Consider the following 144,179-nt stretch of genomic DNA (forward strand, 5'->3'; position numbering starts at 1 on the left):
GGCTTCTGGGAAGCTACTGAACTACGTGGGAATGATATTTTTAAAGTCTCATTTCGAGTTCTCTCCTCGGCATCTTTCACTCATCTCAGAAAGAATTCCAGTTAGTCATGGTCCATTAAGGATGCAGAGGTGAAAGGGGACGAAAGTAAGAGAAGGAGAGGGAGGGCCCCTGATCGTCCCCGAGGAGAGAAAATCATGAATGCGTGAAACGCTATTTGGGTTTTTTAAAAAACGGTTTCATTAATGAACAACACATCCGCTGCTACTATTAGCTTCTGCCCTTATCAGGTTTGATCAAATTAGTTTGATCACTGCTTGCACACTGGATGTCAGTTCAAATGATCCTCTGGTCCTGCTCTGCCTGTTGACAGCAGCTTCCGCAGTGTTTATGATGAGGGCGGGGACAGTGACTGAAGGCGGAGCTGATGGAGGCGGGGCTGGTGGGGGCGGGGCTGATGGAGGCGGTGCTCGGTTAGGATGGGGTGGGACACCTACAGTGACCTGCTTTGTCAAAACTCTCCCAAGTTCCTTTCCTGTTTTTATGAGCAGATAGATTCCGTTGACAACCCGGGGCAGCTGTCCGTCACACAATGACTCTCAATCCAAGCTGCTTGAATCCACCTCATGAGAAACTCGCCGCAAGGTCATTGTCTTTGGTCAGAACCAGTCACCACTCATAGGCTCCCACCAAGGGAGGAGAGAAGAAATGGTGACTGCTGTGCCCCGACCATGTCTACCATATTATACTTGTGAGCGGATTTATTCCTTCAGTAAGTACGTTCTAGGCTCAAAGTCAACATGTCTTTGACTCTTCAGATCACTTGGGCTTTTGTATTACAATACAAAGGCTAAAGAGCTGACTAACAGCAGAAAGACTTGTCCACATCAGCCAATAGGAAGTCTGGAACCAAACTGCGGGCTGATTTGCAATTTTCTGGTTCCTCCTTAGGGCCTCTGGCAGTGTCTTTGACGTGGAGGAGGCGAGGGTTTCTCTGAGGCACTTCTTAAGGTCACGTGCTGCGCTGTGCAGTTTCTGTCTGTGCTGTGACCCACAGAGCAGCTTAAGAGAGGGAGGATTTCTTTGGGGCCTCAGTTTAAGAAGGTGTATCAAGGCACGGAAGGCGAGTGGCAGCAGGAACACCGCATGGACTGTTCACGTCTCAGTAGTTCAGGAAGTGAGTGGGCGGTGGAAGGATGCTGGTCCAGGGCTGGGAAGTGATTGGACCGTGGGGAGATGCTGGTCCTGGTGACTCCTTTTTCTCTTTTCTTTCAGCTTTGGATTCCAGTCCATTGGATGGTGCCCCCAACGCTGAGAGTCTCCTCCATTTATCTCTCCAGAAACAAACTCATGCACCCGAAGGCTTGCCCCACTCAGGAGCTGATGATCAGAACTGACACACAGTCTATGGAGCTCTCCGTGGCCCTAGTTAAGCTTAATTATCACCCCCAAAGCCGAACCTCCTATCATAACCTTGGGGGGTCAAGGTTTCAACATCTCAACTGGAGGATAAAGGAGGGCACAGACATTCTGACAACAGATCTAAAGACAATAGTGCAGTACACCCCATCTGGCTAGGTGTGGTGCTACATTCCTGAAATCCCAACACTCAGGCACTGGAGGCAAGACATCATGAGTTCAAGGCCAGCCAGGACTAACTGGTGAGACATCGCCAAACAAGCAAATCCAAAACAAACCAATAAATCTCAAAGCATTCTGAGGTGTCTACTAACATATCAAAGTGGACTCTGGCCTCCCCGCTCTCCCAGCATCCAAAGTATCAACTACCAGTTACAGAGTCCTGGCTCCTCTCAGCACCTACCTCTCACTCCTGCCCCTACCCAAACCTCTCTAGCTCTGAGCTTCCCTTCCCTTCCCCCACTTCTCTTTCCTATATACCTCAGTCATTGTAGGTAGCCGGTATCTTGGTTCTGCTCTTGACTCTGCTCCTGGACCTCTTGTCCTTTTTGCTTCTCTCCTCTTCCCTCTCTCCTCAGCCTTCCTCACTCTCCCACTCCCGATTCTCCTGTCGAAGTCTGTTCTGGCCAAGCTCAGTCTGGACTCCTCCAGCTGCCTCTGGCTGTGCTCTCCCTAGTATCTACCATAAATTCCTTCTCCTGAACCACACCTAGGAGGGACCCCATCCTCACTTTCATTCAAAGACCAACTGAAGGCCCCCAGAGAGGGGTACATTCCAGCCTGAAACTCGAATATGTCACCTTGTAGAATAAAAGGTGGTGAACATGCGGACATTGCTAACTTAAGGGTACGGAGACAGACAATACTCTGGATTGCCCAGATGAGCCCGAGTTAGTGATGGGGATCCAGGTGGCTGGAGAGAGGACAACAGAGCAAAAGGTTGGAGTGACACACAGGAGGGGTCACACAGCAAGAGAGCCATGATCTCCAGAAGCCTGGCGAGTCAAGCAGGCAGATTCAGCTCTGCTCACTGCCTCTACAGCTGCAAGAGAATAAATCCAATCGCTGTAAGCCACTGAGTGGGTAGGGACTCATCGTGACAGCCATAAGAAACATACTTCTACTGCCCAGGACACAAGCCCATGGTTTAAAAGCCACTAAGGGCCACCGACTCCTCACTCGGACCCATGGCAAGTGGGACGAGAAGCTGACACTGTGACCATGTTCTGCGTGTGTCTCCTGTACACTGACAGCATAAGATACCTGGATATGGGAACTGCCCAAACCCAAGTGTTCAGTGTGGCTTTTCCGAGACTCCGCCCTCACACCTACCCGGGTCTTAGGCTGTCTCTGAACGCCTCTCTTTCTGATCATCCTTGTGCGCGAGCCTCTGTTAAACTCTCTCCCTAACAGACTCCGACGGTGGTGTTTCCTACAGGCTCATCCCGAGAGTCTTCTCTGTGGTATACGAATCCCGCCTCCCTCTCAGCAGAGGTCTCTGCAAAGAACTCCTGCCAACTGTGGGTGAGAGATGCGTCTGCCCCATCACCACTGTTGAAATGACATTGGTCAAATCTCAAAGGGTTGCTGAAGAACTCTTCCCTTCTTTTATTACTTATTAATTTATAGACAGGGTCTCATATAACCCAGGCCAGCCTCTACCTCAGCTTATAGCTGAGGACGACCTTGAACTTTGAAACTCCAACTGTTGTAATTACAGGCATGGGCCATGATACCTGGTTTTATGTGGTGCTGGGAATCCATCTGAGGGCCTCCAGCATTTGGGTAAGTACCAGGACAATTGAGCTACATCTCTAGCCTTTCTTCCTCTTTCCCTTCCTCCTTCCATGCCCCCCTTTCTTCCTCCAGTAAGCAAGATCATAGAATGGTCCCTGAGACGCACTGAGTAGGACTGCAAGAGGGTCCCTGAGACACACCCAGTAGGACTGCAGAAGGTCGCTGAGTAACATCGAGTAGGACTACAGATATTCTCTGAGGCACACTGAGTAGGACTACAGAGAGTCTCTGAGGCACTCTGAGTAGTCACAAGAATTCCATATACATGCGAAGACACGCTTTTGCTGTAGATGAAGTTACAGCCACGTTTGTAAGAATCTCAGGCTTACAGATGGAAAGAGAGGAGAAAGGCCGCACGCAGACTGTAAGCATGGCCACTGCTGTTCTCACCTTCTTGTTTGAGACTGTGAAGGGTGCTGGGTGTGGACCCTGTCACAGCCAGTGCTGTTAACTATGATGGAGTCTGTCCCTCACAGCTGGTGAGAGCTCAGACTCCTGAGTGAGGAGGCCCTTTCTCGTCCCATGTCCCCTTGACTTGCCCTGTCTTTGTATCTTGCTTCCATCGTCCTTTTGGATCCCCTTGGAATCTAGGAACAGCAGGATAAAAGTCTCTGTGACAAGAGACTGGAGCCACACCCTAGCCAGACAAACCACCCGTAAAATGAGCATTACCCATGGTGCAAAGGCTTAATCCTAGAGCAGATTTTCTCCAGGAACCAGATTTGTTCCCGTCCATGGTCATCAACTACTTGATCTGATGTTCCTGCAGGACCTGAGCCAAGACACTTCTCTCTCCCCTCCCCTCCCGCCTCCCTCTTACCCTCCCCTTCCTCCTTTCCCCCTCCCCTCTCACTCCCCCATCCCCTCTCCTCCTCCTCCCCCACTCTCCCTCTTACCGTCCCCCCTCTCCCTCTCTCTTACTCTCCCCTCCCCCCTTTCCCCCTCCCCTGTCCCTCCCCCATCCCCTCTCCTCCTCCTCCCCCTCTCCCTCCCTCTCCTCTCTGCCTTTCATCACCACTGCTTTCTTTAATTCCTGTGTCAGGACAGTTGGGATGCCGCAGCCTGGGCTTTTGTGCTGCAAGTGTGGGCTACACTGGGAGGTCTAACAGCATAAATGAGTAAGAGTGGGAATGCCATCCAAACACCCACCAAATGCTTAGCTCTTCTTCTGCTTGCCTGGGCGGGAACCCCACAACCTTATGGAGGAGGCTAGCCTCACCTTCCTCTCACAGGTGGACAGAAGGGATAGTGCCCCCTGTTGACAGGGCAGTAAACAGTCCAGGAGGGATCTGAACACAGAATCTGGCAAAAACTCCATATGCATCTTGCCCAAGGCACACGGCAGAAATTGACTGGGGAAGTCGAGGCAGTCAGCCAGGGTCCCAATTTAGCTTCCTCTCCATGGCCGAGCTTGTCACAGCTAAACTTCTGGCTTCTCTTTCTCGCTGTAGGCACTTTTATATTGATGGATTAAATATTAGTGATGTCTCTTGGAAATGGTTTGCCTTTTAGCTGTTTTTTTTTTTTTTTGGTAGAGGCTTATTTATTACTTTTCTATTTTATGTGTGAATGTTTTGCCTACATGAATGTATGTGTATGTGGGCTCGATGTGCCTGCAGAGGCTGGAAGAGGGCAAGCCTCTGAAACTGGAGTGATGAGCGGCCATGTTGGGGGCTAGGAACCCAACACAGCCAATGCTCTTAACTGGTGAGCATCTCTCCGGACCCACCTTCTAGATGTTTTTAAGCATGATATTTTTACTGTTAAGCTAGTTTGATATTCTCTTCCCTCTAGTTGCAGAGTTGGGGGTGGGGGGAGAGCAGAGCAGCTAATCCCTGGCTAGATAGGGGACTTTGAGGACACTTTGAGACAAACATGCTTGGGTCTGAACTGGAGGCAGAGGAGCAATTCAACTTCCAAAGTTCAAGCAGCACATGCCGTTCACCAATACGAGGTACGTCACAGGCTGCCGCAGCCACCTGACCAGAAAGGCCCAGTGTGGTGACTCCGGTCTGAGCAATGCTTTTCCATGCTGCGGATCTCTTAAGGGGCCTCCAGCCAGCACCACCTCTCTAGTTTCCTCTCTTTAGCTGCAGGAATCAGGTGCAAGCTCAGAGCTCTAGGGGTCTTAGCGCATCTCCAAAGTGCACCGCACCGAAGGAAAGACCCAAATGCCTCACTAACAGAAGTGCTGAACCCTAGATGGCAAGTGCATATCCAGAGTGCCACCTAGTGGTGGTACCCGGAGTTATGGGTTTTTTGTTTTTGTTTTTGTTTTTTCCAAGACGGTTTCTCTGTATAGCCCTGGTTGTCCTAGAACTTACACTATTTAGACCAAGCTGGCTTCAAACTCATGGCGATCCACCTGCCTCTGCTTCCTGAGTGCTGGGATTAAAGGCGTGTGCCTCCACCGCTCAGCTAGAGTTCTGGTTTTTGACTCAAACCTTGTCTGGAGAAAGAGGCTTCTACTGACTCCCGCTGATGATTCTCTAGGAGGGGATGTTAAATGAAAAGTCACAAGCCCTACCCGGCCCCAGGAGCAATCTCCACGGCTGACAGTTCTGTGAACCTCCCCCTTCCCTGAGTTTCTGACTGGATGCTCAGATCAGAACCATGTTCTGTTTGAGATCCAGACTGACTCTGTCTGTAGGGCAAATCAGCATTTGCTTTGACGTGAGAGGAATAAAGGAGAGTGAAGTTACACTGCTCTCTGAGAACGTATGATTGATAACTTGAAGCACACCAAATTCAGGAAGAATACAATTCGTCCTGTATGGACTACATATGAATTTAAATACAGCCACAACTGTTAAGGAAATTGAGTTTGTAATTTAAAAACTCATAGGAATGAAGTCTCCAATTGCAGATGGTTTCACTGAGAATTTACTAAATGTTGAGAGAGGAGTTGGCCCAAGCTCTACGCGCGCTCTTTCAGAAAATAGAAGAGGGGAGACACTTCTAGTTCGCTTTATGAAACTAGCTTGCCTCTGATGATAAAGTGAGAGACAGTACGAAGGTCCACAGCTCTGGCTCCCTGAGTCCCGTCTCATCCAACTTTGATAGCTAAGTAGGGTGGGGCCTGGCTTGGGTAGAGAGCACCATAGGTCAGGACTGAATATGGACACAAATATCCTTAATAAAGTATTCAGATATATGAAAAAAGTTATACCTAATTGCCAGTGGGGCTTGTTCCGTGTTTCCCAGGTCTGGTGGTTTTAATAAGAATGGTCCTCATGGGCTTCTATAGGTGTGGCCTTGCTGAAGTGGGTGTGGCCTGTTGAAGTGGGTGTGGCCTTGTTGGAGGAAGCATGTCACTGGTGGTGGGCTTTGAGGTTTCAGAAGCTTCTTCCAGGTGCAATGTCTCTCTATGTAAGGATCAGAATATAACTCCCAGCTTCTGTTCCAGCGCCATTCTCCAGCCATTCTCCTGGCACCATGATAATGGACTAAGCTCTGGAACTGTAAGCAAGCTCCCAATGAAATGTTTTCATTTCTAAGGGTCGCCTTAGTGTCTCTTCACAGCAACAGAACAGTGAGTGAGACACCGGGACAGTAGAAAACTTTAAAATCAGCCAGAGCAACTCGCCATATTCACACGCTGTAAAGGAGAAACCACATGACCATATGAATGCAACAATGTTCTTGGACAAAATGCAATCAATGGCCATTCAGGATTTGTAAAAGAATTTTCAGAGCAGGATATGGTGGTTTATGTCTTTAATTCCAGCACTAGGAAGGAGAGAGAAGCAGATCTCTGTGAGTTTGTGGTCCCATCTAGTCTACATAGTGAGCTCCAAGCCAGCCAAGACTACATGTTGAGAGCTTGTCTCAGAAAATAAATAAAATAACTCTCAGAAAAATGAGAAGAGGAAGATTTTCTCAATTTTTTTAACTTTTGTAAAGAATTCTTTTTAGATTTTCTCAATTTAATAAAGAAATATATAGAAAAATGCTTCAGCTGACATATTTAATGGGGAAAAGCTGAGGAATTTGTGAAGGAGGGACCAGGCTCATTCCCTTACTTTTCTCCACAGTATTTGGAGGAATAAGGCAAGAAAGATTACAAAGTGGAGAGACCAGAAGGAAAGGTGTGCTAACAGACGCCATGTTTTCAGATAACAGGTTGGCAATGCCCTCTTCAAAAAGAAAATCTGCCAGAGCAAAAACTAACAAGTTTGATAAGGACACAGTATGTAAAGATACACAGTAACCAACTATAATTGTGTATTCAAGCAAGGAGCACACATTGAATGCCAAATCGTTAAATACAATGTTGCACAGCCAAATTAAGTAGTAGGTGTGAACCTACCAACATAGAGTTTGTGAGTTCTTTTATCCCGGGCTGGTCTCAGACCTCTCTGTTCTCTTATGTAGCTCAAAAAAGACCTGGAACTTCTGATCCTTCAGCTGCCGCCTCCTGGGTGCTAAGACCAAGCTGACTTACATGGTGCAGGGGATCAAATGCAGGGAGGGGTCTGTGCGCTCCAGGCAAGCAACTGAGTTCCATCTCTGGCCCATCTATGGATCTTCTATGCTATAAAATATTTATGAAAGGAATTCAAGAAGCTATAAATACATAAAGAGACACCCCATACGCATGATTGGCAGGTTCATCACAGTAAAAAACGTCGGTTCCGTGTTAAGCTGCCAGCAAGAAGTGTTTAGCGGTGAATAAGATTATTCTAAACTTTATATAGAAAGGAAAGGAAAGCAGAATAACTCAGGACGACTGTGAAAAGAAGAACAAAGCCAGAGAAATCTGTCTCCCCATTCCAAGAGTCATTACAAAGTCCAAGTGATCAAATGTGTGGGGGGTTGGCAAAGGAAGAGGCTTGGAGACCAATGGGATGGGATCTTGAACTTAGAAAGAGACATACACTCAACAGGGTGTTTGTTTGTTTGTTTGAGTCGGGGTCTTACTATGTAGCCCTGGCTGGCCTGGAACTCACAGAGATCCACCTGCCTGTCCACCCCCAACTGCCCATCCCCCACCCCTACCCGCTACCCCTCACTCCAAACTGAGATTAAAGACCCATGCTAACATGGTCACGGCTAAGTTCTGAAAGGCACAAAAACAGTTCAGAGGAGGGAAGATCTTTCCAATAGAGTGCTCTGGCACAGTTGGACATCTTTGGTCTCCCTCTCTTGCTCTCCCCACCCCTCTCTCTCCTCTGAGAGCCCAGTCTATTCTGTTGGCCATGTTCAGTCTGGACTCCTCCAGATGCCTCTGACTATGTTCTCTTTCATCTCTGCAATAAAAGCCTTCTTCTCCTCAACCACACCTAGGAGTGGTCATGTCCTCGCTTTCACTCAATTAGGAAAATTAAAAAGTGTGTGTGTGTGTGTGTGTGTGTGAGAGAGAGAGAGAGAGAGAGAGAGAGAGAGAGAGGAGGGGAGAGGGAGACATTGAACCTAGGGCCCCACACATGCTAGGCAAGCCCTCTCCCCCATCCTTTTAGCTTTCCCCTTTCAGCCACTGGGTTAACACACGGGTTGTTTTATGCCAGGGCATGAGGGGCTTCTTGGAATTCGGGACATTCTGTGCTAAAACCAGGAAGGTCCCTGGCAACTTGGGCATAGTTCTCTCTACTGGAGACATCTCATCTCTCTGCGTCTTTAATGCTTCCTCTCTGGTTTCCGTTAGGTGACAACCTGGAGGACACCACCGTGTTTCGAGTTGCAGCCTTGGTGGATCAGCCTTGGTGTGTTAGATGCTCAGTAAGAACCTGGAGACGGGAGGAACCAAGGAAGACAGGAGAGAGAGAGATGGCCAAGGCAAGTGGCAGACTTCAGGATTTCCAAACGACTTCCTCATCTTGACTTTCCCTCAGAGCTCCTCACGCTGGCTGCCTGCCAATAGGCACACAGCCTGTGACAACTTCTGAAATTTTATTTGTAAGGTTTCTCCCGGCGTACCATGGGCTGGTCCTGTGCATGACTGTCCTGCACGGCAAACGTAATCAAAGGCGTGAGAGCCCAGGTGTGAGCACAGTCAGCCTAAATTCAAATACCAGCTGTATGGGTTACCAGCTGTGTGACCTTGGACAAGCTATTTTGACCTTTTCTATCTCAGTTTCTTCACCTAAAATGGATTTAGGAATAATACAGGATCAGGGTCAGTGATATGGCTCAGCAGGTAAGGGCACGCCACCAAGCCTGACGACCTGAGGTCAATCCCTGTGACTCACACGGTAGAAGGAGAGAACCAGCTCCTGCAATATCCTCCAACATCCATACATGCACTGTGATAGGCTTGCATGCATGTCCAACACACACACACACACACACACACACACACGCACAATCGATAGAATTAATTAAAAATAATACAGGATCAGGGCTGGGAAGATTGGCACAGTGGGTAAAGCACTTGCTGTACAAATGTCCGACTGAATCTGGACCCCTGGTACTCAAATAAAGCCCACACTCTGAGGTCCACATCTGCAACTCTAACTGGGCCAGGGTGGAGACAGGGTCATCCTGGAGTATGCTAGTCAGCCGGTCTCCCTGGATGGCTGAGTACAGATTCAGTGAGCATCTGACTTACAAGAATACATATGATGGAGACAGAAAGACAGTCAACGTCAGTCTTTCACACACATAGATATTCACACACACACATACACACACACACAAAGACACACACATTCATGCACATATACAACCCACACGCATGTATACATGTGTGTACACAGCACACACTCTCAACACACACACATACACACATACTCATACACGTATTATACACACTCACACACATACACACACATGCATACATGTGTACACAGCACACTCAATACACACTCATACACATCTACACACTCACATACACACATACACACTCACACACATGCATATATGTATGTATATAACACACACTCATACACAAACACACTACATACACACTCACACACATGCATTCATGTATGTATATAACACACATACACACACAAACACATACACTCATGCACATATACACATTCATATACACACTCACACACATGCATACATGTGTGTACACAACACACAAACACACACATTCTCACACACACACACACATACACACACACACACACACACACACACACTTGAGCTCTTCCACAGGGGTTATTGTGAGACTGTAACACAAGTTGCTGCTCGGAAGCTGTTTAGAGCAACACCTGGACATAGAGTACTCAGTGCTGTTAGCTAGATTTATATTAAAGACAGAAAAAAAAATCTAAAATCACGGTAGAAAGACTGAAAGCGGGGTTGGGGATTTAGCTCAGTGGTAGAGCGCTTGCCTAGCAAGCGCAAGGCCCTGGGTTCGGTCCCAGCTCTGAAAAAAAGAAAAGAAAAAAAAGAAAGGCTGAAAGTATCCCATGGTGACCTGAAGCTGCCAGTGGCTGCACATTTTGGAAGGTAAGTAGACAACAGTTTCTGACAAATCTAATGATCAAGGGAGGGATGGAGCAAGAAGGCTGCAGATCACCACTGTCTGTCCCTTACAGATGTCCCCTTTTTTGTGTCCCCATTCATTTCCAAAGAGACAATACAGGCCAGTGGCCCCTGAGGTCCTCTAGGCTCCCATCTATAAATACACTTCTGTGTACCTTGTTACTTGGGGAGGGGCAGTGGCTCTTGTGGGGAGAGTAAATGTCCTTTTGGTCCCCATTATCTATCCGTGCCCAGACATCACATCCTCATCTCCAGACTCGTGCTGACAAGGCCATCCCAGCTATGTTCTTCCTGTTGGCTGGGTCACAAGCCAGGAAGCAGAATGTCCACACACAAAATGGCTGCACTGTCCTTCCCCAGCCTCTGACCTGAGAGACAGGAGGAGAATGAACGAGAGCATGCTGGACTCAGATCTGCTGTCTTACTCATCCTTATCAACATCCATTTGTTTTAATAATTTATTTTTATTTTATGTGTGCTGGTGTTTTGCCGGCATGTATGTCTGTGTGAGCGTTATCAGATCACAGTTGTGAGCTGCCATGTGGTTGCTGGGACTTGAACCCAGGTCCGTTCGGAAGAGCAGCCAGTGCTCATAACCACTGAGCCATCTCTCCAGTCCCCATCTTCATCTTTTTTAGAGCGCTGACGAGATGTCTCCTTTGTATGCAGACCCAGGGGGATTCACAGATTCATTTTCTCTGCTTCAGGTGCTCAATAGCCTGGAACACACACAAACACACGAGCATGTGCACCACATACACGCAGCACCCACCCACCCACACAACACACACACACACACACATATAACACACATACAACATAAACATAACACACATATAACACACACAACATACACTTAACACACTCACATATAACACACACAACATACACTTAACACACTCACATATAACACATGCACACATACACACACTCACATTTAACACACACATACACATAACACACTCACATATAACACATGCACACATATACACACTCACAGAGAGAGGGAGGGGGAGGGAGAGGGAGAGGGAGGGAGAGGGAGAGGGAGGGAGGGAGAGGGAGTGGGAGGGAGGGAGAGAGAGAGAGAGAGAGAGAGAGAGAGAGAGAGAGAGAGATGTTTACAGTTTGGATTAATTGGAGAGTGGACCCTAGAAAGTCTCAGCTCCCTGCAAGGGACAATAGCTTAGGAGAAGAAAGAAGGGAGGCACAGGATAAGGACAAAGTCACCCTACTCTGGAGGAAAGCTGGATCTGTGCCTGAGTCTTGGCTTGACTTTTGACAGGCTAGGTGACCCCAGCCAGTGGCTTGTCCTTTGTGGGTCTTAGTGTTCTCCTGGGTAAGGGGCACACCTCAGCCAGGGCTGCTGAGGTAACAAAGGATGAATCCTATGTGATGCCGAGACTGTCCCTGCCAGTACTGAAGACTAGAACATCACAGCTTTGCCTGTCACGCCAGGATGGACCAAGGAAACATCGAGAACCAAAGCCCAGACTCTTCTGAAGCACCAAAGCCAGTGTGGAAGGGTTTGGATGGAAGGTTAGTCAACAAGAGTCACAACAGTGGTGTTTTTCTCAGTGGCCTGAAATGGCTGGTCTGCCACAGTGGCCTGGGTACCCCGCTCCTTCGTAACCTAGGTGGGCAGGGCAAGTACCCAATTAGCCCTGCTTGGACCTCCCACGAGATTGATTTTTGTGTGGCAAATGAAAGGACAGACCCCCCCACACACCAGCAACCAACAAAACCTCAGGTAGGATACCCACAGCTCCCACAGAAAGCCAATCTCTCACGCAGGACAGAGGCCTCCTGGGAGGGGCAGTGTGAGAACAGGCGAAGGTTGTGTGCGTCAGCCAGAGTGGGGCGCTGGGGAGGGGGGCAGCAGCTCAGGTCTGTGGAGACAGAACAGTGTGTTAGAGAGGCAACCACACAGGCCTGTGCCCAACAGTCCCAAGGAAGCACACAAACCCCTGGCTGTTCGACAAGGCTTGGGAGAGAGGAAGTGGGAAGGAAGAGAGAAGGAAACAGAACTAGCTGGAGCTGCCTGAGGTGCACAGTTCATAGCTTCACCCACAGACTCCAGCAACTGGCTTGCCAGGGGCATTCTACACTGAGGACCCTTTCTGAGGGAAGCTGGTGTTTTCCAAAAATAGCTGCCAGGTCAGAATTGCTTTCCACTCAGAGGTGGGAAGACGGAAAATTCCAGAAACCCCCCTATGTAATGTAATGAGGCCTTTCACGGCTCACCCAACAGACTCTGGAAAACAGTAAACAACTGACCAGCTGTTTAGAGAGTACTAAAGGGTCTCCTTTAAGAGAGCTAAAGCTGGAATCTAGTGCGGCGTGTTATCCACGCACCCGTGTGGCTCCAGAAGCAGTGACCTCGGAGAGACCACCTCTGGATGTGCTGTCACGGTTGGACATGGTTACCTCTGAAGCTCAGACAGAATTTCGTCCCCAGGCTGGGGAAACGACTCAGTAGTTAAATGCTTGTCATGCAAGCGTGAGGATATGTATTCTTAGAACCCACTTAAACACTAGGCATGCATCGTAGTACACACCCGTAATTCCAGAACTCCTGTGGCAAGGGGTGAGGCAGGAGAATATCAGGAAGTTCAAGGGCCAGTGAGCTTGGTGCTCAGAGTAGCAGGTCACAGGAAATCCTGTTGTCGAACAAGGTAGAAGGTGAGAGCCACTACCCAGCGTTGTCCTCTGACCTTCATGTGTTTGCCATGGCACATATACACTCTGGCACATGGGATGCTCAGCCCAGGGACTGGCACTACTAGGAGGTGTGGCCTTGCTGGAGTGGGTGTGGCCTTGTTGGAGTGGGTGTGGCCTTGCTGGAGTGGGTGTGTCACTGTGGGCGTGGCCTTGACACCCTCATCCTAGCTGCCTGGAAGCCAGTCTTCTCCTAGCAGCCTTCAGATGAAGATGTAGAACTCTCAGCTCCTCCTGCACCATGCCTGCCTGGATGCTGCCATGTTCCTACCTTCATGATAATGGACTGAACCTCTAAACCTGTAAGTCGACCCCAATTAAATGTTGTCCTTATAAGAGTTGCCTTGGTCATGGTGTCTGTTCACAGCAGCAAAACCCTAACTAAGACAGTATGTGTGGGCCAGAATTCACAAACGCACACCCACTTGCATGCAGTGTGTGTGTGTGCATGTATGTGTGTAAGCACAAACACATAATATCACTATACAAATATAAGTGTTTATGTGTACGTATACAAGTATGCATATATGTTAGTGGGGTAAAAGTAACAGAGTGGGGGACATTTGCATTTTTAGTAATTATTTTGTGTGTGTGCAGGGGGAGGAGAGGTACGTGTGTGAAGGGGTTCAGAGAACAGCTTGAGGTAGTTAGTTCTCTCCTTCCCTCCTGGAGTCAGCAGGCTTGTGGCAGGTGCGTTTACCAACTGAGCCATCTTGCCTATCCCTTGGTAGGGCCTTTCAGAGATGGCTGGGGGTACAGGGATGAGGGCTCAGTTCTCACTACCAAGCCATCCAATCATGGACTAGTGATTCGTGGCTCATTCGCGTGTCTGTCCTTATAAAACACCATGGTGGTCTGGTAGACGCCAACATGTTGTTCCTAGGGAAGACACCAGAGGGCAGGCCTCCTCAGGCTCAGGAGTCGCCTGTGCCACAGGCAGGCCTGTGAGCCCCAGCTTGTGACCAACTGAGTGCCTCCAGGTTCCCATGCATAATGCTTCTCCCCACGGCCCCTCAGGCCTACACGAAAGTCTTCACACTCCTGCGCGTGTGTATTCCTCAACTGCCGTCTTCCAGCACCCCAAACTGCTCCATAGTAAAAGGAGCTTGTCTTTAGGTTGTATGGGAACCAGATCCAACCGGCTCAAGGCTGAGATCCTACTATGTAGGCATTGAAAGAGAAAGCCATTGTTCGTCTTTAAGTCGGGTTTGTGCCTTCACCTGGGGGAGCATTTTTTTTTTTAATTAGGGTTTTAGCAAATGCTGGGCTTTTGTTCGTGGTACTTAGTGGTTGGGATGACCCTGCTGTCACTATCTTAGCAACACTAAGGATGCTCGTGGGTGACTAAGAACCCCGATAGCCACTTTCTCCCCCTCACTGGCAGACCCCCGCTGAGCCCTCCTGGATCTCCTGAGGATTACAGGAGTAGGCACGCTGTGGCACGTATTGGGTTGTTATGCAGTTAACTGTGAAGTGCTGTTGGATGGATTGCCATAGGCAGTCTAAATCAGCAAGAGAGGCAGGAAAGTGGAAAGGGGGCGGTTGCCGTGGAAACGCCGGAAAGGAGCACTAGTCTACAGTATGTCACGGTGTGCTTTTTCAGTCCAAAGAAAGGGTAAAATTCCTATATGAACCTGGAGTCCCGGTGTGAGCTGGTGGGAAGTAAGGCCAAGTTCAAGCATCTATGAAAGGCCCCCGTGGAGGATAAGCTAAGAGTGGGAGGCCCTGGTACAAAATTCGGTCTTTCAGCTTCCGACTTATCACTGAACACAAGATGGATCTGTCCGCTAGCTTGCAAAGTGCGAGCTCCCATTTCACAGATGGGAGACCTGAGGCACAATGGCATTAAGCAGCATCTCCAACAGCCATGGTCCACACCAGTAGGCAGAGGTGAGGTTCAAACCTAGGCTCCCTTGGCTGCCTGTCAGTTTGCTCTTTTGTTACTGTGATAAAATGCTGACTAAAAGTAACTTGGGGAGAAAAGGTTTACTTCAACTTGTAATAATCCATTACTGAGAGAAGTCAGCCCAGGGCCCTACAGACCGGAACTGAAGCAGAAACCATAGATAGAGCAGTAGTTCTCAACCTGTAGGTTGAGACCCATATCAGACATTTGCAATATGATTCACAACAGTGCAAAATTTCATTATGAAGTAGCAACAAAATAACCCTGTGGTTGGAGGTCACGACAACATGAGGAACTATGTTACAGGGTCACAGCTTTAGGAAGGTTGAAAACTGGGCTGGAGAGATGGCTCAGCAGTTAAGAGTATTGACTGCTCTTCCAAGGTCCTGAGGTCAATTCCCAGCAATCACATGGTGGCTCACAACCACCTGTAATGGAATCTAACGCCCTTTTCTGGTCTGTCTGAAGACAGTGACAATGTACTCACATACATAAAATAAATAAATCTTAAAAAAAAAAAGTTGAGAACCAGCTCCTTATAGGAATGCTGCTTATTGACTTGTTTACTCTATCTGGTTCAAGAGCTACCAGCCCAGGGGATGGCACCATCCACAGTGGGCTGGGCCATCCAACATCAATCATTTGCCCAGGCACCAGCTACTGACAAACCCACAGTCTGATCTGGACAGTTCCTCAGTTGGCCCCTCTCCCCAGATGACTTTAGTTTGTGTCCAGTTGACAGTAAACACTAACCAGCAGTTAATCAGTGTGGTGGTTTGAATGAATGAAAATGACTCCCACAGGCTCAGAGAGAGTGGCACTATTTGGAGGTGTGGCCTTGTTGAAGTGGGTGTGGCCTAGTTTGGAGGAAGTGTGTCACTGGGGAGGCGGGTTTTGAAATTTCCTAGGCTCAAGCTGCATCCAGTCACAGTCTCCTTTTGCTGCCTTTGGATCAAGATGCAGAATTCTAGGCTCTTCCAGCACCAGGCCTGCCGGGACACTGGCACGTTCCCCGCCATGATGATAATGGACTGAACCTCTGAACCTGTAAGCCAGCCCCAATTAAATGTTGTCTTTATAAGAGTTGCATTGGTCATGGTGTCTGTTCACAGCAACGAAACCTGAACTAAGACACCCAGGGCAGGGATTGGGGTAAGGCGGAAGTGTGATTCTCAACCCAAGCAGCTGTGAGTACTCCCTGTATACCAGTACCTCAGATGGGGCTCCTGTCCTCCTGGACTGCTTACCCTCCCTCACAGCACTCCCGCTCAAAGATGGGCTATGAAGTGGAAACTTAAGGGTCATTTGGAAAGTTGGTTCGATGGTGTTTTGCTGGGGCAAACACGTGAAGGAGTGTTTCTCTGAAGCGGACATAAGTAAAAGACTAAGGTGGACTGTGAGGGAATACTTCATTGAAGCAGACACAGGAGAAAGGATGTTCTGCTGAAGCAAGCACAAGAAAGGATACGATGAAGGATTCTTTGCTAAGAACACGCATGTATTGGTCCGCCTCACATTGCATAGTTGAGCTGCATTTGTTGGGACTCCATAGAGAAAGATGCATAAAAAAACTTCTGGTGGCGTGCTGCAGTTTCTTGCTGCTTCCACAGACTCGGGCTGATTGACAGTGATGTCAACTGAGACAGACACACATACTGAGGCAAGACCAGTGATGTTTAGAAGGTATAAACAGAACTTGATGGACACTGACGAGGGAGGGGGCGTCGAGTTTTCTGGCTGCTTCCTTGAGCCACGGCTGAGGCCTCGCTGCTGAATTGTGTTTGCTATCTCGACTCTACTGAACTGGCCTGTGGTGTATCCCTGAAGTGTTTGCGAGTGGATCGAGCTGCTGATTTCCAGAAAACACAGACAGGAGTTGCCCCTGTATCCTTTCTTTTCCCCACTACTCCTGGTGGGTGATAGGCTAAAAGGGAGGTTAAAGCATTCAAGAACCATCACTAAAAATAAGTTTTTTAAAAAAAATTCAGGCTACACCTGCCTGTCAGTCCATCGAGGGAACTGAGGCTGGGTTTTGGTGCCACAGCCTGGCTCTGGCCTCTGTCTTGGCATACCAAAAACCGACTGAAATCCTGAAAAAAAGCAACTCCCACCTCCTGCCAGCATGCTGGGGATCAAGCTACCATCATTCTTTCTGTCAGGGCACTGAGGATAAGCCGGCTGGTGTGTGTCAAGCCCTCTGCCTGGCATGTACCTCAGGGCCATTCATGGAGCTGTTTCTGATGGCAGCCTGCAGTTGCTCAGGGTACAGAGCAAATATATTTTGGGAAAACACTTGCTAAGAACTAACAGAGTGGGGCTTTTGCTTAAAGACTGATGCTAATATTGGCACAGGGCACAGGACGTCAGCATTGCTGTACATGGAACTGAAATCACAGAGACTGCATTTTCCAGGGGCTGAGGGAATATTTAGCGTGGTGGACAGGAAGAATGCACACCCTCACATCTTGCTCCACTGGGAGCAAGAGGGACCAGCTCCCCATGCACACGTTCCTGGGATACCCAGAAGGTGACTTAATGGTGTGGCTGGACCAGTCAGAACTGAAGAGCCACCATCCTGTAAGGACACCCTCAGCCCAGGCAATAGCAGAGGACCACAGAGGCCTGGTACTTGACAGATTTCAGCCTTCAGTACAGAGCCAGGGGCCCAACTCAGCCCTCTGCAGTCAAAGAAGCCCAGAGTAGCACTCAGTCAGGCACACATGTGATCAACACCTTTTATTGGTTCACATTTTTTTCCAGAAAAACTGTAATAAAAATACATGGAATTGGAATTTGGGTTACAGTACATTGTGCGATTACAGAACATAAACGACGAAGTGTACTCCTTCCATGGGGGCGGAACATTTCATCCCACCAATAGAATCACAACATGATTAGGCGGCTACCCTACACTGTCGTTCTGATCTCAGAGACTGGCAGACTTAGGAGAAAAAAAAACAAAAAATAAATAAATAAAACTCAACAGTCCACTCCTTTGGTTCCCTGGTCCTTTCTCCTCTTCAACACACGGATGTGGGGCGGATCTGAGGGAGCCTCGTGGGGCAGGGTGGGTGCCGCTGGCTGAATACCAGGCAAACCCGTTCCCTGAGGTGGCCCCAAAGGGTACTGGGAAACGCCACTCAGTACTGCAGGTGGAGATGGGCAGAGGGGAGGACAAGAAAAGGAGCTACCGACCATGGCGGGACGCCTGGCGGCTGTGCGGTGGGAAACCTGTCTGCGCGGTCCTCAGGCATCGTGTTCACTGTCACGTGACCTAGGAGCAAGAACTACACTGGAAAAGCCCCGGCAGCAATGCTGGCAGCAATGCTGTCCTGCCAGGGTCTCTGTGGGCTCACTGAACAGAAAAAAGAAAAACCATTTGGTTTTTCAATGAAAAAAAATCCTTCACATCCACCTGTGTTCAATAATAATAATAACTTATGTTATGAACAGCTTCCTTATAAAGCCATTACCTCAGAAGATGCATATGCTGTGTGCGGAAAGAGCTGCTTGCCTGTGAATGGAGTTCTTATGGGACATAAGCTTAAAACTAAACCCACCTCACAAAAACAAGAAGTTAAAAGCAAATTAAGCATTCTCCATTGAGAACCATCTCAGCGCACTTAGACCAGCAGACAGTAACTGTACCAGGAGAGACATTTACTGCTGGTCAGGCTCTATGCTGGAATACTCCATGATACCCAAGAGCCATGCAATGGAGTCTGAGTAGATTAGCCAAGTCACCGCCGCCCTTGCTAAGCAGCGGCAGGGACACACACTGCCGGAAATTTGCCAAAGTGACCATGGTTTTTCTCAGTTTGGACAGAAGACCTAAACTTATTAAAGGAGACAATGCTACACAGGTTAGTAAAAACAGTGTATTTTAGCCACAGGGTAATTCGTCTTTCTCAGGATAAACTGGTTTGGCTCTCATAAGCCATCTGACCCCCTTCCACACAGTAACGACCGTGCTGTGGATAGTCCAGCCATGACAAAAACTGATTGCTAACATTCCCTACCTCTAGTATCATTAACCCCATGGAGAAAAGAAAAAACAGAATTGACATTACATAGCTTGAAGGCGAGACTAAAACAGTCTACAGGAAAAGGTTGAACCCAACAGATCGACAGCTTTCTGTCACTGCCCACCACTTGGGCTTGAGGCTAGTGACTTCATGGACGCACCGTGATGCTCTGCCGAATGTCAGTCTGAGTCCGTCATGGTGACCCCAGTGCGATGCTGCAGCCTTCTTCTACCTGCCACCTCCTACCCACAAGATCCCAGGGACCTGGTGGCCTTAGGATAGCACCTTGAATTGGTGCCAAGAACCCAAGAGCCTTCCTGAACTTCACCTGGGTGTGGACAAGGAAGCAAGCAATGGTCTGTAGTCTTGGCAACAGCATCCACACTGGGGCTTAACCTCAGCAGCCAGACTGGAGGATGTCTCCCCCAGAACGCTTAGTCACCGACAGCGTTGTAAATATCTGCAGGAAAGAGGAAGGCAGAGCATGTCAAACTCCTGGGCAAACAAGTTCACAGATAGGGCCACATGCATTAAAATGACTTAGGTGACGTGTAAAAGAAACAGAACAAGTATTCCAACCGAAGATGTCCTCTAGTTCTCCAGAGGATAACAGGAGGCACTGCATTAAAACGAGCTGTTTCCTGTGTGCAAACATCTGGTGGTTGGAGGCACTCTCTACCCTTGCTCTCCCACACTGAATGCTAACCCAACTCACCGGACTGCTGCCCGGGGAAAGGACGCCTGCTGTCCTATGGGGGAGTTGGGGGACCAAATGACAACCTCATTCTGTAGCATTTCTTGTGGTCTCACAGACCCTCTCCCTTTGGTTTCCCAACAGGGTTCCTGTGCCTGATCTGTTCCATTATCTGGTCAGAGCTGAGATACAGTGAGTCCCTGCAGTCTCCTCTCCCTGACCCACAGGCAACGTGACAATGGCCAGAAAGCCCTGCTGGGCTCCACCTTAGCTCTCTGATGTCAGATCCTCAGGGCAGATTTTGTCAGTGGCAAAGGACACAGGATGTGTGCAATCTGAGCCACACACAGAATGACTCAGTGGAGCCTCCTCCTCAGATAACACTTTACCGCCAACAGGGCACGGTGGCTGCTGAACCCCTCCCGGTTATTTTTTGGAACGGTCCCAAGGTTTGCTCACCAGGCCATTCATTCCCTAATGACTTTACCACAAAGGTTTACATCTACCAACAGTGACTGTTTCCATCCTCTAAGTACAGCGAATGTCAGCATGGGCCTGGGAACCTTTACACCATTTCCAGGAGGTTCCACCTGCCCTGCCAGACGGAGTCTCCTTAACCACAGGCCACAGTGTATGTGGAAGGGTGCCCAGAGGAAGCAGATACAGACTGCATACGTCTTTGCTGACACTTCGGAACAAACTTTGGTTTTGCCAAATAACACTTTCACTGGTTCTAAATATATATATATGCATAAATAGATAAGTTAGTGTTCTAAGAAACCAATATATATTTTAAGCTCATAGCAATACTTCTTTCTATCTTAGCCTTCCAAATAACCAGTGTTCACAGATGAACACCACTATGTAAAACAAGAAGAAAAGAGCAAGAAATCAAGGCCATCTTGATGTACATTGACCAGAGCACCGGAATCAGGCAAGCATCCTCTGAATGAAGAAAGGGGATTTCTAGTCCCGAGAAGAGCCTTTGTTCCAGCTTAGCCTTGGGCAGACACAGCCTTTTCCCGTAACAACACAGCAGGAGCATTGCAAATCTTCAGACCTGAGGACTTATGGGCCAGATTTTAAAATATGACTAATTCACATTCAAAACCAAGGAACTGTAATGGGAGATCACCTTTGTCAGTGAGGATGTAAAACCGGAACTCGGCCCTTCTGTACTACACAGAAAAGAGCATTCCCACCCAATCGCACTAGGCTCATTAGCACCCTACAGTGAACGCTAACATGCTTTGAGCCGGCCCAACTGTTTCTGAAAAGGGATTCTTTTGTTTAAAAAGAGACAGCGTTACCGATGGGGTCTGGGGGTGGGGCGCACGACAGTGTGGGACACTGAAAATAGCTGTCAGAATAGCAGTAATGTGTATGACTGAAGACACCATCAGACAAGTTCTTCTCAGTGTTTATGATGTCAGAAAAGGAATGGGCAAGGGTGGATATTTAAACAGACTCTTGGCTCCTGTAGCCCGCAGGTTTTTGTTTCTTGGGGTTTAGAGAGATTCAGAATGAGGCTTGGATAAGAACTAGCCCATGAAGAAGTGGGGGAATTTCAAAAAGATGTTATCTGTGTTTTGCACCCATGGCTCCCTAGTGAGAAGAGGAAGGTAAGTCATGGCTGCACTCTCCTGCCCCTGCTTCAGAATGTTTGTAAAAGCTTTTATCTGTAAACAGCGACCTTGGAGGGCAGCACACAGAGCCAGGTCCTGGTCCAGGTGCTGTCGAAAGCATCTGCCCGGGGCCGTCCAGTCTGGCCCCAGGCTCATGGTGCCCCACGAGGCTGCCACCCTCTCTGGAGAATGCAAATGTATTAAACGTTAAAAAACAAAACAAAAACAAAAGCTCCTGATGCATTTTAAGACTGTCTGTGTTGTTTTCTGGAGACAAGGTCTCACTGTGCAGTTCAAGCTGGGCTCAGCTTGGAATCCCCAATTTCCTTCTCCTACCGGATGCAGCCTGTGCTTTAAGACAGTAGACATTTTAAAGGGAAAGCTTTGGAGGCTCTCCTCACAAGTGAAGTTGACTAGCTGGAACCACGTATCAGAGACCCTCCAGGTCCTGGGGATCCTCAGAGACCTCCAGTCAGAATAAGAGTGGAGTTTCCTACAGAAATTCCAGAGGGAAGTCGCACTGCCTAAAATGAACTCGCAGCTGGGGGTCTGCCCGGGTCCACGGCCACCGCTCCAGTGAGGCGGACAACGGACCATGCTGTTTCCTAAGTTCCTCTAAGCAGCAGCAGGACCGAGTTCAACGTGTGCTCTGCCTCAGGGCAACAGATGGCGGGGCTGAGATGGCCCTGGGAGCACTTCACACTAGCTCAGGACCCATTCCTAAGTCACCATTATTTCTAATCCATCAATGGATTGATGTTTGTGAAATTCAATAAAGCATCTGAGGAACATGAGAATGTGACAGGTATGTAAATTAGCTGCCAATCTTCAATTAGCTACAACTGTCAAGTGGCTTGGGTTTCTGACCCCCTTTACTTCTATCCCATCGATTTCCCAACATTTTAATTTCTAATCAAGGAGAGCTCACACAGGCAAAGACACAAAGCAAAACAACAAAGGCAGCCTGAGGTGGTTTTACAAAACCTAGTCGGTTCCTGCAAACACCCAGGCAACCTTCAGCCCAGTGCACCTTCTGTGTGTGAAGGACCCTGGGGAGAAAGAGCTACCCAGTCTGATTCAGCTGCCACAGTCTCAAACACCCCCCTCCTACCCACTCTGCGAGCGGTCTTCCCGTGCTAGCTTAGGTAACTTTGCTGCAAGCCAAACTGAGAAGCTAAGACGTGCCAGACTTCACTGAGTAAGATCATGACTCAGGCTGGGCAACCGTGGGCCAAGTCCTCGCAATTTGTCCTCAACGGCCTAGTCTGTCACCAAGAGATGCTGCCCTCAGGTTCCTCAGGAAAGAAGCTGACACAGGGAGAACACACTGCCTGGCACACACAGTAGGCCAGCATGTAGTCAGTCATCAGAGGTCTTACCAACACTAACTCAAATTTGTCTTCAGGGTCTCCACTCTGTGCTCCTCCAAGTTCCCTTCCCTCAGTACTGAAGCCGTCCGGAGACATTTCCAGGCTTCTGAGGTGGAGATGCTCGGAGTGGGGAAAGGGTGGCCAGAACGGGGAGAAGAAACATTTCTGTTGTTTCTTTTCAAGATCTTATTATTGGCTTTTATCACCTTAGAAAGTATTTATGTGCACCTGTGACCAAACGCCAAGTGTACACAGACACCTCAGTTTCTCTGGAGCTAGGGTTGCTGGGGGCTGTGAACCCCGATGTGTGTGCTTGAGACTGAACTCTGTTCTCTGCAAAAGGGGTATGAACTCTTAACTGCTGAGCCATCCCGCCAGTCTAGTTTCCACTTTCTGACATTATACATTTGTGACACTATTAATATATTCTAAAACAAACAAAACCCACTGACACCGTCCCCATGAGGCAGTCTGTGACGCTGCACTGTCAAGCTAATATAACCCAAGACGAAGAATGTGAGCAGGGCACGGTGTACACGCCTTCACCCCTGCACTCGGGAGGCGGGAGGCAGGCAGTCTCTGCGTCTGAGGCCAGCCTGGTCTACAAAGTAAGTCCAAGACAGCCAAGGCTACTCAAAGAAACCCTGTTTCAAAAAACAAAAAAAATTGTATTAATGTAGACTCTTCAGTCTTCGTAGTTTTTTCAAAATAAAAGTTTTTATTTTGACATTTTTAAATGTCAAAAATGGTGGCTTCTATGACTCATGTCCCACTACCTCTCTGCCATGCCTGTCTGGAGGAAGGGCTTAGTATTCCATGTTTCCGATCAAGTTAGCACATGCCAACCTGGAGGAGGCCATCACCTCTGTGACAGAATGCAAAGTGCAGGGCTTTCCCACGGCTGTGGCTGTGCTTAGAATAGGGGTCTGCAGCCCATGCTGTGTGCAAATCACACTGGCTGCAAGGCTCGGAACTTCTCTAATCGTCCTGCCTCCACCTCGGTACTGGGATCACAGGTGTATCTACCGGGCGCAGTTTGTGTGGCGTGGGATTAAACTCAGCTCTCTGCATGCTGAGGCAGGCACTCTACCGTCTGACACTCAAGCCTTTCGCGTGTCATGTGTGTGTGTGCTCAAGCACACGCATGTGTATATACTCATGGTTATGTGGAGGCCGGGGTCACGAAACCTCTGGTGTTTTCTTCTGTTGATCTCTACCTTACATTTTGAGTCTCTCACTGACCCTGCTTCCGGTATCCATCTATCTTCTTTCCCTGACCCTTTGACCCCCGCCCCGCACCATAATGGGATTACAGTCATGCCACTACACCAGAGTGCTTCGTCCTCTTCTGTGCAAAAAACACTTTACCCATGAGCCATTTCCTCAACCCCCTTCCTTCCTGTGTCTTCTGAAAGCTGACATGTTCAACACAAGTGGAAACAGAAACCAACCAGTTATGAACTGCAGAATAGGATCCTGTGAGAATGCACACGCTCTCTCTCTCTCTCTTTCTCTCTCTCTCTCACACACACATACACACACACACACACACACACACACACACACACACACACACACACACACACACACACAAGCACAGGCCCCTCCTATGTGGCTACGGCACACAGATTATTAACTCACACCGGTCCTTCCTGCCACTCTAGGCTATGGTAACAGTGCTCAGGCCTGGATAATGCGGACAGCCAGCGAGCACTGACACTGGCACCCAGAGGCCCAGAGCAGGCCGTTTCCAGTTTCACCATCCTTTGCTCAGTGGTTTAGACGCATCACTTCCCAGCATCATTCTTGGATACCCACAAGCTCGAGGCTGACCCTATCACCCGCCTGGAGGCTTTCCCAAACCACTACCATGGAAGGTAAATACTCACCACAGAAACACTTTAAGACAAACAGTAATAAAAGTAACAGACCTTTTCAGTGGAGCTGGGAAGTGTCCGCCCGTGACTCACCTCTGCACAGACCGGGTGGATGCCAATGGTGCTGTCCAGCTGCTGCTTGGTCAGCCCGCACTTGAGTGCGGCTGCAAAGCCCTGCGTCACCTCTCCAGCATTTGGACCCAGTACGTGGAAGCCCACGACACGTTCCTACGATGCAAGAGAGAGGGATCTGGGTAAGCTGGTCTCTCCAGTCTCTCCCCACAGCCCTGGGACTTCCACAGACCATGGGCTGTGAAAGCCCCACTGTGTGCTGCAGAAGTGATGAGTCTGTCATAAGAACAAGAAGCCGAGAAGAACACACGAACTTAAGGGAAAGTGCAGTGTCTGCAGCTCCTTAGCCGCACGGCCATTCCAGACAACTCTAGCAGAGGGCAGTGTCTCAGGTCCTCTCAGAGCCTGACTATTTTCTGTGGTGACTGAGGCTTAAGGGAAGTCACTCAACTTCAAGATCATTTAGCTGACATTCTGGGCACAGGAAGTGCAACTCAGGTACCGTCCAGACCCTTCCGCAGGCACGAAAAGGGAAATCCTGGGGTCTGAAGTACCTGTGTGGGAATTACTGGTGTGGAGAAAATCAAAATGCCAAGCCCAGATTATCTCTGCCAGGAAGAGAAATCTCATGTCTCACAGTTCCGTGGGTACATTTTCAGAGCTGACAGACTAGACCAGTCGCTCTGCTTGGAATAAACGAGCAATGCAGGTCATGGGCTGCCAGCCAACGTGCAGAGACTTCCTTAGAAACAGTCAAAGGATAAATAAAAACCATAAAGAAAAAAAAATAGGTGTGTGAAACGGGAACCTCTGGGGCTGGAGAGGCAGCTCAGTGGTTAAGAGCCCTGGCTGCTCTTCCAGAGGACCTAGGCTCAATTCCTAGTGGCCACATGGCAGCTCACAACTTCCTGTAGCTTCAGTACCAGAGAATCTGACATCCTCACATAGACATAAATGCAGGCAAAACATCGATGCATGTGAAATGAAAACAAGAAACTATAAAAAAATAGTTGCGTATAAATATTTAGAAGCAGTCAGTATTGCGGTCAGTATTGTTACATAACCTACGTCAGACACCTGGGGGTTTGGGTGTGAATAAGGTGCACCCATGTGCTATAAAAACATTGAAAATCCCCTAGGTCTGCATATCATAACATAGGAGAGCATAAGAAATCTAATCAGGTCTTATTCGTGCAGTCCCAGGGATTGAACCCAGGGCTGTGAGCAAACTAAACAACTCTTCTACCACTGAGCTTCATTCTCAAAAAATGGCATTAATTGTAAAAGGTGCCAGGCTCCATTGACCAAGGAGGACTCCTTTAATTAAGTCCCAAAGCATGGCATAATGTTTAGACATAGATAAACACATGAGCAGGCGAGAGACACCCAGTTCTGAAGAGGTAGGAAGGGACAGAACGTAAGACAGTGAAAGCACAGGAGGAGGGAGTGACGTCATTGACGTGGCTGCCACACGGCTGGCATCTAACAGCTCTGCTACTCGAAAGACTGCACCCTATCAGTGTACTCGGCCACAGCACGGGCAGGACAAGCAGATAGGAATCATCAGTGGTCACAGTCGCGCTATCTCAGCACTGATTAACGGAGATGCTGAACGGTGACGAGCGCGTGTCCAGGGAACAGAGCCGCTATGAACTGTACCTGCACTGCTGATCTCTCACCCAGGAAAGGCTGGGGCTCACTGACCTGAGCGGTGAGCAGTAAGCGCTTCTGGGTGTGAGTGTGTATTTACATGTGTCACACGTGGAGCGCTAAGCTCTGTTTAAAACCAAGGACGCTCAGTCACTGTCAAGTCAGATGACACTCAGATATATCATGCTTTAATAAAACTTCACGTCTGAAGATAAGAGAAAGTGACACGCAATTGGTCCCTATGTCAGTGCGTGGTTCATTAGGGGTTAACCTAGTCTATTCATTTACTAAATGTCTACGTCAGTGATGACCTCTGCATCCAAGGCCATGACCTGAAACCCTCTGGATTCTGAAAAGAGAAATCTGTCTCATGTAAAACAGTAGTTTTTAAATAAAGTCTGTCTTCGTTACAGACAAACCATAAGACTATTTTAGAAATCTAAACACATTCCTTGGGGGTTTGACGCAAGGCTTCAGCTTTATTCATATTTTTCCTGAAGGGATTTCTAAGGTCAGGTGCTGAATATGTGAAAAATTCAGTTTCTGGGACAATACCGAAAGAGAGTACGTGTGTATGCACACATGTATTCTGGGATATAATATGAAATGTACTCTATCTCGCTCACTCCGGGTCTGGAATAGCTGGGAGGCGGAGGAGTCTGCCCTCAGGCTTGGTCACCAGTGTAGCTGTGGGTTACATCTCCATCTGGAGCCCAGTCAAGTCCGAGCTCTGCCCACCACAGCTGTCCCTCAGGGCCAACCACAGAGGATCAAAGTTTTGGCTTGTTTTTGGTTCTTTTTATTTTAGGTAGCTTAGGACTTCACGGCTCTTCACTCATCAACCCAGAGAAGCTCTAAGAGTCCCCTGACTCCCTTCAGTGGGGCCATGGACCAGGAAAGATGAATGGACAGCAGGCAGGGGAGCCCAGACCCTTGCTTCAGATGCTGCCTCTGGGGCTGCGGACGCCAATGGGTGGAATCTTAACATATCTCATGGTCAAACTGAGCTGTCTCAAAAGGTACAGATTCCACAAAGACCACCACTGCACTTACGTTGTCTTTAAGGTTACAGATGACTTTTGCATAACATTTGTTGTTATCCCGGGATGGAACTGTCCATTCCAATGGCCAGAAGAAACTGTGGTAAACCTGGAAGACACAAGCACAGTTCAGACTCAAGGCCAATGTTGTCCAGCAGTACGGGTGGAGGTACTATACTAACTAGTGCTGTTACTAAAGCTCGCAGAACAAACTGACTTGGCCGAAAGGCAAACACCTAAACCTTTGCTGTCAGTCCCCTCCGACTAATCTTGCCTATTTCAACATGACTGGTGAACCTTAAGTAATATAACAAAAAACCAAGGAAGCCACGAGATTACTGTCTTATATAAGAATTCAAGCCGGCACAGTGGTCACGTGGCCTTTAAGGCCAGCACTTGGGAAGCCGAAGCAGAAGCAGGTGGATCTGAGTTTGAGGCTATACTGGTCTACATAGGGGGTTCTAAGACAGCCTGATCGATTGACATAATAGACATATTCATGTTTCAAAAAAAGGACAAAATACAAGGTGACCACCTGGTTAGCTTAGATCAGTGGTTCTCAATATTACTGCAATACTTTTATGTCTGGGGGTCGCCACAACCTGAGGAACTGTACTAAAGGGTCACAGCATCAGGGAGGGTGAGCGTCACTCGCTCAGAGTAATGATAGCTATAAACAAAAGCCGGGGAGCTGGCAGGGACAACTCGAGCAACCGCCTAGCTGATGCTGCTTCCTGCTTCCAGAAACCTCCTCCAGGGACCTCACTGGACAGCACAGGAGGGAGGAGGGAAGAGGGAGGAACAGGGGAGCCAGATGATGTGTCTTGGGCATGACATACAAGAGAGCCTCCTTCTCTAAGGACTAGCCTCGGAGTACGCTGGGGAACCAGATCAGTGATCTGATACACAAAAGGGCGACACATCATAGAATTACCCAGACAAAGACTAGGGGACCCTTCCAAACGGCTACATTACAACAGCATCTGTGAGTTGTTGATTCCTACTTCCTTAATTGGGTCGTGCAAAACTTCTTCAGTGCAAATATATTACTTTTGTAAGGAAAACAGCAAAGCATAGTAAGAAAATGCAGTCTTTGTGTGAACGTGACTTGGTTACCAATAACCTTAAAATAAAAATACTTACAAAAAAAAGTTGGAGAGGTAACATTTGTGGAGGCCTGTGTGTCCCATGAGGATATCAAAGAAGACTACTATTATATGTATAGTGTAATGTATATTACTATATAGGGCACTATTATCACGCCCTGCCTTATTCCCCTGAGCCTGGAGCTCACCATTCTTTGTTGAAGCTATCGGCCAGCAAAGGCCCAGCATTCATCGGGTGGATACTGCCTGCTGCCCCCCCCCCCCCCCCGATACATGCAGACCCAAGTTCTCTGTGAGTGCCGCGGATCTGAACTCAGGTCCTTAAGCTTGTACTGAAGCGCTCTTACACCATCCGGCTGCTTGATACTTTTGATAGACAACCAATTATAAAAGCGGACAGTGGATCATGACCGTGGCCACAGATATGAGACAACGCTCGTCAGTTAAAAGATCTGGGTTCGGGGATGGGGATTTAGCTCAGTGGTAGAGCGCTTGCCTAGCAAGCGCAAGGCCCTGGGTTCGGTCCCCAGCTCTGGGGGGAAAAAAAAGATCTGGGTTCAATTCCCAGCTTCTCTTTAGCTTGTTAGCAACTTCTGCCTACCGTGGCCACTGACATACGCTATACTGTTACAGAGAGGCTGTTGAAGCCATCGTTGTGAGTGCCTGGTAGCTCGCAAGCACCCGTGACTCATTCATCTGCTTAATTGCACTTTTCTGCACATCTGAAACCATCTTGATGCTTTGAAGAAGGCAACGTGAAAAGGAGGAAAAGAACTTACTTCAATATTTTCTTCCCCAAATTTCTCTACAGCTTTTTCTTCAGAGAGGCCACAGCAGCCATACTCCAAAGGAGTAAACACAGTCGTTGGGACATTGTCATAGTCACACTGTGTCAAATGGAGAAAAAAGCAATTAAGAGAGACGACGACAGAAACCACTGTCACAGAGGATGACAACACAAAACTCACTTTGACAGTGGAGCCGCCATACAGCCTCTGAGCCAGCAATCTCCCCGCCTGGATGGCCACGGGGGTCAGCTCCAGCTTCCCCTCCAGAATGTCACCAATGGCGTAGATGTAAGGCACATTGGTCTGCTCCTCATCCGTGACAGGTATCTTCCCGGTCCTGCAACCGTGAATTGCTGCGATTAGTGACGTGACACCACATACCCTTCCTCCCTCAAGAGCAACGCTCCGTTACTAACAAAGCACAACAGTGCATAGGGGTCAAAATGCTCAGCAAAGCTCCGGGCCGCCGCAGAGCGAGGGAAGCGGTGAGGAGCTGCGCCGTGTGGTCCCCTTACTTTTCATTGATCTTCACGCCCACGGTCTCTAAGCCAATAGTTCTTGTACAAGAATCTCTTCCTACTGCAAGCAACACCTGAAAAAAATAATAAAGTATTAGCAAAACCACTGCATAAACTACTTAACACGGGCTTGGGAAATACCGTTCATTAATAAAAGTCAGGAGTGTAAGCAAGCTAAGACCTTTCCTGTTTCAGTCTTTAGAACAGACACGCAAACATCTCTCGGCATTTCTTACGAGAAAGGGAGTTGCTGCCCAAGTTAAGTTAGACAAACCTAAGGACAAAGTGCATGGCCCATGGCTGAATTATGTGCTAAGCGACAGTCTGGAAAGATGAAAAGGGACCGCATGGGCCGAGTCTAGCTCATTAGCAACCTCTGCCTATCTGTGAAACTTGGCATACAGGATATTAAGTTACCAAAAGGAGGGTTGAAGCAAGCCATCCTTGTGAGAAAATGAATGCTAACACCAGAGTCACTGAGATGTCTTAGAACATCTGTGCAAAGAACAGGATCATTTTAGAGAGGAAAGTTACCCCAAGTACGTAACTGACGCCCAGCCCGACCTGGGCCCACTCCTTACTGTGTTAAATTCGTCTTCTATGGTCTCCTCACTGTTTGTGGATTTAGCGGTCACCTTGAGTCGGCCTGGTGTCCCTGCTTCAATCTGTTCAATCTACAAAAGGAAACAAAGAAGCAGACAAGGAGGATCAGCTGTTCTATTTCCATATGCTTCATCCTCGGAAGCAGAGGACTGACAGGCTATTACCTCATCTCCCCCAATAGCAACACTGGAGAAGCAACTTCCATTGACCTCGCTAACACTGCTTGCTTAAGGGGCTTCTGCTCAAATAATTCTTGAACAGAGAAGAAAGCAGAGAACACATAGCGGACCCGTCATAGCACAATCCCTAAAATGGACCAATCCTAGAACATCCCCAAGACGGACCCATCACCCTCTGCTGTCTCAGGGCATACGATGGGAGTCACGGCTACTCAACTTCAGAGCATCCCTTTTTGACTACAAATGTTCACTTTCACTGACAAAATGGTAAAGTATGTGAGCAAGGACTTAAATGGAAGTCAGAGAGCCCTAAGACTCACAGTGGGAAAGATATGTTTAAGTACAAGTTCAACAGCTGCTGCAGATACAGAAAAGGAGTGAGTAGCCTCCTGAATTAGCAGGAAAAAGAACACCCTCATCCTACAACACGCAGATGCCCCTGGCAATCTACAGCACACAGATGTCCGTGATGACCTAGAGCACAGAGGTGTTCGTGACAGCCTACAGGCTAAGGGCACCAGCTCCAACAGTCCACCACTCCTTTAAAGCAGACACTACTCAGGAGGAGTTTCAGTTCAGAAAAGCAGGTATTTCCCACAGCACAACACACAGCTGTCTCCTAATCACAGCTGGAATGAAAACGGGGGCTATGCCTATTCCCTGAAACCAGCCAGAGCAGTGGTTCTCAACCTTCTTCATGCTGTGACCCTTTAACACAGTTCTTCATGTTGTAACCCCCAACCATAAAATTATTCCTACCGCATAACTAATTTTGCTGCTGCTATGATCCATAATGTAAGTGCCTGTGCTTTCTGATGGCCTTGTGAAAGGATCGTTGGCGCCCTCAAAGGGGTCACGACTCAGGTTGAGAACCACTTAAGTACAGAGATGAAGTACTGGTAACTCCCAAGAAATCCAAAGCTCGGCTCTCACACTATGGTCAGACAGGCGGTTAGAGCCACGCTGTGCTCCACAGGGACATTGGCTAGCACCTCACAGGAAATATGTGAAAAAATGATGCCGCCATTATTCTCAATGTACAGAAGAGATGAAGGCTTGGAGAGGCTAAGTAACTCTCTAAGTCATTCAGCAACAGACAGACAGTATTGGCAGGTCTGATCCCAAAACTGTATCTTCCTTGCCAGGCCAGCACTAGAGAGTCAGTCACACAAAACAGTCAGCCTAGCATTTCTAAACTGTGCCAAAACCAAGCCATTTCACCCATATGAGCAGAAACTGCTGGTCTAAGATGCTAAGCGACGGACTTGACCTTGTAGCATGTATGCATGTGCCAGTGTAGACAGAACCTAGAGGCTTCTGCTTGTTAGACATGCGCTCTGCCACTGAGCTCTGCCACTGAGCTCTGCCCCCAGCCCAGGGCCACCACTCTTATAAGGTAATGGTGACGAAGTCATAGACATAGCTCATATCTTGTATTTTAGATCCCTTATGGGAAAGATTAAATGGAGTGGGGAAGCCAGCCCATGAACAATTATTTCCAAGACAGCGGGATTATACAGTGACTGTGATGGCAGTGTGTCCAAGGAAACTGTTTTCCTGCAGCAAGCACAGAGGGGCGAAGGGGAGAGTCTAGTATATGGGTGTGTGCATTCAGAGTTCTAGTGATGTAGACCAGGGGCCCTGCCATGAACGGATGCTGTCAATGCATCAAGGCAAGGGGTCGCTGGTGTGGACACAGCAATGGCACTGAGGCAGCAGTCAGCGCGTGCATCAGCACGGTGCTCCTGACGGCCCCTAATGCTCAAAGGTCTGTCTGCTTCTACCGCCATCCTGTCCTTTTGCCTCTCACCAAGAACATAACCCAAGCCCTGCACAGCAAACGCACTTACTTTCGTCGGCACGAACTGCCTGATAAACTTGATACCATGCTCTTCCATGTGTTCACCAATTTTGTTGGCCATGTCCTGGTCAAATCCTCTAAGGAGAATGGACCGCACCATTACAGTAACGTCGAGGCCGATACCAGCCAGGAATCCTGCACATTCCAAGGCGACATAGGACGCGCCAACCACTAGGGTCTTCCCCGGGCAGTAAGGCAAGGAGAAAAGATCGTCACTGGGAAGAAAAGAAAAAGAAACGTTCACGTATGAATAAAGATGCGAGTATCCTCCAAAGAATGAGAACTTTAATATATAAACACTTGATAGGACACTGTGCATGTGACAAAATTCTAAAAGGTCTTAGACACTAGGTCTTTGTTGGCAATACCCCACTGGTCTTTAAATATGCTAAACACAGCCAATGGCATAACTTCTAGCACCAATCAGATCCCACGGCCATTTTGTACTGTGTGGAAACATGACCCATCCGCAAACCCCAACCCCACTGACCTACACTCAGTTGCCTTCCTGGGTGGAAAAGGTTTTCTTCCTAATCTGGAACATCCAGTAGCAAGAGTGGGGGGTGGGGAGGCTTTGAAAATTTAATCCTTGTAATTATACAAAGTTTAACTCAACAAAACTGTTGTGGATGAGTTTAAAAGAAACCCCAAAAATGAACAGGCATCGTGGTGAGTGCCTTTAATCCCTGTCCTCAGAGAAAGAGGCAGGAGGGTCTTAGTTTGGTGCCAGACTGGTCTATAGAAAGACCCTGATTCAAAAACCAAAAAACAAGGAAAAACAAAACAAAAAAAACTGTATGTCAGGGTAGCTGGATAAGGGGGTGCATGGTCCCAGCCCAACACATGGGTGGGAAAAGCAGAGGATCATGGACTCACAGTGAGTTTGAGGCCTGCCTGGGCTGTACAGTGCCCTCCAGTCTATCATCACCAAAATCCTAAATTGTTGGGCACAGTGACAGACGCTTGTGGACTCAGCTTCTCAGGCTGAAACAGGAAGATCGCTTGAGCCCAGGGATTCAAGTTCATCCAGGCAACATAGGGAAACCCTATTTCTAAGATAAAACACAGGTAAGGGACCCTGGTAGGTCTGAACGTCTGTGTGTCCAAATATTAAAATTCCTCACAGTGTTCTACCGAAAGCATTACTCTTAATAGGGTTTTAGTTGATGATTAGGGCATAAAAAAGTCTGGCTCTCATGAACAGGACCAGAGTCTATACAAGAACCCCACAGAGAGACCACCACCCTTTCCACTCTAGGAAGATGCCACCTATGAGTTCCTCGAGCTTACGATGTCTGAACCTCCGGAACTGTGGGCGGTTTGTTACACATAAGCTCCCAGTTAATCACTGTGTTACAACAGCCCAAACACAGTAAGCCAGACCACACACCCCAGGTATAGGGACAGAGACAGCCAAGCTGCCCCTGCACCAGGGATTAGGGAGTCAGATTCTAGAAGGAGGAATCCAAAAACTCCCAGGCAAAAAAGAGCATCCAAAATAGCAGAGACTGTCTGTGTGTCTTAATGACTTTGTCATTTAAGACTCCTCAAAATCAGTGCTGGTAGTGTTATCCCTAGATGAGAAAAATCTTTTTTCTTGACATGTTTTAGAAGGCTCTTCTATGGGGTACTGTCATGTAGTGGGGCCGTGCAGTGGGGCTGAAGCCTCAGAAGCCTCGTGCAGATGCATAGCCACGAGTTAACCCTTTGTTTCCACTCCCCTGGAGCTGACAAAAGAACAAGGTCCTTGTTCTGCACAAAATAAACTTTGGTACAGTAGCCCACACTTACGTTACAAAATACCCACCTGGTTTATAAATACACATAAATTAATTTCAGGTGCAAAGAGAAATGTAACTCTAACTTCCTTATGTTGCCAGGGTAATGCGCTCACGCTGCCTGGCAGCGTGACCAATGCCTGTACCTTGTAACCTTTAAAAATTTCAGTCCCTGATCCTTTTCCTTTCAATCCCCAAGGATAATCGTGGCCAAGAATTCTTTCCTACATCCAGGAAACGAACCAGGTGGGTTTAAAGAACCAGGCGGAGGGCCAGCCATGCGGCCTGTTTCTCCCACCTGCTGATGCAGTACTCTTTGTCTCCAGGGATGCCCAGGTAGCGCGGCCTTTCACCGGTGGCAATGAGGAACCGCTCTGCTGAGTAAACTTTTTCTTTACCTTTGTTATTTGTTGCCTGCAAAGGAAACACTGTCAATCCCAAGGCAGGACTATCCCTTAGAACCTATGGTTAGCACAGGGCAACCCACACAGTGCCTCCCTCAGTCCCCCTAACAGTAAGAGAAACTAAAGGCTGAGCAGATGAAGGACTGCCTTGAGCAATACTACTACAAAGTGACAGAGCAAGCCTCACATCCAGGGAATCTGGCCCAGGACTGTGACACTCTCCAGCTCCACAGAAGGCCCCACGAAGCATAGCATCGAAGTGACCAAACCGGACAATCCATGCTGCAGTGGCCTTAATTTTTACACCTTATTTGATCTCTTAAAACACATTTGAGGGGTTGGGGATTTAGCTCAGTGGTAGAGTGCTTGCCTAGCAAGCGCAAGGCCCTGGGTTCGGTCCCCAGCCCCGAAAAAAAGGAAAAAAAAAAAAAAACCACACATTTGAAACGGTTTTCTCTGCTAACACCAATGAAAGCTATTTTGAAAAGGCGGGGGAGGGGCATTGACTGCAACTTTACAATTACCATAATTTTGTGAGGACCAATGAATTTCCCGTAAGCATTCTCATAGACGACCTTCTTCTCCCGGAGAGCTACTCGGTAGCCCCAGTTCAGCGAGCCGATATGATTCTGCACAGATTCTGTCATTTTCTCCCAGTCATGCTTAACTGCGTGAGAAGAGAGAACAGTTAGTCCTTCAGACCGCCTGGTGAGCTTGTCAGTAACTCTGACCTGGAGCCAGGCAGTTTCAACCCAGGAGAACACGTTCTCTAGGGGCACAAAAGCTGCTTTCTCATGTCCAGGATTCAAAACCACAACACAAATTCTTCCCTCCTTTATGAAGAAGTGAACTGGTGGTTTACTTTGGATTATAAACATTGATCTGTGTGGGGAACAGGGTGCCATTAGGGCTTAGGACTGCATCTGCTACAAAGTCAGACTCTGATGCAGCCAGAACTGGGTTACTACACTGTAGCCGGGCATGCTCAGTGTGGGCGGACTGTGGCATCACGGCCTGGCATCATTTTGGTCAATGAACTTTACTGACATATAGCCAAATTCATTTGTACTTCATCTGAAGCTATTTTCACAGTATGAAAACAGAGCTGAGTGATTCCCCAGAAACTGTAGGCCAGGCCCCAGCATCTCAAATCCTTGCTTTATCTGCAAGTCTGCTGGCTTCTTATTCAGAGAACTTGAATCTCATTGTCCCCAAACCCTGACCTGGAAAAAAAAGAAAAATTCTGGTTCTATCACTAATCCTTTGAGTCAAGACAGTACAGACGATATTTCAAAATTTCAACTGATAAAAATCGATCAGACGGGCGCATGTCTACAACCATACTTAGGAGGGCAGCTGAGCCTCTCAGTTTGTTCTAGGCCAGTGTAGACTATAGAGTAACACTTCAGTCTTAGAAACAGAATGTGTCTAACACCAGCATTTGGGAGGCAGAGGCAGGTGGATCTCTGTGTTGAAGCTAGCCTGGTCTACAGAGTGAGTTCCAGGACATAAAGGGCTGTACAGAGAAACCTTGTCTACAAAAAAACCAAAAAACAAAACAACAACAACAAAAAAACCAAACCTACCACCACCACTATCCCCCACTAGTCACTGGTTAATCATTGTTACTAATGACTTGGGCACAGATCAAACACACTCAGGAGACAGGGAGGGAGTCCCAGGGAGTCTATGGCTGAAGAGGAAACAATACAAACAGTTTCTCTCATGAAAACGAAGTCTGATCAAGGAGCCGGCCACTGAGACAAGACAGAACCAGGCCCGTGAGACTCAGGACTGCACAACGGCCGGCCTGTGGCTTGGTAGAGCATAAACTGCAGACACTCGATTCTCACGTCGTGAATGTTAGAACTAGAGCCCTCCTGAAGAGGTCACACACTTTAGGGGCCGTGGAGCCAAGATGCCTGGGGCAGAGCTGCTGTAGGAAGCCTGGAAGAGCCTGCCTGGCCGGCCTCGGTTCAGCAGAAGAGCAGAACTCACTGTCCGCCAGGAATGGAAAAGGATGGTACACACCCTGCCCCACAGGCCAACCACCTATGATCATTACCAGTACTGTACCACCAGCTATTCTTCTGTGGGCTGGGTCTGGTTTTGATTTATTTTAAAGTGCTGTCCTTTAAGTAGATAGCGGACTTGTCCCAGTGATAGCAAGTGACAGGAAATCCAGCCTGAAATCCAGGGAAGTCGCTCTAGTCACAATGAAGTGGAACTGCAGCTGTCACCTAATGCCCTAAAGCCGACGATTCGAACTCGTGTGTGAGGCACTCAATACGACTCAGTATCACCCACAGCCTGAAGTGCGAGCTCAGAGGGCTCAAGAAGTGTTTCTCAAACCTGACAACCAAGAGCCCTGGGGCTCACCCGGGCGGACTTGGGATAGGCAGTCCTCATCGAGGTCCAGGTATCTGGAAGGCACACTGCCAAGACCACAGCTTTTGAGCCCCTCCTTCCCCCCTCACCTGTGTCCTCGAGTTTCCAGCCATAGTTGCGTGAGTCTTTCAGAGCTTGTCCTAACAGAGCCGCCTGGTGCATCAGTTTTTTAGGTATGCAGCCCACGTTCACACACGTTCCCCCGAGACCTGCAATGACAAAGAAGTCAGCGGCACTTCGGGGCTGCAACGAAGTCGAGAGTATTAAAGGGTAATGAGACATCAACATTGACATCATCATCATCATCGTCATCGTCATCGGTCTAATGTAGCCAATACTGCTAAAAGTTTATTCCCAAGCGTCATAGCATTTCTGAAGTCACAGAGCCTAATGTACAGAGCAAAGTAGTCATTCTGAAACAGATTTCTGCAATTTCTATAACGTCCAGATTCAAAATGGTCAACGGTGATGCAAAAATTGAAATTTTACTATGTGCAAAACTCTAGACCTGCTGCCTGGTATGATGACGGGGTTGCTACACGAGGCGTGGTTAGATGCAGGTCTAAAAATATGTATAAAATTTGATGTTTATGTGAATTGGGTGGGAGGGCAGCCTATAGTTTCCCCTGATTCTCCAAAGAACTCCTATGTTAAAACTCCTCTCTCCCAGAATAGATCCCTAAGAACATCGGGGTCACAGCTTTCTATCGGGCAGGGAGGGGAGGTGGCTCTGGAGCTCACAGTTCAAGCTAAGTCCTCTGAAAGATACCGTTGTCACCAGGAAGTCCAAACTCCACAGGTCACAGAGTGGAGACTTAAGTCACTTGCAGAGTCCACGAGCTAACAGACTGCGCTGCCGTCTTATCTGGCACGACTGCAAACACCTCACGCTAATGTGAGCAGCATTAAATCCTTCATAAAATGTGCTAAGCATTTCCCATGAACTCCTCATTATCTGCCTACACTGGGCCAAAGTCCTCAAGGCCTGTAAAGTGCTGCTGTAAAGGCTGACTTGCCTTTCTTTCCACTTCTACTTGTCACGCTCTGACGACCCAGCTCGACCCACAGAGGACTCCTACCCACCTCAGGGCCTGTGAGTCTACTCTGGGAGAGCGCTAGCAATACTGCCTGCAGGTTCTGCTCCAGCGCATGCTCCGCATCGTCTCCTGCAGTGCTCTAGTGATCGGGCATTCTTCAGAAGCCCTCCCTGCCTGAGGACTTCAGAGCTCTGCTCTCCTGACCTCCCGGGAGGCCCCCTCACTACTCACCACCAAGTCAGGTTCCCACTAAAGTGTAAGTTCCTGTCTGAAAGAACTGCAGGGACAAAAATGTAGAAGAGCCTGAGGAAAAGAAGGTCCAGCGACAACAGGCCCAAATTGGCATCCAGCTCAAGGGGAAGGCCCAAGGCCTGACACCATTACTGAGGCTATGGGGCGTTCACAAAAAGGGACCTACCATGACTGCCCTCCGAAGACCCAACAAGCAGCTGAAAGAGTCAGATACAGATATCTGCACCCAACCAATGGACAGAAGCTGCTGACCCCTGTGGCAGAATTAGGGAACAGCTGGAGGAAGCTGAGGAGGAGGGCGACCCTGTAGGAGGACCAGCACTCTCCGATTAACCTGAGATCTCTCAGACACTGGCCCACCAAGCAGGCAGCACACACCAGCTGAGAGGAGGCCCCCACATATACAGCAGAGGACTCTGGGTCTGGGTTCAGTCAGAGAAGAGGCACCCAACCCTCAAGAGACTGGAGGCCCCAGGGGTGGCGGGTGGGAGGTGGAACAGTCAGAGGGTGGACTGGGAGGGGGCTAAAATCTGGAGTGTAAAAAAAAAAAACAAAACATTAAATAAAATGTTTAAAAAAAGTGTAAGTTCCACAGGGACAGGAGCTTCTTCCACAGAGCTCAGTGCTACAGCCCCATGCTCCTGGTTCACAAGTCACTGACACACATTCACTGAATGAGTAGGCAATGTGCATCAGCAAGACTCAGATGGCTACGGCTGCCTTACTTAACTACCTGAAAGCCTCAACTCTACTCTACTGGGTAACAGGTTATGCAAAGGTCGACCTTTAAGCCAGCTGTGGCCAAGGTTTTTGCGGAACCCAAATCTACAGCTTGTAACTGGATCCCCTTGACTCAGTTCACGCAGGAGAGCTGGGCTTTGTCATTTTTCCTCTCTGTTGTTTTCTGTTTTTAGGTTGGCTTTTAGGAACTCACCACCAGGGGAAACCATGGTGCGCTACCTCAGAAACTCACCCCATCTCGTTCCGAGAGGAGTTGGTGTGACGAAGTCCAAGACCATCACCTTCTTGTCAAATTTGGCTGCCTCCTGGGAAATAAAGTTACTCAAGTGAGTCAACAATGGAGTGGAGATGAGGGCTGGCACCCACACCGCTTTTCTTATGCTCTAAAGCCTGAGGTACAACCAGTCACAGGTCGAGGTCTAGGAACATAACACACTGTATTGATTAATTGGCTCTAGGATAAAAGCCATGCATGCCACTGACAGCTTCAAAGACCACACAGATTACAGCTGCAAAATTGTTACCAACAGCTGGCCAGCCCTGGCTAACTCCCTGCATGATTCTCCTCAAACATCAACAGACACCACACAAATCTGAAAAATGGTTTTTTTTTCCATTTCTAAACAAATGGTAAACACCTGGTAAAGCCATCTGACCGAAGGCCAGAGGTGCCTGTCTCCCACTGTAGCCTGGGAGATGGACGACATCTTTAAAGGAACTTCTGAGTTTACCTAGTTCAAACCAGAGTATGGGAGGAGGTTTGTTTTCTTTTTCTGAAATTGTCTTTCTTGTAGACTTTATCTTTCTCACAGAGAAGTGTGGTATACTGGCCACTGGACCAGCAAAAGTTACTGGAGAGCACTGGAGGCCGTGTGTCCTTCAAGCAGGCCACTGTGACAGAGCGTCCCACAGCGTGCTTAAGGAGTCACCTGGGAGCCTTCACGAGGCCCCACCGGAGTGGAGTGTGGTCACTTTCTCCTTTAGAAAGACCACACTGGAAAATCTGTTCACACAGGGAAAGGGTGTGGCAGTCAGAAGCTTCACTTTCCTATTGGTAGATTCTCTTCCCAGTCAAGCCCAGGACTGGCCGTTCTCAAATCACGTCACATACACTGAAGGCAAATCAGTTTTAATCAAGTCTAAGAAATCAACTGTTCATTGGAGACTGTTGACGAATTGGAAAAAAAGTCAAATGTTAGTTTAAAAAGACACGTAACTTCTAACCATTGCCACACACCTTCACAATACTTGAAACAGACAAGACAAAACGATCATGAAACCTTAAAAATGAAACAAAGCATGCCCTAAATCACTGGGCTCTGAACTTTCACATAAAGAGGAAACATTTTGGGGCTGGGGATTTAGCTCAGTGGTAGAGCGCTTACCTAGGAAGCGCAAGGCCCTGGGTTCGGTCCCCAGCTCCGAAAAAAAAGAACCAAAAAAAAAAAAAAAAAGAGGAAACATTTTAGTCTGGAAAGGTGACTTACGGAGTCGTCTCTTTGTATGTTCTGCCAAAGTTAACAGAAAAAAAACCACACACGCCCGAATGGAGAATTCCAGAGAATGCAGACAGCCATCAGGGGAGGGAGTACTGTACCCTAACCGTTACCAGACACAGCAGAGGCTTTTACCTTAGCTGCCGCCAGGCCTCCCGAGCCTCCTCCAATGATGATCAGGTCGAAGTCATAGGACTTAGGGGCATCTTTAGAGTCATTCATTGTTGACAGCTTTCGAAGTAGGCCTTTTTTGTTTGGCTGCAGGAAAACAACATAAATGAAAAGACTCTAACAGAAAAGCAGCAATGCCCGAAAAGCTTTGGCAAGTCTTTCTTTAAAGAAAATCAAAGGCCATTTTCAAAGAGGGAATGCAGACTCTCACTGCAGCTGTGTACGGAGACATCCAGGCTTCCTGAAGAGAAACCAATCTAGGCCATTATCAAAGAGAACTGCGTCCCCCAGTGCCCTTTCCCGGGCCTGGCCCCTCCTGTCAAGTGTTAGCACATTCTTCAGACAGCCCATTGGAACTGACTTAGGTAAACTAAGTTTGATAACACTCTCTCTTGGAATTTAGTACAAACAGGCACATACTAATCATACAGAATGATTTTAACTGTGACATTTTCATATTGACTGTCCAGGAATTTTTTGTTCTTCCCTGATTTTTTTTAAATCTGTCTGTGGGGGAGGGCACCTACTACAGCAATGTTGTACAAATCGGAGGAAATTTTCGGAGTCAGTTTATCACCTTGGTAACAGGCACCTCTGTCTGCTGAGCCATCTCACCAGCCCCCCCCCCCCTTCCTATAGTTTTTAAACTAGGTTTTAAGTCAGGTTTCCCTCACTTTGGGGAAAATAAAACACGAGACACACAATTTCTACTGAAATTCTCCCGGTTACATAACATGCGGCTATTAGATTTAAGTATTCAGCACGGTTTTAATAGCGTCAGCAGTACAATCTAGCAATTACCTTCACCTTGTCAGAGACAGAATCAGTGGGCTAAGGTCAGAAGGTAAGAAGTCTGCTCAACCATCACAATGATGTCAAGACGACAACTGAACAGGTGGCCTGGACTAAGACTTTATTTATTACACTGTGTAGCTGAAAGGAAACATCTAAAAATTGCAAAAAAAAGAAAAAATCAACAAGTGATCTACGTGTAAACTTAGAAGTCTATGTCTCTACAAGGTACCTTATAGGTTTGGGTGTTTTGTTTTTGAGACAGGGTCTTACTCTGCAGCTCTGGCTGTCCTGGAACCCAGTAAGAGGCCGGCCTCTGCCTCCCAAGCACAGGAAGGAAAGGTGTGTGGCACCAGGCCTAACGTCAAACCCATCGTGTATTCTACCACCCAGCCCTTGCAAGACACAGTAAATAGGCAGGGTACATGGGACTCTATAAGGCTCACCACTTTACCCTGTGGTGGAAAGTCCTGTCTAGTGTTTCAGTATTTATATGTATAAGACTTTAAAGACAGGTAGGTATTAAGAAAAAAATTAAATATTTCTAAGACACCCTTTCATTCTGGTGTATACTAGCATATGTGGTTTATATAAAGCGGGCTACACTCCACATTGGGTTGGACTGCTGTTTTAGCAATACACTCATTATTACATTCTAATCAAGTCCTGGGCTAATGAGGGTAATGACAGAAAAGTCAGCAAGTACAGGAAAAACAGTTTCTAATCCAGCTTTACCTTTAATGTCTACAAAGCCATGAACTTACCAGCCCAGGTCGTGTATTTTTTTCCTGCCTACTCTCAGGTGTAGAGGGTGGAGGGCAGAGACGGGGGTCAGCAGGGCGGGGCGTCTGGGATGAGGAGGGGAGTCCCTTGGAGGGATGTGAAGCAGGAAGCACAGCCCCACGAGAGCCCCTCGGCAGCACGCAGGGCACACGCGGTGGCTGGGGGACTGGAGGGAAAAAACCTGGAACCCAGCAACAGTTGGGGCAAGTGCGCGTCACCCAGACAGTCTGCGCAAAGGCTCTACCTCGGGAAGTCGGGAAGCACAGCCAGCATCCATCAACTGGCATGATGACCAGGGCTTCTCCTGCAATGCAGGGCACTGTGGGGGGAAACAAGCTGGTAAAAACAGCCACTCAGATCACAGTAGCAGGTAAACATTGTCAGTTAGCCAGTGTGACTGCTCCCTAGGCTCACCTATTGGTTTTAAAGGGTAAATGGGAAAACTTAAACAAATGTTCTTAAAAAAAAAAAAAAAAGTAATAACCATTGTGGGGCTGAGGCAATAAACCAGCAGATGGGTGTGCTGCTCTTGCAGACCCCGCTTCTCAGACACCAGCATTTGCATGCATACACATCTCCTTTAAAAGAGAGGGACGAGTATAGCTCGGTGGTTAAAAACACTAGCTGCTATTCCAGAGGACCTGGGTTCAGTTCCCAGCACCCACACAGCAGCTCCTAAAACTCGACAGTCACTGAGCACACGAGTGGTCAAGACACCCATGCAGACAAACACCCACATACATAAGATAAACCAGAACAAGAACTGGTGGCACTGTGTGTGCTTTTCTTCAGTCAGTGAACAGATACATAGGACACAGGCACAAGACGCATCCTCTCTGCACCCCAGAACCACTGCCAAGCATGAGCTGTGACACAGACAAGCCTACAGACGCAGACCGCGTCACATGTGAGAAGGTGCTGGTGCCGCATTTGAAAGCATAGGTAATGAGAGAACAAAGACGGACTCCAACATTCCCTTTATCAGTCAACAGACGTGTATCCTGTGACGTGGACAGGATACCAATCACAATCCCCGCCTTGCTATACACGGAGGCTTGCATCAGAGCGTGACAGATCCACAGTCTTCGGAATGTTAGAGGAATGAATGTGATCTGAAGTCACATTCTTAAGAGATGGGTCAATGTCAGCAAGCAGAGGCAGACCTGTCCTGAAGTAAACTGTCCAGGAAACTGGATGCAAAAGATCTCTGCTGAAGACCTTTGAGGTTCTCAGAAATATGTCCTTACTTCACTCTTAAAAGAACCAGAGGCGGGGGTTGGGGATTTGGCTCAGTGGTAGAGCGCTTGCCTAGCAAGCACAAGGCCCTGGGTTCGGTCCCCAGCTCCAAAAAAAAAAAAAAAAAAAAAAAGAACCAGAGGGTTCTTTTTCCATGAACAACAAAGGAAAGCCTATTAGGGCAGATGGGGACACAGGAGAAAATTACAGACCCCTGAAGCCAACCTTTTGCAACACCTAAACCTTAAGGGAGAGCAGGTGCATCTCCCGCACCCCAACATCCTAAGGGCCATAAGTGCCCTCTCTTCCAAAGGTTTCTACTGTTCTTTTACTAAATTCTGTACTGGGCATGGATTTTTACAGTTCAAGCTTCAAGTCAAACTGTACCAGCCAGTTTATAAAAAAAAGTGTGCCAAAGGACCCTATAAGGTGTAATTGGCAAGACATGGGCATCTGAAGCATTCGCCTGAGCCTAGAACTATACCTTCATACTTAAAAACTGATCTGGGGGCTGGAGAGATGGCTCAGTGGTTAAGAGCACTGACTGCTCTTCCAGAGGTCCTGAGTTCAAATCCCAGCAACTACATGGTGGCTCACAACCATCTGTAATGGGATCTGATCTGTCTGAAGACAGATCCAGTGCACTTATATATAATAAATAAATAAATCTTTAAAAGAAAAACTGAACTGGCCATCAGCTCCTGCTAAACACTGTCCCCCTCAAAATGTTCCGCAGGACAGATCCTGGTGTTAGTTTAGCCAGACCCGCTTTGGCCAGACATCCAGCCCCCACAACTCGGTATGTAGTGTCGTCTAAAGCCATCGAGTGTTTGGCAATTTGTTACAGCAGCAGGAAACTATAGAATACCCAGGACACTAAATCCCTTTCTGGATGGACAGGGCTCCGTCACTCTCCTCCAGCGCCCAGCGCAGTGCCTGACATACCTGGTGCCCACCAGCCATTGTGTCCGTTACCAACGTGCACATCACAGTCAGTTGGCAATAGACTCCCCCAGAACAAAGGTAAGAAAGTTTAAAAGCACAAGACCTGGAGAAAACTGACCACTAGAAATGTCAACACGGAAAGAGGTGGTTCTGTGCAATTCACGGACTCAACGTCCACAATGAGACAAAATACTGCACTGGACATGTTTCGCATATGTTATGTCCTGTCAATTCCTCACAATAGTTAAACAGATGTCCCTTCTGTTTCAGAGGCCTGGCTATGGCACTAAACTTGCCTGAGCTGGTGAGATGAATCAACACCCACTAAGCCCAACTTAATTCCTGGAACCAATATGGGAGAGTAGAAAACTAACTCCCAGAAGTGGTCCTCTGACCTCCAAATAACCATGCACATCAAATAAATTAACTAATTGATTACAATATAATGGGAGCCAGTAAAACCTCATAATGTCCTAAGGGCAATCCCAACTCTCACAATAAAAGGACCAACTTTCAAAAGCTATGCTTTCATGGCGACATTTAATCTCAGCGCTCTGGAGGCACAGGAGGATGGAGCTCTTGAGGCCAGACTAGTCTACACTGTGAGAGAGTCTCTCTCTCTCTCTCTCTCTCTCTCTCTCTCTCTCTCTCTCTCTCTCTCTCTCCCTCCTTCCCTCTCTCTTTTTTCTCTCTCAAAAAGGGGAGGGGCTGTCCTTTCACACGTACACAAGCAGGTGCACACGCGCGTACACACATTCACATACATCGCACTCAAACACACCTCTTTACTCTTGCTCTTCCTGACAGACAGCATACCTAGGAACAACACTTCTCACATACACCTTTCTAATTTAATCCCATGCCTTCTTAGGTGTTGAGTGTTCCGTGTGCATGTGTACCGCATGTGTGCCTGGGGCCATCAGAAATGGTTCCAGATACAGCGGAAGTGTACAGAGCTGCCACAGGAGTGCTGGGATCTCAGATCGGATCCTCTGCAAGAGCAGCGGGTGCTCTGTAAGCACCATTTCTTCAACATCTTTGCTGTAAACCCAGAGAGGAGGGTGGAGGAGAAGCCGCCACGGGTTAGGGAAACTCAAGAGAGCATGGCCCTGAGGGCTGGCCAGTTTGAGTGAAGAGCAGCTCAGGTAAAACGAAGTACTAACTCGGGGTTATTGACAGGAAAGTAGACTCTGACAGCACAGAGGGCAGATATCTGGCAGCGTCTGTGCTGTTTAAGGCTTATTGTAAGTATAAGCTTGTGTGTGTCTTTTATCTAGGGACTGCATGTGATCAATGCAGGATGGGAGCTCCGGACTGGGATTACAACCTTCTACACAGGGGGGATTTTTACTTCCAAAACCAGCATCTGAGGTTTACAGGGTAGGGCTGATATGATCATAAAGGGGCCTTTTTATTCAATAAAGTTCTAACTTTAAAACAAAACCCATAAGATCCCCCTACTTCTTTTACTGAATCTTCTCATTTTAAGGTGTTGACAAGCAGATTTGCAATTTGGTTACTTTCTACCATTCAATTCATCTCCTATCACCCAATTTTCTCTTTCCAAAGGACAGACATCTCTTGGAGACCCCAGGGTGCTGCCAAGATGTCAGGACGAGGAGTAGCAAGGCCAAAGGATGCTCCTCCATCCTCAAGTGTGGCCAGTGCCGGGAAGGGTTAGCACTTCCCCTGTGGGAAAGGGGAAAGACAGCTACCACAGAAAGGGGTTTGGCTGTTTTCCTGGATTTTCTGTGCATTGCCGGCGTAATGGACTTTCTCCACACAAAGATCCTGGTATCATTTAGACTTTGGATTTCCCTCCCCTGAACCACTCCAGATTTAGTAGGAAAACTTACTATTAAGCGGAATAAAAATACCGCCAACCACATCAGTGGCAGCAGTTTTCCACCAACAAAGACTTACATTCAAAAGACTTAACGTTCAGGGCATGTCCACTGTCTCCTCTGAGATTATTTTCATAAACTACATTTTCTACATTGACCATCAAATAATTTCCATGCAGAGAGACTATCCCCACTCATGTTGGGGATAGAAGCTAAGGCAGGACTCGTGCTAAGAAAGCGCTTACCCCCTGAACCACACCCCCAGCTGCTCTGTAGTTTCCTCTTTTGCTATCTTCCAGAAGCAAAGGGCTACAACGTCAGCAGAACTACTCACATCAGCGCCTTGTTCCAACTCAGGCCCCACAAGAAACCTGGCACCTATGGCACGAGCGCCAGGGAGGATGGGGAATTCTTGGTATAGAGGCCAGATACAGAGCAAAACTCTCGGGGGCTTTTTTTTTTTAAAGTGAGGTTAATTGGGACAATCAGGGTCGTTACACATTGAAACATCACGGACTCTTTGGGATACTCTGTGCTGGTAGAAATCACGGCGCTGGCACCGAATCGTGACAGATTAGCCAGAGATAAGGTTCGAAAGTGAAAGTGACAAAAAATACTGTCCACCCCTGAGGACACTGGTGAGGTTGTAGAGATTCCAGCTAGCTTCTTAATCGAGTGTAGGTTTTCTATAAATCTGCACATCCGCTTGTGTTCAGACCTGTCTCCATTGCTCACATTGACCTTACCTGGAATGCCTTCCCGCCTAGTGTGTTGAGAGGCAGAGGCAGGTGCAGGCAGGTCACTGTGGGTTCCAGGACCCTGTCTCAAAACAAAACCCAGGATGCCTTCCCTATTGTCTAAACTGGACCTACCTTTTGGGCCTTAGTTGCTTCTGTCTGACAGCACACACATACACACTTTTATTAAGTTCACTGATCAAAGAAAGTTCAGAACACAGAGATCCACTCTGAAAAGAATCATGTCACCTAGATTTTCTTTTTTTTTTTTCCTCTTTTTTTCGGAGCTGGGGACTGAACCCAGGGCCTTGTGCTTCCTAGGCAAGTGCTAAATCCCCAACCCCCACCTAGATTTTCTTAATCTTAATATTGCCCAACAACTGACTTTTCTTGTCTTTTTCCTCAATCTTTCCCCAACTTGGTGAAAAGCCCCCTTACCCTTAGTTTGCCATATCAGAGAAAGCAATTCAGTATCACGGTGAGTTCTGGGTTTTTTTGTTTGTTTGTTTTTTTAACTAATACCTTCTAAGAACTCAGGAGCTTACTGAAAGTGTCATGTGGATTTCAAAAAGCTTCTCATAAGCATGACAGTGAATTTTTAAGATTACAACCTCAAGTCAGCAAGTAAAACACAGTGCACAGTAGACAATTTCATTTGTTCCTGAAAATAGTTTACTAGAATGTGTGCTTCTTTTTAGATCCCATCTCGAGATTTAGATCAAGATGGAGTCATACACTATTGACTAAAACTCTTTAGTATGAATTTTTGATCATAGCCTCTGAAATTTCAAAAGTGGAGACAATATTCTTCCAGTCCTGTAAACTCAAAGATATAACTCCTTGTTTCCTGCAGTAAGAACACGAGTCATTTTCTTCATCCACCTGGTTAACATTAGTTGGCTCGAGAATTGGCAGTCTGTCTTGGTCAAGCCTTATTCTTGCAAAGCCATCCCTAATAATAAAAGAAACGTAGAAGATATTCTCCACGGTGCGAGAGAATGAGTTTGGATCGATCACAAATTCAAAATACGACACTGGAGTATCGGGGTACTTTTGAAAGTAGGTTTGCAGCAATCCCAAGATTCTCTCCACTTCTTTTTCTGTCGTCTCCTGATTAGCATGCACATCCAGCTTCCTCAACTTTGTAGGCATATCCCCATTTCCTTCCATTTTGCAAGCTCGTTTGTGATGTTCCTGCCGGGGCTTTCGTGCAGAACGTTCTGCCTTAAATGAACCAAAAATGAAATGGAACGTTTCGGCTTGCAGCATCCAGGCCGTCGCTTCCTTGTGCAGCATGTTCCAGAAGGAAAGCGCTATGCTTTCATCGCACTCGCTCAATTCCTCACACTCCTCCTCCATCCAGTTGAGGCCCACAAACACCAACAGCAACTCACAGAAGGCCACGTGATTAAAAAAGCTCATATCCGAGTTTAGCTGCTTTGCTTTTTCTTTACCCAGATCAGAAGCCAAAACCAGAAACTGGGCGTCGAGGGCTGCCTCTCTGGTTCGGCTCACCCCGTCAAACAGCACATTGGCTTCCTCCAGGGCCTCCGTCAGCGAGTCGCTGGCCGTGTTCACGATGTCCTCGCGGTTCTGCTGCACGGTGTAGATGAGCTGCCGGTACTGCCTGCGGATGCTGCGGCACTTCTCTCGGTCCACCGCCAGCTCCAGGAGGTCTGGGTGCATGCAGGGGGCCTCGGGGCTCAGGTCATCCGAGCTACTATCCGGGCCTTCCTCTTCTTCCTCTTCATCTTCCTCCTCCTCCTCATCTTCCTCCTCCTCTTCCTTCTTCAGTGCCTCTTCGTCATCATCATCGTCTTCTTCCGCCTGCTTCACCAGGTGCTGCCACGCCAGGCTTCTGGCCAGCTCCTCTCCTTTCTCTTCGCCTCCAGTAAGGGAACATTTTTCTTCAGACATGTTGGCAGAGCGCAGGTAATAGCTCTCCAAGGGCTACTACCAACGGTGGCGATGCGAGGGCAACTGAAAGCGGTTGGAACACAGGGCTCCCGCCCACGCGCAGGCAGCCCCACCCCCAGCTCACCCGCGACCACACCTCCAGCCCAGGCTCCAGCAGACCTGCTTCAGGTCTCAGCCCGGCTTCTTTTTCTGCCTAGAGGGAAGTACATGCTAATTCACACAAGCCTCGAGGGACTCACCCCCGCATTACACAAAAGCGATCTTAGAAGCGTCTCCGCTCAAGGGTGGAAGAACAGTGGGCAGGCAGGATTCGGCAAAGGAGCTGTTTCTCTGGAGGCCTTCCAAAGGCTAAATAAAGGCTGGTATACACTACAGAGGGGGTTAACCTGAAGCCTACAAGATGAGCAAACTATGAAGATTTTCAATTCCTTCAGTGTTGTCACCCACTGGGTGAAAAATATGCTTTGGGAAACACAAACCAGCTTATGGGTGACCCAAGGAGCAGTTAAGTGGCTCAAGTTACAGTACACAATGTGAGCAGGGGCATGCCCAACTCACACCTCAGAAAGCTTGACCTGGCACATTCTTCAGCACCCCATGGGGTAGCTCACAAGCACTATCTGTAACTCCAGTTCCGACACTTTCTTCTAGCCTCCACTCACGACCATGTGCGCACACACACACACTTTTAAAAATAAACCTTGGGCTGGAGAGATGGCTCAGTGGTTAAAGCACTCACTGCTCTTCCAGAGGTCCTGAGTTCAAATTCCAGCAACCACGTGGTGGCTCACAACCATTTGTAATGAGATCTGATGCCCTCTTCTGGTGTGTCTGAGGACAGCATCGGTGTACTTATATATAATAAATAAATCTTTTTTAAAAAAAGTAAAAATAAATCATTAAAGAAGACAAAACCAGTAAAAAAAAAAAAAAGTGAGGGAAAGGAATCAACTCCACAAACGTGTCCTCTGAACTCCACACATGGACCATGGCATTCATGCCTAAACATACATCATACATATGTCATATACTAATTTTATTTTTTTAATGGACTGAAGAGACTGCAGACATGGTTCAGAGGTTAACAGCACTTGCGGCTCTGCCTCAGGGACTCCAACCTCTTCCCGTCTTTGCCGGCACCTGTACACACTTGGTATCCATTCACACACAGATACAGACACACACAATTTAACATTTAAAAACAAACTGGAAGAAAAGCCTACGTCCCAGTCTTTACCTACCATACATGGTATTGGCTTAGAGAGGCAGCTAAACCTGCAAGCCACCACTGTCCCTCATTTGTAAGATGGGAATTAGAACATATAATTAAAATTATACAATCAGTGGTTTTAATTATTGAGTACCGCACAGAATTACTATATCCCAAAGTATCTCAGATGCTTTTACATGCAAAGCAGTGATTTTTCACCATTTTATGTTTTAGGAAAAGAACAATATTTTTAGGCTAAGGATATACAAGCCTCTGTACTCATGGTGCACATATCCACATTTAAATGCACACATCTTTAAAAGAAAAAATGCTTCCTTAATTTCCATAGACTTTCCCTGTAGGAGTATTTGAGTTTCCTCATTTGCAGAATTAGTCTACTGAGTATTCCACTCTACCTTAAAACTTACTGACCCCCTTTTTTTAAATAGAGAAACATTTGTTAGCATATGTGGTGGTTTGTTTATGGCCCCCATAAACTCATGTATTTGAATGCTTGGCCCATAGGGAGTGGCACTATCTGGAGGTGTTAAAGGAAGTGTGTCACTGTGGGGGGCGGGCTTTGAAGCTTCCTATGCTCAAGCTATGGCCAGTGTGGTCCAGTCTCCTGCTGCCTGAGGATCCAGATGTAGAACTCTGGGCCTCTCCAGCACCGTGTCTGCCTGGACACTGCCATCCTTCCCACCATGATGATAATGGACTGAACCTCTGACACTGCAAACCAGGTCCAATTAAATGTCGTCCTTTGCAAGAGTTTGCCGTGGTCATGGTGTCCCTTCACAGCAAGGAAACCCTAAGATGACATTTTCTAGTAGTGTTCTGATTGAACCCAGGGCATGCCAGGCAATCCCTCTACACCCCAAGTCTTAACAAAAGTATTTTTAAGTGTATGTATTATCACACAGATCTGGGTTGGCAATGACAGAGTACCGCCTAGTCTAGTGTTGACAACACAGGTGCCTGACGAAGTGACCTCTTTCTTTCTGACTGACAAGGCTCACCTGCCTATCAAGCTAAAGGCACTGGGACTATCAGAGATAAAATTCTAAGTCGTTTCCCAATGTGCTACCCGGAACCAGTTCTGAACAGCTCAGAGTTTCATGTCTGACGACCCACCTCCGATGAAACCAGAACCTGCAAAGTTAACTCCCTGAAGTGAGTCTTTATGCCCTGCCACTTAAGGAATGAGTCTACAAATGAAGTGCTAATTTATGGAATGCATATGAGCGGCTAAAGGACAAACGGAAGATGGAAAAGTGTGTCATCCTTCTGATGTAGTAGGCACAGTGGAATGAAGTCCCATCCAGTAAGGCTTCCCACGAATGGCGGGAGGCCTACTCCATGCCAGAACTATGTTAGGAATACTGCGATCTGCTGGGCTCCATCCTGACTCACAGGTACAAGCATCACACCTGAGGCAGGTGTGTGTCTCAGTAGCACAAAGCCAGAGGTGTGAGCAGAGCAGTGAGCTCTGCAGGCAGGGGGTCTGGTAGCCAGCTGTGCACCCTGGTAACTGCGGAGGTCTTCGTTTTCTTATCTGCAATACTGGACGACACCATACCCTTCGCCAGACAGTTGTGAGAACACAAAGAGCTGTTCCTGTCAGTAACAGCCATATCCATTCAGCCAGTGTTACCCATGTACCCTTGCAAACACAGGCATAAGTAAGTAAGCCTACCTCTCCCTTTCATAAGCAAGCCAGAAAATTATCTTGACCAGGCTCCTCCTTTCCCAGAAAGGAGGATTTGTAGGGTTGCTGTGGGAACACACGAGTAGTTTGGCCAAATGATGCAGTTCTCTGAGGAGGTACGCCCCTGGAAAGGTGGTCTAGACAGGAACTGAGGTAAGGAACCCAGCAGAGTGGAGAAATCTAAGGCACTGCAGCTGTCACTATTCCCAGGAGCTTACAGCACCTTGAGGGCAGAGATGAGAAGAAAACCAGGCTGGCCCTGGCCCAAGAAGGCACAGAACAAAGAACTGAAAAGGGAGCCCTTCATCCTGCAAGCAGCCTCCAGGAAGACAGCCCTGGGCGGGTTAGGGAGGGAGATCTCAGGGTGGTAGGTGTGAGAAGCTTGAAGTGGTGTGGGCAAGAAAAATGAGCACCTTCTCTGATGGCTATCAGGAAGAGGCAGGCTGCAGCTAACCTTCCCCGGGGACTGACCACAACTGGCACATCTGCTTGGACATGAGTCTCACAGTGCTTCACTGCCTGCCAGCTTCCTCTTCTGTTAGTGCCTTAAAGGAACCAAGTCTCGGGCAGTCGGTTATTAATCCTATAGCCCAAGACTCGTCTATCATATTACTGAAGGCTTAACTATGGTAGCATTCCACTCGCTGTGCCCGCCCTTCTCAGTGCCACCAAGAGAGGCATTTACACAGGCAATTTCAAAACTCTGGAACCAGGGCGTGCAGAGGGCTCAGTGTGGAAAGGCACCAGCTGCTACCCCTAACAATCGGAGTTCAATCCCCAAGACCGACATAGTAGAAGGAGAGAAAAAGAGTTGTCCCTTGACCTTCATATACACACATGGCGCTCGGGCAGGCACGAGCACACACACATACACGCACACAAACACACAAATAAATGCGATTAAAAAAACCCGAAAACCTCTGGAATCCTATATATTCCAATCCTTGTAATTGTGCCTTAAAGGTAAAATAAAATGCTGCCAGGCCTGGTGGCACCCGCCTGTAATCCCAGCACTCAAAAGGACAGAGGCAAGGAGATGATCAGTAATTCCGCGGCCAGCCTAGGCTACACAGTATATTCAAAGCCAACCTGATCTACAGAAAGAGACTGCCTCCAAAGAGAGAGAAAGAAAGAAAGCCAACAAGAAAAAGGCTAGAAATGTGCGGTAGAACAACTGCTTGTGTGCAAGGCCCTGGGCTCCAATCTCGGCGTTACACACTAAATGCTGCCTTGGGGACACACCTCTGTGGTAGAGCACTGACCTACAATGCTTACAGCCCTGTTCAATTCAAGCATGAGCACGGGGGTGGGGGGGGGCATTCATTCAAACTCCCCCTTAAGAAGTCAGCTGTGCCTCTCCAGTCCTTCCAAAGATCTCTCTCTCCCATCTATAATATACTCACCATGTCTAGCAAATGGTTCAAGAGTCTCAAGCCAGTCCGTAGTCTTACTGTCCTGTCCATTCCGGTTTTTTTTTTTTTTGGTTTTGTTTTGTTTTGTTTTTGTTTTTAGTGTTCATTAACGCCAGGAGAAAGGAGGAGACAGTACAGCTGGTTCACTTAAGCTCGATATATGGAGCGAACGGGAAGCACATGTTACAACCTCACTCATGGCTCTGTACCTCACCAAATGCCCAAACTGAAACTGAAATGGTCAGAGAAACGCGACAATACAGTCCAACCCAAAGCTTATAAAGGCATTTTTACTCCCACTGATGTTAAAAATCACGATTGAGATAGGCCTATGTAGAAACAAATGATTACAACTTCTCGATATACATTCACAACCCCAGCGGGAGCCCCGCCCCCAGGCGACCATTGCTAGGTGTGCTGTTTAACTTGCAATCTGAAGGTCTACGTGGGAAAGTCCTTTAACTAAAGGGAAAGCCTTTAGCTCCCATAATTAGTTTCCATCCATTTGCTATTTCCATTCCCTACATTCAGGCTTCAAAAATGTTTCTTTTAGAAGACTAAATAAAAATACAAAGTAATTGTTGATATCCTTCTTAATGGCTCATACATCTCAATGTTTTTATGCCTAGCAGGCCTCAGGTTTACTGAGAAAGCCAATGTTCCGGTCTATTTTACTTTTGAAAATCACAGAGGGGCTAGCGAGATGGCTCTGAGGAAAGGCACTTGCTGCCAAGTGTGGAGACTGAGGTTTGATCCCCACGATCCACACAGGGGAAATTAAGAACAGACTTCACAATGTTCTCCAACTTCAATACAAACGTCTGGTGTCTCATCCTGCATTTTTGCAATACTTCAGGCTGTTACCCCCCCACCCCATCCAAGTGGAGAGACCAAAAAATACGTCCAGCACACTTGACATGGAAGGGTAGATCTTTACATCCACTCAGCTCTGAGCTAGAGAAAGAAATGCCTGACGGGAAACAAATTCAACCCAGGGGATTCCTGGTTGTTTCCCGGAGCCTGTTTCTCGGTACCTCATGCCCCAGAGAATTAAGAGGAAGGTGATGGGGCGGGCCTAATGAGGAAGGGGTAAGCATTTCCTAATGCCCTTTTTCTCAAGACTTCCCCATGCTACTCACCCTGCGGATGAAAACTGTAAGAGGAGAAACCCAAGCAAAGGGTACTTTGAACAGTTGGTCGTTTTAAAAAGAAGAAATGGCTTGGCTCCTCCCGGTTCAGGGATCAGAGCACGTGGGTCGCCAGCCTGCAGTGGCCGGACGCCGGGGCGCCGGGGCGCCGGGGATCGGGAATCCGGGATCGTGCGCGGTTCCTACCTTCAGGGCTGGACCATGGCCGCCCTCCGCTCTCCCTCGCCTTCTGCCGGCTCGCCGCCTCCCGCGGCCTCTCCGTTTGCCCGCGCCGCTGCAAGGCCCCGCCGCCCTCTGTGGCACAAAGCAGAGCGGCAGTGAGCCTTCCTCCGGGCGGGGCTTCCGGGACGCCACACGCCCTCCGGTCACTCCCGCCAGTGGACTCCGACCCGCAAGCAGCCGAGCCAGCAAGAAGACTCCAGGACCTCCTGAACTCAGAAAAGCTCTTCAGGGCGACTAAAGGGTCCCAGTCTCGCTAACACAGAGTGGTCTGGCTTTTGATCGCATTGCCGAGAGAATTCAACACCCAGGGCTTCCTGGAATCTGAAACCGCGGGCAAAACGAAGGCCCACTAAGACAGTATCCATCCACACTCTGGATGACATCAGGGGAGGATGGTCCTATTTCACAAAGGAGTGAACTCGGAAAAGTATGAGGCTATTAAAGATGGAGCTCACAGATTCAGATATATATATATCTGACACCAGCACTTAAATGCAGTTATTCAGTGCTAGTACCAATAAAGATATAAATATTTATATGTATATATGTACATATAAACATTTAGTCTTCACAACTGTACTTTTAGATGTGTTACCACGTCCATTTCACAGGTTGGGAAACCGAGTTACAAATTGTCAACCAACTTGGACAAGTTCGAGCTGCCTGTCAACATCGGAGGCGGGACTCAAATCCAGGCAGGATTGATTGTCTCTGTTCTTAACCACCAGCCTGCACCGCCTCCTACAGTTAGGGAACTACCTGGGTCAAGAAGGGCAAGCCACTTTGAAAACATGCGAATGGCAATTCCAAGGAGTTTCATGGGGCTTATGGTATGAAAACATTTGTAAAGGCATGAAACTTCTTAATGCAATCACAGACCTATATACATATTCCTCAACGTGTCGCATAGAACTCAAGATCATTGCTCTACAAGGGATCCCCATTTTTCTCTGGTAGCTTGCCAGGCACCAGCAGACAAGGGCCGGACTCAAGTCCCCATATACTGAAGCTTGTGACTCGGGTTGTCCTCTGCACCTTTTCTAAGAGCTTACCCTAGCTTGTTCCCAGTCCTCTCAGTCACACAGTAAATGGTCCCCTCCCGGATATTTCCAAATCACCACCCCGGAGCGATGCTCCCAGGTCAGCCAGCGACTGTCCCGGGCATCCCTGGTTCCCAGGAGCTGGCGTAGAGCTTACATGAGCAAGGAGGATGAAAACACCGGCTCTTCTCGCCCCGCCGCGTCGGCGTCCCGCACCTCCCGCGTGGATGCGAGGCCTGACGGAAGCACACTGAGGATAAAGAGAGGCTGGTTCCTAGTGGCTCCGGGAAGCCACGCCCTGCTCTTAGTAGGCGGGCGAACTGCCCGTGTCAGAATGACAAAGCAAAAATCCAGTCCTCGCGCAGCCCCGGCAACCTGTGCCTGTCGTCCCCGCAAAGTGAGAGCTCCTAATTGGACCGTGCAACATCCTCGCTGCCCGGAACCGCCCCCCGACCCAAAGGCCGCCGCTGCTATTCAAAGAATGTTGGGAACCAGAACCCAGTAAGAGTGTGTGGAGTGAGTAAACTGGCCTCAGCCCTAAGGCGCTGCTATCTACAAAGCTTGCGTTAGTCACAAGAGGAACTTTAAACGTATTGACGCCCGGCATCTGTACAGACGTTCTGATGTCCCTGGTACTGGCTGTGACCCTGCCCAGTAGTTTTTTTTTTTTTTAAGAAAATGCAAAAGTTAATCTAATTGACTGCATAGTGACCCCACTACCCTGAGGATTAGTCAAGTCTGGTGATTCTCTTAAGGAAGTTCCCTGGCTTTTTAAAACTATGCCTACTTCATCCTGAGTAACCCTGAAAAGAAATGAGTAATTCTCCTTACAATACTTCCTCTTCGTCCCAGTCGGGCATGGGGTTGTCTTGTTTACCTTAAAGAAAGCTGTATATTTAGCACTTGGCACAGCACCACCAGCACCTACCAGAGGCAGCCTTGTCCTCTCATGCCTCCCTGCCCCTAGGTTACTAAGACTGCTTGGCACCCGAGTGAATGGATGGATGAATGAATGAATGGATGAATGGTCGGTCTGACCCACTACTTTGGTTAATGGCTGGGTGAAAAACAAAATAGGTGAGAAGGTTGCTGGCTCCTAACAGCCTGAAGCCACACCTGCTGAGAACTGGGTGGCCCTCCCCACATTCCTTCTAGGCTTTTCTGAGGTGAGAGTAAAAGGCTTGCATAAATGTACAGACAACTGCACAGGCTGACCGGACGCCTCTCCCACACTGCCCACAGCTCACTTCTTGTGTGTGTACAAGCAGTGCTTGAACCAGGGCAGCCCCTGACTCTCAAGTGTCGGGACTGGCTCCAAAATAAGTGTTCAGGCCAAGAGACAGAGAATTTGATTGCCCCTGGCTCCCCAGCCAAGGTCTGCATTAAGCACTGTTTGCCTTATCTCAGGTGTAGGGACAGTCCGTAAAAAGAAGGTCCTGGGTACCTCATTATTAAAAATATAGACAGTGCAACTTATTTCTAGAATATGATGGGATATATCACGGTTATAATAACATACTAATGCCAGGATTATAGGATTCCAATAGCTTGACCCTGAAAATATCTTACTGGGACTGGTCAGAGGGATCATGGTTGAGCATATTAGAAACGACCACGTAAGCCGCTTCAACCCCCCACTGCTCCTAAGATAAGTAGACTGTAGCACGCGCTGGCGGCTGAAACAGCTTCCCCCTTGTGAGGAGATCCAGAGAGCCGTATTCTGGTCCAGTTAGTTACTGGTTACGGGAAGAGGCTCCTCCTCCCCTTTCCCCATAGCTCAAGGTCTGCTCACGCTCTAATCAAACACCTTAGATCGATTTGACTGAGCATGTTATCTTCCTTCCCTGAAAACCAACGTAGTAGTCCGTCAATGCTCATTTGAAAAGTCACCTTCTCTGGGTGGGGCTCCCAGCCATGACTGTCCCTTCCCTCTTTGTGGCCCCAAGTACCTACTAATAACTGCACATCATCTAAATCTATCAAAACTTTCGAAAAGCAAACCCTTGTTTGATTTCTTGTCCCCCTAGAATGTGGTATCGTAGCTCAGACAACGTCGAAAAATCCTTCTGTTTCTCAACTATCGTCTCGGCTAAGACCGGAGTCCTGCTGCCTCAACACCAATGTAAACACCCATCTGCAGAGGGTGCCAGCTACAGTAATCACTATGGAACCTCCTTCTCTCTAGGGCCCTGAGATCAAGTCCAGCTTTCTCAATGGTCCAGACAAGGCAAGACCCACCCTTCTTTGGGGAGGTTTGTTTGTTTTGTTTGGTCAAAACAGAGTTTCTCTGTGTAACCCTGGCTGTCCTGGAACTTGCTCTCTGAACCAGGCTGGCCTCAAACTCAGAGATCTGCCTGCCTCTGCCTCCCAAGTTCTGGGATTAATAAAGGTGTGTGCTGCTTCCCCCCAACCCTCACTCTTACCCCCTGGCTAAGAGCCACTCCTGTTAGTGCTGCTCACCCGTCCACATCGTCTGTACCCTACTTGGGCAGCAAACCATTGCTGGAGAAACACAGAGAGTAGGTCAGGACCACAAACCTCAAATCTGTCCCTGCCAGCAATCCTTTCTCCCTGTCATATTTCCCCAGCCGCCACAATGACTCTTCCATTTTTTCCTTCTTTTTCTTTTGAATCTCTAACAGCACTGCCACATCTTGCCCTCCCTCTGCTCATGACCTGGTTTCAACTTTAAGAAACCAGAATCCACCAGACAGGCCTTCCCAGCATTTTCCCAGGAAAATGGCTCCCAGTAGAAGAAAACCAAGGTTTGTGGCCATTGGCTCTTGCCATCTCCATTCAACATCTCCCTTGGTCACCGTCAATTTCTTGTTCCGTGCCTGATCATTTCTGTCGTCATGCAAACACACTGTGCACCTCTCGTTCCAAGAAAGCTGTCGCCGCATCCTTTCACAAGGCAATTGGGTGAGGCGGGTGTTGGAAGAGCTCTCTACACTCCGAAGAACAATAAAGGAAGCAAAAAAGCAGGAAACTGTCTGAGGATGTGCCTGCTAAAGGGAAAAGATGGCGTGCACCATGCATGGGACACAAGAAACAAAGAAGTGCCAAGGGGAGAGCTCACTGCACTCACCCAGTGGGGCAGCCAGAGAGCCAGGACGACATGGTAGAAAGGAAGCAAAAAGCCAGGAGGGGAAAAGGCAGAAGCTGTAAAGGCTTGAACTAGTGAGGCAGCACCTGCCTCTGAGGGTAAACACGGGTTAGGAATGGGAGAAAGTGAGAGATGAGAACCTACGATCCAGATGTCGGCCTTGGCAGCTGGGTAAGTGGGGGCCCTCTTTGGGACGGGGATGGTTGGGGAAGGAACGTAATAGCCTGGTACAAATCCATAGTCTGACTTTCTAATTTTCTCTCTAAATGGAGATTTCCAATAGACAACTGGATATATGGATCTGGAGGTCAGAACCGAAAGTAAAAATCAGAGAGAAATTAGGGGAGTCAATATAAACAATACCATATACCATATGCACTAGCTGGGCAAGGTGGTGGCACGTGCCTTCAGTCCCAGCGCTCGGGATCTGGAAGCAGATCTCTTTGAGTTCGAGGCTTTCCTGGTTCACAAAGTGAGTTCAAGCCAAGAGTCTCAAAATTAAATAAGCAATAGGATAAAAGGTACTCCATCTATTGGGATTTTCTAGGGAAAAAAGAGAGAGAGGGAGAAAGAACCCAGCAGTAGGGTGTGAGTGTAAAGGGGCTGTGGAGTTAGAAGGGAACCAGTTAACAGTTAGGGCTCTCGCTTGAGAAGTGAGGCCAAAGATCAGGAGTTCAAGGTTATCCTTAGCCTGGGAGTTTGAGGCCAGCCAAGACTATAAGAGACCCTGTCTCTACATAAAAGAACCCACTGGCTCAGTGACTTAGAAGGTCAACAAATCCCCAGCCACAGGCCAGAGATTTGAGTGCCACTGCTCCCTCCCTGCTGCCTGAGGAAGCAGGGAGGGCTCTTCCTCTCTAGTGGGCCTCTGGCTTTTCTCTGGGGGCCGTGAGGTAGCTGGATGAATCGTACACGCATGTGCGCCTTCTGGGAGGTAATCTTCACTCTGAGTCTACTGAGTTTAATGTTAATTACACTTCTAAAATCCCTTCGCAGCAGCATCTAGTGTTTAACTAAAGGAGTGGGTGACCACAGCTGGGTCAAGTTGACACGGAAGGTTAATTCTCACACTCTGGTACTAGATAAAAGTCACCCAGGGAGCAAGTAGATTTAGGGGGATGAGGGTGGCCCAGAGACAGCCCTGAATGCCAAATTACAGAGAGAAAAAGGAACTGGCCCAGGGGGAAGGAGCTAGAGGATGCAGGAAGAAGACAAAGACGATAAAGTCTCTCGGAAGCCAATGGAAAGTGCTCCTGTTTAAGGAGGGGACTTCTATGACAAGGGCACGGAACAGGAAGGGAACTGGAGCTGACAGGCAGGGCCAACTCCTTCATTCTGAACAGCGAAAAGCAGGGAGTGCAGACAGAGGATGAGAGCAACAGTGTCGGGGTCTCCTGCTGGTATCTTTGTTCCTCTAAGAAGGGGATGATTAGAGCAAGCTGTCATACTGGCAGAACTGAGGGAATAATCCAGACACGGTAATGTGGCCAGTCCCTCAGAGAAAAGGACAAGGTGACTGCAGAGCCACCCTCTTGAAACAGACATTTATTACTCAGTGGGGCTTGGAAGTAAAACCCAGGTGATATTCTAACTTGAGGCAAGTTCCTCAGTTCCCCCAACTCCTTTATCTCCTCTCCACAGGGTCCCCTGTGGCCCTTCCACTTCCTCATCTAACCCAAACCTCCCCTTCATCCCAGTCATTAGCCCGCCCTCCATCCCTTTAATTACCGACTCCCAAGTACTCCACAAATCCAGTTCCAACCTGTCTTCCCCCAGGATGCCATCAAAGAGGCCAGTCCTATGAAATGTGTCACAGTGCCAGGCAGTCATTCAACGTGGCGATCACACTGTTGCGATTATGTTTTATTTATGATTGTTTGATCAGTGCCCGCCTCCTCTGGAATGGCAGGGTCAGTCAGCTTTCAAGGTGACAGTGATGTCTATCTGTGCTCCCCCACCTCGGTGTACAAGTAACTCCTGAGCTCTTAAAAGATGGATCCATCGGGGCTGGGGATTTAGCTCAGTGGTAGAGCGCTTACCTAGGAAGCGCAAGGCCCTGGGTTCGGTCCCCAGCTCCGAAAAAAAGAACCAAAAAAAAAAAAAAAAAAAAGATGGATCCATTTATTTTATTTAAATCTAATTGATTTAAATGTAAACAGCCTCGAGGGAATCAGGGACTGCAATTCCTATTTTAACCACTGTATGCCCAGCACCCAATGCAGTGTGCACACATAGTGACTGGAGTTCAGTAAATATTTGTCCAGAGCTTAAATCTGTAGATTGGGGATATCGCTAGTTAATTTATATCCATTGTATCTTTTCCATATAGGGGAAAAATGTTTTCCACAGGACAAATGTCAGGGGGTCTCCTACAGTTCCAGAGAGGTGAATTTCACTTTTCAGAGCACGGTCCATCTCAAGGGGAAGCTGGGACAACAGGGAAAACACCCTGGTCGTCTGAATGGAATTCCGTCTGTAATCTTCTTGGGAAGTGCCTGGAGCGTGGGGAATGCCCAAATGTGCTGGTCCACAAGCTCCACTGAGAGCACAGAAGGGAACCAGATGCTGGTGTGCCATCACAGGAGAGGGCTCCTAAGCCGAGCGGCCTTAACCCAAAGCCTGAGAAATAACAGGTGGGGGGGACGGCGAATGGGAACCGGCAGGGCTTGGTATGTGGAAACCCAGGTTGTATGCGATTAACTTAGTTAGTGCTTCCAACTGTCTGATAAGGGGCAATAGTCTTGGTTTTCCCATTTTACAGACAAAGAGAACGGAGCTGAGAACGGTGAGAGGAGCTGAGTTTGTTGGCCCTCAGCTACGAGAACAGGGCCGAGGCTACCCCAGCGCTATAATACTGAGCTACCTCACCAGCAAAATGTCCCAGGCGGAGCAAGCAACAGGCAAAAAGGTATTGAAGTCTTAGGAAGGAAACAGTACATCTCTGTGTAAAGGGAGGCAAAACAGAGACACACTGGATCCCATCTGTAGATCAAAGCCAAGGAAGTGTTTGGCCCATTTCTGCACACGCTCGATGAATCCCCATAGGATTCTAAAAAAAAAAAAAAAAACGAGGGCTGTAGAAAGTTAAGGGTTTTATCAAAGCAGGTAATGCTAAGAGTTCGGGTAAAAATCCAGGGTTCCCCTGGGCATAGTGGTGCATACCTTTAATCCTAGCCCTTGGGGGGCACAGTTCAAGGTCTCTGAGTTTTAGGTCAGCCTGAGCTACAGTAAGTTCTAGGTCAGGTATGGCTACACAGTGAAGATCTTCTCTCACAAACAACATGACTCAGCAGTTAAGAGCGCTGGCTGCTCTTCCAGAAGACCCGGCTTCGATGCCCAGCACCCACAACTCCAGTTCCGGTGAATCTGATGCCCTCTTCTGGTCCTCCGAGGGCCCTGGGCACACACCGAGGGCACAGACATGCATGCAAGCACTTAACCATACACAAACATTTTTAAAGTTTTTCTTTAAAACAACAAACAAAGAGCTCGAGGGGTTCCTATCTATAAACCCATCGTTTCACAGTTAATTACTATACAGGGAGGAATGAAAATTATAAAAAGCAACATGCTAAAGATACAAAAACAGCAGTAGCTTTCTGACAAGGGCCAAAGAAGATTTTGTCCACACAGCATCCATCCTGGGAACTCTGAAATCCAACCCTGGTAACCATGACCCCACGAAGACATCTCCCCTCAGACACAGTCTGTCCCCCTCCTTTCTCCTATGGGGTTGCATTCAGGACATCTTTTCTCACTTCTCCCGCTGCCTGAGGGCCTGTTAGCCTCTCCACAGTCCTCGCCACAGCCCCTGGAGATTAGTGCCATCTCCATTCACAGATGACTAACTCCAGGGTGGGTGACACAGTGAGTCCTCTCTCTACCCCGCACTATCTGCTTGAGGGGCTAATCTTTGTTTCCCTGATGCCTGGGGTGCACACTCCATGAGGAGACACACTGCAGGTTTGACTGAATCTGACTTTTCTGGGTTTTGTGGGGGGGGGGGGTGCTTTTAGGTGTTAATGGAGAGAACCGTGCAGCAAGGGTGAAGGAGCCCTGACTTGTAGCACATGCCAGAGTCCGAGGTATAAATACTTCAAGCTACCAGCTTAGGCACAAAGTCCCTGAGTGTGTAACGGCGGCTTCCCTAGCTGGCAGGAGCTCTTGGGTACCAGCTGTCTGCCTCTCTGTCTCTTCTTCCAGCAGCTCTATACTCAGACCTCCCTGCATCCTCAGACAACACGATGCAGACTGTTCTCCTGAGGCTTAACTGGCCGGCATGCTACACTATCCCAGCTCCTAATGTGCTCTGGAACCCGATATCCTGCTTTCAATGGGGCCTGTTCCCTCTTGCACAAGTCTCCAGGCCGTGCCCACTGCTGCGGCTCCTTGTAGTAGAGGGGGAAACCTGCTCTGAAACCACGGTCTGGCCTTTCTGCTAGCGAGCTGTGTGCCCTTGGGCACATCCTGGTACACCTCTGTGCCTCAGTTTACTCATCTGTAACGTGCTGATAAATAACATGTATACCTCATGTGGTGGTTGTGAGATGAGGTATTGGAAAGCCCAAGAATGTGATGGGTAATCAATATTTGCATGCACAGCGTTCTTCTGACATGGCCTGAAGCTGGAAAGCTTTCATAAACTCCTTCCATGAGTCATTCACAGGAACTATCAACAACGTATTATATTACACCAGACCCTGTCCATGATCTAATCCAAAGGACACATCCCCAGTCTATATGAAGCATGCCGTTTTATTTAATTTTTTTTTGAGACACTCTCACATAGCCCAGGCTGGCCTTGAACTCACTATGTACTGAGATTTCAGGGATGAGGGGCTGGATGGCAAACCCAGTGTTTCCCGCAGGCGAGGCAAGAACCCTGTCCACTGATCTGCACCCCCAGCCCCAAGCGTGCTGCTTCCTCCAGGGCACACGCTCATTCCTCAGAGCTTGTCGTTCCTGGGGAGAAGAAAAGGCATTGCTTTTCTCAGTCAACTTACTAGAAGGGCTGGAAGCGCTACGTGACATCTGTGTTCCGTGTACATACGAGCCTCGGGTGTCCACACTGCTGGAGCACGCAGAAGCACTCCTGTGAGCTAGTCACTGCCCTACTTCAGTTTCAAAGGAAGGGAAATGGTTTTTCGTCTTTGTTCGGTTTTGAAGAGAGGGTTTCCCCATACGGTCCCCGTCCCCCTGAGCTTGCAATACTCCTGCTCTGGACTGCCATTCTAGGTGGAACACACCAGCCGGAACGTCCAGCCGGAAGAGAAAAGTTCTTAATGTGGAAAACCCCTCGCCTGAAGAGCCTCAGGGGGCCGTGGCCTCCGTTCCAGTAAACTCTCAGATAAACTCCTATAAAACTGGAGATCAGTCACGCTCACCCCCAGCCAGCCATGTACTAATTACTAATGGTAGCTGGCTTTTAGGTCCTCTAGATCAAAGGAGATCATATTGCTCCTTAGTACACATCACAAGGAACCTGATACTGTGAGGAACATCCCTGTCCTATTTCTTCTCCCCCTAAAAAGCCCAAACTGCCACAGTCACCAGAAGAAGAGAAGAGGGACAGGGGAGGGGAGGGGAGGAGAGGGAGACAGAAGGAGCCCAGGATCTTCCTGATAGCTAATGATCTGCTAGTCCAACCTTGTAACACAGCCACACGATGTGGTCATCTACAAAGCTCATGCTCAAGAAGCAGGCAACCAAGTTACTTTAAAAAGTGGGGAACGGGGTGTCCCATATGGGCCACGTGCAGCATGAAGACTGGCCCTGCCAGGTAGGCCCTGTTTTTAACTGAGACTGACCTAAGTCTCACAGGAAGCACTGACATCAGTTTTCCAGGCTGTAGCTTAGTGGTAGAGCCCATGCCGGGCACGCGCACCATCCCACAACACGAAACTTTCCCACTAACAGCAGACGAGAGCCGTGTATATTCCCACCTTGGTACTTTTTAAATCACTTATCTACGGACTGAAAACGTTTACTCACTCTTTAAAACTCTCAGGAACTCTGAGTCAGTGGCTGGAGAGGAAGAGACTCGGCTCCCTGCTGCTGGTCTCGACAGGGCTCAAAGTTAATCGTTAGCGGATTTCGCCTTTGGCAGAAAAAAAGCATGTTCTAGGCTTTCAGTTCACTGTGCAGTCACTGGATTCTCCAAAAAGCAAAGTCCACTCACATGCAGGCCATTCTGTAAAGTGTCTACATTTGTGTTCAGTTTATTTGTTTTGAGTTTGATTGGTTGGTTGGTTGATTTCTGTTTTTGAGATAGGAGGCTCGCTGTGTCTCCTAAGTTAGTCAGTCTCCAACTGGAGCTCAAATGGCTTTAGCACAGGCACCTGCCTTATTCTTGTGATTTAAAGTAGAGACAAACCTGTCTCCACCCGTGTGGAAACTGCTGCGCTGTCTTTTCAGATGAGCCAGTCTGAGCCATTCCACAGGTAAATGCAAGATGTGACCGGGATCTCTAACTGGACACCATGCATATAGTATCCTAAAGTGAAGACTTCATTTCTCAGCCTCCCTTTGGGGTGTGTGTGTGTGTGTGTGTGTGTGGTGTGGTGTGTGGTCTCTGTGTGTGGTGTATGAGTGTGTGTGTGTACGTGTGTGTGTGTGGTGTGTGTGTGGCTAAGTGATTACCTGTTGGCCAGTAAGTCCAGGCAGATTGCTATGTGACTGCCAGGAGATAGTCTTACACGGAAGTTGTGTGTTCCCCTTCACCCCTCTTCCCAGCAATGGCTAGGCTGGGCACCATCTTAGAGAGCAAGGGGGAAGACGAGAGCTGAGGGATACAGGATATCGGATTTCCAGTGCCTGGCTCTTGATACCTAGATTGATTTCAGGAAAGAAAAATGTGCTTCTACTACTTTAAGCCGCTTTTGTCTGGGCTTGGAGGCTATATGTAGCCAAACTGAGCCATAACCAGATCACTCGTGTTACCCTACAAGGACAGATGGGTCTCAGTATCTCCATCCAATGAAGATCTGGGTTCTGGTCTACCGCACAGACTTTCCCAGAGTTCTAACTCATTCCCAAAGCCTGAGCCGTATCCATAGAGTAAGCCCTCCCAAGCCTGCAGACCTCATCCAGACATGCGCATGCCCGGCTACCATCTACCTTGGACACCCCCAGCATGGCTACCATAAAGTTACTGTGTCGCTTAGAAGCCTCTCCATATTCATCTCTGGGGGAACGGCACCAAGGCCAAACTCCATGGCTGTCATCTCAGCCACACCCTTCCTCTTTCCTGTTTCCTTTCACCTCAGACTTGATTCCGTCTTCCACTAAAGTTTCCCCCGCGGGATGAAGAGATGGCTGGGTGCTCCTGCGGGGGCCTGAATCTGTTTCCCAGCATGCACTTTAGGTGGTTCACGACCGCCTGTATAACGCCAGTTCCAGGGAGATCCAGTGCCTCAGGCCTCCACAAGGCCCCTGCAATCTTACGCACTTACCCCATACAGACACACCGGCTGGCACATAGTTGTAAAACATTACAATAAGGCTAGGCGGTAGCGGTGCACGCCTTTAATCCCGGGACTCCAGAGACAGAGGTAGGCGGATCTCTGTGCATTTGAGACCAGCCTGGTCTATAGAGTGAGTTTCAGGGTAGCCAGGGCTACATAGAAGAACCCTCAGAAAAAAACAAAACAAAAAAACTAAAAATAGCTAGCAAAATAAATACATTAAGTATCGTTTAACAACCTTTTAAAGAGCAAGCAGATCCTATTCGTCTATATCTCCTCAGTGCCTCCTCGAGCACTGAAGGAACGGAGCACAAATGCCTGTATTCTTCAGCTCTTTTCTGTGCTTTCAACAATTTTTAAATTTCATGTATATGCGTGCATGTTTTTGCCTGAATATATGTACATGCACCACCTGTGTGCTCGGTCGCCATGGAAGTCAGAAGAGGGCGTCTGATCCCCTGGAGCTGGAATCCTGAGTGCTTACGACAGAATCTGGGTCCTCAGCAACAACAAGTGCTTTTTAATTTAACCGCGGAGCCCTCCTTTGCGTTTAGCTTGCTCAAACAAAGATGTGATATTTCACAAACATCTATTTTAAATTGTTTTCCCCTTTTTCACAGGACGTGGGGTTTTATGCTGTAGAAATCTTCCCATGCTGTTAGGCTGCTGTGAATCATGTTTATGGACGACTAATGGCGCGGGAGTCAGCCATGCTCTGACGATGTCTCAGGAACCGAGGGAGGCGTTTTATAGGAACTCTCATCCCATCTCCATGTTACAGGTGAGGGAACTAGAACCTCCAGAGCCCTCGACTTGTGACTGTGACTAATGGTCACGACAAAGCAGGACTCGACTCACTTACAGAGAAGAGAAGGCTCCTTCATGCTGGTTTAGTAGTGTGAGACCAACTGACTCAATAAAGTTGACACTATGGAGATCTTCATCTAAATCTGCTCAATTCACAACTAAACAGTTGGAGAAGGGGGCATTAATTAATTACTACAGTATAGACAGTATTACCTTGATTTGAATATTACCTGAATTTGAACAACCCGACCAGAGTGGACGAGGGCTGGATGGACCTCAGTAGTAACAAACTTGCCTCCCATATACAAGTGCCTGGGTTTGCCCCCAGCCCCACAGGAAGATAAAATAAGGAGAACAACCTAGATGGGACATACTATTTCCTTCTGGCATGAACTGGACCCCGATGTGTATGGTACAGCGATGTGTTTTCTTTGTTCTACTTAAGAGCATCCTTTTGAGAAATAGGAAGGTTGTTTTCAGCCCGACTCCGGGTACGTTTGGGTACAGAAATGTGCCCAAGAAGAGGAAGATATGTATAAATTCTTATGTGAGTGTTATGATATCACTGATATCCACTCCTCTTCATCCATTTATACAAGAGCAGAACACACACTGGAAAAGCAGAGGCAGGAGGATGACTGTTTGAGTCTAGTCCTGGGCTACAAAAAGAGCTCCAGGCCAGCCTGGGCTACAATGTGAAACACTGTCTCAAAAAAAAAAAAACAAAAACAAAAACAAAAAATAAATGAAAGTAAAGAGCAAAGCACATCCTGAGACCCCAGCAAGTGTAGCAGTTATGTCTGTGAACAATACTGAGGCAGTTGAGTCACCGCGTGCGTGCGTGCGTGCGTGTTGGAGTGACTGCCTCCAACACTGTGACCAGCACCTGTGAGCATACTGGACTCTCCAAGCATATTCCTCAGTGGTAAGTCCCGGCTGTCTTGCTAGTTATGTAACCCTGAGTGACTTATTTAACTCCTGGAGCCTTTCCTTCTCGGTGACAGGGAGGTGACTGGTTTGCAGAACTATGACTAACTCGGCCAGTGCTTACAGAGTTTACAGCAGGGCTCATGGCCTCGGCTGTTTAAGGTGTCTATTCCTAGTACTGCAGGAGGAACATAAGTAACGAGAGGTAATGAAATGGAACAGAACACACTGGATCTTATCAATAATCCCCAAATTATTGCTCAGCTTTTCACCTCGCAAGGTGTCGAGCAATGACACTGAGAAACCTATTATGACCTTGCATGGTTACTAAGTACGGACCAGTTCAAAGGCTCCAGAACTTCAGAAATGTTCATACGTGGATTTACAAAGCCATCCTACTGATCTGTTCCAAAAAAACAATCCTCAATCCAACAACAACAAAAATCCATGTAAAATAAAACTACTTCTTACCTGTCACTCTATCGTGTGAAAAAGAAAATGACACAAACTGAGCGTCTTGCCGAGTATCTGTGCTCACACCTGCAATCTCAGCCCTTGGCAAGCTGAGGCAGGAGGATTGAAAGCTCTATGTGGGCCTGGGTTATACAGTGAGGACCTGTCTCAAAAACAAAAGCAAGGGCTAGAGAGCTGGCTCAGTGGCCAAGGACCCACTGCTCTTGCACAGGACCCGTGCTGGGTGGCTCATAACTGCCTTACCATGTCCCCAGCTCTGAGAGACCTGATACCTTCTTCCCCCATGGGTACCTGCATGATCTACACATGGTTCACATCCAGACAAGCAGGCATGTGTGCATAAGCACATGTAAATGCATGTGCACACACACACAGACACAGACACACACACGCGCACACACGCACACACATGCACACACATGCACACACATGCACACACACACACACACATATAAACTTTTAATTTTAAAAGGGGCACCAGGGTGCTGGAGAAATGGATCAGTGGTTAGGAGCACTGGTCGCTCTTCCAGAGGTCATGGGTTTGATTCCCCGCACCACACGTTAGCTCACAACCATCTGTTACTCCAGTCGCAGGGAACCCAACGCCTTCTGACTTCCATGAGCATGTATGTGGTACACAGACACACGTACAGGCAAACCCCCATATGTATGCAAATAATATTAATATTAATAATTTTATAAGGGGGCCTGGCAAGATGGCTTAATGGGTAAAGGCGCTTGCTGTGTGGGCCCAATGACCCAAGTTCTATCCTAAGAAGCTGTGTAAAGGTGAAAGGAGAAAACTGACTCCACAGAACTGTTCTCTGACTGGAGTGTGTTCCTGTACATGCAGAGACAAGAGGAGGACATAGTCTACCTTATCTCTTCTCACTGAACCCAGAGCTAGACTGCCTGCCAGTAAGGCTCAGCAGTCCCCTGTCTACTCCTCCCAGCACTATGGTGACAGGTAGCCACGGCCATGCCCAACTTCTTATGTGGGTGTGAGGACCAAACACAGGGCTCACACTACACAAGTTCCCCGACCCACTGAGCCATCGCTCAAGCCCATTCCTATTTTAATAGTTTACAAATAAAATCTCAATGTTCAATGACTAGCATAAGTTTCATTAATAGAGGCTGGAGAGATGGCTCAGCGGTTAAGAGCAACGATTGCTCTTCCAGAGGCCCTGAGTTCAAATCCCAGCAACCACATGGTGGCTCACAACCATCTGTAATGGAATCCAATGTCCTTTTCTGGTGTGTCTGGTGTGTCTGAAGACAGCAACAGTGTACTCTTATACATAAGTAAATATATCATTTTTAAAAATTCATTAATATGTATATTAAAGACCTGACCTGAATTTAACCCCTAAAGCCCACAGAAAAGCTAGATGTGGTGCCACAGGCCTGTGCACAGGAACACGGCCGAGACAGGAGGACCTGCGAAAGCTCACAAGCTAGCCAGTCTGGAGCAGGCTTCACAAGAGCAAAGAGAATGAGAGAGACACCACCTCAACCTGACGAAGGTGACGAGTTCTCTGAAAAGCTGTCCTCTGACCACACACGCCCTGTACCATGCGTGTGTCTATGCTTACATATAAAATAAGTAATTGAAAATTCAAAAATAAACACGACTTCCAGGAGCCCTCACTTCCTGCAGGATAAGACCACCCTTCCTCCTCAACTACTGCTCTGCCCCTCCACTTTGACTTGCTTCAGTGGATAAGCTGTGATATTGTGTAACATGTTTCTGCCCCTCACTGTGGACTGCTAGCCCCTTCCTTACCCTTCCCTGAGAAGACAGGCGTCTTCTGAGGTCTCCCCACGCTCCTTTACAGACAGCAGGTAACACTGAGATTACAAGGGAGGCTGACACTGATAAGCAGGATGGTCTTAAGAATGAGGGGAGGCGCCTCACCTTTTCACGCCTGCCAGCACTGCCAGCACCCAGCACTGGCACTCGATCGGAGCAGATATGGAGGGAACCAAGCCAGGTCTCTTGCTGGGGTGTCTGTGCTTGCGAGGAGCTTTATTTGCTTAAGGAAAGCAATCCCTGCACACCGGAGGGCAGACAGGTCTGGGCAGGACACAGCATCCATAAACAGGCTCCTCAACCATCCCCATTTCCTTCCCCACTGTGAGATAGAACTCATCTAACAGCCCCATAAAGCTGTTGGGAACTAAGTGAGATCAGACACCCTGAGATAAAAAGGAACTCAAATACTGGGCCCTCCCGCTCCCCTTGCTAGACTGGAGCCCCCAAGCTAGTGTCTGGACAGATACTTTGGGGGAACGGTCGCCTAAGTACTCTCGAAATTTAGGTCTGTTTCCCACATTGATAGCTATAAGACAGCAGCGAATCTGCAACAATATTAAGTTCATGTTCATCGATGTTAACTGAGAGCCTGCTTCAGGCCTGCTTCAGGCCGAAGGCACTAGAAGGCTAGCCCAGGCACTCGCACAGCTTTCTTCATCCGAGAGGCAGCTCAGCCCCAGGTACGGCTAGGATGTGCCTGGCATGGTGGTCTATTGCACAACCTCTAGTTGCAAAAGCTGCCATGACTTCAGGGAACACCTATCACAAGCGCCAGTACCACAAACATCACCCCTAAGGCAGGTGGGGTGGGCCAAAAGGGTTCTGAAGAAGTAGTCAGAGGAAGCTGGGGAAGTGACTGGGTTAAGTGTGCTCGCCAGAGAGCTAGCTAATGTCTTCCTACATTTCATTTCCTAGTCATAAGAAGGTGATATCACCACCCACGCCACTGATGGCATTTCGAAGACTTAGCGAGAGAATATGCATAAGTCTCTGACACAGGAAGGACCATGTTAATGATGTTAATGATGTGAGCCATCATGGGGCTGATCAGAATGGAACCCGGGCCCTCTGAAGAGCCACGCCTTCAGCCCGGAAAAGGTAACTTTTATTATTTCATGAAGACATCGTCTTCCCCAGCTCCTGTGGAGAACACCACAATTCCCACGCTGGTGGTATCTCCCCTCGCTAAGCCACAAGCAGTTTTGACCACGGCTGCTTTTACACAACCAAGACCAAAGCAGTAGAAAGGGCACGAAAGCAGTAGAGGGTCACGAAAGGTCATGGGCACCTCCGGGGTTGTGCAAACCATACTCTACAAACTCTGCTCTGTTCCCACAGCGGTCGGTGCTCACCCTGCTGAGACGATGTGGGGGAAGAACACTGTTTATGCGAGTTGACTCTAACCCTCGGTAGGCGTTGCCTTCCTTTCTCCACATTGGAAGTCAGTAGGAACTGCCACACGTCGGCTTCCTCCTGACCCTCGAAACAGACTTCACCCCCAAACACTCCTCTATCCTGTCATCTTTCCTCTCTAGCTGAGTCCCTTCTCTGTTGTCTTACTCCCTTAGAAACTACATAGACCGTACGTGCCCAGGCCTCCACTTCCCTTTGAGTTACTAGGCTCGAAGGCTGGTGTTTTCTGAGCACTGGGCACTTGACTGCATCCCTAACGTTGGCTGAGTCTTTGGAATATCCTGACCCACCCACAAAGCCCTGAGCACTATGATTCTAGAAGCAACTTCCCATTTTCCTCCACCAACTGGCATCCTTGCCCCGGAGAGTCTAGACTCATAAAATGGTTTCTCACGCTCCTTCCACGGAGCTTCAGCTCAGCTGATTTTCCTATGTCCCTGACAGGACTCCGGAATCCATCTCCGTTCATGTTTGACTCAAGTATTTTTCAGAACTACTTACCGGAGGACAGATTTACAAAAGCTATGAAGTCACCAGGGAGCGAGGAAATTCCATACCAGGAACTAGCTTAAGGATTATCAGGCAGAGTGATGTGGAGAACAGGAAACGTCAAGGTAGACCACGGCCACAAAGTAGCCAGAGGCTAAGGGTGGGTGTGACTCTTCTATGAGAAGACCTTGACAGTTACAGAGGTATGGGCCAGGAAGAACTTACGAAAAACAAACAAACTCACAAGCCAGGCAGAAGAGAGACATAAAACACATTGTAGGCATAGCTTACAAGGCAAACAGACCCTTACTTGTTTGGTCAGGTTGAAGCACAAAACAAGGGTCACCTATAGACCTAACTGACGTCTTTACCTGGAAGAAGTTGAAAAGCAAGGCAGAGAATGACAAACGAGGTCACCACCAACAGGCGAGAGTCTTCCTAGCCCTGATTTCCTGTGCGGACAGCCTTCTCTACAAAGTCATCCGGCTCAGTAGACGGCTTACCACAGATCCGTATCCATGTGTGCACTCACGTGTGCCACCCTGCCAGTGTTGGGTCACAAGGTAACTCCATGGAAGGGGTGGTTCTTTTCCTTCCATCAGGTGGGTCCTGGGGATCGAACTTACATGGTTTGGCTCGTGCCAAGGACCTTTCCTTGTGGAGTCACCTTCCCTCCAGCTCATCTTGTGTAACTCAAGAGATCTTCCCTATTGAGGGTGATCTTTGATAGAGAATTTGAAGTAGGCTGATTTTAGTATATTGTATTGGTTTACCTAGATGGTTTCATAAAGGACACTTTACATGTTTGGTGATTCAGTCTACCCCACCATCAAATGGGTTTAATAATCACCATGTTTTTAGGATAGTTAATGTTTCCAAAACACTACATAATATTCCTTGGGGGGGGGGGGACACATCCTTAAAATACTCAAAATATTTATTTATTTTTGACCAGAAAACCTTCAACACATCTCTAAAAAAAGAAAATCCTATGTTCTTCCAAATATGGCGATGCATACCTGTTAACCCAGGAATAGGGAGGGTGAAGCAATCAGATGATTTTACATTCAAGGCCAGGTTGAACTCCAGAGTGAGTTCCAAGCCAGTACGGGCTATAAAGAGCAAGCATGTCTCAAAACACAGGGATTCGAGGGATGGCTCGATCAGAGAAGTAACTGCTCTGCAAGCATGAGAACCTAAGCTAGGTCCCCACCTGCACAGAGAACTAGGCACAGTACCATAAGGCTCTTACCGAGGTGATTTTGAGGGAGAGGCAGGCTTTGCTAGAGTCCTCTGATCTAGGTAGAGTGAAGGGCACACTCCAGGTTCAGTGAGACAGCGTCTGAGAAAGGCATCGGCCTCTGCCCTCCACACAAAAGCTCGTGTGCATATGCACATACACACTCATATGCACATGTGCACACACACAAACATGTACATACACATAGACCACACACCAACACATATACACACCGCAAAACGAAATAGGCCAAATACAATATGTATGCTCAGGACTATGAAAAGTATCATAGGACAAAACAAGATTTTATTGAATAAATAAAAGTTATGCTTGCCAAATTTACACAACTAAGTATCATTTGAATTTGCAGTAAAGGAGACTGGGATGTACCATTTACATACAAGCCACAAATAATCTAGCAGTAAAACTTTAGGAAACTTTAGAATCATATCCCTTTATCATACAATAAAATGGTTTTAAGGACCAGAGTATGTAGGGTTGATGGAAATCATTAATTAGGAGAATGTGTTCTTGGAGCTAGAGAGGTGGCTCAGAAGTTAGGAACACTTGCTGCTCTTCCAGGGGACTGGAGTTCAGTTCTCAACACCCATGTCAGGAAGCTCACAAATGCCCGTAATTCTAGCTTCAGGGGATCTAACCTGCTTGCCTGCTTCTGACCACCACAGACATGCATGTACACAGCATACATTCACACATATGCACATACACACACACACCAATAATAATAAAAAAGACGCTGCACATGGTAGTTAAATATGTCTTTAATCCTGTACTTGGGGCGGGGGGGGGGGGCAGATCTCTACAAGTTTCAAGCTAGCCTGGTCTAATAAGCAATTTCAGACTAGCCAGCTAACCAGGGATATACAATTGACCAGATGCTGTCAAAAGAAAAAATAAATTAAGGAAGGGATTAGGATGGAAATATTAAGAATACTCCCAGTCCTTCTAGAGGATCTGAGGTTGGAATGACGAGCCAGGAAAATGGGGCTCGGAGAAGGAACACAGAAAGCTGGAACTAGGGCTCTCCTGGGGTGAAACTCAATTCTTTTCCAGTGCCCACTTTCTAAGATTAAACGTTCAAGCCACCTGAGGTACATATATGGAATCCCAGAACTTGAGATGTGGAGGCAGGACGACCGACCAAGCCTTCAAAGCCAGTTTCAGCTACATAGAGATTTCGAGGCGAGGCTGGGCTACACGAGAGACCCTTCCATCTCAAACAAACCAATAAGCAATAAACAGATAAGACGTGTTCCGATCCCATTGGACCGCAGACTTGGGGTGTGGAGAGATTGACTTAGCAGTTAAGTGCATGTGAGTTTGGTTCCCAGCACACGTATCTGGCAGCTTACAACCTGTAACTCAAATTCTAAAGGCATCCAACGCGCCTGCCTCTGTGGGTACCTGCACTGGTGTGTACACGCCTACATACAGACTCACACACATAACCATATAATTAAAAATAATCTTAAGAGGACCACAGACTCCTGTGACATCCTTGGTCTTTTAGAAACAAAAGACAAGCAAACAATCAAGACTTTTAGGTTCAGGGAAGATCCTAAAAGGACCTTCCAAAAGTCAGTATCACAACTTTTAAGTGAGATGGGGAAAATATTATCTTTAGACTCTGGAGTCCACATTGTCCCACCCCAAGAAACTGTTACTGGGTGAGTTAGTAAACTTTAGCATAGTTCCACACTACAAGATTAAAGATCTATAAGTGACAAGTTCTAGAATGTGCTAGTAAACACAGCACTGAGCAATGGCATTAGATTAGACACCGCTGTAATGAGTCATCTCCAGCTCGGCTGATGCGCATGCTCAGTGAGCTCCACCTGTCACCATCTCAGCTGATGCGCATGCTGTAGATCTCATCTGAAAAGATAGAGCTGAGCGCTGCACTTTAAACCCACTTTTCTGAGTAGGGCTCATTCGAAACGTGATGGCGTGTGTTATGTAACAAGTACAGCTCTCCCTCCCTGTGGACAGCCAATTTCCTTATGGGCACTTCCCACCCTGAGTTAATGCAAATGATATTGCTCACCTTGGAGACAAGGATACAGCCCAGACTATGCATAACAGGAAAATGGAGCTCCTCCCCACTGACTTACTCAGATCGCAATTGCCACATGAAATGATAAAATCTAAGAAGGAAACAACTTGGGGAAAGTCTCCTTCAAGGTCATTTTGTTTTTAACATTAAAGCTGGGTGTGGTGACAAGTACCTGCGGGCCTAGAGATAACTCAGGAGGCAAAAGCAAGATGATTGAGAACTGAAAGCCAGTCTGAGCCACACAGGGATACCATGTCTCAAAAATAAACAGCAGGATCAGTAAAAAGATTAATAAGAATGGCTAAGTCTATATTTATGTACGTTATATTTTTATTATTTTTTTAATTTTTTTATTTTTTCGGAGCTGGGGACCGAACCCAGGGCCTTGCGCTTGCTACTGAGCCAAATCCCCAACCTCTATATTTTTATTTTATATTTTATGTTTGTTAGTCCCACAGTTCTCTGGCAACAGCCAGGTGTACCTCACACTATAAAAGGGGCTGCTTACCCCCTCCTCACTCTCTTGCTCTGGCTCCTGCTTCCTCTTGCTCTCTCTTACCCCTTTGTCCCTTCTCTCCCCATTCCCCTCCCCCCTTCTCTCCACATGCTCCTGGCCGACCCCTACTCTATTTCTCTACTTCTCTCTCTCTCTCTTTCTCTGCCCTACCACCCTCTTGACTCCCCTCCCTGGGTCCTGAATAAACTCTGTTCTATACTATACCGTCATGAGGCTGGTCCCTCAGGGGGAAGGGATGTGTCAGCATAGGCCTGCTGAGGCACCCTCTTTCCCCAGACTTCCATAGAACACATCCCCCTCTCTCCTTATCCTTTTAATAACACAACAATATATAAATATGTATAAATATATATTATATAATATCATGCCCTGCAGGATACTGCCAAGAGAAGTATTTAGCCATCTTCATAGCCAAAGACCTTGAAAACTAATTTTCATTATTTTTTTTTTCGGAGCTGGGGACTGAACCCAGGGCCTTGTGCTTGCTAGGCAAGCGCTCTACCACTGAGCTAAATCCCCAACCCCACTAATTTTCATTATTAATTGGTATAAATCTGAAATTTTCTTATTTAGAGCTAGGCATAGGGGTGTTCTGCTGAGAGGCTGAGGCAGGAGAATTGCCTTGAACTGAAGGCCAACTAAGGCTATATAGTGAGACTCTGTTTTGAAGAAGAGGAAGAGGTGGAAGAGGAGGAGGAGGGGGGGAGGAGGAGGGGGAGGGGGGGAGGAGGAGGGGGGAGGAGGGGGGGGAGGAGGAGGAAGAGGAGGAGGAGGAGGAAGGGAGGAGGAGGAGGAAGAGGAGGAGGAGGAAGAGGGGGAGGAGGAGGAGGAGGAAAATAGTTTGTATACTCAGAACTAAAGAACTGATATTTAGAGCAACAGGACAGGCAGGCAGCTTCAAGCACTTGCCGGACACTCCTGACGACCTGACTTTTGATCCTTACAGTCTACGTCGAAGCGGAAGGAGAGAACTGACTACACAGTCGTCCTCTGATTTCTACAAGCACATGCCCACACACAACAATAATAAATACATTTTTAGAGGCCTGTGTTTGCCAAGACAAAACCAGAGTCTATCTGTCCAAAGACCTGGCTTGCCTCGGATTATTCAGATGTGGTACTAGATAAGGTTGCCGGAAACCCTGTACTTCCTAAGCATGGACTCAACCAACACCGCTTTACAGGAGAAAGCCCTCGCCATTAGAGACTTATGTAAGTCAGACTAGGGTGAACGAAAGGGCTAGCCCGGACTAACTGGGAAAGCAAAGACATGGTGGTAGTGGTAGAATCAAGGGATACGAGATGCTATTACAGGGCAAAGATCTGGGACCTGGATCTACCACTACTAGATCATCACTAGTTCACCCGCCATCCGGAGCAGAGCCAGAGCCCGGCCGGAAGTGGTCCTCTCTGATTCCCTCAGTTTGACTGCAAGCTGCGACAAACAGGAACGGTTCGAGTCAAGCAAGCTCCGCGGGTGGCTTCTGCTCCATTCGGGGCTACTGTACTTGGGATCGCTTGTATTTGGAATGACTGCTGATTGGTTTTACGTGCAATGAAGCCTGATACTGGCAGGACTGGGGATGGCTAAGCCAGTAGGCCACTTGCTGCGCAGGCGCACAGGCTTACGTTCTGATCCCGGCACCCTCTGAAAAGCCTGGCTCAGAAGAACTCCAGCACTGCGGAGGTAGAGACGGACAGATGCCTGGGATGCCCGGAGCTCATCACCCAGCTGGTCTAGCCCAACCGATCAGCATCAGGTTCGGGGAGAGACCCTGCTTCAAAAACTAAGGTCAGTGTGATTGAGGAAGACACCTGGCCTCCACCTCTGACCTCGGTACTCATTCATGTGCACATATACATGTATACACACATATGCATGCGAACATATACCCACACACATGCACAAACACAAACGCATGCATACAGCTCCCGCAACAGTCAGATACTGAAACTAAGTCCAAGGTTTTCAGTCCTGATAGGAAAACGGGACAAGTAAGCAGGGTTTGCTCCTGTCGTCGTTGTATTTGTTTTTAACAGACACTTCCACGGCATTTGCTATGTGCTAGGCATGTTTATGGCTTCTGTAAGTATTAACTCATTTACGTTTCACATTACAGTCATGACATAACTACTATCATTATACACACTTCCTGAGGTGGAAGCTGAGGCACGCCAGGCTCACCGCGGTCACGTGACTAATAAAATAGCAAGCCACAGAGCCCAGAGCCAAACTCTAACACTGAAGTCCAGCGCTTACCTATCATTTGATTAAGAAAAAAGATTAGAAACTTCAATAATTCTAGAACTGAAAGAAACCAGTAATACACCAGTCTAGGCCCATCATCTTTAAGATTTTTTTTTTTTTAAGGTGAGGAGTTGGGGATCTTCAGGCAAAGCGTTACCTGAGCTGCATAATTCGGTGAAGAACTGCACAGGTTTCTAGTTCCAGCCCTAGTCTAACGCTGATAACTTGTACTGCCTGTATCCCTCACTCAGTACTCAGCATGTTATCCTATGTCCTCTCTGCCTCTCTGTCTTTGCCCCTCTGTCCCTCTCCCTCTGCCCCTCTGCCCCTCTGCCCCTCTGCCTCTGCCCCTCTGCCTCTCTGCCCCTCTGCCTCTCTGCCCCTCTACCTCTGCCTCTCTGCCCCTCTGCCCCTCTGCCTCTGCCCCTCTGCCTCTCTGCCCCTCTGCCTCTCTGCCCCTCTACCTCTGCCTCTCTGCCCCTCTGCCCCTCTACCTCTGCCTCTCTGCCCCTCTGCCTCTCTGCTCCTCTGCCCCTCTGCCTCTCTGCCCCTCTACCTCTGCCCCTCTGCCTCTCTGCCCCTCTGCCCCTCTGCCCCTCTGCCCCTCTCCCTCTGCCCCTCTGCCTCGCAGTGTTGGAGTGAAAGGTTTGTGCCAAGACACCTGGTTCCACCATATTTTTTTTTAAAATAGTCCCTCACTGAACCTAGAGCTCACAGTTAAGGCAGAATGACTGGCCAGCCAGCCCAGGATCAGGGTAGTCTGTCTCAGTTCTCCCGGCACTTAGGTTACACGTTGTCAGGCTTTGTACACGGGTGCTGAGTGTTTAAGCTCAGGCCCTAAAGCTATGTGACAAGTACTTACACCCCAGCCATCCCCAAGTGCCCATCTCCCTTTTTACACTTTACCTTCTCAGGATGAGACTTCCATCTTCTCCCTCATAACCCTGTTCTCAATACACTGCAGCCCCCTGCCCCAGCATCACTATGTCAAGGGAGCAATGATGCAGACTGTGCTCACAAGAGACAGATAAAAGGCGCTGGTGACTACAGGTGTTCTCAAGGCCTAGACACCTTCCTTTTTTCCTTACTTGGAAAGAACACACACAGAGACCACACACACATATACAAACATACACACACATAACACACACACACCACACACAGACCATACACACACACACACACACATACACACACAAACACAGATACACACACATACATACACAGACCACACACACCACACACATATACACACACATACACCACACACACACACATACACACAAACACAGATACACACACATACACACACAGACCACACACACCACACACATATACACACACATACACCACACACACACAGACCACACAAACACACACATACACACACAGACCACACAGAGACCACACATCTCTCTCTCTCTCTCTCTCTCTCTCTCTCTCTCTCTCTCTCTCACACACACACACACACACACACACACAGACACACACACACACACACACACACACGGTTGGAGAAGGAGAGGAAGAGGGAACAAGACCATGCAAGCAAGTGCACATACCAGTTCCTAAAGCCAAACCCAGGCAGATGGTTAGACTCAAGTAACCACTGGCTTGCCAAGGCATAATGGCACACATCTTTAATTCCGGCACTTGAGAGAGGCAGAGGCAGGTGGTTATCTGCGAGACTGAGGCTATCCTAATCTATGTAGAGTTACAGGACAGGCAGGGCTACATAGAAAGATCCTATCTCAAAAGAACACACACAAAAAAGAAGTCAATGGCTTGGAAGTGTAGGCCATCCTTGGCTACGTAAGAATCTCAAGGCCTGTCTCAAGGTGACAGTGACAAGAACAGATCCTTTGGATCTGGGGTGGGTGGGGGAGGGGAGGGGAGAGGAGAGAGGGGAGAGGGCACTGACTGAAAGTGAGAACTCTGACACAGCAGACCAGTTTGTTTCGGAAGCCTCACCTCTGTCCTCCTCTCTGTGGCTAATACCAAGCTCCATTAAATCAGCCACCCAGGAATGTGATCACTGTCCCTTTCTCCCTGATAAAAATCTAAAATTGTAAACCCACGTTTTCTGTAAAGTCACTTTCCCCACAATAAGCCCCACAAGAACTTGTTAGCAACCCCAAACCTTGGGAAATATCCCCTAGTGACAAGCTCAGAGAATATGTAAAGCAACCCCCCCACACACACATACACACACGTACACATACACCCCTGCCTGGCCTCAGCGACTTATCACAGGCTCAGAGAACAACTACTCAAGCAATAATTTATCCTCAAATCAATATCTGAGATTCCTTTGACAAGAGTTACATGTGCACATGCTCTTTTCGAAGATGCAATCCAGTTGTTTACCCTTGTCAAGTCTAAGCCTGTCAGATTCCCTTTCTCATCACCCTGGGTGACAGCCTTACCTTAGTAGAGCATCTGATGGTGGTCACAGAACGGCTGTTGACCGAGGCCAGCGGGCAGGCTCTGGGGTTTGAGGAGCACTGGTGGAGCCTGCCGGGTTTTCTGGCAGAGTTTGGATGGGGTGATGACCTTTAGCTCCAAGCAATGTGAGTGAAGAGGGTAATTACCAGCGAGGAAAGCGGGATGACACACTGCCTAATAGCAGGGTCGCTTGAGAGCCGCACAATTTTTGCCCTAGGCTAAAATACTGGGCCTGAGGAAGGACTCCAATGTGTAAGGTCCACGGAGCGCTCCGTGCATGGAGACTTCTAGCAGCCCAGTGTTCAGCAGTCAGCTTGTGACACTCCGAATCCGTCAGGAGAACCTGACAGGGTAAGGTGTGAACCTGTCCTGGGAGTGAAGGGAAGGCCTAGCAACCAGGGCTGCACTGTGCCCACCTAGTGTGTATGTGTATGGGGGGGGGGGGGTGAGCACAGAGATGGCAAAAGGCAGACCTATTCCTCCCGAAGATGCAGAGACGCACAACTGATTCACTATTTCCCCCAGATAACTTCTAGACAAATGGACATAACATTCCAATTTTCCGTTTCTTCCTCAGGATCCTGATCAGGTCCAATCAGTCGTCAAGGTGAGCAAGATGTGCTCGGGAGACAGCATGAGATGGAGAAGTGTCTAGCGCCCAAGCATTAGGATGCGTTCTGACCCCTAGTACTCACATAAAAGGTGGCACAGCCTGGCACATGTCTGTAAGCCTCGCACTGGGGTTCGTGCAGAAACGAGAAGATGTCTGAAGCTGGCCTTGCCGAATTGGTGACCCCCAGGCTCAGGAAGAACCTGTCCCCCCAAAAATGAGCTAGAGAAAGAGGAAGGCAACTCTGGCCTCTGCACGCATGCGCACGTGCATTTACATACGCACGTGAACATGTATGCCCACACAGACGAGAACACACAGTGTCACATTCGCGTGCATGAAAAGGGAGCACGGACCAACAAGGTTACAGGGAAGTGCCTGCTGCCAAGTCTGGCTTCCTGAGGTGGCCTCCTGAGGCTCATCCCTGGCTGGAGTCCACATGGTAGAGAACTCATCCTACAAGTTGTCTCTGACTTTTGTGTGGATGCTGTGCCACACGCATATCCACAGATACACACAATAAACTCACAATAAATAAGAAATGCCTTTTTAGAAGTGAGCACAAGGGGTTGGGGATTTAGCTCAGTGTAGAGCGCTTGCAAGCGCAAGGCCCTGGGTTCGGTCCCCAGCTCCAAAAAAAAAAAAGAAAAAAAAAAAGAAGTGAGCACAAATCCAGCTTGGTGGTATATCTCTGCCACATAACAACACTGACCCGGCACCATCAATACCACGGGACAGCCACCTTGGCATGTAAAACCCTCTCTTCTCCAGAGCCTGCACCACAGGCTCTGCCCTCCCTTTAGTCCTGGCCTGGGGTGGTTTTATTTACCTAAAATCAGAGCATTCTTCCTCTGTCTTCTATGTTGTTTCACAGAAGGTCAGTGCTTCACTCATTTTCATGGCCGAGTAATATTCCCTTGTGTGGATATACTACATTCTACCAGTCTATACACCACTTAACCCATGGACAATGGGACTGCTGCTTCTCTGGGGCTACTATGAATGAACTGCTATGTAAACATCACTTATATGAGCTTGTTTGAACACCATTTTAAACTCTTGAGAAAATGCATAAAAGTGGAATTATTGGGTCACAAGACAACTCTGGTAAAATTTTCAAAGGACCGACAAACCATTGTTCAAAGAAACAACTCACTTGTTTCCATAAGCAACTCATGAAGCAATTTACCCCACACAAATGTATAACTTATTGTATGTATCCTACCATCTCTCAGGGGTGGGTTCTGTTTCTGTTTTGAGACAGGGTCTAACATACAGGTCCAGCCTCAGACTAACTACGTAGCCAAGGATAGCCTTGAGCTCCTGAACCTCTTGCCTTCTCCTAGGTGCTGGGACTATGGGCAGGAGCCACACCAGCAGCTCAATGTGGCTGTGACTCACATCCCTCAGTGGCTAATAATATGAACACATTTTCATGCTTTGGGGATTTGTCTTACTCTTTGGAGAAAGGTCTGAGTGGTTTATGCTTGCATTGTTGGGGATCTTCAGGTAGTCTGGGTACAAACTCTTTATTAGATAATTTATAAATGTTTCTCACGTTCTCTAGGTCTTTGTTTTCTTTTTGTTTTTTTCTTTTTTGCTTGTTCTTTCTGTGTTGTATCTAAAAATGACTTTGTGACCCGTCACAAAAGTCAAGAATTCTTTACTGCTTTAGCCTGTGAATTTTACATCTGGGTTTTTTTTTTTTTCCATATCTAAGGTATGGTCCATTGGGGCCAGTCATCTTTATCTAGTGTGATGGGAGGGTTCTGCCTTCTCTCTGCAGTGTGTGTGTGTGTGTGTGTGTGTGTGTGTGTGTGTGTGTGTGTGTGTGGATTACTATTCTGTAAGACTTGTTGAAAACAGTCCTCCGTTGGTATTTCTGCCATCCTCGGTGACAACCAATTGACCGTAAGCGAAGAGCCCATGGTGCTATTCATCATAGGTACACCAACGCCTCCATTAGACGGGGTTCACACCAAGTCGGTAACTTCTCCAAACAGGAAGCGGGACTTCCGTCTTTCCTTTTATGCTCTTTGAAGTATGTGTTAGGCCATGAATATGTAGTATTTTTTATAAAGGCAATTTTAAAGCCAATTAATTAAAAATTAACTCTATTACCCACGGCCAAACATTCAGCAGAGCCTGGGGAATCCTGTATACTGGGGCGGAGGTGGACTGTGGGAGTCAGACACCACAAGAAAACCCACAGAATGCACGAGCCTGGGCTCACAGAGGCTCACAGAGGCTCACAGAGGCTGAACCAGCAGCCAGAGAGCCTGAATGGGTTTTTATACCAACTATTAAAAAGTACTAACACTCAAGATACAGAGTAAGGGGCCAGCGGGACAGCTCAATGGGAGAGCACACCCTAGCATACACGAGAGTCTGAGTTCAATTCTTGTCACTGTAAAAAGCAAATACGGATGGGGTAGATGAATGGACAGATGGCTAGTGGATAGACAGACAGACAGATAAAAATGCAAAATGACACAGAAACTCCCTTGACATTCAGATACTGGTGATGCGGCTTAAATGTTTATGGAAAAAAATTGTGTTAAAGTGTTAACTGCCAAAGTGAAGATGTTGGGAAACAGGTGTCTATGAGGTGGGTAAGACCCCTCACTAATAAGTTCATACAGGTATAAACCCCTAAGTGTTTCTTGTGCCTTTCTCTATACAAGGACACAGACAGACAGACTGCACTGTCTATGAACCAGGAAGTGAGCCCTAACCACCCATGGGATCTGCTGAGACACTGAATGGGAATTTCTAGACTTCAGAATGACGGGAATAAAATGTCACTGCTTGTAAATCACCCGCTTCACAGGAATTCGATATAGATGAGGTCTGAAGAGATTTAAAAACAAAAATCAATTCTCAAGGAAAAAGTAAAATCTATACCATTTAAGTTTAGAATCCCAAAGAGCCATGGGGTTTGTATCTGTTATAGACTGTACCACACCGGGCTGTAGTATCAGTTCTCCACAGCCGGTACTGTAAGGTGGGCTGTCCACACACGTCAGTGCAAGCATAGCTCCCTGGGCTCATCACGACCTCCTGAGCCACAACTGCGAGGCCTGGAGTCCAGGCTCCTGTGCACTTTTCTATACTGACACACATATGCACGTTCACCTTAAATGTCCACCGGATGCTCTCACCCACACTCTTAATCGAGAACTGTGGAACCAGAGCAACACAACATCCATCTCTGGTGTTCATTTTCCCCTTTCCACAGTTATCGACAACACAGAAATAAGAATAGCCTGTGGCAACAGTTGTGGGAAGATCTCAGGATGTCAGCCTCGGGGAGACTTTTGGAGTCAGTAGGCCAGCCACTCCCACTGAGGAAGAATCAAGGTCAAGGCAGGTAATTAACAGGAGTCAGAGTTGGCTCGGCCCCTTGAGCTCCTAATTCCATTATGCTTGGCTGACTCCTGCACCTGATGACTGACTCTAAAGGAAGGTGACGATTCTGCCATGGTATACATGCCAAGGGCACCACCCAAGTAACCATTAAGCTTGGGTACCTGCCAATACTCAGAGCGCAGCACAAAGGGACATCACGAGATCCTCTGTGATTTAAAAAAAAAAAAAAAATCTTCAGTCTCACCCAGGAGAGACTGTCTACCAAAACAAAGGACGGTGGACACCCCTATTTATGTATCTGTCACCTCTCTCTATATGATGTTATTCAACTAGTCAAAATCATGAGGATTTTCCCTTACAATTTCCCTATAAAACAAACTTTTATGAGTTTGCCATTTGCTTAATTCCAGATTTTCGTCGGTCATGAGGAATGATTTCTATTTACTCTTTGACAATTTCACACGTGCATATGACGTATCCTGATTGTTTTCTTTCTCGGTTTGAGATAAAACTGAATGCGGCATTTAAAGAAATAAGGTAAATGTTACAAGAACATCCTAGAACCACGCATTCAGACAAAGCTCTAACTACAAATTTCTTCTTTTCCCTCTAACTTTTCACCCACGACCAACGTCTAATACTTGGCCCGTTTCTTTACCCTATAGTCCACTTATAAAATCTAGACCCAAAGGCAATAATAAAATATGCTCCATACGTTTATTTATAAAAATCGCCATAGAGATCAACGGAAGACACCAACTCGCTCAGAAATAGGCAAACATAGAATAATCTCTATGTAAAGCCATTATGAACAGGAAATGTGCGGCGTTGTTTTGTTTCTGAGACCGGGTCTTGCTATGAGCCCCAGGCTAGTTTCACACTTGTGACTTGTAGTCACCGGCTTCAGCCTCCTAAATTCAGGGATTCCAGGTGTGAGCAACTACAACCACATCTGGTGAGAAACTGCATTCTTAAACAGTATGGTAATAACTTAATAATTTGGTTAAAAGGCTTTTTTTTTTTTAGAAACTTAAGTCTTACTTCATAACTAGGAAACTCTTTCTAGGTTTACCGATGACAAGGTATGTGACCGGAAGTGAAGCCTTTCCGAGGTAAAGTTCTAGGAGCGACAACTTCGTAAATTCAGAAGCAAATATAAAAGAAAAGAATAGGGTAGGGACTCTGGCTTCAGCTGAGCAGAGGTCTCTTAAGGATCCTGCAGAGCTGAGCTGCAGTTTCCGGGAAGCCCCTAAATGGAGAAGCTGAAACCCTCCTGGCCCAAGAACAGCCTCAGGGTAGGGTTCTCCCGCCTGCGAACTGTGTAAAGAAGTAAGGTTCTCTCCAAGTCAGAGGGAAGGGCTGAGCAAAAAAGGACCTAGAGGCGAAGCGTCCTGGCAGCGCAGATACTGGAGCTGTGGTGTGCTCCGGTCTTCTGCCGGCTCTCTTCTCTCAGGCACTCTTAAAATGACAGCACACCGCCCTTCACAAGCTTCCGTTTCGTCTGCTCCACAGCCGGACTCCACGTCGGGAGTCATTCTTCTCTGCGTTGCCACATCCTCGGTAGACAACGATCAGCGCCACTGCTGCGGCCCGAGGGATGTCACCTTTCTCAGCTCTCCCCTACTGCCATGGGAACGTCTGAGGATAGGACTCCAGTCTCAAGCCTTTAACCCAAGCATGCTGGAGGCAGAGAAAACAGAGCTCTGGGAGTTCAAGAACAGCCTGGTCTACATCGAAGTGAGTTCCAGGCAGGCAAGGTCACACAGGGAGACCTCATGTCAAAACAAAACCCAAACAGCAACAACAAGATGTCCTTGGGTCTTTTACCCAGGGAGCCATCTCTCCAGGTCCCTACTCAGTCTTTTAAACCTTTACAACAAAATAACTTTGAAAGACACCAATCATTCACACACACATCCATACACACACTTGAATAAACTTTCTTGAGAAAGTATATAGTACTGTCTTTTTCTTGCAGCACCCACTCCCTACACACACACAGACACACACACACAGACACACACACACACACAGACACACACACAGACACACACACAGACACACACACACACACCTACCCTTAAGACTGTATTAGAAACAGCTTCCCTGGAGCTGGGGGAATGGCTCGGCTGGTAAAGCACTTGCCATATCTAGTGAGGACCAAAGATTGCATCCTTAGATCCAAAGCCGGATTCCCTGCGGATGCCGTGGATACCAGAGGATCTCTGGGGCTTACTGGCTAGTCTTGGTAAAGTGATGAGCTCTGGCTTCCCTGAAAGACCTTGTCTCAAAAGTAAGATGGAAAGCCATGGGGGGAAAAAAGCCCAGAATCAGGCTCGGACTTCCTCGTGCACGTGTGCATACACTTACATGCACATGTATACACACGCAACACACATACACACACACACACACGCCTTGCTTCCCGACAAGCTCCAACGTTGCTTCACAACAAAACTGTGCAGCAGATTTTACTGCGAAATCCTAATGACATTTGTAAGGTAAAAAGAATAGGGGGTTGGGGATTTGGCTCAGTGGCAGAGCGCTTGCCTAGGAAGCGCAAGGCCCTGGGTTCGGTCCCCAGCTCCGAAAAAAAGAACCAAAAAAAAAAAAAAAAAAAAGAATAGGAAAGTGTTTAGGACAAACAACTCGAAAATAAATGAACGGGCTGCAAGCTATAGAGCGGAAAACGAATAAGGGCGGCTGGTTGATTGGGAAGGAAATAGCAAATCTAGAATAAAAGCCTTGTTCAAAAATCCTATTTATAGTCGAAATTGGGATGGGCGGTGAAGACACACCCTGGCCGCGCTGGTGAAGGTGTGCTCAGGTGAGCCGTCAGGCACGAGGGGGTGGTGACGTAGGCCAACTCGACCTGCCAGACACAGCTCAGACACTGGGCATGGAAACCCACTACACACTACCATTAACTGCCAGTTCACTCGTCTTTCTGGACACAGGGACAGAGTTACACCGCCTCAACTTGTCTCTCTCCCTCCCAAAGCTAAGTAACAACATGCTTCTGTCTCCAGCTCCACAGCTCCCCCCTACCCTGTCCCCTGTCCCCTGTCCAGTCCTCAAGCTCTTCTTATTACTTCATTATGTTGACGATTTGGTAACATCGTTCCTTGTTAAACCAAACAAACAAACAAACAAACAAACCTAGAAAGAACAGCCTGGCTTTAGGGAGACGGCTAATTATGGTAGTCTCTTTTTTTTTCTTTTCCTTTTTTTTCTTTTTCTTTTCTTTTTTTCGGAGCTGGGGACTGAACCCAGGGCCTTGTGCTTGCCAGGCAAGTGCTCTACCACTGAGCCAAATCCCCAACCCCTACGGTAGTCTCTTAAGACACAGTCATTTTCAGCACTGTCTCAGTTCAAGATTCAAAAAAAGGTGGGGATGTTTTTTTTTTTTTTTCCTTTGGAGCTGGGGACCGAACCCAGGGCCTTGCGCTTCCTAGGCAAGCGCTCTACCACTGAGCTAAATCCCCAACCCCAGGTGGGGATGTTTTAATCCCACGTAGCAGACTTAAAAATTTTGTGGACTCCACACACAGGCCATCCGCACACGAGCCATATGAATCCCCCAGACCCAGAGGCTTCTGAATGGCTGCCTGCTTCCTTTAGGAGAAAAAGCTGATGTGTGAAAATATACCTCAAATTGTTCAGGAAGAAGTGTGTGTGTGTGTGTGTGTGTGTGTGTGTGTGTGTGTGTGTGCATGTGTTTGTGTGTATGATGTGTTTATAATGCATGTGTGAGTGTATGATGCATGTGTGTACATGTATATATGTGCATGGTATGAGGGTGTTAATGTATGTGTGAGTGATGTGTGTTGTGTATAATATGTGTGCATGTGTGTGTATGATGTGTGTATAATGCATGTGTGTGCATGTGTGAGTGTATGATGCATGTGTGTACGTGTATATGTGTGCATGATGTATGTGAGGGTGTTAACGTATGTGTGAGTGATGTGTGTGTTGTGTATAGATGAGAGAGAAGAAGAAAGATGTGGTACAAGTAACAAAAATGAAGCAGACGCAGTGAGATGTGAGTCTGGGCGAGGAGAACATGGTGGTGGTTACATCTGCAGCTCTCCTGCTGACTGAATCAACTGCTGGAATTGCTGGCTGGGGCTGATCTCGACACTTTCCTACCAAGCCCATAACGGTCATGCTTGATCACGCTTTTGGGAAAACCCTTCATTCCATCACCTCCCGTCACACTCCTCTACTCTGGCTCGAGCCTGGAAAATTCTCGGGCTGAAAACCTGCAGGCATCAACCTGTGGGAGTCCCAGTGACTTCTCTGACCACAGATTCTGTCAACCTGGCACCCAGGAGGCAGGCCTCCAAGCACCCACGGGAAGGGCTGCCTAGGTTAAGGCTAGCCTCTGAGTGTGCCTGTGATGGATTACCTGGTTAAGTCAGATGATGTGGGTAGGACCATGGCCTAAGCATGGGATTGCAAACTTTCTAGAGCAGAGAGAGCAAGCTGAGTGCCACCAGCAAGTGTGTGTTCCTGTTCTCTGCTTCTTGGTTACAGATACGATGTGGCTGTTTCAATCAGCTCAGGCTGGTGTGACTTCCCCACAATGACAGAATGTGAACTAGAACCGTGAGCTACAAGAACCTTTCTCCCGTAAGTTGCTTTTATTAGCTTTTGTTGTGTTTTTAATCACTGCAACAGGAGAGTAAACTAAGACAGCACCAAGGACAAACGTCTGAAAACCATCACCAAAAATTGTTTATCTAGAATTTAAAAAATTTTTAAAAAAGATCAGCTGGGCTTTTAATCACAAGCTTTTAATCTCAGCCATGAGAGGCAGAGGCAGGTGGATAGCTATGAGTTCCAGATCAGCTTGATCTACAAAGCAAGTTCCAGGTCAGCCAGGGCTACATCCCAAGGCCTTGACTCTAAATAAATAAATTAAGTAACTTGAAAAACTCTTCTGTTGGATTTAAGAGGAATGTCAGTTCACTTTTCTTTCGGAGTTCCAAAAACTGATTGGAACAGTGCACAGTCCTCTGAGACCCCTTGGTGAAAGCATTTTCTACCACTGAGATTTCCAACAAGATCATTTCGAGTAAGCGTAGGGGGGAAAAGGAGGATACAGCGTGACTCCTGAGGAAGGGAGAGGTTCCTCAGCGCCTCCTCCCTTCCTGACACTCATCCATCTCCCCCAGGGTTCGAAGCACAGGGACTTGGGAGCAGCACTGACGGCCCAAATGGTATGTTTTGTGGTTGTGAGAACTAACGAGAAACAGAAGCCCAGCAGACATCGCTGGAGTCTCCTATGAAGACTTTCCATTGGACGAGGTAAAGGCCAAGATGCTTGGGCCTCTCGGAGGATGAGAGAGAATTGGGAGCTTCGAAGCTGGGAGATGGAGGAAGGGAAGGGGAGTCCAGCCAGCGCTCAGCCTCAAGGCTGCCTCGTGTCAGAACTTGTGTGATTGCTTCAAGGGTGAGAAAGGTTTTTAACAGCACTCTGCTCTGCTGTCTGGCATGGAGGTGTGCCACTCATGTGTTCCGACCCTCTTGCCGACCCTGAGGAGCATCCAGACGGCAAGAGGTCAGAAGAAATGCAGGATTTCTGGAGTCCCATGACCCCTTAACCAAGCTGACGCAGTTTGAGGGCAAACAGCTTTCCCACAGGTCGCTGCTCTCAGAGGACTCCTTCTCATAAGGTGAAAATGACAAGTAAAATTTTATTCGTCCCACAAGACACACTGCACGTTATTACCCTGGAGTCTAATGAGGCCCCATTAACTGAGAAGTTATTCCGGAGAAGTCCTCAGAGTGGGGAAGCGTACGTGTATCCATGAGCTGGTGTACAAAGTGAAGACGGGGGTAATTACATACGCATCTTAAAAGTCTGCCAGGGATGAGACATGCTAGACAAATAAAACAGAGACTCCTGTGGCAACACTAGGAAAAAAAAAAAAACACCAAAGACTCAGTAGCAGGCACGAGGATGAATCCTAACACTGGAAACAATAAGCACGCATTGATCTTTAGTATCGTCTGCCCACTAAATCAGGAAAACGCCTTGGCCTGCGATCTTAAGACTCAAGACGGTCTCCATCCTTAACAAAACTCATCAGAGGAAGCGCCGGCTTTGTCAGAAGCAAGCTCTGTGTGAGACTGCAGAGGCCGGGGCAGGGCTCTTGTGTTTGTCTCACTGGAGGTTACAGTAAACCTGGGTTGTACTGGGTGGTACTGGTTGTACCGGCCACCTCGGGGATTTCCCACTTGGCTCCCTGGATAAGCATGGTCCCACGTGATTGGCTGCAGACAGAGAACATATATCCAGAAAGGATACGCTCTCCTCCAGGGAGCTGGTTTGTGAAATGGTTTATGATGCTAGAGAGAGGTTCAACAGCATTGTCATAGTATGTCTGTCTGTCTGTCTCTCTGTCTATAAGTACAGACATAGTTACGTACTTAGATATAAATAAAGCTCTCCATCCCTCTTTCCCTCCTTCTCTCTGTCCCCCTCTCTTGGGGAGGTTGGTCTTGGCTTACCGAACGGTTGTGCCAGAGATTACCTATTAGGACTAAAATTTGGAAGCACCACTAATGAACCAAAAGGAAGGAAAAGAGAGTTGAATTTCCATTTACCTGCCTGATTTTCCTTGGAGGGTGGGTTGAAATAGGGCCTCTATAGGTAGTCCTGGTCATCCTGGAACTAGCTCTCTAGACCAGGCTGCCCTCGAACTCACAGAGATCTGCCTGCCTCTGCCTCTGCTCCTGAGTGCTGGGATTAGAGGTCTGAGGCACCACTCTCTGGGTAACCTGGCTATGAATTTTAATATTGACAATGTTAAAAAGATGCAATAATTTTAAAGGCAACACTTAAGAACTCTGCAAAAGTCGGGAATATATGAACAATTTAAATGAAATAAATAATTTAAATTTTTCAAAAAAACTTTTAAAAACAGTTTGAGAGGCTGGAGAGGTGGCTTGGCAGTTGAGAGTACGTGTTGCTCTTGCAGAAGACCCTGCTTGGTTCTCACACCCACATAGCAGATGGTAACAATGTGTATTTCCAGTTCCAGGGGGTCTGACGGTTCTGACACAGCACACAGCACACACACACACACACACACACACACACACACTACACAGGCAAGCAGGCAAGACACTCATACACAGAAAGTACAAATAACACACATCTTTTAGAATGTACTGGCCCGAGAGTTAAAGAGATGGTGAGGAATGCCTGCTACTCTTCCTGGTGACCTGAGTTTGGGGCTAGCATCCATGGTAGGTGGTCAAATAAACCCTTTCTTTCCCCAAGATGCTTTTTGTTGGGGTATTTTTTTTTAATCACGGCAACAAAGAGGAGACTAGAGGAAACAAAGAACTTATTCATTAATAAGGGACTTAAATTTAAGGGACACTCCCTTCAGAAAATGGCTCCAGATACAGAATTTGAATGTAGGCAAACCATTCCGCCCAGATCCTTTTCCAATGCAGCCGTCAGCATTTGGGCCTCAGTGTGTTTACTGCACACGCTGTAAAACATGTCCTTCCTTGTTATCTTGAGCTACTGATTTGCCCACATAAAATGTAGTAGTTATTCAGTCATGCATCTTGGCAGCCAGGGTGGTGGAGTATATCCTAAAGAATTCAGGTGATTACCTTGAATATCATGGAATTTATATAATGCTTGGTATTTTTGTTTGGAATTATCATACTCATTATACTTAAATTTAGGGACATCATGTTTGTTGATTCTCCTTTTGTCAGATCTAGAGAGCTTGAAAGTAATGCTTCCCCATTTGCTTTACCTGGCTCCTGTAAAGACCACCCAAGGGTAAGGAGACCACGCCCCTGGAGAAGAGACCACGCCCCAGGGGGAAGGAGGCCACACCCCAGGAATAAAGAGACCACGCCCCAGGGGGGAAGGAGACCACGCCCCAGGAGTAAGGAGACCACGCCCCGGGGGGGGGAAGGAGACCATGCCCCGGGAGTAAGAAGACCACATCCCAGGGGAAGGAGACCACGCCCCAGGGGAAGGAGACCACGCCCCAGGAGGAAGGAGACTACGCCCGGGGGGGGGGGGGGGGACAGAGACCTCGCCCCAGGGGGAAAGAGACCACGCCCCAGGGGTGCTCGGGGACCTTGTCTAAGGCCGCGCAACTACAAGATGCTGTATCACAGTGAGAACTCCACCCTAGTAACCCTAATTTCCTTTCCACACCATCACATGACTTGTAAGCCATAATAAGGAACCTTCGCTTACAACGCAAGTTTTCTGGAAAGGCCAGGCTGATATCAGAGCAATCTTAAGGGTGGCCTGTTCTCTATTAGGCTCCTCTGGTTCAAGGTCATGTTCCGGGGCTGCAGTAGAGGTGGTGGGCACAAAGGCAGAGTGAATCTTCTGTTTCCCAGACAAAGCTCAGCGACCTCAAGCAGCAGCACTCAGTGGTTAGACCCTAAACCAATGGTTCTCAACCTGTGAGTCCAGACCCTCTGGGGGGGTTGTGTATCAGATATTCATATTATGATTCATAACAGTAGCAAGATTACAGCTAGGAAGTAGCAACAAAATAATGTTACGGCTGGGGGTCACCTCAACATGAGGAACTGTGTTGAAGGGGTTGCAGCATTAGGAAGGTTGAGAACCGCTGCCCTAAACCGTCTTCAGCATGTCTACTACTAATTCTTGGTCATCCTGTCCCAAAACATCAGCTTAAAATATCATGAACGTATTCCTTTTACTCTTTTCCAGGTTCTGGCCCATCTCCTCAAGTCTTCCGAGTCCGGGCTCTGGCCCGGGTGCAGCTCCTCGTGCAGTGAGGCAGGACAGCACCGTGATTAAGAACACTGGCTTCTGACAGAAATCTGACACCGCTACCTGCTAACTCTAAGCCCTTTTCCTCCCTAGGCCTCATTCTCCTCCTGATCTATGGGCTGGAGAGATAGCTCAGTGGTTAAGAGCTTGTCCCTCTTGCAGGGGATCCGGGTTTGAGTCCCAGGACCCACAATGGTGGTTCATAATCATCCAGTAACTCAAGTTCCAGGGGACCCAGTGCCATATTCTGACCTCCCTGGGTACCAAGCACATTCGTGGTACACGGACATTAAAGTGCAGGCAAAATGCTCACACATAAAAATGAATACATATTATTTGAAAATAAATAAGGATTTAGGTGAATTCATTTTTGTAAGATAATCAGTATAGAGTCTGTTGTCATGGCACATACTTAACAAATCTTCCGCTTTTCACTGAGTCCCTGGAGTTACATATTACTCTAGAAGCCGACTCTGTGAAGGTGTAATTACTCACAGATAGCTACCGGGCGCTTTCAACAACACTTAACACACAGAAAGGTTCCTAAGTACTGAATAAAGTCAACAAGGCCGCCTTAGGACTCTGTCTATCTCTAGACTATTACTTGGAAGTGTGCTGTCACATGTGGATGTTAGTGTGGTTGTGGTGGCATTTGGGAGGCCGAAATGGGCAGCTCTGAGTCTACATAGTGAGTTCCAGGCCAGTCAAAGCTACATGATTAGACCGTGTCTTAAAGAGAGAAAGAAAGGAGGGAGGGAGGGGGAGAGGGAAGGAGGAAGGGAGGGAGGGAGGGAAGCCAAGTACTGGTGACATACATCTTTAATTCCAGCACTCAGGAAGCAGAGGCAGAAGGATCTCTGAGTTTTGGACCAGTCTGTTCTACAGAGGGTGGGGGGGGAGGAGACAGCCTGTCTCACAGAGAAAACAAACAAACAAACAAACAAATAAATGAGAAGAGAAAGCTTCCACATTTTGGGCTGGGGAAACAGCTCAATGGGTAAAGCACTCTCACACAAGTGTGAAGACCTAAGTTTGAATCCCAAGAACCCATGTAAAGCCATGTGGTTGGGTCAGGTGTCTATAACTCCAGTGTACTCACAGGAAATGGGAAGCAGAGAGAGGAAAACGTCTGAAAGCTCTCGGGCCACCTGGCATCTCATATACAGATGTAAAACAAGAAATTCTGTCTCAAAAGAAGGTAGCAGGTAAGGACTCACCGCCAATGCTGTCTTCTGACCACACACGCACTCACACACACACACAGACACACTCACAGACACAGACACACAGACACACACACTCACACACACACAGACACACTCACAGACACAGACACACACACTCACACACACAGACACACACACTCACACACACAGACACACACACTCACACACACAGACACACACACTCACACACACAGACACACTCACAGACACAGACACACAGACTCACACACACACAGACACACACACTCACACACACACAGACACACACACTCACACACACAGACACACACACACTCACACAGAGATACACACACAGACACACAGAGACACACACACTTACACACACAGATACACACACTCACACACTCACACACACACTCACACACAGACACACACAGACACAGACACACACACACACACACACACACACACACAGTTTTACCTTCATCGCAAGTCAATTTGATCTGTCTGAGCTGTCCAAACCGCAGGAATTCAGAAGATCCAAAGCAAGAAGGGTCGATAATGCAGTTTCTAAAAGAGAAAACACAGGTTTCCGGGTTGATCAAACAGGTAAGAAAACCAGGCAGCATGGTACAGCCTGTCAAACATTTCCTCAACATCTGTGCACCATGCAAGACCCAGAGGAAATTCAACTCTTACAAAACACCCTTGCCCCGGGAGCTCAGCCCGTGGGGTGTGCTTCCCAGGACCCTGTGTCCTATGGCATATTGCCCTACAGCAACAAGGCAAGCTCCTGCAATCTGGGGAAGCACAAAATTGCCCCTTGCAGTAGCCTTTCTTTGTGGGTTGTCCAGCAAAGAGTATCTTAAGCAGAATGAGAGAGGCTGGCAATATGAGGGTGGGGTAAAGTGTGAGAATAAATTATTTAAACCTTTTGTCCAACCTTTTGACAGGAAGCAGGGCATCTTCTACAAAGCTCCACCTTAAGAATTGTGCAGCTGGGTTCCAATAAAAAAAAAATAAGTAAATAGCACACAAAAGTCCCAGGGGTTTTTGCGGTTGTTCCTTTTTATTTTATGTGTATGAGTGTTATGCCTTCATGTCTGCCTGTAAACCACCCGTTTGAGTGCTGCCAGCCTCTGGAGGCCGGAAAGGGCACAGGACCGCCTGGAACTGGGGCTGCAGATGGCTGTGAGCTGACACATTGGCGTCTGGAATTGAACTTGGGTCCCGTGGAAGAACTGCATTGCTCTTAGCTACGGAGCCATCTCCTTCAGTCCCACGCCCCCAAGTCTGGTAACATCTTACAAAGTTCACTGGGAGTCACAGCTTATATTTAATCTACTAAGAAGGACGACTGCCCGCAGCTGCTGCAAAAAGAAACGGTCTCGTGCAATCCACTGCAAATTGACCTGTCTCCTCCCTCACTCCTCCCCCCAGGCCCAGGCCAGAGAAACCTGTGGCCCTTTCCTACTGATCCTTTAACAGACATTATCAGGTCAGGTGGGGCGTTGCACCCTTGAAACCCCGCGCCTGGGGCAGAGGAGAGGCGGGAGGTCTGAGGTAAGACTGAGGCCTCCTGGGTCTCTGTAGAGGCTCAGACCCCTGCTAGGACTGTGGAGTGAGACCAGAGTTAAAAATAAATTAAATAAATAAATAAAATAAATAAATAGGAAAACCATAGCAAGGAACCCTCAGGTCAGCTTGGTCACGTCCTGAGGGGTGTGGGGGACCAAGTTGTCCCTACCAGGAAGGACAGCCGGTTTAAGTTTCTGATACACTGTACTTGCCGGGGTGGAAGCCCACTTGCTAAGTTCTTTTCTTCCTCCGTTCTTTCGAGAGCTCTCCGCACAAAACAGTGAAATCTAGTCCTCACCCCTGAGCAAGCTTATTACTTCTGCCCCACTGAACCAATGCTGTGCTCTGGAGCACCGGGGGCTACTTCTAAGCAGACCCCTGTGATTGCATTCAGCGAACTGACCCAACACTAGAGGAGTGGGCATCTTCAACAAACGCTGCTTGGTCAAGCCAGGCTGGGGAGGCGGAGGCAGGGAGGTGGGGAGGGAGAAAGGCGGGGGGGGGGGGGTGGAGGGGGAAAGGCAGTGGGAGGAGGGAAAGCGGGGGTGGAGGGGGAGGTGGGGGAAGGGGGCTGCATGTAGAAGCCCAAATGGATCCACAGCCACTGCCCTGCATAAATCTCAGCTCCACACCCATCAGGGATCTTGATGTAAGGCTGGATGCCCTGAATTTGAGAGAAGAAGAGGGGAGGGATCGCTTTGACTAACTGGCACAGGGAAGGACTTTCTGAACAGGATGCTAATCGCACAGTCACTAAGACCAGCAACATATTGATTTGTGAAGAGGACCTCATGAAGTATGGCAAAGGACATCGTCGTTCAGACAAAGCAGCCGCCTACAGAATGGGAAGAGATCTTTACCGATTAAACACATCTGAAAGAGGGTTAGCACCTAGAATATATAAGGAACTAAAAATAAACCCAACAACACTGAACACCAAGAGGATAAATAGGGGCTGGGGATTTAGCTCAGCGGTAGAGCGCTTGCCTAGGAAGCGCAAGGCCCTGGGTTCGGTCCCCAGCTCCGAAAAAAAGAACCAAAAAAAAAAAAAAAAAAAAAAAAAAAAAAAAAGAGGATAAATAACCCAACTTAAAAATGAGACAGAAGGGGTTGGGGATTTAGCTCAGCGGTAGAGCGCTTGCCTAGGAAGCGCAAGGCCCTAGGTTCGGTCCCCAGCTCTGAAAAAAAGAAAAGAAAAAAAAAATGAGACAGAGTTCTCACGGGGTGAGACAGGAGCGGCTGAGGGAATGTTCGGCATCCTTAGTCATCAGGGAAATGCGAATTAAAAAAAATAGTTTGAGATTTTATTTTACATCAGTCAGAATGACGGAGATCGTTAATACACGTGACAGTGAGGGGAACACTCATTCGACGCTGGTCGGAGTGCAAACTGGTACAGCCACTCTGGAAAACCGTGCGACATTTCCTCAGGAAGCCGGCGATCAATCTACCTTGCGGTCCAGCTACACCACTCTCGGGCATACACGCAAAGGACACTTCCCCCTACTGTGGACATTTGCTCATCCACCACTGCTGCTGCTCTAAAGAAACAGCCTACATGTCCCTCGGTGGACGGACGATGGTGAAACCGTGCCACATTTACACAGTGAATATTATCCAGCTGTTAAGAAAAACGGGATTTACGGGCAAATGGATGGAGCTAGATAACGGTCATCCCGAGTGAGGGAGCCTGTCTGTTCTCCTCACAAGTCGGGGAGGACAGCTTCCTGTTCAGCTCAGTGTTTGCTCTACACACGGCTATCCGGAGTGAATGTCTGTGTATACACACCTCACACGGAGCACTCAACCACGGCAAAAGTACCATCGCACACTGACCAATGTTGGCAGCGTACCCAGCGCGGCACTCTGAACGTACCTCAAAGTCGAAAGCTGAAAACCACTTCCCCATCGGTCGGTTAAACAGACGGGAATAAAGGTGACTCACTTTAAACATCAAACATCCGGGTGGGTGGGAGGCAGGGGGATGAGTGAGAAGGGAGTAGAACAGTGATACAAGGACGGAAATGACGTAATGAAACCTACCGCTTTGTACGCTGAGTAAAAACACTAAAAATCGTGTGTTGGCACACACCACTGATGCCACCAGCCCTTGACAAGCTCTCAATCTGAGACCAGCCTGATCTACTTAGAAAAGCTCCTTCGCCAGCCTGGTGGCTGTGGCACATGCCTTTAATTCCAGCCCTCGGGAGGCAGAGGCAGGCGGGTCTCTGTGAGTTCAAGGCCAACCTGGTCCACAAAGAGAGTTGCAGGACGGTTAGAGCTACACAGAAACCCTGTCTCAAAACAAACAGGAAGGAAGGGAGGAAGGAAGAGAGAAAGGGAGGGAGGCAGGGAAGGAGGGAGGGAGAAGAGGCTAAGCTCCAGGTTAACCAGAGCTGTAGTGAGACCCCAAGTTCTGGCCTCAGCACCCACATGGCAGCTCATAACCATGTGTACTCCAGTTCCTGGGAATCTAATGCTGTTCCTGGTTTTCATGGGCTCTGGGCACTTGCACAGTCCACATGGAGGCACATAAAATAACAAAACAATTTTTAAAGGGATATGAGAAGTGACTTTTTGAAAGCATCTGCCATGAGTTTACACCAATGATCACAAGAATGACAGACTAATCTCACCAGCACAGTGAAGCTCCGGCCTAGACAGCAGGCTACGGGGCATGCATGTTCAATTGTCCCCTGAAGGAGAGGCACACAGATTCCCAATTCCTCCTTTCAGGGATTTAGTCCTCCATAAATCTAAACTGTACTTTCAGTATTAAGCAATGTAAAGGCTGTAAGTAGTCTGTGCACATACAAAGAATCAAGTAAGAAGAGTCAAACAGGCAGACTTTCAGTTACGATCGAAAGAGGCAAAAGGAAGGCCTTTTCCTCAACCGCCCAGCACGGCACGCAATAGTTAAGCACTGACCCAGCGGGACAGTCAGGAAGATGTCTGGTTCTATGCCCAGCCTCCCACTCCCCATCTCTGCCTTTGCCTCAGTGGTCCCCAGGGGCTCCCTTAGCCTCATCCCCACCCAAAGCCCCAGTATCCTCCTTCCTGACCTAAAGCCCCAGTACCCTGCTTCCTGACCCAAAGCACCGGTACCCTGTTTCCTGGCCTAGCAGCTGAGACCCAGCTAACAGGTTCAGGAAAGTGGATTTGTAACTTCCCAGCTCACACAATTCACTTTTGCAAGCGGTCTTGGGGCGGCCATCTTTGAGAACCACTGCCCGTGTCTTGCTGGAGAAGCTGGTGGGTGTTAACTGCGCCAGTCTTTGGACAGTCCCTCGCATCTGTGTTTCTCTGTATGGAGCGGATAGATGCCTTTGCCCATCTGTAAGGCAGTGAGGCAAGACCTGTGGGAGTCACAGGAATGACTGGCGTACATTCCTGATCCTCAAACTCCGGCAGGAAGAATTTTAACAAGCTAATTAAGAAAAAATGGGACGTGTTATAGCAAAAAGTGCATGCTCAGTGAGTACCCAAATCAACTCGATCTGCCCTCCTCCCCAAGCTGTCCTTCTTGACTACACATCATGACACGGCATTTTCTCCAGTCAACTGTGTGCTCGAGAGCTGAGGTCGCACCTTGCTTATCTGAGTCCACAGGGCCTGATAAAACAATAAATGGTTGGAGATGTTTCGTCATTAGCAACCTGAACCCCTGTGCTGATTCACATTACATTCTGGGTGCTCGCTGGGAAACCAGCTTCTTGGGACTTGGCACGGAAGGGGAGATCGTGTGCTTCAGGCAGGTCATCAGTGTCACTCGGGGGGAAAGGGCACCTAGAACTGTTTCTAGGTGTCACACAGGGAGCATGTCTACTGCCCATATAGAGGTAAGGCTGGAAAAATGGCTAGAACAAAGCACTGCTCTTTAGAACAGTACGTAAAACAAAACCAAACTGAAGGTTCAGACCGTAAAACAAGGGCCAGGAGATGGCCCGGCTGGTTAAAGCTCCTGCCTTGCAGGTGTGAGGACCCCAGTTCAGGTCCCCAGAAAGAAGAATAAGAAGCCAGAGAACAGCTCAGAGGCAAAGAATACAGAAGATGTGGTTCGGATCCCAACACCCATACCAAGGGATGGGACACCAGCTTCTGGCTGCCTCAGGGAGCTAGAAGTGCATGGTGCATATATAGATGTGTGTGTGTGTGTGTGTGTGTGTGAGAGAGAGAGAGAGAGGGAGAGGGAGAGAGAGAGAGAGAGAGAGAGAGAGAGAGAGAGCGCACACAGAGGCATGCGAAAGTTCTTTTCACTGAAGAGAGGTTGGGCTGGAGAGATGGCTCAGCCAGTTAAGAGCACTAACTGCTCTTCCAGAGGTCCTGAGTTCAATTCCCAGCAACCACATGGCTCACAACCGTCTGTAATGGATCTGATGCCCTCTTCTGGTGTGTCTGAAGACAGCTACAGTGTACTCATATAAATTAAATAAATAAACCTTTAAAAAAGAGGCAGGAAAAGAAGAAAAGCTGTGAAATACTGCATTTGGGCATGAGTTGGCCACTGTCCGTAGGAATTTACTGGAGCTCTGGCTTTCCATAGAAGGTCAAGTCAGTAGATCGACCTCTGCTCCAGCAGCGCTAACCGGATTCAACCAGCTGTGTGCCAGTTAGGACGTGGGAGGGAGGGGTTGGCCATGGATATAGTCGTAATGCATTATTTACATGTGTAAAATTATCAAGGAATTACACAAGATATCTGATTAAACTTACTGGTGTTGAGACTGTACCTCAGTGGTAGAAATTTATGCGTAAAATCCCCAACATTGTCCCCCAAATCCTACTATACTGAAAGGATAAAGGAAAGGCAGGCCAGAGGGATCAGAAAACCCAAAACTGTCTCGTTCCAGAGATGTTTACCACAGTGCAAATTCACTTAACACTTTTTTTTTTTTTTTTCCAGAGCTGGGGACTGAACCCAGGGCCTTGCGGTTGCTAGGCAAGCGCTCTACCACTGAGCTAAATCCCCAACCCCTCAACAGCCAAAAGTGTGGCAGGAAAGGGTTTACTTCATCTACTTAGGTCACACTCCATCACTAAGAGAAAGCAGGGCCCAAGTCGAGACAGAAACCTAGAAGCAGGAACTGAGGCAGAAGCCATGGAGAATTTCAGATCCAGCGGTGGTGGCACCGACAAAATAATGTGGTTCTGCATCAATCACTAAGAAAATGCCCCTCAGGCTAATCTTATGGAGGTATTTTCTCAATTGTGGTTTCCTCTTCCTAAGTGATTCTAGCCTGTATCAAGTTGCCATAAATACTAGCCAGGGCTGGGAGTAAATTTGGTTATGTTTCCAAACAAAGTATTAAAACAAAACAACTAGTAAGAGTGGGAGTCGGGGCATCCTAAAATGTCTCACAGAAGTGGATTTGGAACACCATCTCCAACTCCCTCAGGATAAGTGAGAAGAAATTGAAGCGGTGACCACGTTGGCTATCCACCCTTCTCGCGGGTACTCCATCCCTCGAAGACCTCCCCATCGATAAGAGCTCAACCCTTCTATGCCCTCTGCCTTTCTGTCCCTCCTTCCCTGGGGCTGCCCTGACCTGGAATGCCCCTCCCCCGCCAACCTTCTCTCACCAGCTCTGCACCCTACATGGGACGAGCCTCTATCCCATCATGTCGGCTGAAGGGCAGTGCTCGGTGTTTTATTTCCCTTTAGAACCTATAAAAGATGTGGGGGAGGCAGTGTAACCAATGATCACAGCCAGCCCCGAAGCCCAATGGCCTTCGATCCCAGCGCTGCCACTCTGGCTTGGGTATCTGTGAGCAAGTTTCCTAACCTCTTGGAGCCTCGGTTTCTTCACCTGTAAAATGGGGATTACTCGAAATCATAGCGGGAGGTGCTTACACAGGGTCTGAGGCGGCGGGAGGTCGGGGCGGGCGAGCTGGTTGGGCCACCAACGCCTTTGAGAACCCGCGGCTGAGGCAGGAGGAGCCCGTTGGCGACCTGCGCCCCTCTCCGCTCCCGCCCAGCCGCCGATCCCTCGGAGGCTCTGGGAGGGCAGCTTCGAGGCTCCTCCGGGAGGAGCGCACTATGGGCGCAGCGTGGATGAGCGCAGCTCGGCCGTACCTGACGCACCTTAGCCGCTTTGCCCTCCGCGCCTCCGGTGACGGTCCCCTCCTCCTTGCTCTCGCGCAGCTCAACACGCGGGGAGGAGGCGTCGGCACGCGAGGGAGGAGGACCGAAAGCGGAGGGCGCGCGCCCCCTGCTGGCCAGGGAAGAGATAAGCTGTGGGTCGCGCCGCGGGAGAGCTAGCCCGGCGGGTGGAGGGGGTGGAGGGGAGGGAAGGAGGGAGGGGAGGATAGGGAGGAGAGAAGGGAGGGAGGTAGGAGGGGGAGGATGAGATGGGAGTGGGGACGATGGGGGTGAGGGCAGCTTGCTTTTCCGTGGTATCCCAGACACTTGTTTTTGTTTTGACTTTTTAAAAACGTTGGGTATTGCACCGTGTCATGGTTCATTCAGATGGAGGTCATGTGGAGGTCAGAGGACAACTCAAGTCAGAGGCAGGTGGATGGCTGTAAATTCAAGCCAGCCTGGTCTACACAGAGAAACCCTGTTTTTGTAAAAACAAAATAGAAAACAGGACAATTCAGGAATCAGTTTCCTCCTTCCATCCTGTGGGTTCCGGCAAGCACCTTTATACCGTGTGTGTGTGTGTGTGTGTGTGTGTGTGTGTGTGTGTGTGTGTGTGTGTGTGTGTGTGAGCTTTTACTTACTTGTTTTTATTTTTTGAGGAAAAGTCTTGCGTCTAACCAGGGCTCACCTGGAAACTTGCTAACATGTTTGGTTCCTGAGTTTTGCTTTGGTCCTTTGAAAGCCCACTTGGCTAGCCACGTGGCTTCCACAGCCTCATCTGGTGTGAGTAGAGGGTAATTGGCCATCCTGCCACCCTGTTTTTGAAAAATAACCTGTCTTTTTTAAAGGTTTTATTTATTGAGACAGAGTCCACGGAGTGCCCAGGCTGACCTTAAATTAAGGATCCTCTGTCTTTTGCCTCCTGCACACCATATATAATTATGGATAGTCATGCACGACTATGTTTACTCTTGATTTTATTTTTCTTCTTTCCCGTGTGTGTGTGTGTGTGTGTGTGTGTGTGTGTGTGTGTGTGTGTTTACACATGAGTGCTGGTACATGTGCACATAGCTCCCATCAATCCAAGGACTGTCACCAGATAGCATCCGAAACCTGTAACAATTTTCCCTGCCTTGCTTAAACCCACCTACCAGCTGCCCTCATCAATGTATCCAGTAAGGCCTCGAGTCATGACTATCTAATCACAAACCCGAGGCTACAAAAATTCACCTAGCCGCTTGTACACTGGAACACGACCTTCCAGGATAGCTGTGTTCTCCGGTCATAGTCAGTCGTACGGTCTATATGCCCCTTGAGATGAGAGCTGTGTTTTGCCTTGACCACTGAGAACATTCTAATTCCCCCTCTGACCTCTGACTCCTATGCTCACTCCTTGATCCGGGACTATAAGACTATATTGTCTTTGATGTAGTCCAATGCCTACCGCAGTGCCCGGGAGATATAGGAATTTGATATTGAAGGAAATGCTGGTTTTAGTAACATGAATAGAATGGGTCACATGATAGTGATAGTGGGTTACAGTTGCCTATTACACTGTTTATAATGTTGAAACTTAGTTTTGGGTTTTGACTCTCCCCCCGCCCCCCGCGCCCTGCGCGCAGGGGGCGGTGGGGAGGCGCATGCGCATGCGCAGAACCTTTCCACAGCTATCTCCCCAGCTTCTTGATTTCTGGCATTTTGAGACAGGCTTTCACTGTGTAGCCAGCTGGACCCAGCCTTGAGATCCGACTGCTTCAGCCTCCCAAGTGTGCAGATTATAGGCACGTGCCATCTTGCCTGCCAAACTGTCTCTCTTCTGAAAAAGATTGTAAATGCGTTTGCAGTGAGCACATTAATGTTTGGAACTTTAAGGCTGTCCTGACATAGTGCCGCGTGGCTTTTCCAGATGGGGGATCCCCATCTGTGTCCCCACTAATGAAGAATGCAAGTGAACTTTTTTTTTCCTTTTCTTTTTTTCGGAGCTGGGGACCGAACCCATGGCCTTGCGCTTGCTAGGCAAGCGCTCTACCACTGAGCTAAATCCCCAACCCCGCAAGTGAACTTTTAACCTTAGATCTTCTCAGGGCAGCTCAGACACAGAAATGAGGTTCTGGGCCTGTGTAACGTTCTGTTTGTCTGTCCTTCATTTTACTGTGGTACATTAAACTTCAGTCTCCTCCCCCAGTGCCACCCCCCCCACACACACCCCACCTCTACTTTTCAGGTCTCCAGTGCTAGCTGTTTTTCAAGGAGCTCCCAGGTGTTTAAGAGTATCCAAGCTGAGACCAGGTCATCTCATCTAGGTCACCAGATTGACAGGTGTGGATCTGTGCTCTGGCCAGAGACCTGCTTCTCCCTGGACAGTCTCAGGAGAGCAGAACTCTTGAAAACACTGAGCGGTTGTTTGCTTAAGAACAAAAAACCAAATAAAGACCTGGAGCAAAAAGCTTCTTTAAGAAGTAAAGTGTGGGGTTGGGGATTTAGCTCAGTGGTAGAGCGCTTGCCTAGGAAGCGCAAGGCCCTGGGTTCGGTCCCCAGCTCCGGAAAAAAAGAACCAAAAAAAAAAAAAAAAAAAAAAAAAAAGAAATAAAGTGTAGGGGTTGGGGATTTAGCTCAGCGGTAGAGCACTTGCCTAGCAAGCGCAAGGCCCTGGGTTCAATCCCCAGCTCCCAGAGGAAAAAAAAAAAAAAAAAAAGAAAAGAAATAAAATGTAAAGGAAAAGAGGGACTTCAAAGACAGCTTCATGAAGGTGCTTGGCACCTCTTAAAATAGTAACTGACCTTTCAAAGGCAGAGTTCTGCCCTCAGGATCCAGGCTGTGTCTCTTTTGTTCCTTGCTACACAGGGATGGTTGCTTTAGGGGTTTCCTTTTTTTTTTTTTTAGTTTCGTTTTGTTTTTGTTTTGTTTCTTTTTAGAGGCAGGACTGTTTGATTTCCCCACACCCCCACACCCCTCACCCCCAAAGGAGGTCCTATTTTACACGTCAAAGCAGACTTGACTCCAGGTTCTTCCAGCATCCCTTAGTCCGTACTCTGCTCCCAAACCTGAACTTTCCGGCCCGGGGCTGGGCTGCCTTTCTAGAGGCTCTTCTCTATAGAACCCAGACATTTTGGGCTCTCCTCCTCCTCCCCCTTCATCTTCTCCTCCCCCTCCCCTCCCCTCCCCCTCTTCCTCCTCCTCCCTCCTTTCTTTCTCTCTTTCTCTCCCTCCCTCACCACCTCTCTCACCCCACTTCCCTGGCCTCAGTCCTTTCGGACAGTGAACTCACGTGCCCAAGAGCAACTTCCCAATAAACCTGCCTTTAATATATTATCATCTGGCTCGAACTGGCTTATTTCACAGGTAGAGAAATAACTTATCAAGGGCCTCTATGTAACCAGGAGTGACCCTGAACTTCAGATCCTCCTGGAGTCGGGCAGTCCAACCTTGCATGGTAAGCAAGCTCTCTACACATGAAGCTACATCCTTAGACTCTGTTTTTTCGTTTTCAGTGTTCAGAGACAAGATCCGGTGAAGCCCAGGCTGGCCTTAAATTCCAGGTCACCTGATGGCCGCTGTTCATCATGGCCAGCTGCAGATCTTTTTTCAAGTTCAGTTTATGTTACAATTACAACAATCACAGTCCGGTTGTATCATAACTTTTTTTTTTTCTGTTTAAAGCATACGTTTAACTAAAATGATGGCCTTTCTGCTTTTAAAAATATAGACACATTGTCTCATCCTCCCATCTGTCCTTGGGTAAGGCCAACAATTTCTTGAGTACTTAAAATGAGGCACGTACCTGACAAAGCCTTTTGCTTGTGGTATCCCTGACTGTCCCCTGTTTATTATTCCTATTTTGCTGAATAAAGAATATTCCTGTTTTGCTGAAGAGAATTCTGATGGTGTGTGGTTACTCAGCCAGGATCCCAGAGCTTCGTACTTAAATCCAGATCCCTTGACCTCTGAGCTGTCATTCTGAACCACGGTGTCTATCACAAGGACACCACTCTCCTCTAACCCAGTGATTTTTGATCTGTGGGTCACTACCTCTTTGGTGGTTGATTGATGATTAGGTAGTTGATTATTACCTAATTCTGCTAGGCTCCTCCCAGGGACCTAGCCTCCCCTCCCTCCCCCTTCTCCTCCCCTCCCTCCCTCTCCCCCTCCCCCTCCCTTTGACCTTCTTTGTCCTCCCTTCTCTGCCCTCATGGCTCTGCTCACATCTGTCTGAACTAAAGAATTAATTTCATGGTTGGGGGTCAGCACAACATGAGGAACTGTGTCAAAGGGTCACGGTGTTAGGAAGGGTGAGAACCACGGCTGTAACCCCTAGGCATGAGAAGCATCCCTCCCTGGAACATTTGTTTTGACTTTTAATTTAATTTTAATTTAATTACAAATGACAGGACATTGCGGTTCCACCCCAACATAATTAATTCTCAGTTACAGACTTGGTACCTTCTCTTCTTTGGGATGACGGGTCCCAGGGCACCAGATCTCTTGGCTTTTTTCCCCTCATGCCTGTCAAACTTCTTTGCCAATCCAGCCCAGTCTCCTGGGCACTTGATATTGAAACTCGCTGAGGCATGGCCCTTGAGTCAGTCACCAAGCCTCCAAGCTTTAAAGGTCATCTCTCCAGTAATGACTGCCAAGTTTTTAATCACCTGCCCTGACCTTGTCTGTGGAGCAGGCTTGTGTGTCCAACTGCAGACTCGTCACATGCCCGCTTGAGTGTCTAATAAACACCTCAAACCCCAACTGTCCAAAAGCATTGTCTCCTTGAAATGGAAACTCAAGGAAGGGTTCTTTGAAAAGTCAGCTGTGTCGGATGGTGTTTTGCTGGGGCGCACATGTGAATGGGAAGGAGTGTTTTCCTGAAGCGGACACAGGTAAAAGGATGTTTCGCTAAGGCAAACACGTGAAAGGACACGTGAAGAAGGTCTCTTCGATGACGACACACATGTAGTGGTTGCCTTACATGCGATGTCAAACTCTGTTTATCGTGACTCCACAGAGAGATGCACGCCGAAAGGCTTCTGGTGGTGGTCTGGCGGCGGCTTGCTGCTTCCTCAGTCTCGGGCCCGTTGGCGGAGTGATGTCAGCTGATATGGACTCACAAGGAGATTTTTCCTTTTTTTTTTTTTTTTCCGGAGCTGGGGACCGAACCCAGGGCCTTGCGGTTGCTAGGCAAGCGCCCTACCTCTGAGCCAAATCCCCAACCCCACAAGGAGTTTTGCTAAGACAGACTCACGTGCTGAGGCAAGGCGGGTGGTGAGGCAGGATCCATGGAGGACACGTGATGCTTGGAGGGAGGATAAATAGGACTCGACGATAATGGGGACTCACACTGCTTGCCTGAAGAGCAGGCTTCGCAATGCTTCTTGGACCCTTTGCTTCGTTGAGAGGCACAGCTGAGAACTTCTCCTGACGGTCCCTGCTGGTCCTGGTCCTTCCTGCTGACTCCTGCCGGTTTGGCTGAGACCTGGCTGTCTCTGCTAGGTCATGCCACCACTGCTGCTATCCTGACACTACTGAATAGGGCTGCTGGTATTTAAACCGTCAAGTGTTTGTGAGTGGATGGAGCTGACCCGTGAACTGAACTGCTGGCATCCTGACGACGCAGATGGGATTTGCTCCGAAGAACCATTTCTAAACAGATCCACTTCCCCCGTATCCTTTCTTTTCCACTACCTGGGTGGTGGGCTAGAAGGGAGGTTAAAGCATTTCAGAACCCTTATTAAAAGTAGGATTGGAAAAAATTAAAGCCTAGGTCTCCTCAGACCCACTCTTTCCACTGTCTTCGCCCACCTAGAAAAAGGGCAGCTCGGGGTTGGGGATTTAGCTCAGTGGTAGAGCGCTTGCCTAGGAAGTGCAAGGCCCTGGGTTCAGTCCCCAGCTCCCCCCCCCCCCCCAAAAAAAAAGAAAGAAAGAAAAAGGGCATCTCTCATCTTAGGCCCAGATCTCTATAGTCAACCTGGCCCCCTGAGACCACACACCCTACCTGCCAGTGACTTGCAAGTCACATTTTATTTTTTGAGACATTTAACTTTATTTTTGTGTATGGGTGTTTTGCTTCCATTTATGTATGTGCATACCACATATGTGCCCGTGAAGATCAGATGAGAGAACACTGGATCAAACAATACGATAGTTTGAATGATAGATGTTCACCCCACCCCACCCCACCCCACCCCACCCCCGTCGTCTTCAGCATCTGAATGCTTGGTTTCCAGTTGGTGGCAATATTTGGGGGTAGGAGGTGCGGCCTCGCTGGAAGACGTGTGTCACCGGGGATGGGTTTTGAAAGCTTAAATGATTTCTGGCATTGTGAGCTCATTCTCTCTGCCTCTGGCTTGCAGTTTAAGCTGTGGGCTCTCAGCTTTCTATTCCAAGCTCCATGTCTGCCTGCTGCCTTGCTTCCTGCCATGATGGTCATGAACTCTTATCCCTTGGGAACTGTAAGCTCAAATAAACCCTACCTTTCTGTAAGTTATCTTGGTCATGGTATTTTATCACAGCAACAGAAAAGTAAGCAGTATGCCGTGGATCTGGAATTACTGCTGGTTTCAAGCCCCCACGTGGGTGCTGGGAACCAAACCTTCTACAAGAGCAACAAATACTTTTAACAGCTGAGTCATGTCTCCAGCCCCACCATATCAAGTTTTAAAACAAAGGTCTCTCCCTTGGACCAGCAAGATGATTCAGCAGGTCAAGATGTTTACCCCCAAGCCTGGTGTCCTCCACTGAATACTTTTAATAGAATGTCATCATTCTCCCTGTGGAGTTTATTAAAGTAAGCTGTAAAAGAACCATATTTAGAAAATCAAAAAAAAAAAAAAAAAGGTAAAAGCCCAGCATCCTAGAGAATAATGTAAATGGTCTACTCTGGATCAAGAACTTGAGCTAATGAGTGAGACCCTTACTCAAGAAAAAAAAGTCACTTCCTGCGTCCCTCCAGTAGCCTCATGTTTCACAGGAGCACCTCAAGGGTGTCCGCCTTTGCCTAGCTGGGTCCCCCTTTCTCCTCCCCCCACAGCAGGTCAACCAGAGGGACCCGATCTGACAAGGATATGGCGTACGTGTGTGTGTCCATCAGAGTCCTCACTGCAATTGGTGAGAGTGAGCAGGTTATGAGGTCTTTGTAGATATAATGTCATTATTGAAGGAGTGTGTGTGTGTGTGCACGCATGTGAAATAGAAACAGAAGGGTTCTTTGGAAAGTTGGTCGGATGGTGTTTTGCTGGGTCAAACGCATGAAAGCAGACACAGGTGTGAAGGGCTCAGGCAGACTCAGGAAGGAATGGTGTCTTAGGGTTTTACTGCTGTGTACAGACACCATGACCAAGGCAAGTCTTATAAGAACATTTAATTGGGACTGGCCTACAGGTTCAGAGGTTCAGTTCATTATCATCAAGGGAGGAACATGGCAGTGTCCAGGCGGGCATGGTACAGGAATAGCTGAGAGTTCTACATCTTCATCTGAAGGCTGCTAGCAGAACACTGGCTTCCAGGCAGCTAGGATGAGGGTCTTAAAGCCCATGCCCAAGTGACACACCTACTCCAACAAGGCCACACCCTATAATAGTGCCACTCCCTGGGTTGAGCATAGATAAACTGGAAGGAAAAGGTTTAAAATTGCCCCCTAGACAAAAGTTGAAGCCAAAAGCGGGTCCTGGAACTGCCTGTTCCAGAAACTAGCTGATCACAGAAAGAGTAATTGCACCAGCTGGTTCAGCCACTTTGTTCCAGGAACTAGCTAACCATAACAGCAGCTGACAATAATAGCAGGAACTAGTTAACCATAAAGTTAGATTAAAATATTAAAGAATAGGGGTTGGGGATTTAGCTCAGTGGTAGAGCGCTTGCCTAGCAAGTGCAAGGCCCTGGGTTCGGTCCCCAGCTCCGAAAAAAAGAAAAAAGAAAAAAAAATATTAGAGAACAATCATGAGAAACAGGAGGTTCTTCCTTGCGAATCGGTATGGTTTTTCCTTTAAATACCCCTTCTTCCAACCATTGGAGGTCGAACTCCTCTACCCCTGTGTGGGATATGAGTCTCGACCCCAGTGCACTGGTTTCTGTCGTCCCTATCAATAAACCTCTTGTTGATTGCATCGAGATCGGTCTCTCGTGAGTTCTTGGGGGGTTGCGTCGTCCCGAGACTTGAGTAAGGGTCTCCCCACTTCGGGGGTCTTTCAAAACCATCACAAACATTCCAGGAGAGAGGATGATCTGCTAAGGCAAGCACATGAAAGGACATGTGACGAAGGATGCTTCGCTAAGAACACTCATGGGTTGGTCTGCCTTGCATTGCATAGTTGAGCTGCTTCTGTCAGGGCTCCATAGAGAGAAATCACCAAAAAACTTGTGGTGCTGTGGTGCAGTTTCTTGCTGCTTCCTTGGGCTCAGGCTGATTGAATGGACTTGCTGAGGCAAGGGACATGGAGGACATGTGATGTTTGGAGGGTACAACTAGGACTCCATAGAGTGACAGAAACAGAGCTTGGCTTGCTTATAGAGGTAGCTGTGCAATGCTTATGGCCTCCTGTCTTCCCTGATCTTCACTTCCCTGAGAGAGGCATGGTTGAGATTGTCCCCGATGTCCCTCAGGGTCCCTCCTGCTGACTCAAGACGAAGCTGAGTCCTGACTCTCTCTGCTGGTTCTCATCACCGCTGTTGCTAACACAACTCTACCGAACTGGACTGCCGGTGTATCTGTGAAGTGTTTGCGAGTGGATCGAGCTGCTGCTGTCTGCTAACCTGTGAACTGAACTGCCCAGTTCCAGACAACAGAGACGGAAGTTGCTCCAAAGAATTTTTCTAAATGGGTCCACTTTCCTCTGTCCCCCACCGCCTGCACCCTTTCCTTTCCACACTACCTCTGGTGGGTGATGGGCTACAAGGGTGGTTAAAGCATTTAAGAACCAACGTTACAGGGGGCTGGAGAGATGGCTCAGTGGTTGAGAGCATTGACTGCTCTTCCAGAGGTCCTGAGTTCAGATCCCAGCAACCACATGGTGGCTCATAGCCATCTGTAAGGAGATCTGATGCCCTCTTCTGGTGTCTGAAGACAGCTGCAGTGTACTTCTATATAATAAATAAATCTTTAAATAGAAAAAAAAAAAAAAAAGAACCAACGTTACAAATAACTTTTGAAAAAAAGTAAAGTTACATGCGCGCGCGTGTGTGTGTGTGTGTGTGTGTGTGTATTTGGGGGAGGAGATCACAATCCTGCAAGCCTGATAAAAGGATGAGTTCATCCCTCCCCACCTCATCTCTGTGGTGTGTGATCTCTTATCTTCCCCTCCTGTCATGGGCTGATGCAGTAAGAGGACTCACACCAGAAGTTGCCCCTTGATCTTGTACTTCACAAGCTCTAGAACTATATATAGTGCCTGCTCTTTTTTTTTTTTTTTTTTTTTTCTTTTTTTCAGAGCTGGGGACCGAACCCAGGGCCTTGTGCTTGCTAGGCAAGCGCTCTACCACTGAGCTAAATCCCCAACCCCGTGCCTGCTCTTCTTAAATGTCCCAGTCTTGGGCTCTCTGTTAGAGCAGCACACACAGGATTAAGACAGCTGCCAGTCTCTAACATGAACCTGTGAAGGGAAGTCCTAAGTAGCCAGTGGCCAGGCAGCCTCTCAAAGCTCCCTGCATTTCTCTGTCTTGCTCACTCCCTTTCAGCCACACTACTTGCCCTTCTCCTGCTTCTCTTTCAGCACTGGGCTTGCTAGGTCAAGTGTGTCCAGAATATTCTGTTCCCCTTCTGTCTCGGCATTTGGGTAGTACTGTGGATATTCCCACAGAAAGGCTCCAGGGCTCCCTCACAGAGGGCAGAAGTTGGCTCAGAAACACTGGATGCTGGGTGGCCTGCAGCTAAACTTGCCAGACCTTGCTAAGGGCAGGCCTGTGTCTCACTCCCTGTCCTGCCCTCTTCCCCGCCCTGCTCCCCCACCCCCTAGCACCTGGCTGGGTGCCTAAGAGAATCAACACCAGAGGTCTCTAAGGAGAGCATCCAACATCAGTTATCCATTAACCAAATATTCTGATCCATTGAGCTCCTCTGGTCAGTTGAGCTTTGCCCTGGATTTAAAAATTATGTAAATGTTTTCCGTGAATCTATTTTGACTAATATTAGAATTGTTGCTGCTGGAGTCGCATACAAATTCCATGTTGCCTTTTGAAGGCCCTAAGGTGTTACCTATTTGCAGAATGATCTTCAGTGAACTAAGAGTGGCTGGTGATAGGATAACAAACCAAGCCCTGGCTGCCCTATGGTTCCTACTGTTGATGAAATGGAGGACTCCCTAATCCTGAGAAAGGCACCCAAGGGTTCCCCAACTCTAACGATTCCAGTTGGGATTGGTCTACCCATGCCTCCCTGGGACTAGCATTCCAGACAGGCAAGCAAGGTGGAGAGGTTTTTCAAGTAGACCCCATTCAAATACTGCTTCTGATTCTCGCCTGCTGTGTGACACTCTGCAGGTCTCTGAACTTCTCTGAGCCTCTACTGTCTTATAAAATGTCAACGGCAATACCTCCCTGCCGTGGATGGCGTCGAGGGCAAAGCAAATCATATGCGCTCTGCATGTAAATGACACCCAGCAAATACAGGGGCGCAGAGGGGCTCTCCTTCCACGGTGGCTGTGTTCAAGACCCCTGGGAGAGATAACACACACTCTCAGAGCACTGGTAATGACAGACAGACATTGTTACTGCATTTCACAAGTGAGGAAAGCAAAATGCTGAGTCTAAAGTGTGGCCAAGCTTTTGCTCCTAGAAAAAGGTCCATGTTGGGGTTGGGGATTTAGCTCAGCGGTAGAGCACTTGCCTAGCAAGTGCAAGGCCCTGGGTTCGGTACCCAGCTCCGAAAAAAAAAAAAAAAGGTCCATGTGGCTGCTTTGTATCTTCCCTGGGGGCAAAAAGAATTCCCACCCAATTTTATGTTGCTTCCGTTATCAACAAATCCCACAATGCTTTGCTCCATTTAAAATAATTTGTAGTTTGAAACTTGTGTATATGTACACACCACACACACACACACACACACACACACACACACATACACACACACACACACACATACATATGCACAAATGCCTGTGTACCCACATTTGTACATAGTGGAGTCTGAAGGTTATCCTCAGTTGCCTACTACCTTGTTTGTTTGTTTGTTTTAAGGTTAATTTATTTATTTCATGTATCTGAGTACACTGCCTAACAGGACTTAGCCAGGCATGATGGTGAATGCCTTTAATCCCAGCACTCAGAGGGCACAGGCAGATGGATCTCTGAGTTCAAGGCCAGCCTGGGCTACAAAGTGAGTTGCAGGACAGCTAGGGCTACACAGAGAAACCCTGTCTTGAAAAACAAAACAAGGACTACAATAATAATGGGACTTACCCAGAGAGTGATGGTGCCTTTAATCCCAAAACCTGGGATGCAGAGGCCAGCCTGATCTACAGAGCGAGTTCCAGCACAGTCAAGGCTACTTAGAGAAACCCTACTTGGAAAGAAAGAAAGAAAGAAAGAAAGAAAGAAAGAAAGAAAGAAAGAAAGAAAGAAAGAAAGAAAGAAAGAAAGAGAGAGAGAAAGAAAGAAAGAAGGAAAGAAAGAAGAGGGAGGGAGGGGAAGGGAAGGAAAGAAGAGGGAGGGAGGAGAAGGGAAGGAAAGAAAAGGATGGGGCTTTTACAAACAAATAACTCATACACAAGAAACATGAAGTCTCTCCCACTTAATCCCAAACCCCAGATCTTCCTGCCTATGTGCAGGTCCTTCTGGATCCTTCCCACAAGAATCTTTGACTTTACAGTAGGAGGATAGTATTAGGTGACAATTAAGACCCTTTCCTATTTTGAGCAAAGTAGCAATTCTTGACAATGAGATTGAATATCCATTACTTTCAGGAAGGGAAAAAAAATAACATTAGTCTCAAATAACACTGCAGATAATGCCAGAGACTTAGCACCATGGAGTGGAGGCAGGAGGATTAGGAGTTTAAAGACAACTTCAGCAGGCAGTTCATTCATGACCAGCTGGGCTACCTGATAATCTTATCTCAAAAGCAAACAAAGGACCTTTGGAGATAAAGGATAGAAATGATTAAACGCCACTGTCTGTTCCTGTAACACTTTCTACCTTTGAAACACCCTGCAGGGAAGCTCCTTGAGCAGGAAGGTAAACAAATTAAAATAGCTTTAGGAAGTTCCTAAAATTGACCAGATTCACTAGCTCTCCCCCCTTGCCAGAGTAAAAGATAAAAGCTAAGGGTCTACCTCAAAGTTTATTAACAGAGTAAAGGTGCAAAGAAGACTCTAGACAAGCCAAGCTGAAAGAAAACTGGGACCAGACCAGCTGCCTAAGAATTTAGACCAACTAAGTCACCAGAGCCAATATTCTTCAATGTGTAGGCTGTGTGGTGTGTTCCAGGTGCCCAGCATTTGTGAACTGTCACCCATGCTCACGTAGGCTTTGGTTATTTTCTTAGTTTGGATTCTATTGCTGTGAAGAGACACCATGACCAAGGCAACTCTTATAAAGGACAACATTTAATTGGGGCCGGCCTACTGGTTCAGAGGTTTAGCTCATTATCACCATGGCAGGGAGCATGGCTGCATGTAGGCGGACATGGTGCTGGAGGAGGAGTTGAGAGTTCTACATCTTGATCTGAAGGCAGCGGAAAGGGACTGTCCCAACACTGGGTGTAGCTTGAATACACACACACACACACACACACACACACACACACACACGAGACCTCAAAGCCCACCTCCACAGTGTCATACTTCTTCTGACAAGGCCACACCTACTCCAATAAGACCACACCTCCTAATAGTACCACTCCCCGTGGGTCAAGCATTCAAACATGAGTCAATAGTGGACCCATTCCTATTCAAACCACCACAGTGGCACAGCTGTCTTTTAGTCATTTCTGTGCTGTAAGTGACTCCAATAAAACTCACAGTTCACCAAGTTGCACATCAGTGGTATCCGTACTTTGGTCTGCTGTGGGCTCCCTATCTGGGGTAAGTAGATATGGGCGGGATTTCCCCAGGACAAGTTTTACTGCACAACACTACAGGCACACAAACTTGACTTTTGTGTTTGTGCTTTTTAAAAATATCTTTATTTTTAATTACATGGGGTGCATGTGTAGGTTTGTGCCTGAGAAGGCCACAGGTGACCTTGGATCCTCTGGAGCAGAAGTTACGGGTGCTTGAGAGTCATTGGTAATGGGTGCTGGGAATCAAACTTTATTTCAAGCTTTCAGGCATCACGCCATCTCTCCAGCCCCTTCTTTGTCCTTTTTGAGACAGGGGCTCATCCCAGGCTGGCTTGACAGTCACTGTGTAACCCCGGCTAGCTTCCTCGTGCCAGGAGCTGGGAAGAGAACTCAAGCTACACCCCAGCTATCGCTTCTACTTCCCACTGTCTTTGTTTTTTCAGCCATTCTATATTCATTGTTTTATTTGAGTCTCCCAGAACCTTACATAGAGAGACAAAGTACTTCCCTCCATAGCTTGTAGCTGATGTGCAGCAGGGTAGGGCTCTCAAACTGTTTCTCCCCCTAACATGGCTGAAGCTCTTTAAAATCCAGGGGTCTGAAATCAATCATAAAGGCTACACTGTCTCTAAGTGATACAGTGCAGCAACTCCGTTTTACCATGTCCATAGCAATATTATTTGCAATAGTCAAAAGATGGACACAACCTATTGTTCTATTGAGAGAAGATGCGGAGAAGCGAATGTGGTATATCCATCCAAGAGACTGTTAAACAGCCTTTAAAAGGAAGAAAAGTGGGTTGGGGATTTAGCTCAGTGGTAGAGTGCTTGCCTAGCAAGCGCAAGGCCCTGGGTTCGGTCCCCAGCTCCGAAAAAAAGAAAAAAGAAAAGAAAAAAAAAAAAAAGGAAGTCTGACAGATGCTATAACATGTGTCAACCTAAAGGACATGGGGATAAGTGAAATAAAGGACATGAGTTGTATGAGCTCCCTTGTACGAGATACCTAGAGTGGCCAACTTCATAGAGACAGAGATGGAACGAGGGGAGCCATGGGTTGCGGGGAGGAAGGAACAAGGGAGTGCAGTCTCCGTTTTGCAAATTAAGTCGTTGGGTGGCTGCATAGCAATTCGAATGCACTCAGTGCCCCTCAGCTAGATGCTTTAAGGGGTTCAATGGCTCTCCCTTTACTTGCTTGCTTTTGCTGTTGGGGGTCTAACCCAGGACTCACACAGGCTTACTCCACCTCCCAGCCCTAAAATGGTGCATTTTTCTGGCCTGCGTACGTAGGAGATTTGCAAAGCCATCCGTGTGAGTTTGAGGGTAACCTAAGGAGTGTGCCACACCTCAAGACACAGCAGGTAAGGCTAGAGGGCAAATCTTCTGAAGCTGGGTGGAGCATGGGCTCCTGACAGAGGCAGGTCTAGCCCCAAATCCCTGCCTCACACTGCAGGTATCTGTCTACTTGGAGCCAGCATGCCTCAGGGGATCATGTAGTGTAATTATTTTGGTCAGATGTTTATGAGAAGTAACGATCCTTACCAGATGTCATGTCGAGGGCCTCATAATTCCAGCACCGAGGACAGTGAGGCAGGAGGATTGCTATGAGCTCCAGAACAGCTTGAACTACTTATCAAGACTGTAGTGGACGTTTTGGTTTTGTTAAAAGCCGGGTGTGTTATATGACTGCTTTTGTTTTAATCCCAGGTGTGGGCTATGGGGCTGCTTCAGTTTGTCCTCAGCTGTTAACTATGATTGTCTCGTGCTCTAGGGAAGGCATGATTTTTTTCCCAGCTGCAGAGAGTTTAATTCTGTGGACTCAGGAGAGGGTATAAATGGGAGAGCCAGGAGAGAGCCTGTGGTGGCTGACCTCCCCTAGCCCTCTCACTGCTGTTGCATTTGCTACTGCTGGATATGGATGGAGTGTTGGCTATCCTGATGTCGAAGACTGGACTTGCCCCAAGGAACCCACTGACTCTCCTCAATAAGAAATAGCCTACAGAGGTCTATACCTCCCTCCCCTCTAACCTTCCTTTGTCCTACCTAGTGTGTAGGGTGTGTGTGTGTGTGTGTGGAAGAAATTAGGGTAGAATAAGGTATAAGAGCCCAATGCAACAATAAAACAAATACACAAGCCCCAGTCTCAAGCAAACAATCAAGGGCTGGCGAGATGGCTCAGTGGGTAAAAGAACTTGCTGCCAAACCTGACAACCTGAGTGGTGGAGGACCTACGTGGTGGAGGGAGAGAACTGACCCTTGGAAACTGTCCTCTGACTGCCACATATTCATCAAGGCATGAATATGCTCACGCATTCACACGTGCACACACTCGCACGTGCACAGACACACACACACACACACATACTGGATGGATGGATGGATAGACAGACAGACAGATTGGATGGATGGATAGACAGATTGGATGGACAGACAGACTGGATGGATGGATAGACAGACAGACAGATTGGACGGATGGACAGACAGATTGGACGGATGGACAGACAGACAGATTGGATGGATGGATGGATGGACGGACCGACAGACAGACAGTCAGACAGATTGGATGGATGGATGGACGGACCGACAGACAGACAGATTGGATGGATGGGCGGACAGACTGACAGACAGACAGATTGGATGGACAGATGGACAGACCGACAGACAGACAGATTGGATGGATGGACGGACGGACCGACAGGTGTAAAAAACTCATAAAGTGCCAATTCTATTAATTTATTGCACTTATCAGCTTGCAGGTTTATCTAGGCCACTGGTACCCCAGGATAATTCTGAAAGAGACCCAACACAAAGTCATTAACTCGGCTGGGCATGGCGGAGAACACCTTTAATTACAACCGGTGGATCTCTTGTGAGTTTGAGGGCATCCTGGTTTACATCCCAAGCTCCAGGAAAGCCAGGGCTACGAATAGAGTCCTTGTCTCAAAGCAAACACAAACCAACCGAACGAAATCATTTACTTGCTTGAAACAGCATGGGGCAGTTTTGTGTTACAGTTTGTTGGGTTTGATTCCATGGCTCTCGGGAGTGAACTCTGGAGGTGACAGGGTCACAGCACAGTGTCAACAAGTTGAACATACCTGTATCTTATATTTCGATTCTTGTATGTTTTCTTCTTCACTGTTTCACCAGTGCTAGAAGTTTCCCATGCAATGGGGTTTTCCTTTGTCCTCTACTGTTTCTCCAAAACCAAGTGCCATCTTCAGATAGAAAGGAGTGGTGTGTGGTACCAAGAACTGAGAGCGGCGTAGTCAGAAAGGAGATGCTGTCTCCATCCTAGGACTGAGTGAACTGGATTCTGTTAGCCCAAGAACAAGCCTGGGAATAGATTTTCCAGAGGCTCCAGGTGGGACCTCAGCCCAGGTGACAGGGGACTTCAGAGCTGGGAGGCATTAAACTGGCATTGTAAATTGCTAAGACTGTGGTAATCTACCAATGGAAAAACAGCTCCTCCCTAGTTTTCAGGAGCCAGGTACATCCTAGCTTTTACTAGCCCAGTTTGCCTTACAGCCACTGAGTTCCCAGCAATTCCTGACTGACACGTTTGCTCACTAACACACACCTGTTCGCACGCCATTTCCTTTGTGCCTGTGCCAATCTCTAAGGAGGTCATTTTTTTTTCCTCATCCTTTTTCCTCAGGTCAAAATGACAGCTAGGAATTCACACGTGATCACAGGGATCCCGTTCAGCAGGTGTATGATGTCATGCGTGATTGAAGACCTCTCATTTATGACTAACACCGAAGTGCCTTAAGGGGATAGAAGAGGTGGGGTACGTTATGGAGGCCATCTCAGGGAATTTCCAGTTTAAAAAAAAGAATGCAGGGGTTGGGGATTTAGCTCAGTGGTAGAGCGCTTGCCTAGCAAGCGCAAGGTCCTGGGTTTGGTCCCCAGCTCCGAAAAAAAGAAAAAAAAATGCAGCTGGGACCCCTAGAGGACATGCCATGAGCAGCCCGTCTCTGTGTCACTGCCCAGCTACGCAGCATTCATTTGAATCAATTTTGCCAGAAAGCAATTCAGTCAGGCCTGTGATTAATTTATCAAGCCGTTCTGTGAAAAAGTCACTGGGAATTGTAACTAAAAGGTATTTTGTTCCATTCAGCAGAACCTGTGGCTGGAGTTGGCCCCACAGTGGCGTCAGACCGCTTTCCACGAGGATTGTCTTGCCCAGACTTGTGTCTAGATAGGCCAGTGGGGAGTACCAAAGAAAGGCAGGAAAGGCCAGGTGACTGGCCCAGCCGTTAGGAGCCATTACTGGATGCCTTAGCATCCTTGCAACAGACACACCACAGAGAGGGCTAGGCCACCAAAAGTGTGTCTACCGTCAGAGTATAGGTGTAGTGTTTATGGTAAACTTTAAGGAGTGTGGTTTAGGACTAGGCCAAACATCCCTATCCGTGCCCCAGCTTTTGGAAAGAAGTATGCAGCTAGCCCCATGAGAGACTGGGTAAGGCACTCACCCTGTATCTCTCAGGAGAACATATAAAGGAAGTGAGAAGAAGCAAGTCTTTGATCTGGCGGAGACAAGTGCAGAACCATGGAAACTATAGTGGCCATGTGACCAGGTGACAAACAGAAAGTGCTAGAAGCTTTGCTAGGCTGGAGAGAAAGGACTGTTGGTCTAAGAAATTGAGTTTGGAGAGGCAGAGAAGGCAGATCCCAAAAGCCTTTGAATGCTACACCCATGAAGACAGATTTTATCCAGAGGGAGTGGGAAGGTTATCGGGAGTTGCCTGGAGAGTAAGTTGGAAGAATTTTGGGGTGAACTCCTACAGGCTTCAAATTGGCCCAAGATGATTAACCAAGGTGAGAGATATCCCCGAGTTGCACCATTGAGATAGAAAGTAATTTAATAGCTTTGCTTTGTAACCATGGAGACAAGTTAAGAGGAGAGCCTCTTGAGGGTGCTCTGCCATGGGAGAGGTTACAACAGCAAGAATTGCCATGTGGCCAGGAAAGTATAAACTCCAGCCAGCCAATAAAAGGTGAGTTTGGTGCCCTAGAATCTAGCTGCTTCTGGGCTCTTTGATGTCACACAGATGGCTTGTGGGTGCCATGGCCTCAATAGCATCTCAGTAAACACTTCTCAAACGAGTAGACCTTGAAAGAAGCCAGGCTGGGCAATGACTGACCTTGAAGGACTACAGAGCAAAGGAAAGTATGTTAGTCCACTTTCCGTTACTGTAATAAAATACCTGAGACCAAGTTAGCCTAGAGATGAAGGTGGTTTGGCTCATTGGTTATTTGAGTGTCACTGCACTGGGGCCCTTCGGTGAGAAAGTGCATCATGGTGGGGAATACAGGAAAGAACAAGTTACTCATCTCATGGTGTTTGAGGAGCATAAGGAAAACGAAGGAGCAGGTGCCTGTACTCCATTGCAGAGCATGGACCAAATGACCTAACTCCTTCCCACCAGACCTCACCTCTCAAAGGTTCCACCACAGACTAGGACCACGAGTCTTTGAGGTGATCAAAACCTAAACTACAGAGGGTCATCAAGCCTCCTGGACGCACTCTCTCATGGAGCCTTCCTGATCAGTCATCCTGCAGGCGAGAGTCTCCAAATGATTTATTTCTTTTCCCCACACTCCTTTCTCTCCATTACTCTGGAGCTTCAGCTAGCCTTACAGCCATGTCTTGTGATCTAAAGCACATACCTCAGAGCTAGTTATTCTTGTCAGCCCTGTCTCTCTCTAGCTTAGCTTTTCCAAAATGACTCCTGAGTTGGCTTTGTCCCCAAATCCTTACAAAGAGGACTTTTCTACTTTTGGGAAAGCCTTTGGAAGAAGCCCACGTGGATTCTACAATACCATCTCCACTTGGGTTGCTCTGTATTCTTCTTTTTCTTCTTCTTCTTCTTTTTTTTTAAATTCTTTTTTTCAGAGCTGGGGACCGAACCCAGGGCCTTGTGCTTGCTAGGCAAGTGCTCTACCACTGAGCTAAATCCCCAACCCCGCTCTGTATTCTTCTTAAGATCCAGATGGTAAGCCTTTAATCCCAGCACTGGGGAAGCAGAGGCAGGTGGATCTCTGTGAGTTTGAGACCAGCCTGATCTACAAAGAGCAAGTTCTAGGACAGCCAAGACTACATACACATCAAAACCCTGTCTTGAAAAACCAAAGGGAGAGGGGAGGAGGGAGACAGATGGTGGCTGTCCAGATGGCTCAGCAGGGAACGATATTTCCACATAAGTCTTATGGTTTGAGTTTGATCCTTGGAACCTGAGTAGAGTTGGAGGGAAAGAATAAACCCCCAGAAGTTACCACCTTTCCTCTATACTCAGGCTGTGGCATGTACGTATGTATATGCACAAACATATACAAACTAATACATGTTTTAATGGGAAAAGAAAAGTAAGAACCAACTGGCTTGCCTGAAGCTGCAAGGCCTCTCTGGGGTTCTAGTTCGTTTCTGTTCAGCACCACAAAGTCCCTTTCATGTTCCAGACAGACTCGCACAGAAGGGTGTAAGAGTTCTTTTCAGGTTTGTTGGTGTTTTTCTTTTCTTTTGTTTTTGAAATAGGATCTATCAACACAGCCCTGGCTGCCCTAGAACTCACTATTACGTAGACCAGGCCAGCCTCTAACTCAAAGATCCACCTGCCTCTGCCTCCAAGTGCTGGCTCAAAGGCACATGCCACCACGCTTGGCCACCATGCTTGGCTCATTTTAGTTTTTGTTTGTTTGGTTTGCTTTGACTTTGTTTTCTGAGCATTAGGAAGAAGAGTGTGGGGCTGGGGAGATGGCTCAGCTGGGAAAGCGCCTTGGCATAAGAATGAAGACCAGAGTTCAAGCTGCAGACCCCACGTAAAGAAGACCAGGCACAGTATTACATGCATGTATGTGAGAGACCAAGCACAGTATTACATGCATGTGTGTCCAACACTTCGTGGGTGAAGACCAGAGGTCCTCTGGGGCTCCACAGCCAGCCTGTGAGACATCTTGTCAAAGCGAATAATAAATAAATGTCAATGGTAGATTCAGTGTCCCAAGGAAGGACTTTAGATGTCGACTTCCGGCCGTCATACTATACATGTGCGAGAGACTGATTGTACCCCATTCTCCCCACACCACACCAACACCAAAGAGTGAGGAACTCGCGGCTCGCTGCCAACATTTGTGGGAGGGACAGAAATGGATTTACTGGGTTTGCTTATTGGACTGTTCAATAACAGACAAACAAGCAAACAAAACACTTGTTTGTTTTTAGGTAGGGTCCCACTATGTAGCCCGGGCTGTCCTGAAACTCACTACGTAGACCAGGCTGGCCTCGAACTCATAGAGATCCATTTACCTCTACCACATGAGTGCCACCAGGCCCAGCCTAATCCAACCCTTCTAAATTGTGAAGACTTCTGGCAATACAGGCAGGTGTTGGTACTAGTGGTAAATTCTGTGACGCAAAGGAATGTTTTAGTGTTGAATTTTAAAAATGGGTTTATTTAATTTCAGGTCACTTTCCACATTTATAGATGAGACTAGAGACGAGGAAGGAAGGGATGGAGGAAAGGCTAAAGGGAGGAGGAGAGAAGGGAAAGATGGGAGGGAAGAAAGGAGAGAAGAAGAATAAAGTTGCTCTTAAGAAACTATTGAGGGGCTGGGGATTTAGCTCAGTGGTAGAGTGCTTACCTAGGAAGCGCAAGGCCCTGGGTTCGGTCCCCAGCTCCGAAAAAAAGAACCAAAAAAAAAAAAAGAAAGAAAGAAACTATTGAAAGTCAGGTTGGGGATTTAGCTCAGTGGTAGAGCGCTTGCCTAGGAAGCGCAAGGCCCTGGGTTCGGTCCCCAGCTCCGGGAAAAAAAAAAAACTATTGAAAGTCGTTGGGACCCCTAAACTCCACCCCAGAGACCATCTCAGGTGTGTGTTCTCTATCCAGACCTTGAGAGCGGGTTTTACTTCCCATGCCAGTTGCCTTATGCAAGGGAAATGGAAATGCAAAAGTAAGTAAATAAATAAAACAGCATGTGTGTTATATATCTGTACTGGCTGGTTTTGTGTGTCAACTTGACACAAGCTGGAGTTATCACAGAAAAAGGAGCCTCCGTTGTGGAAATGCCTTCATGAGATCCAGCTGTAAGGCATTTTCTCACCTAGTGATCAAGGTGGGAGGATCCAGCCCATTGTGGGTGGTGCCGTCCCTGGGCTGGTGATCTTGGGTTCTATAAGAGAGCAAGCTGAGCAAGCCAGGGGAAGCAAGTCAGTAAGAAACATCCCTCCATGGCCTCTGCATCAGCTCCTGCTTCCTGACCTGCTTGAGTTCCTGTCCTGACTTCAGCATTGTGGAAGTGTAAGCTGAATAAACCCTTTCCTCCCCAACTTGCTTCTTGGTCATGATGTTTGTGCAGGAATAGAAACCCTGACTAAGACAATATTATATGTAATATTTAATATTTACATATAAATACTATATAATTATATAACAAATCTCTCTCACACACATGTAAACGGGCAGCGCTTGGAGACTCAGGTGTGATGGGCATAAGTGGACCAGGTTAATTGAAAGCATAGTTTATGGCTCGCATATACAGGAAAGCGGCTGGCTCCAAACACAGCTTGACTGAGGAGCTCAGATGCCCTCATCAGTTCACTCTTCCTTCCTGGTTAAGTGGACCACCTCTCCTAGCTAACACCTGCTCATCTTAGCATCCTCCTGGGAAGGGTCACGGTTCCAAATTCCTTTGGCAGAGAAGTCTGGGGCGTTCTGCTTGAATCTTAGAAACAAGATCTATTAGTTACTTTCCTGTTGCTGTGATAAGCTGGTCTGACGAAAGCAACTTAATGGGGAAGTGGTTTATTTTGGCTCAGGGTTCAGAGGCACAGTCTGTCACTTAGGGAAAGGCAAGGCCTGGTCACATCACATCTACCCCAAGAGAGCAGGGAATGACAATGGTTGTGTTCAACACACTCTCTTCCTTTTGTATCGTTATGATGAGGGCCAAACAATAGGACCATACACTGTGGGCAGATCTCCCCTTGAAATTACCTTTCCAAGATAACCTACTACAAGCATGCCCAGAAGCTTTCAAATGATTCTAGGCCTCAATAAGTTGAAAATTTAGATCAATCCTCACAATCTCCAGAAAGCCTGAAACTCAAGAAACGCCTGCCTCAGCCTACTATTGCTGGGATTATGTGTGGCACCACCAGGCCTGGCTTCAAAGAAACCTTTATATGTTTTTTTTTTTTCTTGGGGGACGGATGTCTGATCCTGAATCTTTTCTTTTAATTTCCAGGGCACAGGGTTGGGGCTGCAGAGACAGCTCACTACTTAAGAGCAATGGCTGCTGTTTCAGAGGACTCAGGTTCAATTCCCACCCACATGGTGGCTCACAGTGGTTTGTAAACTCCAGTTCTAGGGGATCTGATGCCTTCCTGCCCACTCTGGCATTAGGTATGCACATATTGAACATACATACATGCCAAGAAAAACACTTATATGCATAAAATTTAAAAGTGTGTGTGGAGGGAGCCATCAAGAGCATAGAGTCCACTGCTAAGGGCAAGTTGAGCTCAAGCAGTATGTAGAAATAGTTAAACCCATTCTGACCCTGTGAGGCAGGTCCACACATAAGGAAGGAACACTGGACACCCAAATGCAACCAATGTCCCTTCAGGGAAAGTTAATATACTTTGTAGAATAGAAAAAGCAGAGAGAAACGAGAAGTCAGGAATGGAGCATCGCTTGTGAGACACACTTCTTCTGTTTCCTCCTTCCTTCTTCTCTGTGACCACAGCCTGGTTAGGGGAGCAGCTCAGACAGACACAAAGGAGAAGAAGTGGGGACCAGAAGAATCGTTAGGCATGGGCTCAGTGGGGAAGGCTGACTCAGCCACTGCCCAGGGGTTCAGCCATTCCATCATTGTTGAAGAGGCTAGCTAAAGAAACTAGAAATCCCTTTCTTGCAGTCAGGTGTGTTTACTGCCCCAGATCAAGAGCACTGAAGCAGACATTTTCCCTTTTTGTGAGGGAGGGAGAATTGCAGGCAGCTGTCCGACCAGACCATTTCCTCCAGGTGGCTGCTGCTTTTCTCCTTCCTCTCTTTTGTTTTTATTTCCTCCCTCCGAATCAGGGAATGCCATCAAGGAGGGTTTTTTTTTTTTGTTGTTTTGTTTTGTTTTGTTTTGTTTTTGTTTTTCAAATCTTTATTTTCAAACATCTGATTGCTGTGAGAGTGTGTGTGTGTGTGTGTGTGGTGTGTGTGTGTGTGTGTGTGGTGTGTGTGTGTGTGTGTGTGTGTGTGTGTGTGTGTGTGTTGCTCACAGAGACCAGATAAGGGTGTTGGTGTTTGGTCCCCTGAAACCGGTGGTTGTAAGCCACCGTGTGGGTTCTGGGAGCCAAAACTGGGCCCTCTGGACGTCAGTGCTCATAACTGGGAAGTCATTGCTCTAGTTCCTTCGTCGAGGATTTTAATAAAAATAAAAATTCTATTTAATAGAAATAGAATGGAAACCGGAAGTAGATAGCTTTCTCCCCTCCCCTGTTCTTTCTCGCACTCTTCTTTTTCTTCTTTTTTTTACTTCCTGCTCCTTTTCGTCCTTCTTTTTGTTTTTAAAGTAAGGGTCTCACATAGCCAAGGCTGCCTCAACTCCTTATACAGCTAAGGGTGACCCTGAATTATTGGTTCATTTGCCCCCACCTCTCAAGTACTGGAATTGCACACACACACACACACACACACACACACACACACACACACACACACACACCTCTCCCAGTTATGTAGTGCCAGGAACTGAGCCCCAGCTCAGTTCCACCATTCCACTCCCAGAGCCACACTCTGACCCTGAGAACAATTTCTAGTCCCGTCTGAGGATGAGAAGAAAGGAAACAGCCAGGTGAAGGGCGAGAGGCAAAGACGGCCATGCAGATGAGAGAGTGGGTCAATTTACAGCTTGTTGGCGGGGTAGACAAGTTCGTTCAACACCAGAACCATGTCTGGGCGGGCGATGAAAACGGAGCCCGGAGGAATCTTGGGGCAGATTACAAAACACCTTCAGCTTTCCGCCAAACTGTTTTGAGTTTGATTTTATCTCTAGGTTTAGGGAGCAAGGGAGTATTTAATCTTTAGAATTGAAAATTTCAAACAATTTATTGATGATATCTGGCAGCTGGCAGGAAGGTGGGATGGGATGGGATGGGATGGGGCAGGATCGCTGGCAAGGAGCCCCGTTCCTTGGCCCGGTGGGACTTCTAACTGGAGCCAAGACTACTCCCCCGTAGCAGATGGGGGGGCCTTCCGGAGTTCAGGTAGCATCCGTGGTACCGGCAAACAGTTCCTGGGGAGACAAGAAAGTGAAGCAAGGAGCTACTGCCCTCCCCTGGCAGGTTCTGGGCAGACTGAGTCATGCATAAAGCAGCGCGGAAGCTCACTGCTTCCCAGAACCGAGCCTCTGCTGGGAAGTTTCCTGCCCTGGCTCCCGCACAGCTTTTCATTTCGACCACTTCCCGACCAATCTGTCTTTGGCTCCTGTTAAGTGCTGTGCTGGAGACTGGAGACGGGAGAAACTGGCATCCTCCCTCTCCCAAGGCACTCTCTATGACAGCCAAACAACATATGGAAAATTGAGATGTCTAAACCAGGCTGCGGGTGTAGCTCAGTGGACAGGGGGCTCACCCAACCTGTTGGAAACCCTGAGTGGGGTCCCCAGTGCTACACACACTGGACGTGATGACGCAGGCTTGTGATCCCCGCACTTGAGAGTCAGAGCAGGCATTCTGGGCTCGATGACAAGGAGTGTGGGCGGAGCGTGCAAGATGGGACACAGTTTTGTTTTGAAGATTTATTTATTATATATAAGTACACTGTCTTCAAACACACCAGAAGAGGGCGTCAGATCTCATTACAGATGGTTGTGAGCCACCATGTGGGTGCTGGGATTTGAACTTAGGACCTCTGGAAAAGCAGTCAGTGCTTTTTTTTTTTTTTTTTTTTTTTTTTTTTTTGGTTCTTTTTTTCGGAGCTGGGGATCAAACCCAGGGCCTTGCGCTTCCTAGGCAAGCACTCTACCACTGAGTTAAATCCCCAACCCCGCAGTCAGTGCTCTTAACTGCTGAGCCATCTCTCCACCCGAGACCCAGTTCTGAATGACACTTTCATGTCACTTTGCACAAGAGAGAGAGAGACACTGTGTAGCCTCTCCTTTGTCAATGGATCCTAAGGACCCCTTCCGCGCTGTGACTAACCATCTCTTAGTGGAGCTTTTGAAGTGACAAGAAAGTAGTATTTTCTGAATAAAGAAAATGCTAATGAAGGGATCGCCGAGCATGATGATAATTGTCTCAAAGAGGGGCAAAAAAGGTCAAGGGCTGGAATGATGGCTCAACAGTGCTCGGGCACAGGATCTGGGTTCGGTTCCCAGCACCAACATGGGGACTCAGAACTGTCAGTAACTCCGTTTGCAGATGCAGCGAAGCCAGTGTCCTCCTTTGACCTCTATGGGCGTGGGGCACTCATGTGGTACACATACATATACGCAGGCAAAACACTCCTTCACGTAAAATAAATGAATCTTTGAAAAAAGAGATTAGATATTAGGTATGAATAGAATTAAACTCCTATTTTCCAAAGGTATCACATTGTCTTGTAATCCAATTCCAAATCCTTCCAAAACAGCTGAGAGCAATTAACTCAGCAACGCAAATCTGACTGGAAAAAACAAATCATCCTCACTTTCTTTGATGTACTGATAGAAAGTAACAGAATGCCTAAATCCAGCACTCCGGGGTGGGGGTGGGCATAGGCAAGGGGATCTCTGAGTTCTGGCCTGGCCCACCTGTAGGGTCAGTTCTAGGACAGCCAGGGAGACCTAGAGAAACCCTGTCTCAAAAATGAATAAATGAATAAACAAAAAATAAATAATTGTGCTCTCTGGTTTCTGAAAACATCAATACATTAACTACTCCCTAAGTCTAACCACACATTCCAGAATCTTTATAGCTGGGAGAGAATCTGTTCCCCCAAGAACAAGAGTAGCCCACATCTCTTTACTGTTTTCTGCTTTTTTTTTTAAACTTGAGAATTACATTCCACTTTTTAGTAATAAAGTGTTGAGTCTGTGAGTTGATTTGCCTATGACTGCAGGTTATAAATAATCTAGTGGAATACTATAGCCAGTTGCAAGGATAATTATCATTATATCAGTAGTAAACACCCTTAACCCAAACTATATAGAAATATATGGATTCAAAGGCACCCCATCCTTACCGGGGCCACTTAAATTGTTCTTTCAATAGAATCGAACCCTTTTTCAGTTTCCGGCTTACCCTGGATAGCCACGAGTTTCAGGCAGGGTGGGGATTACTGTAAGTTCCTGATTGGCTTCTCTTTAAGTCAATCAGTGATCTCATTTCCTCTTGCTAGTGCTTGGCTTATGAGAGATCACATGTATGTGACATATGTGTGAAGTCAGGAGACAAGGCCTTTGAATGAACATGCAAATGTCCTCTCAGGTCTCAGCTATGGGACCTTAGCTGACTGATGGCTGCATGACCTAAAATTGTGCTTCCCAGGGTCCAAATCCAGCCACCAGCTGACAGGTTCACTTCTAAGACATGAGATTCCTACCAGTTTCCTTTTATTTTGTAACCACTGATATTCATCCTTCATCAGGGTAGACAGATCTCCTCCACTCTTTTTTTATGGCCATTTAGTATTCTTTTTAAGGATATGCTGTGACCCGCGTGCTTCTGTCTATGACCTTTGAGTTGCTTTCTTGATCTGCCACATAAGACACGGGGAAAATGTCCCTTCTAATGTCTTCTTTAGATGCCAACTTACTACACTCTTACTTTTTCCATCTCCCAACTAGAGCTGCGTTTCAGTAGAGGAAATGGTTTTCTGCTATAATATTTTATTAGTTATTTGGAAATTTTATATAATGTATTTGGTCATATCTATCCCTCACTCCTCCCCCTAACTCCTCCTAAGCTGACTCTTATCTCCCTACTGCCCACCCCCAACCTCATAGCCTCTCCTTTTTTCCTTTTTTTAATTGGATATTTTATGAATTTACATTTCAAATGTTATCCCTTTCCCTCTCCCACACCCCCTCCCCCTGCTTCTAGGAGGATGCTCCTCCTCCCACCCACCCACCCACTCCTACCTCACCACCCTGGCATTCGCCTACGCTGGGAAAAGGAGCCTTCACAGGACCAAGGGCTTCTCCTCCTATTGATGCTGGACAATGTCAGATCCTCTCTTTTTTAATAACCCATTGAGTCTAGGGGCCACCTACTGAAGCACGGAACACTTACCAAGGGCCACACTTGTAAAGGAAACTGGCTTTCCCTTCCCCAGAAGCCATTCACTGCCCACTCCTGCTAGATATTTCATCGCACTGTGAACCCTGAGATTGTGTTATTTAATGGAAAAGAACTGGTTTTCTTTATGGTGTGTCTCAGTCTTAGCACACACCTTTACTCCGAGAGCTTTCGGCTCGAATATTGTAAAGTGGATTAAATAAATTCAACCATAGGTCAAGAGGCAGAGCAAGCAACAAGTTGACAGGCAGTGAATATAGGATTATTAAGAAAAAAAAAAAAAAAAACCATAGAGAGTCAGGAGGATGGATAGAGAGACACGCAGGAAGTAGAAGGGAGGGACAGTGAGTCTGAAGGAGGTTTTCTGAGCTGGAGTGAGGGAGGGGTATTGTTTCTGGAGCTGAGTAGAAGGTCGGCTGGGTGCTCTCTCTGCTTCTCTGAGCTGGCAGATTCTCACCCCAGCATTTGGCTCCTGAGTCTTCACTGGTAAAATCAAAGGATTAAAATGTTGTTAAACACAACAGCCCACCGCTCCTCAGCTCATAACCCATCCCCTCCGTGCTAGGATGTTGGCTGACTTGATCTTTTGCAGACAACCAGAATCACCCCAAGTCTGTGAGTATGATAACCTGTCACGTGCAGGAGACAGTTTCTGCTCAGGTCAAACCTGACCTCTGGCTCTTACAATCCCAATCCCCTCTTCTGAAATGGTCCCTGAACCCTGGAGGAGGGGGTGGGGAACAAACTTTAAAACGAACACCAAAGGCGATTAAATCAAATACCTTTTATTTTGCTGAAAAAATTCCACCGTTAGCCTTCAAGATCCATCTTTCTTCTGCACGGCCAGGTTGATGGGAAAAAGAATAAGTCAGCATTCATCTACCTTTCAACTCCTTCTTTTGAAAAAAAAAATTTTTATGTATATGAGTGGTCTGTTTACATGTGCCAGAAGAGGGCATCAGACCCCATTACAGATGGTTGCGAGCCACCCTGTGGTTGCTGGGAATCAAACTCAAGACCTCTGGAAGAGCAGCCAGTGCTTTTCTTAACCACTGAGCCATCTCTCCACTCTACCAAGTCCTTTCCTTAATTCATTTTTTCTTTCTATTTTTTTTAACGTCTATGTGTTTCCTGAGTGTATATTTGTGCACCGCAAGTGTACAAGCGCCCCAACAAAGCCAGGAGAGAGCATCAGATTCTCTGAAACTAGAGTCAATGATGGGTATGAGCATCCTGGTGCATGCTGGGAAGTGAGAGAGCCCTGGGGGTATACCCCTGGGAGGCCTTGAATTTACGAAGAGCTTTCTACTTCATCCTCCTGAAATCTGGTCCTTGTTGATTGCAGTAATCTCTGCTACCTGCCTAGATGGTTCTTTCAGCTCGCTATTGACCAGTTTGAGGCAGGTCTCATGGCTTTCTCTTGGCCTTTCCCAGCATAACAGACTTCAATCCACACACAAGAAGAGTTGGGGATTCAACTGTAAAACATATCACCCTAACTGCATCCCAGAACTAACGAAAGTAACTACAGGGTGGTGTTTTTTGAGGACTCACTGGGCCACTGTGAGCTCAGACCACATCAGCCTCTGTTCTCACTGGGCCAGAGCGATGCTTTGGGTCTCCTGGAATCGATGCCAGTTCACACCCAGCGTCTCAGAGTCTCCGAAGGGAAATATCTCTTCCCCTAATGGCAGTGTAACGGTCTATTCTATTTCCCTTTACTCTGGCAACATAGCCAGTAGCATCAGTCGGCATGGAGGAAGGGCTCTAGATTCAGAGGTTTCAGTCAATGGTCTATTGGACAAAGTTGCATAGTAGTCTAGGAGCTGATGACAGGGGAAACCCGCTTACCTCAAGGTGACCAGGTAAGGAGGAAAGGAAGCAGCTGCAGTCCAAAGTCTCCTGCAAGGGTATATGCCTGATGGCCCTACTTCCTTTATCTCTCAAGGATCCCACTAACTTAGTAACTGATAGCCAAGTAACTGATAGCCAAGCCTTAGCACACTGGCCTTTGGGAGACAGATTCATGCCACAGGATATTAGAATGCCACTGAATGACTACATGTGGGTCCTGTAAGGAGACCTGGGCCAAAGATTAACAGGGGCAACTTCCTTCAATGGGCCACAGTCCCTTTTCCAGGAGACTCCACCTCCCTTTCCTCTAAGGGATTCAGGGCTTTACAGTGGCTCCAACTCCTGTTTCTCAGCTTCTGTTCACGTGACCTACATCATTTGTACTTGTGCCAATCAAGTCCACATTTGATAGGCTTCCTATCTAATACACTTCCAGGAATGAACGCTGAGCCAGTGCCATGGGCCTGGGCCAATCAGAAGGCTCCAACCATCGATTTCCATCACGATGTCACCCTGCCTTTGGCCTGAGGTAAGAGCAGTGAGTCAGCAACAGTTTCCAGGCTTCCCCAGCAACAGTGTCCAGGCCACCCCAGTAATGGTTCTGGAATGTCCCCAGAGCCCTAAGACTCCCATACCCTTAGAAATCGAGCCAATCAATCACGATAAAGGTCACCTAACCCTCCGAGGAATTATACTAATGTGCTTTAAATTGGGCCTGTGAGCTCAACTGGGCTATCTCCATCTTGGTAAATGGTAGACCCCCTCCACCCCACTCCCACATGCTGGACTTCTGCAGAATAAAATGCTTTTTGCTTTTGCATACTGTTTGAGTCTGGGGTTATCCTTCTTCAACGAATTTCATCTGGGGGCTTGTGCCAGATTTGCTGGAGAGCCTCTGACCCAGGTAGTCGAGTAGTTGAGTGTTTTTCTAACTGGTAAGTTTGGGTGCCTGGTTGTCTTTGGTATTGTCTGACTCTGTGTTTCTGTTTTGGGTTTCATCTGGAGGCTGAGAAGGACAATGCATGAAAAAAATTACAAAAGAATGAAAAAATTATACCATCCTCATTTTAGTTTGACTGTTAAAGAATTGATGGACCTAAGCAAAGATTGAATGGCTGCAAATACCTTAAAAGAGAAAGATGGGGGCTGGAGAGACGGCTCAGTGGTTAAGAGCACTGGCTGCTCTCCCAGAGGTCCTGAGTTCAAATCCTAGCAACCACATGGTGGTTCACAACCATCTGTAATGAGATCTGATGCCCTCTTCTGGTGTGTCTGAAGACAGCTACAGTGTACTTATATATAATAAATAAGTAAAATCTTTTTTTAAAAAAGAGAGAAGGGGTTGGGGATTTAGCTCAGCGGTAGAGCGCTTGCCTAGCAAGCACAAGGCCCTGGGTTCGGTCCCCAGCTCCGAAAAATAAGAAAAGAAAAAAAAGAGAGAGAAAAAGAGAAAGACAGGCAGACACTACCCACTTCTTAATCGAGGTAGCACTGAAGGAGGCCTCACCAAAATCCACACAACAGCGTGGTTTATTCAGCTAGGAAAACCTAACAAGGGAAGCTCAGGTGTGGTGGCATATACCTATAGTCCCCCTGTTTGGGAGGATGACGCTGGGGGGTCTGAGACAAGCCTGGGCTATGTGGCAAGTTCCAGGCTACATAGTACATAGAACTATATAATAAGAAGACCCTGTCTTTAAAAAGTGTGGCTATGTGTGTGTGTGTGTGTGTGTGTGTGTGTATTGAATGCTTTTAATCCCAACACTAGTGAGGCAAAGGCTGATGAATCTGTGACTTCTCTCAGATTACAAGGTAAATAAATAAAAAATAAATAATATTAGATAATGTTATTTATTCACAACCTGGACAGACTTTACTTGGATCCTGTAATGGTTAATCTTGACTGCCAGTTTGATGGGACCTAGAATCACCTAGGAGGGCTAGAGACTATCTCTCTAATAATTAAGGACACTGGCTGCTCTTCCAGAGTCCTCAGGTTCAATTCCCAGAACTGACATGTAGCTCTGAGCCCTAGTTCAACATCTGTATCTACAGGCAGCAGGAAGAGAGAGCCAATGGGCTTGGCTTGGGCTTCTAAACCTCAAAGCCCCACCACCAATGACACACTTCCTCCAACAAGGCCACGCCCCCTAATCTCTTTCAAGTAACACCACTCCCTTGTGACCAAACATTCAAATGTTTGAGCCTGTTGAGGCCATTCTTGCTCAAACCACGACAGAGAATAACAGGTTTATATTAAACAACACAGGGCAAATTGGTGAGGTATTCAGTAGTCAAGAGCACTTGTTGCCCTTGCAGAGCACCAAAGTTCAGTTTCCAGCACCAACATGATAGTTTACAACCATTCATTACTCTGTGACTCCTTCTTCTGACCTCCCTGGACACCAGGCGCATACATGGTAAACATGTGCATAATACTATACATACTATACATGTAGGGATATACTCAGTATAATAATTTACATATTATAATATAACACACATATTTTACACATATGTAATACTCATTACAATACATATATTTTGGATATACATAATCCACGTATGCATGGAGGGTTATACATATAATTTGCATGTTCATATACATAATACACATATATACATGTAAGAAACACATGTATACAAATAAAACAAACCAAGTTAATTTAAAAAATAGTAATTAGAAAATTCGGGGGTTGGGAGATGGCTCAGTGGTTGAAGTACTTGTCCAATGAGGACCTGAGTTTAAGTGTCTAGAGTCTATGTATTAAGCCAGGTGTGTGATAATGCAGGCTTGGAATCCCAGACGCTGTGAGGCAGAGACAGGACAGTCCCTGAGGTTGCTGTCGGGCTTTAGCCAAATTGGTGAGACTGTGTCTCAGAAAATATGGTGGAGGGTTGGCGAGAGGGCTCAGCAGATAGAAATGCTTGCAGTCCAAGACTGGCAAGCTGAGTTTGATCCCTGAAACACGTGTAAAGATGGGAGGAGGGAACTGACTCCATTAAGTTTTCCTCTGACTTCCTTGGCTCCATGACATGTTCGCAGACCCTCTTCCCTACCTCCCAGTCCCTGCCCACTCTCTAATAAACAATTTTTAAAAGAGGGTTGGTGACAATGACCTCTGGCTTCCACACACACAGTCACCCACATTCACACATACACGAGCATGAACACACATACATACACTACACATATGCACACACACAATCAGGAGCTGAGAGAAAGTTATACGGAACTCCCTGTGTTCCTGTGTTCAATACGGTGGTGTCACTGTGGCCTAAAGCCTGCAGAGACCAAATCAGGAAGAAAGCATTTGTTTTCTCAGTTTCTAGGATTTGTTACTTCACCCCACCTGCGTGGGCAGACCACCATGGCAGCAAGAGCTTGTGAAGGTATAGGACTGTTCACTTTACGGTCAACAGGAAGTCAGTCACGCCCCAGTGACGTACTTCCTCCAACTACACCCTACTTCCTACCTTTACTTCTTACTAGTATTGCCATCCTACTCTGAATCCATCAAGGGATAAATTATTCATCAGGTTCTTGTTGTGGTCTAATTGTTTCTAAAAACATCAGACACACACACACACACACACACACACACACACACACACACACACACACACACGCTTCACGAATTCACTAGACATTTGCTAATCTCATCAAGCTGACCAGGTAACCACCACAACTATTGTTTTTACAATGGTAAATAGTATCGATTAAAAAGTTCTGGAAAGTTCTGTGGGAAGCATTTTTACAATGTTTCTTTTGGAATTAGTTAAGTGGAAATAATTTGTTTGGTTTGGCTCTACTTTCTCAGATCTCAGTAAATGTTTTAGAATTCTATGTAAGCGAGAAAATAATGATTAGAAATATCTAGTGCCAAGTACTGTCCTGAGTGTTTTGTTCATTTAATTCTTTCACAGCCCGTGAGGTTAGGGCAGGTGCCATGTGTTTAGTATGTGGGTTGTCAAAGATGAGGAAACAGCTCAGGCCACTCTGTGAACAGTGGAGCTGGGGTTTGGACACAGGCAGGTTTTGCCTCACAGTTGGTGCACTTCCCTCCCGCCCCCGTACTAACCTGTAAGTTATATGGAGTATGCAATATGAAGTAAGTTATATGAAGGCATTTCTATAAATCCTATCTTAGAATTGTTACATGTTGCTCTAAAAACAAAAATTCCAACTGTTCAGTTAACCAAATGAAGACTTAGGGGCCAGACACTGTGGTGAAAACCTGCTAGCACAGAGAGGCAGAAAAAGCATGCATTGACCTTCCTACTCGTCCAAAGTCCTGGAGGGAAAGAGCTTGTTCTCCTCCTTGCCCTCTTAAACACCTTCGATTTGAAACCCTCCTTTCTCTTTCCTGTGTTTTCTTCTTCTCAACTAATTGCTTGCTCTGTCTCCTGATTTTGTTTAGCTCTCGTTTACAGGAAGCTCTTGGATCAAAGGTGTGCGCTTGGGCTGAGCTACACCACAACAAGAAACAGGATTTTTTTTTTTTTCCAGTTCACCATCTCAGGCTTCACAATGTGATCAAATATTCCGTAACCGTTATCACAGGAATGCTTTCTACTTATTTGTATAGCATAAGTGAACCTGTTCTTCACAATTAATTTGTAACTTTGTAGAGTTGGTTCTCTCCTTCCATCTATATGTGGTTTCTGGGATTTGAACCCAGATCCCTAGGCTTGAGTGGCAAGTGCCTTTATCTACTGAGCCATCTAGTTGGTCCTCCTTTATATTTTAGAGCAATACTTTTCTGGCAAGGGTCCAACCATTTTCTTTTTTTTTTTTTTTAAATCCTTATCTGCTTTTATTATCTTGAGTATTTCTTATATACATTTCAAGTGTTATTCCCTTTCCCGGTTTCCGGACAGACATCACCCTCCCCCCTCCCCTTCCTTGTGGGTGTTCCCCTCCCAAACCTCCCCCCATTGCCACCCTCCCCGCATAGGGTCCAACCATTTTCATAGCTGACCAACCTTATGCCTTCGGCCACTCCTGCCGAGACTTAGAGTGGAAATCAAGATTCTCTGTGGGACTTTCCCAGACTCGCTGAGTTTTTATCATCCAGCTGGGCTGCAGAGTTTGTCAGCGTTCAGCATCTGGGAGGGTTAACATGAATATATCGTCCTGATGGACCTAAGATGAACAAGTTGCTGGTCAAACATTATCAGTTCTGAGAATGCCCATGAGGAAGCTTCTAGAAGCTCTTGAAGACCGAGTCAAAGTCTCTACCGTGGGAGAGGCACCCAGTCCACTGAGAGTCTGCTGGGACAAGATAGGTGAAGGAGAAATTCTTTCTCTCTCTCCTTGAGTCAGAACTTCACCCTTCTGCACGAAGAGTCTTGGACTCCTGCTTCGTAGGCCTTTGTAACCAAACTGAGTTACACCATTGAGTTTCCTGGTTCCTCACCTTACTTATGGTGTATGTGGACCCCCTTGGCCTCTGTAATCCTGTGAGCCAGCTCCCCTTACAAATATCCACACAAATATCCACAGTACTGTCCTCTCTCTGCCTCTCTTCGCTCCCCCGCCTCTGTCCTCCCCACCCTCCTCCCTCACTGTTCCTGTTTTTCTGGAGAAGGCTAACAGGATTTCTGTGACCCCCTTCACACGGTCTATTTGCATCTTCAATGGACCTAAGTCATTTTAGTCCATGATTGTCTGCCACTAGGCAATATGTCCCCAGCTCTCTGGATTGTCTTGCCGCCCTTTGGACAGGACTGATGGATCTGGGCTAGGAACATTCTACTGGGCAGGGCTGTCTGGGTCAAGGCATCTGCCGGACTGTGATCTGAATTCAATCCCTGGGACCCACATGGTAGAGGAAGAAGTCCAAATCCCACAGGTTACACACACACACACACACACACACACACACACACACACACACACACATACACACACACCTACACACACACACACACATACACACACACATACACACACATACACACACACACACAAGTAAAAAGAAAGTAGCACAGAGAGTATCTTCATGTAGACAATGAAATTAGCTGAGGAGCATGAAGGAGCCTGGCCCTAGAACCCGGTACAAGTGTTGAGGGGATTTATGAATTGGCTGCGTGCAGATCTCTTTACTTTCCTATTACTCATTAGCTAAGCTATTGACACACCCTGTTGGTCACCAGAGGGAAATGAAATCCAAGAATCCCATTGGGTAAAACCATCAAATATTCTCAGGGCAGAGACTAAATTGATCAAGTGAGGTTTAGGAGGAAACTTTGGGGTACACACACACACACAGTGTCACGGCATGAATATGGAGGTCAAAGGACAACTTTCAGGAATCCAATCTCTCCTACTTTGTGACCCCAGCCAGTGAACTCAGGTTGCTAGGCTGCAAGCATTATAGGTGGCGCCATCTTGTCAGCCCCTCTCTGCGATACCATTTAACCTGCCCTAAACATTTCTAGGTGAGAGGAAGGAAAGGACAAATTGCCTTGGTTTCTTAACCTAGTAGTAAGGGCTGCTATGTGGGACCCTCCCTTAAGATAAGTCAAGATAAGCATAGGTTACCTTCAAAGCCTGGGTTAATGAGAATTCTATAATGTACCAAGAAATCAAATGATAAGTAGAGAGCAACTTAAAGATCCAAAGGGCGGGACTTTGAACTTTTAAATCTATGTTTCCCTCTAAAATATACATTGAAGAAACCTTAACTGCCTGAGTGGTTCTGGTTTTTTTTTTTTTTTAAATATTTATTTTTTATTTATATGAATACACTGTAGCTGTCTTCAGACACACCAGAAGAGAGATGGTTGTGAGCCACCATGTGGTTGCTGGGAATTGAACTCAGGACCTCTAGAAGAGCAGGTCGGTGCTCTTAACCACTGAGCCATCCCTCCAGCCCCGTGGTTCTGGTTTTGTGGCCTCATTTGGTACCCTCAACCAGGAGCTTAGCTCCCCAGAACCCAAGCGAAGCCAGGTGTAGTGGTGAGCACTTGTAACCCAGTGCCCTTGTGGGGAAATGGGAGACAGAGGTTGGAGAATCCTAGGAAGCACACAGGCCAGCCTGGCATGTACAACAGCAATGAGACCCTGCCTTAACCAAGGTAGAAAGTGAGGAATAACACCCAAGGTTGCACACACACACACATACATGCACACACTTCCCAAGGCAAGTAAAACACTAATCCCTCTAGTCCAAAACAGAACATTCACCTCTTAGGACAAGATGAAAATTAAAGTCAGACTGTATTTAGCTCACGAATATTAAGGTTTCTTCTTGCATCATTTTAATCACAGGGAGATAGCTCAGTCAGGACAATGCTTGCCTTCGGAACATGAGGGCCTGAGTTCGATTTCTAAACAAGCAAAGGAACAAAATCCAGACACGGTAGCATGTTCTTGTCATATCAGTAGTGGGGAGGCAAAGATAGGTGGACCTCTGGGGCTGATGGGCCAGCCAGCCTAGCCTCCTTGTCAAGTACCAGGTTAATACACACTCACAAAAGCACATTTATGCATACACACATGAATACTTATACACGCACGCATACTGTACTGGCTGGTTTTGTGTGTCAACTTGACACAAGCTGGGGCTATCACAGAGAAAGGAGCCTCAGTTGAGGAAATGCCTCGATGAGACCCAGCTGTAAGGCATTTTCTCAACTAGTGATCAAGGGTGGGAGGAACCAGTCCATGGTGGGTGGTGCCATCCCTGGGCTGGTGGTCTTGGGTTCTATAAGAGGGCAAGCTGAGCAAGCCAGGGGAAACAAGCCAGTAAGCAGCACCCCTCCATGGCCTCTGCACCAGCTCCTGCTTCCTGACCTGCTTGAGTTCCAGTCCTGACTTCCTTTGGTGATGAACAGCAATGTGGAAGTGTGAGCTGAATAAACTCTTTCCTCCCCAGCTTGCTTCTTGGTCATGGTGTTTGTGCAGGACTAGAAACCCTGACTAAGACACATACACTCATGCATGCACACACACACACACACACACACACACACACACACATGAATAGATATACAAGCACACATACATACTTGCATATACACATGCCTGCATATACAAAAAAGAAAGAAAAGAGTTAAAAGAGTAAGTTGGAAGGCTGCCTCAGTTTAAACTTCAATACTGAAGACCATGTTGTGTTAGTATAGTGACAGAGAAACGGATCAAAGGAACAGAAAGAACTCTAAGATAGACACACATCTACTTCTTACTTTATCAAGGTCACTTCTATAATTAGGCTTTAAATGACACTGGGGTGTCTTTCTTGATTACTGGAGTGCCTTTCATGTCTTGAACAGCCTTGTGGGAAGCTACTGTGGATAGAAGCTGTGGCCTCTTCCCAACACCCATGTGGATGGACTTGTGCATGATTCAGCTTTTGTCTGCATAGCAAATACCTGAGACGGTCAACTTAGTGGGAGAAAAGTTTCAATCTGGTCTAGAATCCTCAAAGGTCATTGTCTTAGTTAGGGTTTACTGCTGTGAACAGACACCATGACCAAGGCAAGTTTTATCAAGGAAAACATTTAATTAGGGCTGGCTTACAGTTTCAGAGATTCAGTTCATCATGGTGGGGAGCATGGCATCGTGCGGGTAGACATGGTGCTGGAGGAGCTGAGAGTTCTACATCTTGATCCAAAGGCAGGCAGGAGACTGTCCTCGGAGGGAGGTAGGAGGAGCCTCTCTTCTGCACTGGGTGGAGCTTGAGCACCAGGAGCCCTCAAAATCCACCTACACAGTGATACCCTGAAAGACCCCAGCTTAGCAGCAGTAACGCCATTTTGCAAGGCTGTACTTAAGATAACTGGTTAGAACACTGAGTACACAGCGGCTGCCAAGCAAGAGATGTTTGGTTGAAGGCCTGGCAACAGGACGACTGCGGTTGAGCACCTGACAATAAGAAAAGCCCCGGGAGAGGTCCCACACCCTGGTGGGGGGCCGAGTCAGTTGTTATGTTTCAAGAAGGTAGCTAGGAAACTTGCCCCCGGGCTAAACTCTTGGGGGGCCGAGTCAGTTGTTATGTTTCAGGAAGGTAGCTAGGAAACATTAGAATCCACCAATGATATCCCTGTAACCATGCATCTGCTTCTGTATGCTTGCTTCTGCTCCCCAAAATCCTATAAAAAAGCCCATCCTTGGTTCCGTGGGGCACGCCAGTCCCCCGAGTGACTGAAGCGCCCGCAGGTGCCTGTGCCTGTGTATCCCAACAATAAACCAAATCCTCTTGCTGATTGCATCCTGTGGTGTCTCGGTCTGGTCTTTGGAGTTAGAGGATCTCCATCCCGAGGGAAAGTTCTCCCTGAGAGCTTTTCATTCCTTCCTCCAACAAGGCCGCACTTCCCAATAGTGCCACTTCCCATGGGCCAAGCATATTCAAACCACAACACTCATGGTCAGGCAGACGCATTACTTTTATGTCTGTGGTTGGGGGGGCCACACCATGACGAAAGGAGTTGGCCAAAATAAACTGTTCATCTCATGGCAACCAGGAACCAGTGAGAGATAGGAGAGACCAGGGCCCTATGCTCTCCTTCCAGAGGCTGAGAGACAGCTCATCAATTAAGAGTGCTTTCTCCTCTCTCAGCCAGAGTTCAGATCCCAGCATCCACACTGGCTGGCTTACAAACAACTCCTAATTCCAGCTCCAAGAAATTTCATGTCCCTTCTGGCCTGCATGGTTACTTGTGCGTGTACACACACACACACACACACACACACACACACACACACATAAATTAAAGGGGAAAAAAGAGCACACAATACCCAATGTCCTAAAATCTACTAAGCCCCGCCTCCTAAACCACTTCCTGATAGTGATACTCCGGGGAACGGCTTTTAATACCCAGGCTTTTACAAATATTTTTGATTAATTTTATTTGTTTACTTATTGTGTGTGTGCATGTGTGCACATGTGTGTTTGTGTGTGTATTTATATGTTTATGTATGTGTGTGCCTGCATGCATTCCTGTGTGAGTTTTTGTGTGTACATATGTATGTATATGTACATATGTATGCATGCACGTGCATGTTTACATATGTGTGTGTCTGTGTGTGTCTGTGTGTGTGTACACGTCTGCATAGGCAACAGTCTGCGTGTGCAGGTCAGATGACTACTTTTAGGAGATCGTGATTTCCTTCCTCCACATTGAAACTCGGTTTGTGTTTCTGCCTCTCCGTGTCCTCCAGCTTAGTGTGCTCCAAGGTTCCACCAGATTCTCCCACCTCCACTCCAATCTTACTGTAGGCATTCTGGGATTCCAGATGTGCATCGCCACGTTCGATTACCCCTGGGTTCTGGGGCTTAAACTTAGGTCATCAGGTTTGGTCTGTGTTGTTTTGTTTTTTGTTTGTTTTTCTTCTTTTTTTTCTCTCTTTTTTTTTTTCTTTTTTTTTCGGAGCTGGGGACCGAACCCAGGGCCTTGTGCTTGCTAGGCAAGCGCTCTACCACTGAGCTAAATCCCCAACCCTCTGTGTTGTTTTTAAAATCTCAATCATTCAATTTTACCAATGGAAACTGGGGAACCAGATGTGGGGTGAAAACCTGCTCACTCAGAGAGGCAGAGAAAGCACCCAGCCAGGATCCCAGAAGGAATGTCTCTCTCTCAAAAAACCGTCTTTCCAACTCAATGTCCCTCCCTTCTACCAACTCAATGTCCCTCCTGTGTGTCTCTCTATCCGTCCTCCTGGCTCCCTCATACTCTCTTTGGTTTTTTCTTAGTAATCTTTTGTTCACTTCCTGTCAACTGGTTGCTTGCTCCACCACTTGGCTTTTGGTCGACTTTATTTAATCCTGTTTACAATACCCAAGCAGAAAGCTCTCGGATTAAAGGTGTGTGCTAAGACTGAGCCATACCACAACCAAAAACAGGTTTTTCCAGTAAATAACACAATCTTAGGGTTCACGGTGTGATCAAACATCCCGAAACATGTTTGCACAGCAAGTGTTTTCACCCACTGAGCTGTTTCCCTCGCTGGACTAATGAACCCGTGGAGGACATTCTAGATGTGAACTGTAGCACCTTGGCCATCAATCCCCAACCCCCATTCACACTCCAAATAACGATGGCCAACAACTGGACCACAGGGTCAGGAACCTCCCGCAAATCCATTACCGGACTCCCACCCTCAGAAGCTATGTGAGGTCAGAAGTATTCATTTTCTATTGTTTATTTTGACCAGATCGCATACAGCTCAGGCTGACCTTTGAACGCTCCGGGTAGCTGACGATAACCTTGAACTTCTGATCTTTTTGCTTCTACATTCCAAGCGCTGGGTTGGAGGTTGTGGGCAGCTATGCCTCGTTTAGGCAGTGCTGAGTTTCGGCAAGGGCTTTGCGCATGCTCAGTAAGCACTCTACGGACAGCTGCTCCCCGAGAGCCCATAAATGTTTCCTTGGTTTTTTTTGTCTTGTTTTATTTGTTTGATTTTTTTTTTTTTTTTTTTTTTTTTTTGGTGGTTGTTGTTTGGGTTTTTTGTTTGGGTTTTTTTGTTTGTTTGTTTGAAACGGGATTTCTCTGGAACTTGCTCTGTAGACAAGGCTGGTCTCGAACTCAGAGACCTGCTTGTCTCTGCCTCCCCAGTGCTGGGCTTAAAGGTATGAGCCACCACTGGCAGGCTTACTTTTTAAGGCACTTCATTTAAGGTAATTCTTTGCCTAACAATTCATAGTCAATACAGTGAGTATTGGTTTAGGAAACAGATTAGTCAAGCCCTGGAGAACGAAGTTAGAAAGGACAGGAAACTATTAGCCTCTGAGGTCTGAAGGAGCCTGGAGAGAAGAGCTCTGGGATCTATCGACCGCAGCAAAAAGAAGCGGCCTGACCGTGGCCTTTGGTAGAGGAAGGTGGTGTGCCAGGAAACGGGGAGCCGGGCAAACAAACACCCCATCTCGGTTTCTTCTCACCTTCAACCTGGCCAAAGTTGCCGCCTCTGCTGGCCAAGCACACGGTGCAGGTTGGTAGAAGCAGGGTTTACGGGAGGTGAGAGTGTGTGCTGTGGGGAGGTGGGGGAGGGGCGAGGAGGAAACGGAGGTGATTTCCACGTTCTGGCTTATGCGTCTGGGAAACCAAAGGGGAGAGAAACTCGAGGGAGAGCAGGAGAGCAGGTCGGGGACGGTGGTGGAAAACTGTAGCTGCTGATTGAGCTCACCACAGAGCTGATTGCAGAAAGCCGAGCTGTTCTCTGACGGGCTCAGAAGGGCTTTCTGCGCAGCTGGCCTAAAAACCAGTCTGTATCTCCCAAGTTCTTTAGGTTTTAAGCACCGTCCTTGGCTAGAGGTCACAGACTTCCTTAAAGGGACAGCCAGGGAACGGTTTCTGCTCTGCACCCCAGCTCCCCTGTTGCCACCACAGCAGGCAAACATAATAAATCGTACTGAACCCATAACGGCTGTACCACAGCACTGCTTTAAGAGACAAAACCTGGCAGTTTGCCAGGTCCTGGTCCTGGATCCTCAAGACTGTCTTACGGTTTTGTGTTCATTTTCTTTTTCCCAGTGCAGGGGGTCAGCTACAGGAGTC

General features: G+C 47.6%; 2 protein-coding genes and 1 long non-coding RNA gene across 11 annotated transcripts; 1 reads left to right on the forward strand and 2 right to left on the reverse strand.

Moving 5' to 3' along the window:
• Positions 1-17,993: 17,993 nt before the first annotated feature.
• Txnrd1 (thioredoxin reductase 1) lies at positions 17,994-102,576 on the reverse strand. 4 transcript variants are annotated; one of them, NM_001351984.1, is given in 17 exon segments: positions 17,994-19,757; positions 24,957-25,091; positions 27,639-27,734; positions 29,511-29,618; positions 29,700-29,856; positions 30,035-30,111; positions 30,619-30,711; positions 32,670-32,895; positions 34,757-34,872; positions 35,387-35,529; positions 37,340-37,459; positions 39,513-39,585; positions 40,912-41,034; positions 54,866-54,973; positions 56,099-56,191; positions 95,399-95,487; positions 102,569-102,576. In NM_001351984.1, coding segments are annotated over 16 exon segments (1,743 nt in total). In that variant the 5' UTR covers positions 95,405-95,487; positions 102,569-102,576; the 3' UTR covers positions 17,994-19,688.
• On the reverse strand, positions 47,934-49,259 carry Eid3 (EP300 interacting inhibitor of differentiation 3). Its single transcript, NM_001044304.1, is given in 1 exon segment — positions 47,934-49,259. A coding segment is annotated over 1 exon segment (1,164 nt). The 5' UTR covers positions 49,202-49,259; the 3' UTR covers positions 47,934-48,037.
• On the forward strand, positions 56,294-68,076 carry LOC108351425 (uncharacterized). Of its 6 annotated transcripts, none has more exons than XR_015625196.1 (6): positions 56,294-56,457; positions 57,969-58,330; positions 58,584-59,218; positions 61,377-61,680; positions 61,809-61,955; positions 67,131-68,076. It is a non-coding gene; the product is annotated as an uncharacterized LOC108351425 (long non-coding RNA). The 6 variants fall into 6 exon arrangements; XR_015625200.1 differs by having other exon boundaries at positions 57,969-58,193; XR_015625195.1 differs by lacking the exon at positions 61,377-61,680.
• Positions 102,577-144,179: the final 41,603 nt, after the last annotated feature.

The sequence above is a fragment of the Rattus norvegicus genome, chromosome 7 (genome assembly GCF_021556685.1).
Source record: "Rattus norvegicus strain SHRSP/BbbUtx chromosome 7, alternate assembly SHRSP_T2T, whole genome shotgun sequence".
NCBI classification, from domain to species: Eukaryota; Metazoa; Chordata; class Mammalia; order Rodentia; family Muridae; genus Rattus; species Rattus norvegicus.